This window comes from Nyctibius grandis, chromosome 4 (assembly GCF_013368605.1).
Source record: "Nyctibius grandis isolate bNycGra1 chromosome 4, bNycGra1.pri, whole genome shotgun sequence".
In the NCBI taxonomy this organism is placed as follows: Eukaryota; Metazoa; Chordata; class Aves; order Nyctibiiformes; family Nyctibiidae; genus Nyctibius; species Nyctibius grandis.
In genome coordinates this window covers 8564431-8684800 of record NC_090661.1, presented here as the reverse complement: position 1 = coordinate 8684800, position 120370 = coordinate 8564431, and the positions used below count along the sequence as shown (strand labels likewise).

General features: G+C 36.1%; 2 protein-coding genes across 2 annotated transcripts; one reads left to right on the top strand and one right to left on the bottom strand.

The window, feature by feature from the left end:
• Positions 1–26008: 26008 nt before the first annotated feature.
• Positions 26009–81852, top strand: CCDC73 (coiled-coil domain containing 73). The gene is made up of 18 exons (XM_068399441.1): positions 26009–26152; positions 35805–35876; positions 39289–39360; positions 40128–40163; positions 41608–41682; positions 43778–43816; positions 50459–50594; positions 52295–52374; positions 58390–58518; positions 58867–58926; positions 61759–61863; positions 66360–66470; positions 68405–68536; positions 70829–70876; positions 72413–72578; positions 73745–75241; positions 78308–78441; positions 81577–81852. Exons 1-18 carry the CDS (start codon positions 26021–26023, stop codon positions 81784–81786), a joined length of 3234 nt encoding a protein of 1077 aa, XP_068255542.1. The 5' UTR covers positions 26009–26020; the 3' UTR covers positions 81787–81852.
• A 756-nt stretch (positions 81853–82608) lies between these two features.
• On the bottom strand, positions 82609–98982 carry EIF3M (eukaryotic translation initiation factor 3 subunit M). Its single transcript, XM_068399442.1, has 11 exons — positions 98868–98982; positions 97261–97393; positions 95710–95848; positions 95205–95328; positions 94513–94607; positions 89149–89232; positions 87751–87850; positions 87234–87315; positions 83925–84068; positions 83304–83364; positions 82609–82887 (listed from the first exon to the last, which is right to left on the bottom strand). The coding sequence occupies exons 1-11, from the start codon at positions 98907–98909 to the stop codon at positions 82767–82769; spliced, it is 1125 nt and encodes a 374-aa protein (XP_068255543.1). The 5' UTR covers positions 98910–98982; the 3' UTR covers positions 82609–82766.
• Positions 98983–120370: the final 21388 nt, after the last annotated feature.

Genomic DNA, 120370 nt, shown 5'->3' with positions numbered 1-120370 from the left:
AGTTTGCTGTTTAAAGCAGCATTACAGCAGCAGGTGTAAAGCAGACAACAGTGTACACAGCTTAAGCTAATTATTGTATAAGGAAATACTAAAATTTTAGGGTTATGCTATAGGTAATGACTAAAAGTGTGCTTAAATTCTGGAGTTTTTTATACAGAACATAGAAAAGATATAAGAAAATATAAGGAAAAAAGGGTGCAGCAAGTGCTTAGAATAAATAGAATATCTCCTGTGTATATGCAGTTTTCAGCATGGTGGAATGATGAGTAGCTTTTACATGTTACTTTCCTACTTTAGTAATTTTTCAGGTAAAATAGCTTTGATTAGCAAGCCATGTGATGAAGCAGCTCAGAAAGATGGAGCCATCAGTAAAGATGTTATTTCCCTCAACAGTTAAATATCTGTAAACAATACAGCAGATACTTAATTAGAGATATTCTAAGAGATGAAAAATATGAAATTAATTTAAAACACTTGCTTTTAACATTGGGTGAATATTAATTCACATTTCTAAAAATATCTCTAATTTATTGGCTATACTAGCTAGTATGCTTATTTACCTGTACTTTAAAACTTCATTCATTACAGTGCTGTTTGGTAAAATATTGTTGGAGAAATTAAATATGATGCTGTTGAATTGAACCAGAACAACATATCTCTTCACAAGAGGAGGGTGATATCAGTCTAAGAAGTTTATGCAGTAATTATTTGTTTCTGCATATATTGATTGCTTTGCTGCAAATTAATAGTGGTGTATTCATTTCAGTATAGTAAAGGATAATATGTTTAACTGATTTCCCATTTGGAGGACTTCGGGTCGGGAATGCATCTAATTTCTTGCCAGCAGCGTCCTGTTCAGATCACGCTATCACGGATTTTCTTTTGATTGTTTGATAAAGGATCATGAAAAATAGCACCCTTTATCTCACCCCAATATGCAAATATATCCTACCATAATTTGAGTATTAAATTTCTTGTAGTTATTGTTCAGTTTCTCATGTAGTATTTATCAACTGATATGGTCAGTTGTGGATAGAACTTTTAAGCATTTGAATGATGAAAATGACAGAACTGTATAATTGAGCATGACTCATCTCATGGACTTTGGAACTGTGTGCATCTGATTTGTTCTTTGTAATGGATTATTTGATGTCCTGAATCATATGTTATAAATTTGTCCCTTGAAGTTCTCATGTTTGTTAACTAAGTTTCTGTCTGGGTAACTTGATTTAGAAATAATGGGGTTTTTTTACTAAAGGTAAGCTGTCATATCTTTGATGTTAACTGTACAAAAACAATAATTAAAATCTAAGGGCTTTGACTATCACATTCAACAATAAGCGTTTCAACAAAAGAGTTGAACCATACCAGAACCTTGGATAACGCTGTTATCCTTTTCCACACAGTATATACTGTAGGGAAGGGTTATTTTAGACCAGGTCATATTTGGAAAAGACATTCACTTTCTTTGGTACCCCTTGGTGTCCCTTATGCCTTCCTGTAAAAATAGATGCCTGGTTTTCTAGTTGTACTGGTTTGTCTAATAAGAGACATGATAAATGATATGTTGTTTGACAAACTGTTGTCAATTAAATCTTTATTCGGAATCAAGATTACTATTGTAACGATGCCATAATAGAATTTTAAGTGTATTTTAAGTGTGCTTGAATTTCTGATGCACACATCACTTTTTAGCTAAGGCTATCACTTCATCCCCACAGGACATGATGAAGTCTTTTAAAGGTTGGTCGTGAGATTCTTTGGAATTAAGAGGTTGAATTTAGCTGATTAACTTCTGCTGGGGTTATTGCTTCTCTCCTTCAGAGGAATATTAGCAATTTTTCTAATTTAAAAAACTGCTGGCACTAATATCCTATGGCAGTGTAGGGGGAAAACCAAGAAAAAACATGTGAGATAAAATAGATTTTTAATAGCAAAATAACTAGGATTTTAAGGACAGGTTCATAGATCAATGTCAGTTGTTAAGTTTCAGAATGAGGCAGAATTTTTCCTAAAGATATTAAAAAAAAAAAGCCTGCACCTAGTTTGGATGTTTAGTTATTAACTGCTAAGCTGTTAAGATCATTTTTACTGATCAGAAATAATGATATCCACTTGTAGTAACACATAAATAACAAAAGTAACTATACATCCAACTAACAAAGTTTGTTGCTGTCAGTGTGCTAATCTTTATGGGAAAGTTATTCAACTAAAATACTTACAGAGAGTCAGTAAAAGCCTTGCAGGGCTGAATTTTACATGTACTTGCCTCTGTATTCAATATTTGGAAGGGAATGGAAATGCTACCAGTGCTGATCGGGAAGCAAACACCCACTCTGATTTCAGTAATGGGCCCAGTGCTCCCAGCTGGTGAGTGTTGTCAGCTGCCACTGAAGGCACCGAGAATGCTGCTCATCTAGTAGGATTAAAATTCTGCATTGTCAGTTGCTCAGAATATTTTTAGATGCAGCAAGTTTTAATAAGGCAGAACTTTTTTGTCATTGAAAGGATAGTATGTTGTGAGACTTGTATGTACGTGACCAGATGTGAGAATTTCAGGAAATGGTCAGTGGAAAACTCAGCGTGAACTGGCTCATTTAAAACAATGCGTTCCCAAATATACACAAGGTAAAAAAAAATGTTAAAACCTTCTAGCAGTGTAATGGAAATCTGCTCCTGGGTTTTCTTGATAAATTTTGTCTTGTTTTGGTGAGATACTTTTTGGATAGCTAAATCATCCTGTTTGGTTTTGACATACAAGGTCACTAGGCAGGAACAAAAATTCTTGGCATCAAGGAGGGGAGAAGGGGGAAATCTTATCGATGTGTACAAATGTTTGAAGGGAGGGTGTAAAGAAGATGGAGCCAGGCTCCCTTCAGTGGTGCCCAGTGACAGGACAAGAGGCAACGGGTACAATATGAAACACAGGAGGTTCCTCCTGAACCTAAGGAAACACTTTCACTGTGGGGGTGACTGAGCACTGGCACAGGTTGCCCAGAGAGGCTGTGGAGTCTCCATCCTTGGAGATATTCAGAAGCCACCTGGACATGGTCCTGGGCAACTGGCTGTAGGTGGCCCTGCTTGGGTGTGGGTGGGGGTGGTGGACCAGATGACCGACCTCCAGAGATCCCTTCCAACCTCAACCATCCTGTGATTCTGTCTGCTTCTGGTAGAGCAAAAGCCCCGATGTTTCAACTTCACCTCAACTTTCTAAGGTCTGGGGTTAATATTTAGCTCCTTAACTATTTCTGTTGCATTATCTTTTTTGTCTCAGTAAGACATTTCTCTGTACAGTTGATATCTTGGACTTATTATTATTTCTTTTTCTTGTTCACACTAGATGGAGCTCTCTGGTGGGCTTTCAGCTTACTCTTACAGCTCTACTTTAATTTATATTTCTGAATGTTCTTGCTGAGAATCTGTTATCAAAATATACAAGACAAAGGTATATAAAATGTGTCTTGAAAAGGTTTCATTTTCTAACAAAATTGAGCTTTCAGTTTATTTGTAGGTGAATTAATGTAATACCAGGTTGACAGCTTTGGCTGTGTTTTAATTTTGCTCAGCTGCAGCAGCAATGCAGGCTCCTGATGTGCATAAATGCAATAGATATTGATGTTTCTGTTATGTTTGGCATTTATTTTGGTAGCTGTGGAGATAGATTTGTGAACTTTGTATTTGTTGCTGTGATACAGTCAGTTTCTATTTGGTATGTATTTGGTTGATCCACAAGGAATTTGTTTGTGATTGTGGGAGGGTTGCCTGAAGACTTAGATATTTTTATATCTTATAAATTTATAAATCTTATAAAAGACTTAGAAATTTTTACTGTTTTTCATGACTACTGATTTTATAGCCAGTGATGTTAATCTGTATTTTTTTCCTGCATATTGTAATTTGCCATTCTTTTTATGTTGATTTCTGTTTCTAGAAATGGGCTAGCACATTACAGCCACATAAAGAGCAAAATGGATTTTATTGAATTTGAGGAAGCAATCGGTGAGAGTTTTCAGGTTTTTAGTCCAAATGGGAGAATGCCACATGTGTGAGGTAAAGCCAGCAGAGGTCTGTTGATGCAGTTATTCTTTGCTATGGTCCAAAACCTGATTCTAAAAATATTTGTAGACTAGACAGAAGCAAAGATTTTTCTGAAAACGTTAAGGTCAGTGATGATGAGCTGCCTGAATAGTCTTTCTGCCTAAGAAAATAGGCAGAAAATTTAGGTAAGCAGTCTCTCTACAAAGAGAGGTCCAGTGAGGAGTATTGGCATGATTTCTTTTGGCTGTCTTTGCTTTGTGAACCTCAAAAGACTGCTTTATTTCCGACAGAATAGTTTTAGTGACTGCATTTCAGGTGTGCATACAATTCTTGACACTTACAACAAAGGCAAAATATTTCACAATGGATGCCAAACCCTTTAATGCTTGATGAGCTTTCCTTCTCAGGGACATAGTCTGTATTATCCTAGGCAGGTAAGCAAGCAATCACTTGACTTCTGCTTTAGCTCAGGAAAAAGAACACAGATGAACGATTTGGCTATGGAGAATCTGTTGGATAAATGATATTGTAGATCTCTTAAATCATTGAGGTGGCTCATGAAGACCAGGTAGCGTGCTGCGTGGCCCTTGTGGCATCTGTAACTGTGCTGCTGTGACTGAAGGGGGAGTTCATATGGGTAAGAAGGAAATAGATGAGCTGGGATCAGAAGTCTGGGCATTGGTCTTGTATTCTAAATATTCACAGCATTCTTATGATGCCATTCTCACCTGACTTATGGGTGTGCAGGCTAATGATGTGTACAACTGCAAGGATGATAAGCATAGTCTTATGCTGCTCCGTTCATGCAAATTTTTTGTTGTATATTGGAAAAGGTGACTGAGGCTTGGCTCGAGATGGTTTGAGGATGCTTTCTATAAAAGTCTTTTTTTTTTTTTTTTTTCCCCTTTTCTTCTTTATCTGGAGTTGGTATAGTTGGATATGAAAAGTCTTATGGACTTTCCTTGCTTCTTGATCTTGGGGAACATTTTTTTAAATTAAAAAACATTAGAAGTCCTGGGAGAGGGGAATAATGTGGTATTCTCATTGGAGCAGTGACAGAAGGAGTTTGTGTGACATGGAGGATTGCAGGGCCCTCAACAACCTCCTCGGTGAATGCATGAGGCAATTAAAACAGCAATACTGGTAAAAGCCTATCAGATTTCAAATTTTGATAAATATTACACCATTGGAAGGGGCTCCATTCTATACTGTTTTAATTATGGGGTGGATCATAGATTTTCTTCCCTAAGGAAGAGAATTTTTGGTGGTGGTTTCTTTGATTATTGCACCATTGACTTGTTTCCTCAGGTAGCTGACATGTTGTTTGCTCCTTAATTTTTATCCAGATTTCCTCTTATTCTGCTTCTTTAAGTTCCCCTAATAGGGGGAGATAGAGCTGAAGTTTGTTTTTACTTCTGTACGTATTAATGTTAAATTGTTTCTCTGGGCAAAGAATGCATCTTATTTTGTCGCTGCAAATTATGGTTAACATATTAACGAAGATGCTGTGTGGACTCACATTTTTTAACAAGCTACTAATCAAGTAATAAATTATCTAAACAAGCGAAGAACTTGTTCTACTTCTTTCTCTCGGTTGCATTTCACAACTCTGTTGTTGGCAGTTTTGAAAGAGAGCTGTCCCAGTGGAATGGATTGAACAGGTAGGTTGAATCATGATATATGAATGCTTTTGAGACAGTCTTGCTTTTCTTCAACATAAACTTTGCGTGTTTAATTCCTGTACTCTGTGTGCCTATAATGAAGACGTTATTTGTTCGACCAACCAAACAAGAACTTCATATTAACTTCTTAGTGAGGACATCAGCTGTAACTTACCCCGTTGTTTAATTAATTACTTGTGTTCCACTTTCTCTTCTCTTATGATGAGGATAATGAGAATAATCTCATTATAAGAATTCACCAGAATTCTATTAACATAAATTCAGGTGGAGCCCATGAAAAGGAGGTGGCTTCAGGAACTTCTACAAAGATGAATCACTATTAACCATGAAGGGCTTTTTCTATCTTTGGTGTGTAAGTTGGGGAATAATTTTATGTTTGGATTTTTTGAACCTAGAAAATGAATGCAAAAAATATTCTAAGCCTTTAAGTAAATAATATTTTCAGGTTGAAAATAATTTGTAAGTCTAAAGTTCATTGTTTTTCAAGGATTACCAAGGTAGTTTGGCCCTCTGCATTCATGGTTTTTAATTTTCTTTGTTTGTTTTATACAACAGACATTTTTTTTGGTAATCACGACTGTCAAACAGTTACAGATCTTACTAAATAGAGAAATCGGTGGCTTTCACTTGGGGCTTAGTGGTAGAGGTTAGAGTTGGAGTGTGGTTTTATAGTAACTGCAGTGCAATTTCAGAAATAATTGTCTTCTGATTTATTTCTTAGCTTTTTCTTTAAGGAAAGAATAATAGAACTTGTGAAAGATAGGATGAGTTGCGAAGCTGGCCATTTAAGTTTAAAAACTAAAAAAAAGATGAAATTAAAATAACCTGTGTTTATGTTGATACAGTTTTGGACATGATCACTTATTTGTGCAGGGAGACAAAGGCCTCATAAAATAGCATGGACTTTTAATTGTTATTGAATGAGGGATGAGAAATTATATTCTGTTTAATGCATTTGAGGTACTTGAGGAAAATTAAGTAGTAGGAGGCTCTGTTATGAATTTTCTTACTCTTTTGACCACTGAGGCCAAAAGTGCATGAAGGACTTGACACTTCTAAAGGACTGACAAGTCTAACTTTCCTTATTTTGTAAGCTCTTGAATTCCACTGTGGTGTTCTTGCATTCAGTCCAGAGCTTATGTTTGGCCAAAGCATGCTGTTTGCTAAGGCATCTAGTCTTCATCTGAAGATACCAGGAGATGGAATAGTGACTATTGCCATCGGTAGGTTTTTTCCACTGTTTACACATCCAAGTTCTCTAGAAAAATATTTATAACTTTTTGAGTAAGAAAGATGTTAGATAAAATGATTATACTATTTATGCAATAGAAGGCTAAATAAAAATTCCATTAGCATAAGCTCACTTTGAGCTGGTTGACTTTGCATAAGAGAGTCATAATGATGCAATGGGGGAAGTACACCATGTGAAATACATTTACAATGCAAACAGATATAAAAATGTTGAATGCATAGGAAGTAAAGTGAGTAACTTTGAGATGCTTTGTAAATTCCTCTAAGTACCAATACACACATGAAGATATCTAGACACCTCGAGATACTTTGCCTCATTCTTCAAACTAAGTGGATGATGCTTTTAAAAACTATGGTTTCTTGTTAGAGCAATCAAAAAACATGGTTTTATGCATATACCTCTATGTATGAAAGCATAGACACGTCACAAGCTGCAAAAAATAAGTACAAAAATAATCCAGTCAGAGCAGGAAGAAATGAAGACTAAACAATATGCTATTTAACGAATACTATAAAAATTAGTCTAGAAAAACTGTTTTCAGATACTTTTTTCTATAGACAGCCTTTTTATACTGGGTTTATATGATCCAATTTTTTCAGTATTTTTATAACATCAGAAAATGAAACAAAAAAAATAACTATGTGCTACCAAACTGCTGTGAAAATGTCTGTTTAGGATTAATTTAGAGAATTCTTTCAACCAAAAAGTATGTGTATATATTTATCACTTTAATAAAGATATATTCAATTAATTTTGAAAAACATAGTAGAAAATTAATTTCCCTCCCACAGTCTTAATGAAGAAATAAAGGAACTAATTTCCCATTGCTGTTAGAGAGGGGTAATCCACTCCTTCAGATATTAAGAAATTAATGTAACACATCCAGTCAGCCAAAGAGTCTCTGACTCTTTCCCTCCCCCCCCCAATCTCTTACACCAGCTTATTTTGTATAATACAATTATGAAAAACAAAATTGAAAGAGACTTAAGTCTTTTGATGTCTTTCAGATGTCAGTATATGCTAATTTTAGGTCTGATGTTGTTCCCAGTAAAATCATCCATTGAATTGGATAGTACTTGCTAGTTTTGGTTTTCTTTTAACAACCAAAAAAAATGTGTGTCTTTTTAAAAAACAACAGCAACAACAACAAAACAAAACAAACCTAAACACCTCACACCCTTTTAAAAAAATGCCAGAAAAATGTTAAGGAAGAAATATGACTGACTTTATATACCTTCATAGCATTTGTGGGTTTTTATGTGGTCAAAAGGTCATCCTGTTTTTTTTTTTTTTTGAGCTAAATACAGCAGAAAGATATTTTCGTAGTTTTATTTAAAAATTGTTTTGAATCTGATACCATTTTTTTAATGCTAGGATTATATTTGAGCAGAGTTTTATAATTGAAAAACCAGATCAACAGGTTATTTTGAGGTATTGGAAATGGGTATTTGAGAGATGCTCCGAATTACAGTACTGGAAATTATTTTTTTGTCTTAAGACAGACTTTATTTTACATACATAAGCAGCTTGATTTTTAACATTTTTTTCAAACAGCACTCCTTGCACAAGTGAGGCACTGGCTGACAGTACACTCAGTGTGAGTGCAGTTTACCCTTAATGTAAGGAAAAAACCTGAGAGATTGTGTTAATGTTGCTTTAAGGAGGCAGTTCAGATTTAAAAAAAAAAGGGGGGGGGAAATCTCAGATTAAGGTTTTGAAACTTGTTACTTGTAGCAGATATTTTTAGGGTTTAATCTTTTTTTGTTGCTGAGGGTTCAGCAAAGCAGGTGATTGTGTATATAACGTTAACTTGAGAATAATGTCATATTTGATAGCAAAAAAAATAAAGGGTAGGTACAGATTTAATTGGTTTCTTGATCAGGACCGCTTCTGCAACAGGCAGAACAACTGAGCTTTATTAGCCATCACTGGCTGGTTGGTTTGTGTGAATGTGGCATGATTCAGAAAATGAGGAGATTTCAAGAAGCAATAAAAATACAGCTGCTCTGAGGGCAAAGGAGATCTAACGGATAAAGCTTTTTGGAAAAACTTGAGGCTATAGAATCTGAAAGGATTTAAAAATCAAAGACAGGAGGCCAAAAACATTTTTTTGGTATGTGGGGATGATGGAAAGAAATGAACTTCCCTCCTTCGTGTCACCCTTCCACCCCCCAGTTTGAGCAAAAGTAGCAAAAATAGCACAGGAACATCTACAGACCCATTTAATGCGGGAGGAAGAGAAGTGGGACTCTGGTGCTGAGCTTGGCAGAAAGCTGGCAGCTGTGAGAGGTGGCAGTTTCTGTGGAAACCCCTTGATTTAGGGTGCCTGGCCATAGGTACCACCAAACTCCTTCAGGGATCCCAAATAGTGTGTTTCCCATCCTGGTGTTGTGCCATGTCAATAAGAGTCAGTCTGGCTGCAAAAATGAATTTGCCATGGTGAAAGGGTTAGCAGAGGGAAAACTACTACATGAAGGTCCATTGCACCAGACAAAAGTGTGCACAGGCTGTAATTTTATTCACCTGGGCTGTCTTGGATATGAGGGGGTACTGTAGCTGGAGTAACTGTTGTGCCTGCAGACACAGTCTCAGTTTTGCGGAAGCCAAATGAGAACAGAGGCTAAATTCAACCCCCTTTGGTAAATTCTGAGCAAATAATTCCTTCCCTATATGCCAAACCAAAGGCAGGCATGACTTTTTGACTCTTACTTTCTTCTTCAAAGATAAATATTTATTCTTTCTGTTAAGTGAATGTTTTCTTTTATTTTTGCTTCCATTCCGTGTGCAACATAATGTCTCAGTAGTTATGTTTTATCATCTATAAGAACCATTGATTCCAACAGAAGCAGTCTATGAGAAGAGCAGTGTGTCTTTCAGGACTATATTCCTGGTTTTGCTCCGTTATTGTTTTGATATTTGTATGCGCTGTATTACTTATTTTCAAGAATGAATCCCAGTGGTTAGTTCTCTTAATGTCTCTGGTAGATCTTTTTTTGCAGTAATTCAGTCTTTTTTTTAAATGTTTCAATACTTTCTTCTATAGATACATTTCTTGTAAACCCATTTTACTTGGTTGAAAACCATCACAAAAAGACTGATGCTGAATTAAAAAGCAGCAGTCTAATTGCAATAACTAATAACTGGAAGAACATACCAAAAATGTTTGGGGACAGATGTTCTGTTGTGGTTTGGAGAGCTTGACACCAAAAAAAAATGTGAAAGGCTGAAGAACATTCTGCTTGCTGTAGTCCATCTGGAATGGAATATTCCTTCCAGATCCATTGGTCTGATCATATTAAAAATTTATACAAAAATGAGTATGAATGGAACCATCTAATAAAGCTTTGTAAACACAAGCCAAATAAGAAGACTGTTCCCATTTTCCCTCTTGGACATCTTCACCATATCTAAATGACTTGTAGAACACATTAAAACAAGCTGTAGTCCCGATTATTTTATACTGCTTCCATACTGGGAATGAGTCTTCAATCTCAGTATTAAATACAATCTCAGTATATTTCTTAATTATATGGGAAACTCCTATCAGAGTATAACTTAAAGAATGTGGAAATATTATTTAATATATAAAGTTTGGAAGCATATCTGGTTGTTACCTATTTTTAATCCTAAAAGTTATTGACATTTTCCTTTCAGATTGAATTTGTCAGATTAGCAAGGATATAATTTCATTAGAACAGCAGTTGAGACTGTAAATTGCATATAATCCCTGAATCATTATAGCTATATAACTAAAATTGACAGAAGTTTCCTCTTTAAAGTGTTGTTAGTCCCAGTATAACTGGTCACTTAAAAATACACAGATAATCTACAATGTTCTTTTGACGCAGGGCACCAATACTCCAAATCACTTCATATTTTACTATTTACTTGTACCATTTTTGTGAAAATACTCTTGGATAGTAGTCATATTAATAGAAATAAAAAATACCAATTGTATTTTCTGTAAGAATTTGTGGTTCCATGCTCTACTTCTAAAATAACATAGTGAAAACTCCAAGTGAATGTTTTCACTTCAGTGCACTGTGTTCAAATTACCTCAGAGGTATAGGGGTAAGTTTGTACACATGGAGCTACAAACAAAGAAAATGCCCCCAAAAAACGACAACACAAACTGATGTAACTGCAAATATTATTTCCTAGAAACACAATTTGATGGATTCCAAAATTGCTAAATACATGTCACATTACTATTTTATTAAATATCTCAAGTTAACAGTAATATTGTCAGTACTAAGTATAAATTAACTGAATTTGGATTAACTCTAGCAATAGCATCTTCTGAGAGAGAAAATGCACTTATTGAAACACAGCATTTGATTGGCATGTTTTGTTATCAAGTATACATTGTATTTAAAAAATGTGTGTATGATCTAAAGCAGGTGTTTACAATAAAGATGAATGCAGGTTTGAGGTAACATCCAAAGATATAAGTTATATAGAGGCTTCGTTAGAGGTCAGATATTGCTGAAATAGTAAATTAAAGTACAAAAAAAGTATTTTAAAAATAATTTTATTTTTCTTCAAAAAGGGATTTTTAAAGTATAAATTTATATCATTAACACTATCAGAAGTCCTAGTGAAAATTATTAGAGCAATGATAGAGGATTGCTTAATAATATTAATCTACTTAGACTACCAAATGTGTTTCAAAGATTGGAGTGCTGTGCTGGATCGCAAACATCATGATTTCCAACAGCCGCCATAGCCAGTATATACTAATCTGGTGTTCATTTGTAGCACTGTCTATAAACTTCAGTACGAAGGTCAGCCCTCTGCTCTGCTCGGTTTTTAGCTTCCAACTGTGGCCTTGACAGGAATAAATCTCATGTTACTAGTGACAGTCCAAATTATGTCCTCGTCTAATAGATCTAGGTTATATATTTCAAAAATTCTGCAAAAGAATGCCTTCTGAGTTGTACTTTGGAAAATATTACTTTGCCAGGTATCATTGTTTCAAACAAATATTTTAGGTTTTGCCAAGTAAATCACAAGATTTCAGGGAAAAAAAAGCAGCTCATTCCACAGTGACTATGTTATCTTTCCATAAAATGTGATTTATGAATAACTTTAAATATACAGAACTATTTGCTATGAACTTTATTGAAAGACACTTGCACCATACAATTTGCAGAAATGATGCTTTCATGGAAGTTCTTCTGTGGTTGAATACAGTAATCCAGGTGAAATGCAAACCATCTTGACTCAAAAACAAAGAATTCTTTTGTACATTTATATTTGAATTTTAGCATAGAGAGAAAACTAAGTGAAAACGGTTCATATATTACCTTCAAATTTGTGGTTTGTTTTCTTTTAAGATAGGACATATATTTCTGCAAGTCACTTTAGATCGTTCTATTCCCCTTGTCCAGGAAATGAAATAGTTACTGGAAACCTATTTATTTCTCATGTTTGTTATCCCATTTCTTTCTACCTCTTTCAAGTTTGATCAAGCAAAAGTAACGGACCCTAATAACCAGTTATTAGATGACTTCAGCTTGCATTGCATGTTAAATGTAAATACTTGATAAGTAAGTTCCTGCCTACCTTTTCATTATACTGATCACTTTCACATTATACTCCTATTATGCTTTGCCTGAGTTGTATGACTTTGTATCCTCTTTCTTGCTCTTATATCTAGGTATTCTTCCATGCAGCAGATCAGCATTGATTTATTAATGATATGAAGATATTTATAAAAATGAATGTTAAGTTTGCAGAGAACTACTTAATTGGTAAATTCATAAACTGACACTATGGTTCCTACAGAAGTACTGAATAACAGTGTACAATTTTGAAGCTGTTCTTCATGAAACTGTTTAAAATGCTGTGGTGGTTCTTTATATAGTGCTATTATAAAAAAATTGTTGGATATAGTATTTTCAGTTTTAATTCTCTTACCGTTTTCTACGAAAATTGCAAAGAAGGGTTGGACAAAACATTTTGTATTATTTGATCTTTAAATAATCCAATTGTATTTAACATGCTATGCTTGTGTTATCTGGCTCTTTTTATCTTGAAGTCAGTGGGATTGAGAGCAGGATTGAATTCTAAATACATAAGATTTTGCAGTTGAAGGTCAGACTAAGTATTTGTGTAAAATAAAAGGTCAATTTCATTGAAAAGTGAAAAACCACTGGCAGATCTTCCTGAACAGAGAGTATATTCCAGTTGTGTATTTCCACCAGTCATCCAGTAATACTCAAAACAGCCACAAAGTCCTATGGGGACATTACAATCTCAACCAACACACTGCTCAACCGCTCTGCTAACTTAAGACTTTCGTGTGTTAGCTGGGGATTTTTATTGTAATACTTCTGTAAAGATCCATTTGTGATACATAGAAAGCACAGCAAGAGCTGTCAAGAGCATGACCACGGTGGTACCTGGTAAGGTTAATGAGGACTAAGTTGATCATGCATTAGAAATGAGATTCACCATTACGTAGGCATAGGAAGCATTCAGGAGGGTCGGTATCACTGCAGACTTCCAGTGTCACTGGAATCGGCCTTCTTAAGAATATTCCTTTGGGACTCTGTGCCAATGAAGCTGCCTAGCCAAGAAAACAAAGGTGGTTTTATGTGAAATTATTTGGACTGAGTACGCGTATAGTTTTGAGCATCATCATTCTGCTTTTTTTTTTTTTTTTTAATACCAAGCACATGTTATTTCAGGTATCCCATTTAAAAAAATTTTTTTTTTTTTTGCTTTTTAACTTGAGTGGTTTGGAAATATTGATTTTGCTATAAAGTATTTCCTTCTTCATGCGTGTTCTAAAAAAGTTGGGCTGTACACCTCCCAAAAGTCACATCACCTTCTCCTTAGTTTTGTGTGTGCTTTAACCAGCATTTAAATAACACAGTTTAAGCAAAGTCAAGTAGATAATTCTAATTTATTGTGCAAAAAAAAACCCCCTGTTTTGGGGAAAAGTAGTACAAACTTAAGGCAAAGTACTCATATGCTTCAGAACTACATAGTGGGATGTATAAGCTAAGTGCCAGATACACCTCTAAAAACCAAATCTTCTGGGTACCATCCACTTTAAAAGTGGCTCTACGCGTGGTGTCACCAGAGGGTGGAGTTAAGGGTGTGGGGGTGCATTGACTGCGTTTCCGTGCTCTGATATGATGTTATGAGCGTGCTAAGCACAAAGCCTGCCTGCCCTAACGGGTCTGCTCCTCTGCTTCCCTTCGCGGGGAGCTCGGTGTGCGGGCGGCAGCGCTCGCCTCCGGGAAGGGGGCAAGGGCTGGGAAGTACAGCTCGCTTCGCGGGAGCTTTACGTTTCATAGAATCATATCATAGAATGGTTTGAGTTGGAAGGGACCTTAAAGATCATCCAGTTCCAATCCTCCTGCCACAGGCAGGGACATCTTCCACTAGATCAGGTTGCTCAAAGCCTCATCCAACCTGGCCTTGAACACTGCCAGGGAGGGGGCAGCCACAACTTCTCTGGGCAACCTGTTCCAGTGTCTCACCACCCTCACAGTAAAGAATTTCTTCCTAATATCTAATCTAAATCTGCCCTCTTTCAGTTTAAAACCATTACCCCTCATCCTGTCACTACTTGCCCTTGTAAAAAGCCCCTCTCCCACTTTCCTATAGGCCCCCTTCAGGTACTGGAAGGCTGCTATAAGGTCTTCCTGGAGCCTTCTCTTCCCCAGGCTGAAGAGCCCCAACTCTGTCAGCCTGTCATCATAGGAGAGGTGCTCCAGCCCTCAGACTGAAAAGGATTAAGTGTCCTACTTCTATGTATTGCTAACAAAGTAACATTAACTGTATTGTGAAATCCAACTGTATTATCAATGTGTGCTGGCTCCCGCCATGCCCTGTGGGCAGCGGGCGCGGCCCAGGCCCAGCTGAGGAGAGCGGCTGCCTTGGCATGAGGCGTCGGGCCTTGGCGGGAAGGCCGGGCTGGGCAGGGTGGGGAGGAAAAGGCGCTGTGGAGCCCTGGCTCGGTGCCTGGGGAGCGGGTTAAGCCGGCGGGGGGCTGCTGGTGTGGATGTTGGAGGCGTGAGGGTGGCTGGTCTGGCTGGAGAATAACCTGCCTCCTCTCCCGTAGAGGGGAAGAAACAAGGTTTTAAAAAAATAGTTTTGCAGCTGGGCCAGGGAAGCCATGTCGCTGTTAATCTTGGCCTGTCTTGGAGAGAGTAGTGCCTTTCCTTGTTTTCGTTATGTAGGGCTCAGTCTCTTGCTTTTCACATGGATTTGTTTATGTAATGCCCCATCCACAGTCTGGAAATATTTATTTAAATTTCTAGCCAGGCCACTTACATCTCAGCCTAAGAACAGTTTCACCATGCTACAGGTCTGTGAGGAAAATAAGTTAATACCTGGTGCATCTTTTCTGTCAGCACCACCTTTTCCAAGTCTGTTCTGTATCCAAATGGACAAAAAAATACAAGAGAGTTTCTCCTCCTTTTCCTGTGTGTCTCTCCTTGCACTTGCACATACACCCTCACTTAGTTTATTTGATGCTTATTGCATTGCTTGTGTCTGACTCCCAGTGTGTTTCAGCCTATTGGTAACTACAGAGAAGTGTGCCTGGTTTGAAACCAGGGTGTCTTTTCTGTTTTAGTTTCCTCCCACACCCCAGTGCCAGTTGCATGTCACTATAGCCATGGCAATAATTTTTAGCTGAAAAAATAACTAAAGGTGTAGCCAACAGCAGAGTGCTTCAAGTGGCAAAATTTATCCTCAGTAGGAAAGTTTAATTCTTGTCTTTCACTTAGGAACCTGAACAAATATGTAAAACATCCATATTTACTGAGTATTTCTAGTAAGATCTCAGTCACGTTGTCTTTCATGTTCATGGTTGAGGTTAACATGAAAAACGCTCTAAAAATAGAGTCTTCAGTGTATTTATGTGTCATCTTAAAAGTGTTGCTGTTTTGGTTTCTTATGCCTTTTGCATTCAAGTTTTTATCACTATGCTATGTAATTATGGTCTTCTAAGGCTTCTTTGCAGAAACATCATGCGTTCTGTCCTGCAAAAGTCCTGTAGCTGTTGATCACGTACTAGACTGGGTACCCAAAGAGGGGGAAGAACATCCACCTGTTTTCTGCAGTCTCTGCTGCTCTGGAGTTTTGGGGATGCTGTGGCATGGGGAGGAGACACAGAACTCTGTGTCCTGGTACGAGGCTGCTCCTTACATTCTCCTGCTGTTGCTGACCTCCTGTGGGAGCTGTTCCAAACCTGGTGCTACAGAGACGTCCTTACACTAACCTATAGCAGGATGCACTTATATAGGATTAGGAAATTGCTCTAATGAGGAGAAGGGAATTTTTTCACTGATATCAAAGTTATCTGTGATGCTTAGGCAGAAAAGAAACTATTTTCTTATCATATTATGCCCCACTGAGATAATAATTTCTTTCATTTTGAAGCTTTACCACAGGGATCCCAAAATATATAGTAGTAATGTTAGTGTAAATTCTGTTGAGGAATGATTTCTAGAGGAAAAAGTAGTACTTCTTGTCAGACACATTTAAAAGAAGAGAGGGGGGAAAAAAAACCCAGCCTTCAGGGAAATCAGTTCTTTCTGAATATAAAATAGATATTTCCAAAAGGTTGGAAAGAAGTTAAATATCAGTGGTGCCTGAACTTGCTGACACAGGAAATCGCGTTTGCTCCTCCTGCTGCCATGTCCCTAATCCTTTGGATTAGATTTAGCCAAGCAAGCAATTTATTCCCCTTAATGAGACTGTCATGTAAGAAACACTCTGTGGCTCAACATGGTTCTGAATGATGATTCCACAGCAGACAGCCTTCTTTAATTGATCAAACTAAATTTCACAGATCTTTAGATCTCTTACATATGGGTATGTTTTCCTTCAATATATTCCTCAGTGTAAATCTATTTAATGTTAATATTATACTCTTTTGGACTGATCCCTGCCCTGATGGCACTGAGTCTAATTATTTCCTTGTTTTACACTTGGTATAGTTATTTCACAAATATAATTACAAATAAGTAGCAACCACCGCATTGGAATGCTGCTTAAATACACCAGCTCTTTTTGCAGAAAGCGAGTGACATGTTGCAAATGAGCTCTGAAACCCGCAGTTGCTGCTTGCTTTGTGCTGCCAGAGTACTTCAGCTGGACGAGGAAGTTAGTTGGAGCTCTCATTGCTTCTGATACCTTAGGCTTTGCAGGAACATATTTTTAGGAAATGATTTAATTTTTATTCCGTGGCTTTAGCTTTAATTGTGGTGCATCAAGTGCGAGGACAGCACAGTTCAGTAGGTTGTCCACTAGGTGGCAGTATGGTGTTTAAAACGGAGGTAAACTGCTTTTTGGCTCACTAAAAGACCTCCAGACTTTTCTGTGTCTAAAATTTGGGTAAACCTGGGTTCTGTTAGTCCCTTGAACAGTTAATGTCTTTACACTAATAGGTAAAAGGACACTGACTAAATCTGGGAAAGTCTTAGGATTGAAAGGTTAGGGAGAGGGAGAATTTAATCCCACATACAAACATGGAAGTAGTTACACGTTTTTACAGTCACAGAGTGCAACTGTCTTGTTTTTCAGTTTTCTTAATTTGAACTGAAATGAGTTAAGATTTTTTTTTTCTGCTAATTTCTTAACAATCTTTTTTTACTTATGGTTGAAAAAATCTTATTTATGTTCTTACCATAGTATTTTCCTATAAAAGACAAAGATAATATACTATGTAATTATTTTTGATTAGAGAAGGTAAGGATCCTGAAAATGTATTTCTGTGTTTCTTAGACCTACTAACCAACTTATACAATATAGAAATTTTAAATCACCTGTTTTTTGAAAATGCCTGGGCTGGCTAACCTCTGAAAGATTATATATTTTCATCAAAAGAATTCAAATTACTGAAAGGAACCTCTTGTAATGGGGGAAAAATGCAGATCCCAAGCAATGTAATACTTGACAAGCAGTTCCAATCTCTTAAATTTAATCCATAATTCAACAGGTAGCTAATACAGACTTTGGAGTAACTGACAAAATATGCTTAAAAATGTCACCCTTCAAGATACGTTTACTACAGCTCTGTATTTGATGGAGTAATCTTTATTGAATTATGATTTAAAAAGCTGAATTGGAGCACTGTGATAATTGCTTGAAAGAGCTGTTTTCCCATCACAATCAAGTATTGCAGATGGAATGAAAAAGACTTTCAGAGGGACTCTCCCATATGCTTTCTGGGTCATCAGTTTGGTCTTCTCAGGAATGTGTTGTTCAGTTTCCCTTCATTTTTTGTTGTCATACAATGAGTATACATATAGTACACTTAGCTGTTATATTTAGACGGATTTGAAACACAGATAAAGATGTTAACCATATCACCATATTTTATAATGATTCACTTATCCCTAACAGTAACTTCATTAACATGTTGAGACAGAACTGGGAATGTGGAGTGTTACAGAACAGCACATAAAAGCTTTTAGACAAATGAGAAAAAACAAACAACCCAGACCCATTGCTTCTCGACCAAGAAAACCTGAGGATTCTGAGTTCTTTGTCCCCACAATTTTATTAGACATTTTGAAGAGAGGTGTATCACTGATCGGATTGTCTCAGATTACTAGTATCTATGATGGTTTTGTCAGAAAACTTTCTAAGGTGTGTTTTTTAAGGACAATTGTGTGCTCTGTTAAGGAGGTAATGTTGGTCTCCCTCCTGCAAAGGACACAATATTTTCCTGGGTTTTAACAAAGACAACTTTAGAACAACTGTACAGCTTCCAGAATGAAAACCTTTACACTCATCTTGAATTTAAACAAATGCCATTGAATTTAGTCTAGGAGCTTCTAATACCATAGATAAGGACAACTAGATGTGACTAGGTTTATTTTTTCTTTGGAAAATAACATATTAGAGCAGGTTCACAAATCTGTTCCTTAGATAAAATATGCTCAGTTGTGGGATATCTACTATATGGAATAAATATATTATTTATTTATTTAAAATTTGTTTATTTAAATACATTTTAAGTCTTCAGCTGTTAGAGCAGCAAAGAACATCATCTTTGCTTTCTTTAGTAACAGGCTATATATGAACTTCACTATCTCTTTCAGAATTTCTGCCGTCAGCCCTCTAGACAATTCTGTCCTGTTTTGTTAAGGTAAGCTAGTAAAAGTGTAACCTCTAATTTTAGGAAAGAGCATGAAAAAGGATAGATAGAGCTACTTAGTGAGAAAGAGTAGGTACAGCAAAGTATTATTAATCCATCAGTAAAGGGATAGAGAATGTTCTCCAGAAAAGCCTTGAAGAAGCAATCTGGTTCCACCAGTCTTCAAAGGTGTATTGTCAAAACATAAATTGCATGGTGATGGTCATGTTATACTTGACTCTTACACTATAAAAAGTAACACATGATCCGAATTAGTGCTCTGGGCTAATTTAAAAATCCTTTAGTTACAAGGTCAAGGAGAAAAATCACTGTTCACTTTCATTTAGTAGACAAGAGTTATAACTGGATTTTTGTTTGTTATTGATGAAATAGCGAGGCAGAAGGACACTTTGCCTGACCTAGGGCAGCTGTTCTTACATTAAGTGTATGTTCAACGAACTTATGTTTATGTAATATATGGATAAAACAAGATTCTATGGAATTTTAGTATAAATCAATATTTGTTTAGAATTAAAATTAGTATAAAGTAGTCCTTTAAAATAAGTAATTTGCATTGACAATACTACCTGATTTACTGTAAAATTCCAATAAATCATACAGTCTTCTACATTCAAAAACCCTAAGTCTGCCCCATCCCTCCTCTAAATGACTTTTGATTTAAGAGGATGACTACAAAAGTACAAATATTAGATTTTTATTGTCTTCTGGTTTTGAGCCTTTTTAAAGAGTCCAGATCTTGATATTATATTTTGAAGAACAGAATTCTTTGTACATGAAAACCAATATACTTGTATATTAATCTTAGCTTTTAGAAACAAATTGCCATATAAGGTTGGCAATACACTTTTGAAAACTGAAATGTCTGGGATTTTTTGAAAATTGATTAACTTCTGAAGTTTTAGAATCCTCTGAAGAAAATACTATTTTTTTGTATGATGCTATAATGATTTTTAGATCGTCATTATAATGGATGACAATGAGTAGATACAGTAATATTTTTAAAAAAACTGTAGAGGAACATCTTAAAATACAAGTTGCATGGTGGATCCTTTTCTAGGAAGGAAATATTTTTGTTAAATAGCACCCTGTTGTATACAGATGCATAATTTCTGTAATTGCTAGAGGTAGTGCCTTCTTTCCCAGAACCCGCATTTTTGTGAAATGTTCAGGTTATTTGCTTTGTTTGATTTGTATGTGTGAATGGAGCCATTCTCAGCTAAAAACCAAAACGATTCCCAAAAGACACACAACCTAAAAGGAAACAAAACAGAGAATAAAACCAACCTCATTCAAGAGAGTGTGTTATGTCCTGTTATCTGCTATGTGTTCCTAATGGGCAGTGTAGACCACTGCCAGTGCTCTGGAACCTGAAAGAGCTCCCGGTGTGGTGCTGACCTGCCAGCACAGCTTTTTCGAAGCTCAAAGGACTTGCGTCTTCTGGACCTGTACAGATGAATTGTGGATGATGATGGTGTTGTGGGTGATGAAACCCAGTGTGTTGGTTGGACGTGAGTGATGTCTTGTGTACAGAAAAGTAGCTGTTTTTCCTAAAATGATGATATATATTCTTGTTGGAAGATGTGGGATGGAGAAGAATTGTTACAACCTTCTATTGAAAATGAAAAATAACTTATTTTTCTATAAATCCCTAAACTGAAAAATTATTTAAGACAATATCAAACATAACTGCCTATAATATTTTTCAGCCTGCAGAAGCTTAAAAATAAGTAACCCTACCTACAGAAAATCTCTGAATCTGAAGTAGAAAAAAAAAAAAGTCAATTGTGCTAGGGAGAGTGCTGTCTTCAAAAAAATATTTTTTTTTATTCATGTGAGCCCAAGAGCTTTAAGTTGCTATAACGCTCTTGATCCAGTAAAATAGGCATTAACCCACTGAAATGTTTGCATGATGGATTCTTAACAAGTCAGTGGTTCTTACACGATGTAGCTTATTTTAGATTTCTTGTCTGTTGTTGTCTCTATATAGGCAACGTACCAAGTTGTTTTATAGTCCAAATCTTAAGGCACGATGTGCCAGTACGTTATCTTATCATGGAGGAACCCCACCTAGTTTATGTGACCAAGGTGTGAGACAGACATGGTTTGAATCTGGAAAATGAACACCTGCTTTTTTTTTCTAGTGCTTTCTGGTGAGCTCTTCCTAGCATGATCATGGGCTCTGGGCTCTTATGCTCCTTTGGGGCAGCTGAATGCTTGTTTTCTAATTTCTAAACTTATACATAAGTTATAACTTTATAAACTTATAACAGAACTTAAGGATTTATCTAATTTTTTTTTTTTAAGATAAGAATGGATTCAAGCAAAATTTGTTTCTAGTTCTCTCCAATAAAAGCAGATATTTGAATGGTATCAAAAAGACATTTCCTCAGAAAGTGAAAATGTATATGTGAGACTTATTATCTTGCTTTTTATGAACCAGGCAGTGCCTCTAAATGTATTTTCATCTTTAATGATCATAAAAGTAACCTTATCCTATGTGGTGTGATTATTTGTTTGTTTATAATACTGATAACATCTTGTATAAAATTCAGTCATATTATGCCATTTTTGTATTGAAATTTTTTTTTTAAAGAATTTGATTTAAAAGTGAACAGTATTCTATAATCTTTAGTTTAACATGATAAAAAACTAGAGCGTACTTGTTAAACTGTAAACTGACTTGATGGTTCCACCACATCACTTGAAAAACAACATCTTGAAAATACAGTAACTCAACATGTTCAGATTTAAATACTAGTCCTTGACTAGACATAACTGTATGTACGTGGATGTATTATGTACCTGGATTAATTTTTCATTTGCATAAACTTTTGTAATGTTTTTCACAAATGGTCACAGAAGCATTTCTTACAGCTAAAATGTTAGTTTTAGTGGGCTACATCGGAAGCATAGGGGTGATAGAGTTGTTTCTTATAATTTGTATGTCTGCATCTGATGGGGATACCCATGTTTTTGTTGCCATCCCTTTGATCAGAAGCTATTAGACTTAAGCAGGTAAAGTTTCTCTACTACTATTTTCATTCCTGTATTTCACCAAGCACAGAATTTGATGCTTACACTTCAGTATACATTTTCTGGAGGAAGAATTTGCAAACACTTTACACATAAAGGTCTGATTTCCTTAAGGCAGATGCCTCGTTTGTTTCTTGCACATCTGTAAGTACCTATAAACATGAAAATCAGTAATTATTTATCAAGGTTGATGCATGCTTAAGAACTGATTCAGCCTACATTGAAATGCCATAAATTAGTCTGTTTCTAAAAAGCCAATCAAGGTGTTGCTGAAATGTATTTGTAGAGGGTTTTGTACGAAAAATAGTATAGAATTTTGCACACATGGAATATTCAAATATGTTAAATCAAATAGGAGGAGGACTGTATTTCAAAATAGTTTTTTAAAGATACTGCTATCATCAGTTGCACTTCTGGCGTTTGTTTTAGTTAATATCAAAACCTACAGTTGTTATTGTGGTAAAATGATAGTGTGAAATTGATGCTGTTATACTATAACAATAAGGACGTGACTCATGTATTTTATGTACACATGCATTCAACTGTAGTGACAAATGGCTTCATGCTGTGTGATTAAATGCATATTAGCATTTGCCCTAGGCATTTGATTATTACCATCTTTACTTCATTACATTACCACATTGTATGGCCATATAATTTATAAGATAATACAGACATCACTTTGTTGCTGATAGGAATTATTCCTTTTTATGGATGGTGTCCTTTAATTTTGCCTTTCATGGATTATAAAATTGGTTAATATCTGCTGAAGTGAATCACTGGAGAAGCAAATAAAGATGTTGGCCTCAGGTCACAGTGTCATTTGTGATACTGGCAAAATCTTACAGCCTCATTTATCCCTGTACATGATTGATAACACCATGGGTTAAATGGAGAAAGCTTTGCTTCCATTAAAGGATCATCATGAATGAAGACCTCCCACTTAAAAGTCAGGCGTGATGAGAAGACAAGAGACTATCTACAGGTCAAATTAAATAACTTAAATAATTTAAGTGGAATGACAGTGTAATTTGTTCATTCTGTGTTATTACCCTGACCCCTATCAGGCTTATAGGCTAACTTACTTTCTAGTGTAGGGTATTTAAGATGTAATTTTTAATAAGTGCTTTTCAAAGATATAAAGCCCTTTATGGCACTTAAAATTGTGTTAAAATGGATTTTAGAATGTGCTTTTTAAAAAGTAATTTTTGTCCTTATTTTGTTAAACATAAAACAAGTAATAGGAAAGCAAATGTAATAAAAGCTTCAAAATAGGAACTTTAATCATTTTTACTTTAACTTTTAGAATGTTATCTCATGTATGCTCTAGAATTTTTAAAAATTATTTTACAGATATTCTGACAAATACCAGTTGTTAAAGTAAAATGCATCTATTTGGGATTATCTTTGATTACACAAGATTTCTTTTTTGTATTTTCTATGTCAAAGGACATTTATTAGTTATCATACATCTTTAGCTCTAGACAGTTGTATTAATGTGTGATATCGGAAGTAGGCATTTTATCAGTAAGGATACAGGCTTTTCTGAGCAAAGCTCATTGAGTCTTCACCCATCCCTTCATTGTGAAAGTACTATTTTCTCGTGAGCAATTTGTACTCAGACTGCTTTTTCCGAAACTGCAACAAATTGCTTCTCAGCCTACTGTTGAAAACTGCAAGGTACAGTGCAAAATTGGTCAAGTGCTCCTGCTGAGATCAGTGAGCTGGGAGAAAGCCCATGGATGCCTGAGGCCCATTTTCTTCCATCCCTTAGAGTATAGCATTCGTTTGAAAATATCCCTCTGAGAAAATAATTCTCAGATTGCTTCTGTGATGGGAAAGAAAATTGCAGGCCCCAGTGTGTTAATACACATTCTTCTACTGGTTGACTTGAATAGAAATTATTTCCTAAGTAAAGTGCAGTTCTTCAAGTGCACCTACCGTTGTAGGATGGAGCCCAGAGTTAGACCATCCTTTTTCTGTGTCAAGTTTTTCACAAGCACTCTTATTTTTTTCCCCTTATTAACACAGGCTACCAGGATTCTCCATTTCGTAACAGTACTGTCTTGTAGAAATTCCTCACTGCAGACTCCCCCAACTCTGAAGTTGTTACGTCAGCTGACAGCAATAGAATTAGAGCATGCATCGCGCCTTAACATTATATTTGCAAAATCTTACCCTTCAGGTCAGAATAGAGCATGATTAAAAGTGAAATCAAATGGCTCCATGCCTAATCTGTTATGCATAATATTAGCATTTTTATTAGTTTTGTAGCTATGATGACCTCCCAATACTTGATACGATATCAAATGTTTTGTTTGTAATAGTGCTTCGTGAATTAGTGGTACAACATCTATCAGTAGGGAAACGATTCTGAAAGCTTGGATGAAAGAAATAAATTTTTAATGTGCTTTTAGGAGGGGGTCTGATTTCATCAATTCTAAATTCTTTGGCTAAAAAAAAGGTAGGGTTGTTTTTTTATCCTAATGCTTTACTTTAAGAAAAAACTCTAGGCCTAAACTGTGTCTAAAATGTATGCAGATTGGCTGCACAATGCCTGATTCATGTTGGCACATTGACGCAACAGATCTGTTGCCTGAAGTGGGACATGTTTGTACATGGCTCTTATTCAGACTTTTATTCACCACCTCTTCAAAAGTCCTTCAAACATACACATTTTGACACTGACAAAAAAACTTATATAAGTATTTCATATTGAACAGTTCAGTATTAGTCATATGTTTTAACAAAGACAACAAAAATTAGCCTGATTTTCCTGTTTCTAGCAAAACCATGATTTCGGTAACTTAGAATAACATTCGTGGTGAAGAAACTAAGGAGGGAATCAATCTATTATCCATGACCGAGCAGCTTAAATTTGATCTATGTTAGGGTTTTATTTAGACAACAGCAGAAAAAGTGGTGAGGCCTGATTTGTGGTTGTTATGGCCCCGTGATACAGACCAGGTCTCTGTTCTTCCTGCAGGAATTCCTTCCTCAGGGTTCTGCGGCAGTGGTCAGGTCAGTCGTAACTCCTGGGCTCTTCCTCTTTAATTCTTAGTACAGAAACACACACGGGGTGTCTCTGGGAAGGGATAGCGTTCTCTGTTCTAGTGGCCTGTTGGAAATTCAGTCTTAAGTATAAAAAAATATAATCTGAAAAATACACCTAGAATATGTACAGTTGTTACCTTCTTGTAAATCAAATGCTGACTAAGTGTTCTAATAATCTCTGATGTTGCTAGCAAACACACTTTGTCCCTACAGAGACACATGGGTCTTACGTTAGCATAGCTCCTTGCCTGACAACACTTGATGTACGTAGCTTAGAGTATGACATTTTGATACTTGATCTTGTGGGAACAGAAGCAAAAAGTTTTCTTGTTAAAATTCAGAAGCAGAAACCATGAATATTGCCTTCAGTTCATAATTTCAAGCCAGTCTGAAGGTCTCCTTTAAAACTGAGCCTGTCTTGTGATTTTTGAAATCTTGAAGGTAGGTGGTAGTATACTTTTTCATGGTTTAATGTGTTAGTTGCAGTACCTTCACGCCAGTGCAGGGCAGGAGCTCTGGAAAAAAAAACCCCGTACTACTTCCTTTTTCATGCTCATCTCAGTCTTTGTTTAAAACTAAAACCAAGCTAAAAATAAAGAGGAAAAATATATGAATGTGGTGAATTAATGATAAAGCTCTTTGTTTTCTTTTATGAAATCGCACACTAATTTAAAATGAAAATATTGTTGATTGCACAATGGCTATAACTAGTAGTTTTACTCTTTGCAAAAATAATTTGCTTCCACATTTGCAAGTTTTGCAGTTTGAATATTCTCTTAAAGATAAACTGAAGAGGAAATACACTTCTTTATTTTGCAGAAACAAGTTCTAAAGATGGATGAAGACTTTAAAACACAGGCACTTGACTCTACTCTTCAAAGTCCATCAGAGACATTACTTTCCATTCGACTATTAGACTTTAAAACGAGTTTATTGGAGGCAATAGAAGAACTACGTATAAGAAGGGTAAATGTGTTTATATTTTTTTTTTAGTGTTTCTTTGTCTTATTTCTGTCTCCCTCTGTGTAATCATAGAAAATTCTGCATAAGTGTGGGTAAACTTCATGCGGTATTTTAAGTAATTCACCAATGAGGATTTTGTTTAAAAATATCATGGGTTTAGGCAGTGTCTGCATTAGAAATTTTTTGTAAACAGCACAAAGACAACAGGGTTGCATGGGAATGAATTTGGCTTTCCTATAATAACGTACAAAGTCTCCACAGTTGATCACCAGACTATTGACAAAAATTATCTACAGTAAATTTTTGTATTTCATTGTAGTTCTCTTTAAGAGCAGCGTTTGATGTGCAAAGGAAAGACAGACAGTCGATGTAACTGCTAAGTCCATAAGTCTTTCTGATTTAATAGATTGATTTACCGTTTGCCAAAAAAACAGTGGTTTTGACTTATTTTTGTCTGTTTACTTGTGGTTTTCAGAATTCCCTAAGAGGGCAAAGAGCTACTGTGATAACCAAATCCACTTTTTTTCACTATTTTTTAATTGCTACTAGAGCCCTACAATAACAGCACATTGAGTATTGGGGCAAGGGGTGTTTTGTTTTTGAAATATGAGTTGAGTCATCTTGTAATACTAAGGTTAAATTGTTTCTGTACTGTTGAAGGCAGCTATATTTTGCTGTAGTTAATTTTTCAGTTGTATGTATGTAAACATTTGTTTCGATTTCTCCCTTTAGTGTTTCTGAACTTTTGTATTTTTGAAAGTCCTAAAGTAATTCTTTCTGCATTTGATGAATTTGACCTGTTCAAAAGATGTGTATTATTACTTTTAAAATATTAGTATTGATGACATGCTTGATTTATGCTTATTTTGATCTAAGTTAAATGCTATAATCCTCTCTTTAAAAACCATAAACAAAAGAATGACTGCCATAAAAAAAATCCAAGAAAAAAGCTACATGATCCTGCTTTCTTGGTGCAGTATTGTTGAAATTCACTACAGTGTGATCCCCAGACTTCTGTTACTATGGTAGTGTTTAGACTAGTCTAACTAGTTTCGTATTAAAAAGTAAAGTGTGAAGAATTTAAAGTTCATAATAATTATTGGAGTGTACTTTTCCTTATAAGATAAATGCCATTTACGTTGCTAACTTTGCATATTTAATGCACTTAGAGCCTAAAATGTTTATAGAGTGCCATGGAGTTCCATCCTTTGGGATTTTTTGGTTTTGTTTGTCTGTTTTGTGTCTACTATACTACAGGAGTAAGTGACTGTGGTTTTATAAAAGGTTACCTCACGAGGGTGAGGAATTTTTTTGCTTAATGGTGGTTTTAGTTTCAAAATTGATGCTAATGCCAAGACCCAATCCCATAGTTAAGACATGGCCTTCAATTTCTAAAACATGTGTCTACCTTCATGCTAAAAAAAAAAAATTTACCTGTTTGTAGATAGAAATTTAAGTAATTTAAGTAAAACAAAAAAAAACAGTTACGCATTTTACAGCTACTCAATTTGAAATCTTAAAGTGTCTCTGCATGTATTTTTGTTATTTGCTTTGCTTTAACAATCATTAAGGGCTGCTTGCTTAGTATGTTTGAAATTTCGAATATAAAACATTAATATTTTGAACAAGCAAGGATTATAAAATAATATGGCCATGCCTAGTGCCATTCACTTCTGTTTTTTTAAGTAGAACTCTGTATGGATGTTTTTGCTTAAAAAAAAAAAAAGAAAAAAAGAAAAAAAAGATGCTACAAGATCCTCTCCTGATTTTAGCTATGAATCTATTACAAATCCAACCACCACAAGATTATTCCATAAATTTATAATCAGCCCTGAGAAAAAGGTAGTGCATTGACCAAAATCCAGTGCTAACTCGGAGAGTTACAGTGTTTGTCTTGCACTGTGGTAGTTTTTCCATGGAGAAGAACAAAACACTCAAACTTAAATTGTGTCATCTGCTACATAAGAAAGCGAAGTAAAAGTTAGTTCTGCTCTTTTCTTACTACTTTTGCCATTTCTTTTCCAAGTTGCTTGTGAGGCTCACAGTAGACTGATAGCCTGATGGAGGCAGTAGAGCCAGTATAGTGGATTTTACTCTCAATTTTGTGTTTGATTTGTGGCTTGACCTTAGACAAGGTATTTTACCTCTGTTTGCTTCTGTTTTTCTTCCCATTGTGTTGGTCTTGCTTGTCACTTAGACAGGAGCCTCTTCAGGACAGCAGCAATCATGTATTTTGAGTTTAATAAACTGCCTTGAATGGTTGTGCTGCAGTATAAATTCAAATTAATAAAAGTAAATTTGCAGATGAGATTATCTGTGCGAAGCTACACAGATAACAATTAAACTCTTAAAACAAATTAAGTATTAAAATATTTTGAGAGATTTGATATAATCCATACTTGATACCATAAGATACTATTTTAAAGTAGAATTTTCATTTTTCTGAGTATGCTTATTTAAATAAATGCATTGAGTTACTCCAAAGCATCTATCTGTTTTTCACTTTTCTTGGTTGAACATATAGCTGTGGTTAAACATATAGCTGTAGTTAAACTCTCAAAGCAGAAATAATGTACAGGTGTTGCTCATAATTCTGAATTTTTCTTTAAGTGACTGTTCTGCTATTCTACAGATGAAATCCCAGTTAATGGTAGCTGTGCATGTTTATTCTGGAGAATACTTTCCTTAAATTATTATACTTGATACAGTTTCACTTTATTCCTTTGGTGGTTTATAGAGTCTTTGTTCTCAATACAAATTGACTTGATATGAATATGTATGCAATTAGAAGATACAAAAAATGATATTACTCTTTCCCCCTGGCCCCCAGGGATTACTTCACACTCCAATAGTTTCAATGTCCTCCTATTTTTTTGCCAGTTTTCCCACTCATCGAGCACCTTGCTACTGGAAGTGAGGATGTCATGTCTGATTTGCCAGGGAATTTCATATCTGTGCTTGCAGCACAGGGATGCAGGGTCTCAGGACTTCTGGAATCAGTTCCATGTTGTGGACAAGAATGTTCTGTAAAGGCTAGTTGGTCCTATCATTTTGCTGCTGTTGACTCTAGTCTCCTTCCCTGCCCCTAATGCTCTTTTTCTCCTCTTTCTTTTCCCTGTTTTTCCTTGTTTCTGTCCCTTTCTGTCTTCTGTCTTCTTCTGTTTTGATATAAATTAGACCTCCTTTTTGCTCTTACCCACTTTCATGCTGATGGCCAGTGAGCAGTCATTGAGAACGAAATTACAAGAAGGATATTCAGTCACTTATTTGCTAAAAGGGAGGAATCCTGGATCATGTCTGTTGTCATTGCGCAGACATTATGGCTCCCACAACACCTCACCTCGAGTTTTTTCTGGTTGCTGTTCTCAGAAGCTGTAGCTCACCCTAGTGCTGCAGAGCTGTATGTGTTCTTCCTTTCAGATTTGAGCAAGTTTATCTCCATTGCGCTTACTCTAGCTTTGCTATGGCTTTGGCTGTTCTAATCCAAGTTCTTCAGCACAGTGGCCTATTTGTAGGTTTTTCTTAGAGGGTGGACATGAAGGAGCTTTGCTGACCCTTAACTACTCTCTCCCATTCCTAAAATGTACTTTTGCTTTCTGGCAGCTATGAAGGAGTTTGCACTGCACAGCATGGCACCATATAGCACATTGTAGCTCAGGAGACCTGAGCTACTCTGTTCCAGAATGGAAGAAATGTACATAATTGTGCAGAGCTAGCTCATCTAATTAGTAGTGTTTCACAGAGAAGATGAGCAAGTGGAGTTCGGTGTTGAGATGAAAATTGAAAGTGGCAGTATAAGGTTAGTGTATGGAAATGTAACTTGGGCCCAAAAGGCAAATTGGTTTTTGAGACATTAAGTGAAGAAAGTTGATGAAATCATAAACTTACTTATTAGAAGGAGCAAAGTAGAAGGACTAAACTTGAGTTATTAGTGGTATTATAATATTGGTGGACATGCCAGTTATGATCATAACAGTCATATTGGTTGGGCTATATCTAGATCTAAAAAAAAAAGAATCACAAATCACCCAAAGCTAAACCTTGTTGGAGGTGTGTTTTGCAGGAGAACCACCACCTTCAGATATGTGGAATAGCAGAAAAGTTAAAAAGGGCACCAGAGGTACCTGCTGTAGCTATATAGGCAGCTCTGTGAAAACAATAATCTACAGTGACCAAAAACGTGAGATTGAATGAAACTGTTGCAGAAATAAAGCTTTTATTTTTTTTCTAATGAAAAAGAGCTTGGTTTTATGCTGTCTTCAGGCTGCTGCATAAGATATGTATAGAATCATGAAAGAAAGAAATATTTTAATTCTGTATTTTGAAGTTTCCATTCATGAGGACAATTACCATATTAGAAAGTAAGGAAGAAACATTTTCTAGAAATAAAGAGGATGCTAGGGAAAAGAAATATTTTGGTGAGGTTTATTGCAAGGAACAATTCTAACTGCTAACAAAGAATAAGAATGGTGAAGAGCTTAATTTGATTTTCTTAAAGAATAGAGGAAAAAGAGGAAATTGGGGGGAGAGAAACAATGGTAAAATAACACAGAATAGAAATGTGGGTGGCTTTTTTATGTTTGTTACCTAGAAGCTGACAAAGAAGACACCACTAACAGGCTGCAGAGAAACAGAACAAACAATCCTAACGGTCTTATAATTGGATTTTCTGTCTTAGTGTAAATTAAGATACTTTTTAGAAAAATGGCAGAAACAAAGAAAGCTGAATATTAAAAAAAAAGAAAAAAAAAGTATGTGGATATAAAAGAATAAGCAGTACTGAAGCTTATGGATCTCATGTGTGTGACATTCACAACATTGTTATTCAAGTCAGTAAGCAGTGTGCTTGTTAGTTTATAGCTTCTGTGTTAGCAAATAACGTGGCTTTTGATTACGAACTGACTACTTGAAGTTGGAGAAAGAGCATTATAAGTATCATTGCAAATATTTAAAGGAATATATTTAGATAGATGAAATTTATTTAAATAGAGCATTTATTTAATTAGAGCAATTGCAGCCTATGCAGTGGAACTAAGGACAGAGCAATGAGATTTCCAAAGGAAAAGAGGTGGTTGGCATACATTTCTGTTTCTCTGCTTCTGAAAAACGACACGTTTTGAGAATAAATTCCAAATACATGCTTACTAGAGGTTTTGGTTAACTGTCATAACTATTAAGATCCAAAAATATTCTATCAGGAATGGATGTTAGAATAAAGCTGTTATAAATATTTTCTCTCCCTTTGTCCTGGGAACAAAACTTAAGAAGGATATTCATGCAGATTCCTAAAAGTTGTACTGGACTGTTTAGTTCATGAAGGGTATTCTAATTATAGTATGAAACAATCAGAAACTGTACTTTCTATGAGTACTATTTGATTGACCTGCATGAGAAATTGGATGTGCAGTTTTGTAGGAGGTAGATTATGAGTTCAAAAAAGATAATAAAAGTACCTAGCAGCAGTTTTGGCTGCTTGGACATGAGCCAGCTGTACTCTCTTCCTAAATCTGTTCAGGGTCAAGAATCGAGGGGGCTTGACCAATCCACAGCCCATCTTGTAAAACTACAGCCTCAAGCAAACACTTTAAAGAAGGCTTGACACTTTCTAAAGGTTATTACGAGTAAATAAACCATCAAATTACTCCTCTTTTATTGTTATGGTAGTCTTTTTTATAAAAACACTTAAATCCATGTAGTCCTAAGGCATCTAATAAAAAATGAACACTTTTAAGGTTTTGTGGTTTTTTGATACCTCATCAAAGTTATATACAATATTATTCTCCTAAGTATAACAGAAATGTTTTTGTCTTATTAAACAGCTGGTGGAACTTCTAAAAAAAAAGTGCTTCACACAAGTTTTAAAAGCTTTCAATTCAAAATGGGTAAACTATAAATGTCCTTTGAAAGAAATAAAAATGATGGATAAGGCTTATAATTGTTAGCGATTCACATTTTATCATGTAATTGTCATCCTCAGTTTAAGTATTTATGATGTTTATTTTTTCCAACAGTAGTTACATATATACACATTTTTGATAGCTTCCAGATTTTCTTTTATAATTTGGGAGTAAGTTGAAGGAGTGTTGTTCACCTAGGACTTCAGTTCTTACCCTCTTTAGAATTCAAAGCATTCACTTAAAATGGGATTTAATGCAGTTTTCAAACTTGCATTATTGTATTTATTTAGTTAAATGTAAAGTGTTCGGTATGGATGTGGGAGTTAACAATTATAAATGTCTTAAATTTTATCATGCTGTTTCTTAGAACAACTGTAAAATTTTAAACCAAGTATCTGCACAAAAATATATTTCTGTATTTTCTTTTCAGTGTCCTCATTAGGATTTGAAATACTTACACATTTTAAAATTGAAATTGTGTATATGCTTGATTACAAATAGTCTGCCAGTTCCATTGTTTATTAAATGTTCGTGTTGTTTTGTACTAACATTACTTCTTTTTTATATACACCAAAGGCTTGGTTTCATTTAGGTAACTGTTGCATTTTGGTAAGCCCAGTCTATTTGAATTGAAGTTTTCTTTGTCAAGAATTTGTAACACTAGTATCTGCTACGTTGCTCCCCTTTAAAATGTTACATTCTTTTCCCTTTATTTCATGGTAAGTTTAATATGGATAGATACTTGTTGATCTCCAACAACCATTTAAATTAGTGATATATTTGCCATAAATTTTAGTGAGGTCAGAATCACAGTGCATATGTTAAGCTTTTTTATCTCTGTTACCACTTTATCTTCAAAGCTGTATTTCTTTTCTGATGCTAGTTGCAGTTTGGAGTTTGTTTTGTAAATGCTCTAAACTTGAGCTTTTGGCTTATGACAAGTACACCAAAGTAGATCAGGTTACGAAGAAGAAGAGAGTCAGCTATATGCATTGAACCTGAAGAAATGCAATAATCAGTGTGATTAGTTTGCGTGTTTTCAAAATATATACTTGAAAAATTAGCTAGCATGTTATGAAAAAGCATATTAGGACTCAATTGTGCAGGCACTTCAGGTATTCTGGGAGCAGTTTTACTGTCCATTATGTTGATCGAAGTCCATGCTGCCTCTCCTGCAGCAACATGTTACTGTTGCTTCTGTTGCACTGGTACAGATTCTTGTGTTCAAGGGGGCTAGATCTGATCCATGGGATAATGGGATCAAAATCTTGGTTTTGTCTCTGAAGTATCCTTACATGTGCTAGTGCCTGCACAGGGGAGTGGTAGAAATACGTAGTCTGGAGTTAGGGAAGAATACCACTTCAGCGCGTTTTTATTAGTTTAGGAATAATTTACATGGTGTCTTTAAGGGTCAGATTTTATAATCCTTACTTCTTACAATTTTGAACAAGCCTTTTGCTAATAATATATCATTGTAATAGCATTTGTTGCTTGATGGCATAAATTGCTTAAGATTACACTTCTATAAGAAGCTATAAGTCAACTTCACTTGTTTTTATCACTTCAGGGAACTTAGGGAGATGTATTTTCATTCAGTACTTATAGATGGGTATCAGAAAACAAATTCATTGCAACTCCAAAGTATTATTTGTTATGACAGAACTGGGAAGCATTGATAATCTTTTCAATTCTCTTAATTATTTTTTTTTTACCATAAGGCATATGAAATCTCTAGGTCTCTTCTCCATCTATATTCTACTGATACATATCAGAGAAGAAAAAGCTAAAGTACTTTTCTCTAGTTCTCTGTGAGCCAAATATTAATTTTAAGTGTATGTTCAATATTTTATATGTAAAATTCATGGGAGTGTTGAGGTGTCTTTTTAGATCCCACAAGTAACTCTTGAAATACTTAGGAGTAGCCTCCTGTGGATAGAAGTGTGTGTTATTTCTGTCCACACATGTGCTTGTAAACTGCCTGTTAATCAAGGAAGTCAGTTTTGACCCTAAAACCGATAAAAGATGTCAATGTCAAAAACCTACTTTAAATCACCTTGGGACATATTTTGCCATTTTATTTCTATTGATAGTACAGTGGGACTATGGATCAAACATTATATGAAAAAGGGTTGCAAAATCTTCTTTAAAACAGTTTTGCACAAATTGTTGAAGTGTTGTAAATATACTTATATTAAAAACTGATCATTTCCACACCCCCCCCCCGCCCCATGGTAGGTAATAGTCGTTCATGGAATTGCAATTCAGTAGAATTTTACATAAAACCTGATATCAAGAGAATAATCTTTTTGAGGCTTGTTTTTAATTTTTTAGTAGAGAGATCCATAAATGTCTGTTTTTTTGAGCTGTCGCTGTTTCCCTGAGGATTAGAGACACTTCTTTTGCAGTAGTCTGGGCTGTTGAGGTGTGAGTCATTTCAAGTATGCTTATTTTTTCATCAATTTAGAATGCAGGTTTTAAACTGGAGTGGGGAAGTTGAACTCAAAAAAAGCATAAATGTGCACATCAAAATACAGTAATTCAGAGAACACAGTTGAAGTATTGGGAGTATTCTCTTACCCTCACATAGCCAGTTTAGCCCTTATTGGATTGTGTCCAAAACAGGACCTCAATAAATGCTATTAGTGCACTGGCAGTGAATTGCTTATGATATATATCAAAAGCCTAAATACTCTTCTTGCAAGAAGTCACAACTGTTTGATAGGAGAACCTGTTGTTCCTCCTTTGAGTATTGTATTTGTAAAGGAAGGCACGTGCTCATAAAAATTTGACTCAAAAGGAAAGCTGATTCCAGTTAGGAAAATTTTACTTTAATACCAGAATATTTCAGGAAAATTCCCATAAATTTTTAGCAAATGTGATTATCAGCAGATAAGTCTCATTTATTATCACAGTAATAGTTCGATTCTTGACAAAGTGCTTCTGCAGGAACGGGAGATGTAATGCACCTTCCTTTTACTAGTCCATCTTCTGGATTGTGAAGGAAACTTTAGACTTCTCATATTTTCGGGTAACTCACCTTACCAAAAATACGTGTGGATTATCCATGACTTCTGTTTAACTTCTCAATTTCATGTGGTAGGTCAGGAGGCTTCTTGGCATGGAAGGTTATGACAATATTTCACTTTTTCCATAATAACAGAAGTAATTGCTGACACAAACTTTCAGTTGTCCTGAGAGATGTCAAAAAGAATAAAGATTCAAATGCTTTGAGTTGAATAATTAAGATGTACCAAAGATTCTGACTCATTAGCCATGATTATCATTGACTAACAATTGATTCTTGAAGCACTAATTGCAGCTTGCTGAATTTCTCTTCATCTCAGTATTTTGACTTGGTTCATCAGAATATTCAATCATTTTTCGACTGTGAAGTCAAGTCTGGCTTATTCCATTTGAGTCTGGTTTTGTTGTAAGATGCAGAAGACCATATGTATGAAGAGGGAACTGTTCATGCTAATTCAGAGCTATAATCCTAGCTCCTAATCTTCTGCTATGCATTTCAATCTAAGTTATTTATTCTGCAAATTTTCTGTCCAAAACTGCTGAACTCATGGGCTATTTTACCACATCCAGAGAGCCTTTGTTTCCTCTTTTGCTGTGCAGTGTGTAGGCACATACTCTTCTGTGTACTGGACTGTAAAGGAAGAAGAGTATGAATACACAACTTATGTTTGTGTTTGATTTGCAGGTACTGTCTTATGTAAATTTGATTTTTTTTTTTTTTTTTTTTAAAATAGGAAACGGAGATTAATTATGAAGATCAAATAAGTAAAAATGTTGTAGAGAAACAGGAACTTGAATGGCAGAAGGTAACTTTCCTACATGGTTTTAGTATTTTAACTGCTGGGATTTAATTTGAATATAATATTGATACAGATTGTGATTTGGTACAATTCCCCTTTTTAAGGCTATTGTTATTTCTAATAGTAGGATGTGGTAGCCAATAGTTTATTGTCTAGCCATGAACTTCTGTAGTTTTTATATTGATTTGGATTGCGCCCAACCTAGAAATCTGATTAACAAGAGAGTACCATGTAATATTTGGCATGACTGGAAATCTTCAGTCAAAAGGGATGTAAATATTGAAGCAACAAGACGTTTAGCTTAACATGAGCCATGTTAACACGTTAGTGCGGGGGAAGCTACGCAGCAGCTTTTCTAGATTATGCTTGGCTTTGGCAAGTGCAAGTACCAGTGCACTTGCACAAACAAGTTCACTTGCAATGTTTTGGGGGGTGAGAATTTTTCCAAAAAATTATTTTAAACAGAAACTTATGTTAGACATACTTAAATGTGGTTTGTCAGCTTTTAAATGCTCAGAATGAAGTTTTCAGTAAAGTCAGTCTAACATTCTTCTTAGGGTTAGGGCTTCTGAGGTTATGCTTTCATAGGAAATCCATTCCTTTCTCTAATACAATCAAACCTATGACCCCTGTCACTAGGTCACAAGATAAAAGGCTTCACTCTGTATATTTTACGATCACAGAAAAAACAATAATTTCAGGTCTATCCTTGATCTTGGGATATTTAACATCTTAGTAGTAAAGGAAGACTACTTCATCTTGGAGTTCATCCTAACCATCTTAAATTAATAATACTATGTGCTTTTTTTTCTGAAAGATATATATGTGCACACAGAAACAGGAAACATTTTATATTTGTAAAAGCAACAGTGCTTTCAATTTGTAACTCTTCTTTGCTTTTCTTAACCTAGCATTGCAGTTCTTACTAATCTGGGTTCAAAAGGAATGATTTCCATTCATTCTGAGACATTAAATTAACAGCAATTTAATTTACAGGTAGTAAAAAGATGGGACTTACAGGCAGTTAGGTGAACTCTTTTTTTCTGCACTTTGCATTTAACATTGGCACATGGCAAACCTAATGTAAACAATGAGTTGTAGATTTTAAGAACTTCATGTGAACACATATGTAGAACTCTGGAACTTCAAAGGAACAAACTAATATGAGTTTCCAATTCTGGAGATTCCAGTAAGATGAAAATGCTAAGTATGACATTTAAATTGAATTTGTGACCTGATGGTTTCTGAATGCAGAATCATATTGACCTCAATAGTAGTTCACTAGGTAGACAGCTTCCCCTGCTTTATCAAAGGTTCTGTTACATTTTTTCCTTCAGAGATATCCCTTTCAGTCGACATTTGTGATTCAGTATATATTTTATTTTACCCTAAATTTAGCAAACTAGTTAAAATAAAGACATGACTTGAGCTAAGTTTCTGGTTTAATATTACAACTTTAAAGCAAATCTTTGTGTTTTACGAATACTGTTGCTGTTCTTGAAAAAAAATATGCCAGAGTAGGGAAAACAGAATGACTGGAGAAAATATTCTTTTAAATCTAGTGAGTATACTCATTATGCTTACTATAACATCACAATATCAAAGGTGATTTTGCTTATATTTTTAAAAAGTAACTTTGTTCTTTACTCTCCCTGCACCACACATAGATGGCATGTATGGAAAATTTATTCCAAAACTGAATTTCTGAGAAAGTTACATATAATCATTTTATTTAATAGTCTTGGCTGTGAGGCCTGTTAGGAAGTGAATATTTGTAGAAACTTCTAAGTCTCTTTTTTTAATAGTAAAATCCATCACTTGAACATACAGTACAAGGAAGACTGTGGTATGTTATGAAGAGCTCAGTAATGTGTATTTCCAGTTATTAATTACAACAATGACAAAATTGTACAAAGGTTAACTGTTCTGTGAAACCAAACTTACAGCTACATAAATTATTATATGATATTGGCTTGAGTCCTATAATCTAAAGAAGTGTCATCTTAATTGTACAGTACTGTGCATATAAAATTTTATTCCTGTGGTGAGTAGGAATACTCCACTGAGAATAGTTGATTTGCTGTCACTGCCATACCCTTTCTGGCTTTCTAGTGTACTTGGTATGCCCCTTACCCGCTAGAAAACCTGTGTCTTTGAACACAGTTCTAAGTGACAACTTGAGGAAAACGTTCCTCAAGACTTTTGTTTTCACATTTTTGAATGTGAAAACATTCATGTAGTTCATGTAGTATTGTTTGTTAGATGCAAATCAAAACTTTCTCTACCTATCTTACAATGAATTAATGAGTATGTCCATGAATATAAAACCCCCTACCTCCACAGACTCTTCTCTTGTATCAAAGGGCAACAGCTCTCACTTGTGGAACTTGAAAGCAATACCAATTTGCTGGGGAAAGTAGCAATTTTGGAATGGGCTTTATGTCTGAAAAACTCTCAGTTTCTCAGTTAAGGCAGAAGAAGAAATTAGACTTCTTGTGTGTGAAGCATGATCAATTTATTTTCTCTCAGTCATTCTCAATTTATATTTAATTTTGTGCAGTCACTTCCTACTTCGCACTAATATTTCTTAGCTAAACACTCATCTGTATTTTGAGATAGCTGTTCGAGGACAAAGCCTCTTGACTACCTTTACCTAATGTTTTTTAATGTCTTGAACTTAAAAAACCTGATCTTACAAACATATCTTCCTTATTACTTCACCTCAGTTGGAGGGGGGAGTGTCCTATCTTGTATAGGAATGTGATGCTTAAAGATGTTAAAGATTTCCAACTTGCAGAGTGTAGTATTCATCTAAGAGGTTATGATATGAAATAATAACAACAATAAAAATAATAGTACATCTTTAACTAATTTTCTTGTTTCTATGATGAGAGTAAAGCCAGGCAGTACAATGATAAAAATCTTGCACTATCACCTTATGCTTAGTCTTTTCTGCCCTCCTTAAGCTCTTTCATGTAGTTTGTTAAATGACTAAATAAAAACAGAATAACAAATTGTTTTTTTAAATGGGATTATATTTTTTTAATGGAGATTAAAATTAAAATTCTATTATAGCTACCTAGAACTGTGTCAATATACTGTCTTAAGATGGCAATGGGTGTTGGATTGCTCCTGCAGATTGATAGGATGGGTAAGAGTTGCTTATAGAAGTCCTTGCAACAACAAATCTGAATTCCAGAGGTGAGAATTGTTATCTGTCATGAATTAAAGAGAAGCTGCTACCAAAAAGATGATTACCAGTTAACAAATGTCTCTTTTTAGTCTTTGCGTTTTGTTTCATCAATCATGTCTTTCTAAAAATATTTAACAAGGGATCAGGTTTTTTCTTGAAATACTATATATATGGTTTGCTGAAAGATAATATTTAAAACACACTATTGTTATTTTGGATGAGCAGGAAACTCTGCAGCATCAGACGGCCACATTGCACCAACAAAACAAAGAAGCCATGGCAGCTTTTAAAAAACAGGTAGCAAAATAAGACCTTCTAGCTTTGACAATGAGATTTTAAAATATGATGGCATAATAGCAAGTTATTAGTTGCTATTAAAATATTTTTCTGTTGCATATAAAATGTTAGAATGTACAGCTCAAAGAAATCAGGTCTTTTCCTTCCTTCCAAACACAAAGTGCCTGTATTTTGACAGTTCTTCCCAGTAAGCCACTCTTCCTGGATTCTTCAATTTTATTTTTCAAAAAATTCCTAGAGAAGATAATGCTTCTTTTGATCTGTTTTTTTTGTGGTTTTTTTTTTTTCCCTCTCTATAAGATGGCATGTCCTCTGCAAGGTTAGAATCATAAACAATGGTAAAAGATCTGCCACATAACTTACTCTGTTCAACATTTGAAAATGTGTTTGAGTCTTTCAAATCGGGGTTGTGTTTTTTTCTCCATAATATATAATCAACAAATATGAGTGCTGAAAGAACTTGCAGAGAACAGTCACAGGAACTGAAACTTTTGCACATGGTAATCAAGAATTTGTCACTAATGCTGCATCATGATCATATCACACAAAAAAGAAACTGACAAGCAATTAGGTTGTTCTTTCTTGAAAAAATAATTTGTGATTCACAAGCTTGCTGCTTGTGACTCTATAGTTACAGAAAAAAACGAAGTACACTATGCAGGGTAATATAACTATATTTTGTCAAGTTGCATGAATAAAATTAATCTCGTGCTGTATTGATTTGTTGTTTCATTTTTTTTTTTCTTTGTATGCCACTGACAAACAAGTTACAGACAAGGATGTTTGCCATGGAAGAAGAAAAGGTAGTCTGTTACAATTACTTGTTATTTGTCATGCAGTGAAGCACATAAGCAAATAATAATGCATATAACTTACGGAACATGTTCTAAGTATAAACTGAGTATATTACAATTAAATTATTTTTCTTGCTATGGCCTTTGCAAAATAGATTTCTCTATAACCTTTGTTACTTTTTTTTTGTTTGTTTATAGCCTGTAGAAGTTTTTAATTACTTGTGAAATGTTACGTTGAAGTCTGCTTATGCTAAAAATCAGTTGGGGAATAAGTGTTCTTTGATAGTTCTATATTGAAGCTATACAAAAATTTACCTTATTTTGGGGGTTTGGGACAAATTGTCATATAAGCCTTTTTCATGTAGTAGTGAAAAATAACAATTCTAACTGGTTTAGTAAAACTAGATTTTAATGGGGCTTGTATTGATTTATCTGAGCTGGTTTCCTAACGAACTTGAACTAAACTGAAGAAAGATATTCTTAAGCCTGAATTTCTGGGATTTTTCTTAACGACATGAGTTTTTGTACCAAGCTGAGTGCCTGCTTCCTCTTCCGAATAAAGGATTTGCATTTGGTATACTAGGAGCCTCTTTGAAACAGTGAAGCCAATAAATGTCTGCACGTGGGCTCTATTGTTTCACTTAAGTTTCCCAATGATTAGGAGTGGATGAGTACGCTATATGTTTCGTAAAAACTTGCACAGAAATTTGAAAACAGGTGAAATTGTTTTGAAAGTACATCAAAGTAAACTATATCGTTTGCTGCATTTATACTATCTGGTCCAGTTATTTTCTTGCATGTATTTGAAGTTCGTTCCTGTTAAGACATCCTGTTTGTCTGCACATACCTACGTAGTAGTCCTTGATTTGTATTTTCAATGACAGCTACTGTTTCAGAATTAAATTGTGTGCTGATTTTTATTTTATCTAAATGCTTCAATTGAATCAAATAGTACTTTCAGTACTTTATACCAAAGTAACTGAAAGAATAAATTAAGCTGTAACGTTTCAGGACAGAGTTTGAATACAAAGACCAATTTTTACTCCAATTTATATAACATGTACTTTTATTCATCAAGGTGGTTTCAGGAGATTGCACAGCCAGCACGATGTTAGAAACAAATGGAACATGCAGGGGTGGTTGAATGGATGTATTTGTTTTCCCTGGTGTGTTCTTTGATATCTAGATTCTGCTCTCCATTGTACTCATTGCTGCCCAAGATTCTTACCTGATTTAATATGGTGAAAATATACTATTGTGTTTTTGCTTTTCTCTTCATAGCAATATCTATGTACATTTTAAAATTACCTAGCTGAATTTTCACCTGTTTTCACCAATGTATTGTTCTGTCATAGCGGAGTACTGCTTTATTTTCGTATCATTCTTGTTGATAAATTCTTGTTGTAAATGCATTTGTTTTGCCCAAATCCTGAAGTACAACTTTTGTTGAAAGGGAAAATATCAACTTGCTGTAGAAACAAAAGAAAAAGAAATTGATGGACTGAAAGAAGCATTAAAAGCATTACAGGTAAACTATTATTTTTGTTAAATAACTTTCCTTGGTATGCAAGTGTTTTGGCTTTAGGTTTTTTCACTGGTAAGAAAATAGTTGTTTTTAAGAAGTTCTTTAAGGTCTTCTCATTTAATCTTTCTAGTACATGTACACCTCACTTTCTAACACTGAGTTTCTCTTCTTGTCTTCAGTGTCAAGACTACTTTAAGTTAGCCTTCCAGCTAAAGTTCTTGTCTTCCAGAAGAACTGCAGACTCAGTAAAAGTCCAAATAGTGTGTGAAATGTGCTTTCTTTTCATTTCCGTAGTCTTCCTCTTTCTTTCTATTCTTGTCTTCTTACTTCTCACCTGTCTGAAAACTCTGGGTTTGGACTCCTAAACAGAAACAGGTATTCATACTGGGCCTCCAACTCACAGTGCTGCCTCTGTTTTTTATTATTTTCCTTTGTTTCGCTAGGAGGTTTCTGTATTTACCACTTAATTCAGGGCTTTCCAATGCCTGTTTGTCAGTAAAACTAAAATTGTCAGATAAACGCAGTTTACTCTGGTGCAGCTTGGTGTTATTTCTGTATTATATTTTATATTGTTCCATGGCATTGGAGCACTTGTGGCTGTGATTCAGTTACTTGAAATAAAGGAAGACATAGGGACATAGCTAGTATTTAGTTTTCTTTTCAAGACCAAGGCAGATATGTCAAAAATGGATTAAAAGATTAGAACTCTGAAGGTTTTTGTTCAACACAGAAGAGAATTAGCTTTGTAATGCATTGCCAGATTTCAGGTATTGCCAGGAGCTAATTATTTTTCTACCCATAACCGAGTGGGATAATAATTATATTGAAAACAAAATTGTTATAATGGATTATTACCCATGATTTTGCAACATGTTTCATTCTTATTAACATTCTCTTATAATGGGATGCATTTACTTGGTATCAGACTGTTTTTTTAATCATTTAGTTAACACTGAAGGTATTTTAGGAGCAAAAGAAATTTATTCCCATGGCTGGCTGCCTGTGCAATAGCTGTAAAGGATTTTGTTGCCTTGTTCAAACCTTGGCATAGCACAGATCATATAGAATATCCCTCCATGGTCTGCTGAACATAATATGTGGACAGCAAGAGTAATGAAAGATTCCATTGGCCTTTCTTTTGTAAGATAAAACAGAAATTTAAAAAAAAAGCTTAACATTAAATGTTTAATGTTCACAGATCAAACGTTAGTGTAACAGTATTGTTCAGATCTAGGAAATTTTGCTGTGACTTGAGGAAGCAGGAAGTCACAATGAACCTGTGGACCCAGAAAAATTGTTTGAAAATCAGCCTAATATAAGAGTGAGGAATTTCTAATTTAGCTTTGTAGTCCTCTCTATCCAGAGAGTCAGAATTCTACCTTAAAATGATTGTTCTCTAGGCTTAGTTTCTTCTGGAAATAGTATTTTCTGTATAAGATTTACACACACTGGGTTCTTTGGCATTTCTCTTTTTTTTTCCTAGACATTATCAATGTTTCTTTAAATGTTCTAAGACACATAGAGTCTGAAGCTCTTGTGGTCTTAAGTATTATGCAAGTCAAAATTCTCTGATGTCAGTGGTGTATGAAAAAGTGTTAATGACTTCAAATGTCAGTCTTATATTATTAAAACATGCAAGATTGGTACAATATGTCTTTATATACCACCATTCAGAGTATCTACCTAGAATTTTTTTCTCCAACTGGGAACACACTTATATTCCTCTAGGACTTGAGGGAATACTTTAATTTCTATCTCTGTTTTCTTCTCTGTTTATTTCTAAGGGTCTAGTTTACAGACTGTAGCCCATTTACACATTATTTTTATGATACATGTAAGAAAACACAAGGATTTATGCATTTTCAAAATTGTTCTAGTAACAATCAGTGTAAAGCATTTTTACACAATTTAAATATTGAGCTGAAATTGTGTAAACTGATCTAATAAGAAAAGAAATGGTGTCGTCATTAATTCAAACCCAGTATTATTGTATTGGATTGGCAACAAATGCAATTAAATCTTAGTTATGAGAATACTTAAAGATTCAGGTTGTTGGTGGAAAAAATGTAACTACAATTTAATTTATTTTGTTTTACAGATTTCGAAATACACTTTACAAAAGAAACTGAGTGAAATGGTAAGAAATTAATAAAAGTAAAAAAATAAGGAACTGCTTTTAGGAAAAGAGAATGTCTACTTAAGAGTATAATGCAAATACTAACCAACCCTAATACTTAAATTGTGTGATAATTATTGCAAATAACCACAAGAGGTGATGTCAGCTTTGAATTTAAACTTTTAAATCCAATGTTTTTAGTTTTTTATAGTTTAATAGCTGCTGTTTATCATGTGGAATTTTTTCTCCTTTATAGATTAGAATGAAGATATTTTAATAGACTGTGATTTGAATAATGTAATTATATTACCCTCGTACTTATAGGATCTAGCATATTCCTTTCAAAGAAATAATAGAGAATTCCAAACAGTTCTTAGGGTGTTTTTTATGAAAAACTGATAATGTTTTTCCTCTCACTCTTTTTCACTCCTCTTCTCAGAATTACTTCTTAACATCAGTTCCCCTGAACAGTTTAGATTTCATCCAGTCCAGCTGACTCCCTTTGACACAGAGAATAAATTTATATAGAGTGACAGCATAGTCACTCTGAACCCTGTTGTCTGTTTTAGGAAGTGAAAGAGTGAGCTGCAGAAACATTGCTAAGCTTGATTGAATAAATGCTGCGAAAATTCTGCTGCTGCTCAACTGGAAAGAATAAAGATAATATTGTCAGACCATTACAAACTGTGATTTTAATTAAGAAGCTCAAAAAACTAGGGTCCAGTTTAGCTTTAAGTACCATGACATTTGTACTGAAAGTCATCTTCAACGCTACAGTGGTTTTACACAAAATATGGTGAAATTGAATAATGTGCCCTCTGACCTGGGAGATAAGGCTACAAGTTAAAGATCAAAGGCAACATAAAATGTGTTTTGTCTTACTTCACTTTTAACTTTTATTTATTCTTAAAATACATCTAATCTAAAAAAGTGTTTAAAATATACAAAATTATTGAACTTACATTTAGGTCATTTTACATATTACCTTTCTTTTGTAACTTGCAGACTAAGTCTTCCATATGAATGAGAATATTTAAATCACAACACCTTTTCTATAAGCTGGAAATACATCTGTGCTGCTTAAACAAACCTCTTCCTTTCTTATGTTTATAAACTTTTTCAATAATTGATTATTTTGAAAATATTGGGGTACTGTGACTTTGATACAGAGTATGGTTAGTAGATGCTATTGAGTGGGGGACAAGATATTAGAAATCCTCTTTAACATGTAGCACTAAACATAACATGTATGGCTTGGCCCTGTTTATAGAAGATGCTCTGAGAAGAAATGATGAAAGCAAAAGACACGAGGTAAACAGAAGTGAATTCTTTCCTACAACTTTATGCAGGAGCAGGCTAATACATGCAATTTTAGACTGGGTCAAATTCTACCAACTTTAGTCCTTGAGTAGTTGCACTGAAATAAATTTCCAGTACGTTCTAGAGAGCAAAGTAGTAGTAGCCCATGTAGACTATCTTAGTTATCGCAAATAGAAAAATGTTTAAAAGTAAAATGGATGAAGTTCCAAACTGTTCATTTATTTGAGAACCATTTCTATTTCAATTTTAACTTTTTAAATGACAGATTAGATCATGCCCTGGCTAGTGTTTTGAAAGTAAGCAGATGTGCTGTTCAGTTTATATCTGGCACCTTAGAAACCCTGCGAGTCAGTAAAGTAGCTTCTGTATGTGCTGGGGATTGAGCATGCCTTATTGATGTAGCATTTTATTCTGGTCTTGTTCCTTTAATTCTGTTCTTTTAGTCTGGCATATGCAATGTTAATATACTGCATATACACTGTATTTTAGCATGCTACCCAGTTAAGTTAATATGAAAAATCATAGTGATGATATAATTCTTATGATATCTGCTAGAATTTTGAAATAGTGGATGGTTTTTTTGTTTCATATTGAAAGACTGTATAGAGACAAAGAAATAGTGGATTTATTTTTCTTCCATCTTTCCTTTGTTTCCACAATAAGCGTTGATTGTGTGCGATGTAGTCACTTTGCACCTCGCTGCATATGGGTAGTAGCACTTACACGATAAGGAGGCTACAGGATTACTACTACAAAGCTAGTTGTCTGACAGAATAAGCTTGAGTGTGGGTTCTGTATTGTATTCTTTTTCTTGCTGCTGAAATAAAGAAATAACTGGAGGGAAATGGCCTTGGTCAGGTCTTGGTTTCCGCCTTCATTAATTTCCTGAAAGGTGACACAATGTAGAATGCTAGAACTCTCCGAGTGTAGAATAAAAGCTGATGTAGAGTAGAAAAAAATCCACTCTAAAGTAAATTTTTCATCTGTTCATGTGTTCCCTTGTTAACTTGCGTTGGCTGATCATGGACATGTCTGAGAGACAGAGCATTTAGAGTTCTCTTCTGCAGTATCTAAACCTTAAATATATATCGTGGTGCTAAAATATAAAAATAGAAGAATGAGTAAGGCTAGTGTTGGCTGGTTTAGAGACCAAATCGTGTGTGCAATTCAGAAGAGCAAATTTGGAGTGCAAGATCTCGGTGTAGTCAATGGGGAGACATCACTGTCTACAAGGTAGTGATTCAGTGCACCAGTATTAATGAGTAAAGGAGATGAGGTGACTACCTCTGTAAATGACTGGTAATTAGTCAAGTTTCACTTGCTGACTCTGTTTATATTGGTAAACTGAACGTTTGTGAGACAATTTAGTGAAGCTGCAGTCAAGTGATATGAAATGGTCTAGGTTCATTAAACTCTACTGCTCTTCAAACAAGGGAAGCTGCATCCAAATAACCCATGTTGTTCCCAGCAGACAGTCTCCTGAACGGCGCCCAGGAACTGCTGACATGAGTGCTACTTGGCACAGGCCAAAATATGTCAGGGATATTTTAACAACAGTACAGGCATTTCCTGAGAGCTTCCCTGCCACCATTTAGTTTTCTAATACAGATGTAGTTGCCAAATGAATGAAAAAGGAATTCCTGTAAAATGTTTGAATGTTTAAAGGTTGGTTTGTGCTTAATAATCTAAGATAGGAATGTTATTTTTATTTCCCTTCCACATTTATTAGGAATTTGCCTGTAATTATACGTTATTTAAAAATACAGTGAGAAGGCAGTGGCACAGTATACATTAAAAATAATTATTTTTACGTAGAAAAATGGTGGGAACTAAATGAAATATTGTGGAAAATAATTCCTATTTTGAAGATTTACAGTTGGTAACCCTTTGTATAATTTTCACATGATTTTGCCTTAGGTCTCCATGCCATTACATCTCCTTTCTTTCTCTGACACTTTCACCTCCCAATTACCACCTTCTGCTTCACTGAGTAACTCTGACTAGTGACTCAATTTCCAGAATATCTTTGAGATATGAGCAATTCCCTCTTTGTCTTCCTCCAGTCACCTACCTGACCCTGAGCTATTTCTCTGGTCAAGTTCCACCAAGAAATCATTGTTCCTCAACAAACCATATGGCCACAATCAGTTCCACTCCCCATCCCAGCTTATCTTTATTACTGGTGGAGGGCAGGGCATAATTCCTGTTCTTGCAATATCAGACATTAGGAAGGAGAATGAAGATTCTGTGGGTCTTACTCCAACTCCAGGGTCATACCCTCCCTATCCTGCAGTGTCTCCTGGTGTTTTTTGATTGTCTTCTATGGAAGAATGTTTTAAGACCTTTTCACTGTGAGCAGAAGAATCACGTACTCACGGAAGGATGTCAGAAGGCAAACCAGACTGTGTTTCTTTTACTGTGCACTAAACCTGGAGATCAGCTTGCCATCAAAAATCGTATTTAGGCAAGTGGTAAGCTCTCAATAAAACTTTTGAGGCTAGAGCAGGCCAATTCCTTTTCTCGTTGGAAAAAGCCCTGAGAAACAAAGCATATTTCTATTTTTCTAGTGAAGAGGAGGGACTAACACTGTCTTGCTGACTTAAGGAAGAAATTGGGAGAACACTAAGAAAAAGCCATATGAAAGAAAGTGCAAAAAACCTCAGATCTTGCCACAAGGTGTTCCAGTCTCAAATTAGCAATGCCTCTCTTTTCAGTGATCTCTTAGAATAAATACACCTGAAAGACTATCAGCAAAAACAAATATAATTTTTCCTTTTTTTTTGTTATAAAATCCACATTCTAGCATTAGTTAAGAACAGTTCTTCGACATTTTACTTATCACTAGGGAAAAAAGAAACTATAGGAACATTCACAGCCTACATTCCTTGCAGTGATTCTGTAAGCAGTGGTGTTTCTTTACCAGTGCTTCCATTATGGCTTTCCATTTGCTGTAGTGTGTTTAATTTCATACCTTATAAAACATGAGAAATTTGTATTGTATATCCTGTTTTGCTAGCCTTATGCTGGTCATTTCTTTTGATTACTATCAGCTTTTATTATCCTCTGATGCTTGGACATGTATTGCATTTGTTACCATATGGAAATGGAGCCTTACAGACTGGACCACATTTATCCTTGTGTAACTTGAATTTACACACAGGAATTAATTTGGCCCAATTCATTTTAATTGTTGTGTTAGATGTCTAAATAAATGGATATCTTTTCTGAGGAGTTAATTTAACCCACTATCTTCAGAGAAAATTACTTTAAAAATTGATCAAATAGTACCTACAAAGCTATTAACAACAATACAGGATAAAGAGGAACACAAAAAACTTAGTGTATATGAAAGAAAGGATAACAAATAATTTCTAAAAAATCAGTGGCATGTGTCACTGAATATAGTTTCCTGTGAAATATGTATTTTTCAATCACCCCCTCACAAAACAAGAGAGAGAGATTGATAAAATTCATGAAACTTAAATACTTTTTACTTAATTACCGTGTGGGATTCATTGCAATAAGATATTACTCAGGCCAAGATGTTAATAGAAGTGAAAATAAAGTGTTAGATGCTTACAAAAGTAGTTAGAAAAAAAACCCCCTACAGATACATAATCTTAAAGTAGAAGTGAATTTGTTGTACTTCAAGATATTACAGCTGCTAATTGGTACTGAAGAATTAATAATTATTCATTATAAGATTACTTATATTTTTCTGGGAAGCATGGGGTATTCATCTGCATTAGTTTCACTAATCTAAATCAAAGTCATCACTACTCTTTCGAAGTAGTTGATGCACTTCTGGTTTTTAGCAAGTATGTTGAAATTCTTTTATTTAGGTGTGTCAAATACACAAATTCTCCTAATTGTTCTTGCACTATGTCATTTTTAACAATCCCAGAACTGGAATGGATGAGGCTGTCTGGCATCTCTGGAGATGGCTGAGTCTAACCCTGCCCTGCTCAAAGCAGGGCCATGTCCAGTCGAGTTTTGAATATCTCCATAGATGGATACTCTGTAGCCTGTCTGTGCAACCTGTTCCCCTGTTTGACCACCCATAGAGTAATTTTTTTCCCCTCAAGTTTAAGTGAAATTTCCTGTATTTTACTTTGTGTCAGTGGGCACCATTAAGAGGAGTCTGGCTGCGTCTTCTTTATTTCCTTCCCTCCACCTGGTATTTGTACACATTGATAAGATCCCCCCAAGTCACCTCTTCTCCAGGTTGAACAGTCCCAGCTCCCTCAGCCTCTCCTCACATGTCAGGTGCTCAAATCCCTTGATTATCATAGTAGCCCTACACTTTGAACAACACTGTATTGAAAAAAACCCCAGTATTTTTGTTTGAGTTTGTATTGCAATATATCTTTAAAAAGGTTTCCTTGTTGATTATAACCATGTTATGGTGGAAATTCTTAAGACCATAAAAGGAAGACGGTGCTTTACAAAGACGACTGAATGCTCTTTGCATAATAGATTGCTTTTGTTATGTAACAGGAGAGAATAAACCTCCATAGGCCATATTTTCATGATGCATGCACTAGCACTGTTGCCAAAGTTTAAGGAGCTTGTACTCTTGCCTGTCTCCAGCCACTTACTCCATTCTGCCCTGTGCTCCTCTATGAAGCTGCTGGGACAACTGGTTGTGGGGGCTGTGATTTAAGCTGTTCAGAACTCTTAAACAGGGCCTGTATTTTGTTGCATTGCTGTGACCTGAGAGCGTAGTGTACCTGGTTTAATACTACAGTAGGGACAAATAAGCAGCCAGGGCAATGAGGTACAAACATATAGCTGCTGAAGCCACTGTATTGTTTTGAAACTGCAGCCAAAGACATGGGCAGGTACTGAATAGCTGATGTGGGGCGGGTACTGCATTAATCTGCATGAACATCCTACATCAAAGGAATGAGAGAATGCAATGCTGTACTGAGTGGTAGTGGAGGAGGACAAGTATAAACCACAGGCAGCATTAGTATGTTAGGCTATGTTCACAATACAATGGCAGATTAAATAACATGTTTAAGACACATAACAAAGGAAAACTTGAAATGAGGACTTGAAAACAGTTAGTACAGTTCTGCAGACATTTTCATGAAAATTCTCCTAAATATAAGGGACAGCATATCAAAATATGCTTTTTGGATAATCTAACAGACAGGTGAAGGCCTTTGGAATGAGGTGCTATCTGGAAATGGGAACTGATCATTAGATATGAGATAGACAACTGAGATATTCTGGGAATGATTTTGCATTTATGCTATTATGATAAAAGGCATTTGGAGAGTTGATTTATACATGCTAGTTAATATCATTGAGTAGGTGCTTCATTTATGTTTCTAACAGGAACAAAAATTACAGATGCATTTAACAGCAAAAGAGGAACATCATAAGAAACTGAATGAAGTTGAGAAGTGTTATGCTACTATTGCATGTCAGTTTGGAATCGTGAAAGGTGTTCATGGAAAACTGGAGCACAGTGGTATGTATGTCTTAAATGTCCACCAGCATTTGTTTTTGCTGTGTTTTGACAACACTGAGCTGGAGACACCTGTCAACTCAGAAAAATAGTAGCTACCTTGTGCCAAGCATCAAATATACCAACTGACAACTACTGTATCTCAGCCACTTCCTCAGTGTTTCTTTCTGTGACAGTGCCAGGCTAAGCAGCACAGGCCCCGTACCTCCTCTGCTCTCTGCTGATACACTGCTACAGTTGTGCGTGTGTGACCACAGGGTAAATTATACTGAGGAACTGATTTGTGTTCAAAACAATCCAGCAGCAGACCCACCCCTTCCAGAAAAAAAAAATTAAAAATTACAGTTAATTTGGATCAGCTTCCTGTTGCCATTCAGCATAATCAACAAAGAGTTGCACCAGCTCAAATGAGGGGGTGAAAGTAAAGGAATTCACAAATAGGGGAAAATGAATGTTATTTAAAGTAGGTTTAATGTTGGGAAATGGACAGAAAACATTAATGAAATAACAAAACTTCTTTTGTTGTACAGACATAAAATCTTAAAACCAGTTCAGTAAATAATTTAGGGTGGTATGAATAATTTTATGCAGTTGTTACGTAGATTCTGACAATATGGCTATTCAAGCTTTGTAAATCTGTATCTTATCCCTGTTCATGTGTTGAAACATAACAAAATTATTATTCCATATACTTTTATATAAATATAGAATTTTTATCTATAAAATAATAAAGTTGATAACCTCAAGTAATAAAAATACCTCATTTAAATGAAGCTTGTACCTATTACTTTGAGAGAGAAATCCTTGTTTATCATGACAAAGTGATAAATTTCTATGCAAACATCACAGTGTATGTGCAGAATATGGACTTGTGTATTGTTTTGTGTGCCTGCAGTTTTAATCTATGTAAACACATACACAGGACATAAATAAAAATAAGTATTATTTTTTAAGGAAAGGGAGAAGTAGTTCCATAACTCAAGCAAACAAAACCCCAAGCAAACAAAAATCCAAAACACCAAAAAACTTTTCAAATACCAAAGGTTGTAAGTTTGGGTTTTTTTCCTGCCTGAAACCAAATAATTTTTCAGATCTACTTTGAATAAATTGGTAACATGTTCTTATGTGTATTTGTGATATTTCAGTACCTCAAGTTACTTTTTGTATTCAATTTTTTTTAATAGGTTAATATTTAATATTAAAAACAAATTAAGAGAAAACATTGCTGTGTTTTCCCTTTATTTACATTGGGCAGGGATTTTCTATTATGTCAGGTACAGAAAAGTCTTTTTGCAATTTCATGGAAAAATAACATTTACTCTCAGTATTTACACTATTTGAACCATATATAAATACTTTCTGCCATGATTCTACTTATATTTATCAGTAATTGCAAAATGAACCTGCAGAAAAGATTAAATATGTTACTAATTGCTTCTTGCTTCTGTTCAAGAAGTCAGTCTGTTCACCAGTTTAACTCCAGTGTCTTTTGTTTGAGATATAGAACAACTGGTACCACATGATGTCCTCCTCCAGCGTAGTATCACTCTATACAGAAAAAGTTGTCGTAATTTCAGTCTGTCTCCTTTCCACAAAGATGTTTACTTATTTTATAAATTATACACACATACATTGCAGTTATAAATCAAATATTCATTCAAATATGAAAGTGCGTATTAACATGTTTTAACTTTTGTCTGAAGTACAGGAAGCGATACAGCTCAATAAGAAACTAACATCAGTGAATAAAAGACAAGAGACCGAAATAAGTAATCTGAAGGAAGTAAGTACAGTATGCATTTCTGAATGTGTAAGTGGGATTCTCTGGGACTTCTACAAGCTGCTGTAGTTTTTATAGATGTAATGGACAAGCAGCAGAACTGTTCTTCATTCTATGACTAATGGCTAAATTAGTCTTAAGCTCCCTTGTTATGCACAGATACTTCAGATGAATGTCAATTAAACTTTGAGCAGCTCTGAATTGTTTCTGTAACTTGGGAATTTTTATTTACCTCTAGAGCATCCTCCTTGTTTCTCACTAATTATTAGCAACCTCTCTTCTTCCTGTGCTGTATGGTCATTGCTTTTCCCATCTAACATGGAAAGGTAGCAGTGGTGTTTTCAGTTTAGTCAAAGAAAGAGAGAGAACATGAAGAGTATTCACCGTAGGAGCAAGCTGGTAGCTTGAACATAACATAAAAAAAGTAACTGAATCTCCATCAGAAATGGGAGAGTTTTGTGACAAGGCAATTGAGACATTAGATAACAGTGGTTCTATGGACAAAGAGGTTGTCTGGCCATTAAGCTCTTTTCTGCCCTCATCTATTCAGAAACTACTATTTGCCAGGTACGTTTCTGAGTTGCACACTTGAACATGTATAATAGTGGGAAGAATAAAGTTCTCTTTTCCCTTTGAGCTGTTTCTTAAGTGCTAACAGGAGAAGAGCAAGGGGATCCTCTGAAATCAAAATTGTCCTGTAAACTCAGTATCTTTCTATACCACATCTTTTTCATATCTCCTTATCTTTCTATTCCATTTTTTTTTCCTCCCTTTGACTCTCTGAGGATTTTAGGTAGGGAACAAATGCACGTTTGTTCTTGGCCTAATGTTAATCCCCACCATCCAGATGAAGCTTTGGACTACCATGGAATCTTTGCAAAGTTTGTGAATTTCTTGCAAAACAAAAAGGCCTGGGAGGAGGAAGATAATTTGTAAATGAGAAGAAGGGACTATGACCATTTTATATTTGGGTTAAACCTATCAAAAATTTGATGTTTACCTACCACGACCTTTGTTTGCCTGAAAAAGGAGATTTGAAGGTACAGAAGTACTTGAAAACTCTTCCTGAATCTAGTGTTGGTTTTGGTTCTTAGGAGCACAGAGCATCTTATTGATAAAGTTCTTCAGAGTGTAATGTCCCTCGAAGCCTGATTTAAATTAAATTTTATCTTGAAATAGAGACAGTTTAAGATTTTTTTCTTTTGTTTCATTCTTACCTTCTCTAGTGCTTGACTTAATTTTTATATTTATTACATGAAGATATTCTAGACACAATAAAGATTAATCATGAATTCAATCAGGATTTGTTTAGTTACATACTAGAATGTAACATGGCAAACCTCAGTGACAAAAAGATCAAGTTTTGAAGTGACTGATCTCAAAGATTTCAGAACTCCTACTATCATAAAAAGAGACTGAGAAACACAATAACAGTAAAGCAGAACACTGGAAAAAATCTCAAATTAATTTCTAAATCATAATTAGGTTTTATGGCATTTAGAAATTTTATTTAGCTACACAATTCAAATCATAGTTTATACATTTTTTTTTTATATTATATATAAAACCTATATACATTTATCTGAAATATTTGATGGATGGAAGAACAACAGAAAAATATTGGAAGTTGTCAGTGGTGACAACTTCCCTCTATAGAAAAGCCATATTTGTTAGAATGATAATATTGTCATAGCCATGAAGGTCCAAGGACAACTTTGTCTTGTGTGCATTTGGTACACTCAATTGTACAACTCCTTTTTTTTTTAAAGGAATTGTAATTTGTATGTGACAAAAAGAGGGACATTCATCTAAAATGCAGTATATCTTTATGTAATTTATGGTAAATATCAACATTTAGGAGTTCTAGAAATTTTTAAGCATCACAGTAAATAAGATTTGTTACTTTTGGTTAAGAAACCAAGACTAATTCATTACTTGGAATTCTCTGAGGGTAAGTAATTTGAGAGGTAAGAAAAATGTTTAAGAAAATTTTACATAGCAAAATTTGTGAGTAACAGAGGTGTGCGAGATAAATTGATAGTGATTTATGTACTCCAGTAATCAAACATACTGCTTGATCCACTTTTTTCAGCTGTGCTCTTGATTCTTAAGGCCATGGGTGATGAATTTTAAATAAAATACTGTTAGATAAGCAGAAGAAGGGGCCAACTGAAACTTAATCTGGCTTTCTCAGTTCATCAGGAAATGCCTTTATCCTGGTTATTTCTGAATTTCTTACTGGCTGTTTAGTATCTGACCATCCAATTCTGAATGTCAGTGGAAAACTGAACTGGAATTTAATTTCTTAGCTTTTTAATAGTCACATAGTGCTGCAGCACCTTGCAGTGGCAATGCCTTATTCTGAAAAAAAAAAGTGGGAGTTTGTTTATTTGTAAATATAGTTTTATTAATAAAAGTTGTATATAATAGAAAGACATGCCATTTTCCTCAAAATGCAGAATTTCTGTGAAAACAGCTAAAAATTAACAATACAGTAAAAAAAAAATACAGCCCATTTTTCAATATTCCCTATTTCAACAGTTTGCTTATAAAACATTTCTGGAAAGTTATGTAGTGAGAGTGCATATCTGAACTGTATCTGTAATGGCACCTGTTCTGCATGTGAAGGGCTGTGGGCTCATCTTTTGGGTGACTCTGTAAGACAAGTGAAAAGAAGTGCTTGAACGCAGTAAGAAGTGCCCTGAGCTAGTTTCATTTCATTGTGGTTACCTTGTACTTAGCCTAAGCAGTGCAAAAGTGATCTTAAAGCAGTCAGGTGTTTTCCCTTGTTGGGGAATGTGTCTGTTGTAGAGCTGAAGGAACCTACAAGAGTTACAAAGCAATGAGAAAACTTTGATATTTAGAATAGTTTGGAAGAGGGATTACCAGGCTGTTTTCACTTGCTACATAGCTGAAAGAAATCATGATATCTCCAGCCCAAGTTGGGAGAATTTATAAAGCTGGTTTTATCTGCCTCGGAGACTTGACTGACCTCTAACAGCGCTGACAACTTGCGGGTTCAAACTTCTTTCCTCTATAGCCTCAGTGCTGGAGTGGGAATGACTATCCTTAGTACTAAAATCTTAATTTGGCTGTCAGCTCTTATCACAACCATTACTTTGCCTCAGATGAGGATGATCTCACACATTTGTTCTTAATGGGAATATGAAGTTAGTGAATGCTATTCAACATTTTTGGCTAAAAATAAACTAATCTCCAATTTTAATGAAATTGCAAGTGTGTGATGGGGGTGTTAAATATGTACAACGGTAAAACCTGGGTTAAATTGAGGTCCATTTTGCACAGGTTTAGTCTTCTGGGATTTGTGGAAAGAAGTATTATTTAGAAAGGTTGTAGTTTCCTCTTGACATTGCCTGCTTACAAGTCCAGTTCCTAAATCTTGGCTTAACAGACTGTAGCATAATTTCCTTTTCAGTAACATTTATTTTAGGATTTGAATGTTTAGATATTCAATGTGGTAGGATTCTTTTCAACCACTGTGAAAATGCTTGCATTGAAATCTGGCCAAGAAAAAGGCTTGTTTCATTCTGCTGCTTAAAAAACAGCCATGCTGCTCAAGGCCTGAAAGATTACAAGAGTTGCACTGATCTAGGAAGAGAGCAAAATGGTATAGTTGTAATTTTGGAAACACTTAAAATTTGTGTAAGGTATCAGCACTGCCCTGGGAAGTGGTTACATCTGCCTGCGCTGGCTGCTTTTCCAGCCCTATACCGCCTCTTCATGCTGGCATGTGTATTTATGTGGCCTTGAGGGAAAGTAGAATGAAAATTTTTTATTGATCGAAACTACATTTTACCAAAAAAAGGGAGTAAGTTTTAGCTTAGATCAACTGGCAAAAGGAAAATACATTTAAGGAGCAGGACTGTATCTTTTGTGACACTCTTGACTTACGCTGGCTTGAAGTGTTTCTGAAACCATGTCCCTAAGTGTCGCCTGCTAGCAACACATCAAAGGAATGGGTTTAAAGCCTTATCATTCTTTCTCAGCATTTCCCAAAACCTGATAAAATTATTTTTTAGATTCAATTTAATTTATAGGGTTCTGAATACTACTAGTGATCTTATTAATGTCAGAAAACTACTAGAAAAAGAAGCAAAAACCTAGGGGTGAAATCTTTTTAATTTCAGAGTACAAGAAAATATACATATGTATGTATAAAATTATTTTATATTATTTCACAGCTACATAGCTTGTGCTTTCACTCACCATGGAAAACTTTCTCATTATTTTTGCTGATCTGGTTTGTGTTCGTTCTTTTCAGGTTTGTGTTGATTTTTGGTTGTTGGTTTTGTTTTTTCCTGCCCACAGCTTTGTTAGATTAGCAGATCTAGGTTTGGCTCCAGATGGATTATACGCATCCACCTGCTATATACAAAGAAGAGAATGCAGTCATCTTTTCTACCTTAAGGGCGTGATTTACTTAGTACGACTTGTTCTTTCCCCATGACAAAATAAGTAGTAAGATTTTTCTGCACACAATAAACTCTGAGTTTTGGAAAATACATAGTATCAGATCCATAGCAGGCTTTTGCACCTGCCTGTGCAGCACACAACCTGTTAGCTGTGTTCTGTGTACCATTAATCTAGTTCTCTGTAAAGATTGGCACAGTGCACCTTTTCACTTTTACAAAGTTAAAACTGCTTGCACCTTCTGCCACTTAAATGTAGAGGCTCTCCTTGCATATTTCATTACAGAACATTCTAGTAAAAATAGTACAACTAATATGTTTTTATTGCAAAAGATAGAAAAAGCCTTACTAGGTTACAGAATATCACAATTCTAAAGCATTGCTGTCTTTGGGTTCTATAATTGATTCTGCAATTACACTTAGTACTTACTAGATCATTTTAGATTTATTTATGGCTAAGATACATGAGAAATAAAGCCTCTAGCATATAAATGATTTATTTAAAAGTAGTACCTATACTTGTATTTTCTGTAAAACTTTGTATTTGCGAATTTCAACTACAACATAATCTTCCCTTTTTCTTTTGTACTGTTATATGATTTTGTCCAGAGCAGTTAAACCATTGGTCTGTGATAAGATGGAATTCCAGTTTTGTGAAGAAAAGTTAAACAGACCAAACTTAGTTGTTAGATAAAACTATTACCATTCTGAATGCTTGGTTCACCACTATGGCATCATGAAGAATTCTTGATACTATCTGTGAACAGCATTCATAACCTCTGCTATTTGTCTGAGTAAACGTCAGAGTGCTCAAGGAGAGAGCGATATTAAACAGACTACCTTGTACCAGAATGGGAGGGGTGGGGGAGAACAGGGCACAATATTTATGACTCCAGGAACTATAAGTTGTAATTTAATGAGATCAAAGCCTTTGCTGTTTATTTGCTGCACTAGAAGCTTGGAATAAACTGGTTAGAAAACAGATACCAAAAAAAAAACCCAGGATATTTAAAAGATTATAAAGACTATAAAATCAAAGGCATATTTTAGATGGAAAATCACATTGTAGAAGCCTCTAATATAAAATTAATTTAGCATTCTCCTGAGATTACGTAAATAATGTTTCAGGAAAAGCAAAGATCCTTCAAATTTATAGCCAGTTCCTGTTTTTACCAGATAGTCACTGTTTGTCCTTTTTTTCCTCCTGATTCCCAGGAACATACACAGTGGTTATAACAGGTACTTTATTCCTATTGTATATCTCGGTGTAGGAGGTTTTACCAATACCAACTCAATGTCCACTTCTAATATACTTCTTGGAAGAAAAAATACAAAATGCATAAGCATCATAAATACTTCAGAGTAAAATTAGCACAATAACATTTTACCTCTGAAAATAAACTTTTAGCCACATGTGACAAGTTTAACAAGTCAGTCTTACGAATTTCAGTTCCTCTAATTTATTCTCTTGTTTCCATACGTTATTTAAAAGTAGGGCACGACTCAGGATAGTTTAAAAGATTTGTCTTTGTTTTGAATTGCAATGCCTATACTGGATGAACTATTTATATGTGTTTCCTGTGTTAAGGAACTGAAGAAAGTAACTACAGACTTGATAAGGTCCAAGGTCACATCTCAGTACAGGGTGGGAGAAGAAAACATCAATCTTGCAGCGAAGGAAAAACAGTTCCAAGAACTGCAACAAAAAATCAGAATGGTATTTTGGAATTTAAACAAATTAAATTTTTGGTGATTTTCTGTTCTTCATTCAGCAAACATGGCAATGATGTCTCCGATGTATACAGATTAGTGGTTCCTTTCTACTAACTGCATATACAATATAACAAAACTATTTCCAGAATGACCTTTTCTAGGGAAATGAATGTGCTATGAATATAAGTTTATAGTAAAAAAAAAAAGTATGGACAAGAAGACATTTCAAAATAATTCAGTTTGTTTAACTAGCCTCGTGATGATTCACAATATCGTGTTAATACAATATTACTAAAGAAAATAGACAGTAATTTGAAATACCTTTTACTGTTCTTCATGCTCTTTTTTTAAGGAGTCAGCAGTTATTAAAAAAGTTCAAGAAGAAAACACTCACATTAAAGAAGAAAAGCTGGTGAGTTGTATTAACAACTTTGTTATTTAAAAATCACTTCAGAATATATGTGCTATATTTTGACAAGTTTCTTAAATTATTATACTAAGCTATTAAAATAACTAAATTTACTTGTTTACTCTTCAGAAATATTTTAATACTAACATAAATGGGATCTTACTCCTCAGTTTTTAGAAAGTGTATTAGCAAAACAAAGTACATTGTTTGACACTTTATTCCAAGTCTTAACTTCTGTCATTGAATTTAGATGGCAGAAATTTGGTATACCCGTGAAATAGTTGTTTACATATCAGCTCAGTACAAATAAGCACTAAGGTTTGCATAACGTGCTTGCTGTCCTGCTTTCTGGTCGTCAACAGTTTACTAAAATACTGCTGGTATTGAAACCAGCTAAAATTGGAATCATGTGTCAATCATATACAAAGGAAATGGTGCTCCATTCATACAGAACATACACATTTAGAATCACAGAATCACAGAATGTTAGGGATTGGAAGGGACCTCGAAAGATCATCTAGTCCAATCCCTCTGCCGGAGCAGGATTACCTAGACCATATCACACAGGAACGTGTCCAGGCGGGTTTTGAATGTCTCCAGGGAAAGAGACTCCACAACCTCTCTGGGCAGCCTGTTCCAGTGTTCGGTCACCCTCACCGTAAAGTTTTTCCTCATATTTATGTGGAACCTCCTGTGTTCCAGCTTGCACCCATTGCCCCTTGTCCTTCAGCTACACCTATACATGGCTGAACAGAGTTAAGGCTGTCTTCTGTTGCAAACTAGGGTATGTTCCAGAGCAAATCCTGATATTCAAACCAAGGTACAAGGAGTCAAGTATCAAACATAGCAAAAAAATTATGTTCCCTGTAATGACAGCATAATACACTCCTTTGCAGAACACTCAGCGTAAAAAGGGTGGTTGGTTTTTTTTTTTCTTAAACAGTTGCAGAATTTTCATTCTGTAGTTCATTAAACCAAACGTGTCAGAGAAATGTATCATTCTTGTTCTCAGGGAGGGACAAAGCGGTAGCTTGCTTGTACTGAGGACTCACTGCAGGCAGTACTCTTCCAATCTGTAAAAGCCTGTTTGCATTTTGAGCTTGCTTTTTAAAAATACTTGCCAATAAACACAGGGAAAAAATGAGAAACATATTCAGGTCTCATTATTCCCACAGCCCTGAAGGCACTAAAAGCAGTTATATGGAGATGCTTGTAGCATAATTTATATGCATATTTGATATGTGTTATCTAAGAGTAGGACTCTGTTTTGTTTCTCTGTTTTGCTCTGTGTGAGCTGTTAGAGGTGGGCTGGTTGGTCGGTTTTAACATACAGAGAGTTTTGGTATAAATCTGGGGAGGGCTCTAATACAGAGATGAACATCATGTTTTCTCCAAGAACTTGGGTTAGAAGATCTGGATTTCTGTGTTATAGAGCACTAAAAATTCACCATCTGGATTAACTGAAGATGATGGCTTCAGTGGTTCTTGGACTGAGGCTGAACATACTATCTAAATTATAGCTGATTTACAGTGAACTGTATGCAGAGACGCAGTCTCGTCTAGTTGAGTGAACACTGTCCTAGATTTAAAAGACATGGCCAACTCTGCTACCGACCTCTCAGATGACACTGGGCAAGCCATTCCACATCTCTTTGGTTCAGTTTTCTAGATGTAAAATTGAACTAAAGACAAATTAAGCTTCAGTGCAAAAATATTATTGATCTTTGCATAAGAGTGTATATGCATAAAAAGGAATGAGAATTCACCCAAAATAATGATTTTTCTTTTTAGTAGATAGCTCAATCTGTGTATACTATAGAACCAAAAATAGATAAATTTGAAAGCTCTTTGCAAGTATATGGAAGTACTTTGTTTTAATAATACGTTCCTCTCTCAATATATTTTGAAGCAACTGAGCACACTTAAAACTGTCTTCAGCCTGAAACTCATTTTTTTTTCCTGTGAAGGTCGTCTTTTAATAACTGCTGTTCTGGTCCTTAGGGAGTAGAGATTGGCTTGGCTAGGTCATTCTCTTTGTCTTTGAATCTTTGAAAGTGTGTTTTGTAGTGTTTAATATAAAATGACTCTGTCTCCATTCCATCCACATTTTCAGCTAACTGCAACAAACTAATGGCAGCACATATGGGTTTGTAAATCTATACCACCTTAATCAACTCATTTTGGATGGCTCTTTTGTTAGAACTTACTCTTCTTGAAGTAACAATATAGTCTTGATGAAGGTACCATAAAAATTCAGATAGTGACAGCAAAATCTGATGTACTTGTACCATATGATGCAAAGCTACTGTGTGGTAGTTTACATCTATTAGGATTTAATTCAGGAGATACAGAATAATGTCACATGAGGGTGATCCGTTAATGGAAGTGATTTCTTGCCTGTCCTATGCCTGTCAAATGCCTCTGGGATTTTCCATATTTTTTCAGGACTGTAATATGGTGCTATAAAATTATACTGTTAGATTAATTCAACTCACAGTGGGGTTGGATTTGATATATTTTATTCAGATTTGCACTGAAGTATGTTTAAAGTATCAATGGATTGCTCATTTTAATTATAAGAATCTCTGAAGAACAGTAAGTTGTAACAAGTTACAATAATGTTATCTTCTCCAAGGCAAAAGGCCAGAAAAACTGGGAGTTGTTCTTCCTACAAGCCCTTTCCCAATGTTGATGTTGGAGTAGATTTTTATACACATGATTTTGTAAACACTGGCAGAATAAAAAATGTTAATCTAAAAGACATAAATTATCTAATGTTTAAACTTCAGAAACAAAATCTTATTCAATATATCCTAATTTGTTTCTATTAATAAGGAAATTCTCAGCTCTCTACAATGTGTACAGGAGCTGCTTCAGCGAATAACCCAAACGAATATTAGAATGGAAAGTGAATTAAAAGCACTGAAAGAAGAATATCAGGTCAGATTTTTCTTGATTAGACAAGCTGCTACTATCTGTTATGTATTTTTTAAGTCCAGGGCTGTTAAAGACATCTGTATGCTTTTCAGAACTTTTGACCTCACTTCCACTGCTCCCTCAGCTCCTCAACTGTCAGCATGAACCTTGAAGCACAGTCTATGATTTCCCTCTTTTAGTTATCCCCCTAAAGTAAATCATGGTTGCCATTCTTATCAGCCATTTCTGGAAGGTAAAACCAGAACATATTGGGGGTTGCTTTCAAGTATTGTAAAATAAAATTATTTTATGACTTTTGTTTCTTATAATTTTCATGTAGGTATAAATTTATTTTCTGGAATATGCTTCAAATTTCAGATCTTCATAACAAGAGCTTGTCCCTAGCCTTATTAGAGCAGAGGGCCTAAGTAAAAGCATATCCTTAGCCATTTCTTGCTGTATTGTCTGTTGTCGTATTTACGCTAGAGGTGGTAAGTAGTCACACTGGAGATTGTGGAGTTGCAGCATTCCTCAGTTCCTCTTTGAGCGCGTGAAAGTGGCTCAGAACAGTTTAGGTTCTAAATTACACTAGCAGTCAGATTGGCCAACAGTGCACTAAAGATTAAGGTCATATCTCTTCTGGTCAGATGTGCCATGCAGAGTTCATGTACAACCATTAACCGGAGTATTAATAATTATTATCTATCTACTGTCTGTCCATACATAACCACAACTATTCTATACTTTGCTTGGCCTGTGAGGCCAAGGTTTTGATCTAGGGATCTCAGTTAATTTCAAATTAAACTGCATGTGCATGTATACTTTTGTTTCCAAGTAAATGCTTCTATGCTAAATGGAAATTAGATTCACTTTGCATAAGCCTTTACTTTGTCTTTTAATAGATGTAAGCAGTTTGCCTTCTGCCATAATAAATACATGAATTTTGCATTTTGATGAAACAAGTAAGGTTAAAGATGAGTTATGTTCTCCATCAGAAACTAGCTAAAATTTCACTAGCAATTGAAGTACCTGCTTTGTAGTACTGGATAAAGCTGTAGTGACTGGAAGAGAAAGAGAAGTCACTCATTTCAGATGTCTAGGTTCCTGTATTTATATTAGTGTAGAGTGTTGGATTTTCAAGACTTGAAATACTTTGATCTCAGAGTGCTCTAGAACTAAGAAGAGATGCTTCTCAACCTGGAGAACAGTCCCACCACTTCATTATGAATCTTCGGAGTTCTCCAGCTCCTCTTTTGTATACTGGCTCTTTTTAAAAAAAAAATTACAATGAGAAAGCACAGTTTAATGGGAAAAGGTTTGTGTATTTCTTAGCACGTTTGAAACTTTTTACAAAGATTAATTTAACAGTCCCTTGGCTATAGAATTGCCTAAAGTAGCATGATTTTCTGTAACCTCTGTTATTTATACAGTAGGTCCAGTGAAATAGCTGGATTACTTGCTATTCATACAATACTTTTTGTTAAAGTAAGAAGGTAACATGCATTTTATTTTTTAAGATTGAAATTACTTCGTAAATTAAACCAAAAGCTTGAGATAATTTAATTGGTATGTAACCTTACTGATGATGACTTTCATAATACAGGGGGCTAGGATCTTTGTGTCAGGATTATTGAATAGCAGGTGTATTCTAAAAGTGCTTTTTTTTGATAGTATTTCTGAGCTATTGTCTCCCATCTCAGATGAAGTTTATAGTATGTCTTAAAGCTCCAGCTAAAACTTTGAATGGTATCTGTGAATCTTATCTTTGAAGACTCCATATAAATGTCTACAAGTGTAAGAGAAGCATAGCTTGTTTTCTTATTGTTAGGGTATGAATTGAGTACAAGTTTCTGTTTTGCAGCCTGTACAGGCCAACAATTGATTTCTGATTGCAATTATACTAATTCTGATTAGAGAGTCTGCTTTGATTTGGGTCCTGTTTGTATTAGACATTGGGAAGGTATTAATATTTTCTATTTTTCTAACTACAGGACAAATTATTTCTAATTGTCAAAGCTTCAGTGTAGTCTTCAAAGGTAATTTCTCGCAGGCATAAGTACTTTAGATGAAATTGGTGTTACAAGACATGGATAAATAGTAAGAGGCTCTTGATTCAACCTCTGAAAGCTCTGTTGACTATATGAGGACTCCTCAATACTTAGTTTCATGTAAATATTCCTTCTTAGTCTTCACTGTGGCACTTAAGATCAGCTAAGATTTGGCCTCAGTTCAATTTTGTGAGAACATTCTGTGCATTCTCAAAACCGAGATGTTCTAACCTGAGAATAGGAATTATAGGATTAATAACATTTATATAAGCACATATGAGTGATAAACTTTCAAGAGATCTTATTGGGAAACATAAAAGTGGCTAGACATTTTAATAGATGTATTTTTTTGTAAACCAGATAAATACATGCATAAAATGCAGCAATTCTCTTAAGCAGCATGATGTAAATACAATGCTGTATTAGAAGTGAATGTCACATGTTCTTGTTCTTTCTATATGAACTCATGGGGTTATTTTGACTTGTCAGAAATGTCTTTCTGTCTAAACAGTAGTCATAAAATATTGTTTCTTTTTATAGCTACTCGTTTGGCTGACAGTTTGATACAAGTACCAGGATATTCCAGGGAATGAGACAACATTAACTGCTTATTTTGCAGTGTCATTTTTTTTCAAGCAACAAATGGAACTTATAAAATAGGGAGCTGAATATGTAACTTGAAGCGTCTACCCACTTTCCTGCCAATTTGAGAGCTATTACTTTCATCTTTATTGATTCTAGAACTGCAATATGATGAATGGGGTCTGAAGGTTATGTGTTATGCTCTATCCTATATCCCTGTCAAATTTGTGAACCTTGCTCATCAAGAAAGATTCTTCAGAACAATAGAAAAATTGAAGGGGTGATTGTATACTCCCATGGAAATATTTTTATTCATAAATTACTGCTTATTTTTGGGCTTGAGATGACAGAATACTTAAACTTGCAAGGTAACATTCAAGAAGGATCACGCTGTCCTTTCTCATTCTATCTATGCATACCTAGTGCTAGGATACCAATGTCCTTGTGAGTCCAGAAAAACAAGTTATAATTCTTTAACTGATGACAGAATACTTGAGAATGCAAGGAATTCAGGTATTCTCCTCTCTCTGTACAATTGGCTTTAACATATGTTCAGTTCTATTAATCTGCTGCTACTGGTATTTTGCCCTAAGAGCTACGGTGTGAATAGCTTTTATACTCCATCTCAGGGGAAGTGGCATTTGAGATGCAAGTGAAAGAATCTTTGGAGTTAAGAGTTAGGTTTATCAAAGACAGGAGGTCTTAGAATCCTAGTTTATAGAACTGGATGAAAGGTGCTACATCAGAGTGTGATTATTCAGACAATGTGTTGTTGAATTGTCTCAACTTTTTAATTATATAATCTGTCAGAGAAGATCCATTATCTTCTTATGCACAACATCTTCCATGTTTATAAAAATGCAAGGTAGTCTGAATTTTCCTAGTGTTAATACCTGTAAAATATATTTGTATTAATAGTGTAGCTAAATTAACATAGGCATTTTAAAATTGATTCTAAGTGAATCAAGATGTAGACTCATTTTTAGTTAAAAGATTAGGTAAAAAGGAATTGCTTTGGAGTATTGCCTCCATAACTTAACATTTTTCAAGTGGACTTTCAAAGAAGCTCAGCAGAGTCATAAATATGTAGCTGGTCATATAGCTACATGCATTAAAGTTATGGGTACATTATCAAATATATTTGTCATCTATATAGTAGATAATGGATGCAGTAATTCCTTTATCTTCCGTATTGTTTGCTATAAAAATGTGATAGGATAAAAATTCCAACAGTAACTGAGATGTGTGTGAAGTCACTGTTGCTTTACATGAGACTGCTTTAATTCAGCACAGTAAAGCTGAAAGAGTTAACCCAAAAATGTTGCAAGTACAATTATGATAAAATAAAACTTAATATTACTGTTATTTTAATGCACTATTCTATTTCAGTGATCTCATAAAAATAAATTAAAGGATAATCAGACATATACTTTATGTTCCAGTAGATATGTTTTAGAATTTAAAGTTTATACAGTTTATAAGATAATAAACAATTTAGGATAGAAAAATAAAAATATTTTCTTTGAGTATTCAGTAGTTTTTTCTTAAAGTATAATGGGTCTAGATTGTGCTACATTTCATATTTCTTATCTCTGGACTTTATATTACTTTTTCAGCACATTAAAACTTATGCAGTGAAACTGAATAATGGCAAGTGTTTTTATACCCTTTTATAGCCATTTCTTTTTTCATAACCTCCCCCTGTTTCCTGTTAGCTAAACTATAAGCACCTTTCTGTTAATTTATGAAAATTATTGTTGAGATAGCACATTATCACTGATCTGTATGCCACTTCCAGCATGTTAGATGCAAAGGTCCAAGCAACATAAAACACATCAAAATTCATTAACGTGGTATTGATTATTTTTTGGATAATTAATTTTATTGCAGGCCCTTGAAAGAGATAATGAGCTGCAAAGGCAGAAGGCAAAGGAAAATGAAGAAAAGTTCCTTAATCTTCAGAATGAGCATGAGAAAGCACTACAAACTTGGAAAAAAGATGTAGGTTTATTAAATTAAATGTTAGAATATTAAAATGTTTTTGAAATACTCATCAAGCATTTCAGGTAATTCCTAAAAGCCAAGAAAATATTGCAGAAATAATACAATAAAACTAAGCAATTTCTTCTCCAGTAATGCAGACTCTTCTAGAAATTAATATTCTTAAAAGGTAGATTTAGGAGAAATGTTGACTTCTACGCTCTAACAGGTCAGTGCACTTCCTGTAGTTCTGTACAGCAAGAGCCAGAGTATTAGGTGTTATCTTCAATTTAGCCCTTTAATTTTCCAGAATTACACACTTGCCATTACCTAGACATGGAGGCTCATACTGTTTTTAATTTACATTGAATTTTATATATTTTTCAGGAAATTTGCAATTTTTTACACAACTTAGAGAATACCAGCATTTCTAGGCTGCACTCTTGTACCCTGAAAAAACTATCAGTAAACTGCCATGTAGTAAAAAATGAATGTAAACCCACATACACTGAAGTGACACAGACTAAAGGGCCTGAAGGGCCATGCGCCCAGAAAAAAAAAAAAAAGGCAACCTCAAACTGAATCAGGTAGATACTGAAGGCTTGCATTAAAGCAGAGGTCCTGATTTGACAGGAATTATTCAATGTGGACTGTGGGGTGAAAGGGGATAAGAAAATATAAAAACCTGTATGTCCTCTCAGTGACTTCACCCCTGTGTACACCTAAACAGTAATTTGTCTTCAATATTTGCCGTTCTTTCTACTACTTCATTACTTTTAAAGAAGAACGTAAAATAATTACTTCAGTAATTATTTAATCCAAAATAATTAGCAAAATATTGTAGCTGTAAAAATGGTCTGCACTAATAAATGCATGTTTACACGTAAGAAAGATTAATACTTCTTCAGTGAGACAAGATCTGTTTAGTGTACGGAAACCGGACTTCAAGCAGCATTTGTTTAATGGTCTGTCTTGTCTGTTTTTACATAATTGGCATCTACTGCCAAAAAGGTTTTGAACTTGGTAGACAGATAGATTCTCAGGGAGGCAGTGGGAAATAATGCAAAGTTGTCCTTGTAATCCTGTTGTTTACGGCTAACTCTTTTGAGTGCAGCCGCTATGGAGATGACTGCAACCATGAGACTACAAAATAGCTGAACTGTTCTAATGCTCAGTGCCCTGAGAAGATTTGATCTCCCTGATTCCTAGAAGAGTCTTATACCATAGTCTCCTGTATAGACATAGGAACTGGCCCTGCTTATTTCTCAGGAATGTTTGCAACTATTCTTTAGAAGATAATTTCTTTTCTTTTTTTTTCCCCCCTCTCCATATTTCTGCTATGGCTAACTAGAAATTTGGTCTCTTAAGACCTTAAAGTATAGCATCATCATAGATGTTAACATTATACACTGCTCTGGAAATAGCTGTAAATGAAATGAAGGTATTTCTGTAAAATTGCACTTCTGTTCTTTTTACAATGTATTTTTGACCATCCTTTTTGTTCTAAATACAAAAATTTGTTACCTACTCACTGACGAAGCATTGGATACTTGAGGCTATTTACAGCAGTAAAGTGCCAAACAAATTCTTTGCTGTTGTAGTTTCTTGACAATGTAGGTAGAGAATGAATGTTGACTGGCATGTTTATCTTTGAGCCAAAAAAGGAAGAAAGCTACAAATACAAAACTTTTTTGAGCATTGCTACTTGAAGTGAAAAAAAACAATTAATAAAAGGTATTGTCAGTAATGGAAAGGTAGTTAAAATTTTAGTTTGAATGAAAGAGCTCAAAATTATCTTACTTTGTACAAAGAAATTCCTTAGCATCTATACTTCCTTTTAAGGATTTACTTTATTTTGCTAAGCTGTTGATACCCCTGTAAAATACTCTTTTACGTATTTGAACATGCAGTAAAGATCTGTGTTTGTGTGCTCTGTGTACCCTCAATTATCACAGGAGGAAAACATGAGAAGAGAAATAGACACTATTAAAAATGAGCTGAATTCCTTTAAGGGAGTTCATAGACATCTTGAAGATCATCATCCTCCTCAGGGAAATCAGCATTCTGAGCAAGTGGAAAATCTGCAGGTAAGTGTCTCTAATAGCTGCAGTACTTTCCATTTCTTGTAAAAATATTACGGAATAAGACACATGATAGTTTGTCTGATCTGGCTGTCATGTCCACTGATCTTCCTTTGACACTGCTAAACCTAAAAATTTATTTGATATAATCAATGATCCAAGATCCCATTAAAACTTACTGTACCCAGAGAACATTCTCCTTTCAACCAGAGGGGCACTTATATCATAGAAACTTGAGATGTAACCTCATTAGCAAATCTATACATAATAGATAGCAGTTATCTTAAATAATCTATCTTTACTATATCCTATTTCACAAATGTATTTTGCATGGGTGTTTCTTAAGTCCACTTCTACTCAGAGGAACTAATTTCAGCCTCTTAACATGGGACAGATCAGAAGATTTGTTTAATCAACATATAGAATATCTAAGTTCTTCATTTTTAGTTTAAAAAAAAACCCCAACCTTTATTTCACTTAGCATCTTTAACAATCATCAAAGGCATAGCAAGCTCAACAAGTAATGAATGCAGGAGGCAAAAGATTGTTTTATGCAGTGGAGGTTGAACTAGAATTGAGCTTGCATTGCTGGATGAACCAAATCCACGTTCAACTCTATATTCAGAGCACATATGGGAAGTGGTTAAGCACATCAAGATGGTCTTTCGGAGCAAAAGGAAGAGCGAAGAGCATGTAGCCCTGCAGCTATGTGTTACCCCTTACTTAAACTGGATTGCAAATTTATATTCCAGTCTTTTATAAGATTGAGAAAATGGGAAGAGTCATAAGCCATAAGAAAAACTTTCCTTGCATATTGAGTGTATTCTGTTGTTCAGTTGAGTGTTGGTTACATACTTTTTTCCATTAGTTTTCACATCCAAATAATGAATTATCCTTCAAAGAAGGGAAAACTCATTTTGCATGTGTATGATTTTGCTTTCAGTGTTAGGAAAATAGGAATACATTAGGACTGTAAAGACAGATTATTTTTTTAGAACTAGTGTATGAATTGTGAGTAAAATTACAAGCCATAATAATATTTTAGAATTTGGAAGAACTTAAAATCAATTTCTGCACAATGCATGTATGTACATTTATAGCTCACAAACATACATATACACACATATATGAATATAGACACATACATATTTGCTGGTATGTGCTTAATAGTGCAATGGAAGTTAGCCTTGAAATGTTACCTCATCACACCAAAGCTGTACGAATTCTACAAGGTATAATGCAAGTTGTGTAACTTTTAAAAATCATTGTTTCTTTGAATGAAAAGGAAATATGAATTATGTTTAGGATGCAGAATCAATGCACACAATCAGTCATTCATGATGAACAGTAGTTGTGCTTACTAAGATAGCCCCATGTGTTTGAAAGTAGATAAGCTTAAAGCATATGCTCATAAATGCAGTCTGAGATGTCTTCTAAATATATATCTCACACTATCTTATGGCAAATTGCCATACTGCTTTGTGTTGTATGATCATAACATTTCAAAAGCTAGTCAAATCTCCAGTGGAACACAGCCAAGAAATTACAGGAGCTGCAGCAGATCATATTGATTATTCTAATTTCACCTTGTATCAGTAATGAGTCAGTGTCTAGTAAAACATAAACGGGTAAGAAGTTGGCTGTGATTTAGATCTTGACTATGGCTCCAAGTGTTGCAAGGAAATATGCGTATATTTATTTTTACACCTAGTGCAATCTGAAATCCCTGTGATTACTTGTGGGGCATGAAATTTAGAAGGTATGTAAACTTCTTCATGCTGATCACCTGTGGAATAGTACTTAAACAAAAGGCCTTTTTTAAAAGAAAGCTACAATGTCAGACCTCATTACAGACTCAAATTGCAGTTTAGTTTAACTTTACCATGCTCACATTTAGTTTAATATAAGTTGTAATACAGATGCGTACCATTAGAGAACTGAGCCATACCTAGCAATGGGTTGTTGTCATTTTTTTTTGTGTATATGTACAGGGAGATCTGGTTTTCAGAAGGTTTTGAATTTCATAGTATGAAATGTTCTGTTGAGGGAAAGGTCATCTTAGGTATATGTATGTTGCTTAGTTAGATTTTACTAAATCACAGGAAAAAGATTAAAATGCAGCTTTAATAGTTTTGATATATAGGCATTTTAGTTTATGCATCTTCGACCTATTTTTGAAAGGCTGAACAGCCATTTGAAGTTAATGGAAACTAGGTTTATTCAACCCATCTGAAAATCTGGAAAGGAATCATGTAACCTTTCTCCCTTTCTAAGAACACTTTATCATGTTTGTTTCAGACATGTTCAGCAGTTCAGCCCATACCAACAAATGTGGAAAGTTCCACTGTAGTAGCTGTTTTATACCTGTACAAGAGAGTAACATGTACACTTACATTGTATCGTTCGGTGTTTCTGTCTAAAGAAACAGCTCCTAGAAGCAGGAGATTATAAAAGAATTACAGCTTTCATGAAAGAAAAAGGAAATTTCTAGTATTTGTATTTGTAAAGAAAAGCTTGAAACTGTGATGCCAAGGCTGTATACAGCCAAGAAGCAAAATTAACTAATTACAAACTTAAAAACCAAAAAAGATGTAATATTTACAATTTCCAAATCAGAATGTCAGGGAAGATGATAATGAAACATGAAGAAAAGAGAAAGAAATTTCAATTGAAACTTCAAATTGAAGGTGGAGTATTTGGCAGAGGAAAACTATTTTTAGGACCCTCCTCCATTCACCATGACTCCTCCTTCCCCCAAACCAGCAAAGCTGGGAGCATCAGGATGTTTCTGTGACCTGTAGAAAATTATTTCCTGCAGATTTGTATTCTACATCACCTACTATGCCACCATTGCAATAATCCCATTTTTTTACCAGTGTTGTCTATGTGCCTCCCTCCATTTTGCAATACACTCTGTCCTCCCCACGCATCATCGGATGTGTGGGGAGCGCTTGTAACTCCCTCCCACATCCCAGTCTTCCTTTTGCAACACCTCCAGTCACCCAAGTATCTTCAGCTTTTTCTCACATCTTTTATGGACTAAGCAATACCCCTGCTCCCTCCCACATCTACCTACTTTTATATCTTGTCTTTAGGGCAAGAGCCAGCATGTGCTTCTGCCTTCAGCTGCCAAACAGCTGCTGATGATAAAGGATGCATCTTCTTTTCCTTTTTTTTTGGTGGGGTGTTATTAGGGTGCTTCTTCACTATTCAGCTCCTAGTTTTCACCAAACCTTATCGAACACGACTTTCAAAAATAAAGATAAATACAGCTGCAGTAGTAGACCAGTGACTTACATTTTAAGTAGACACAGCTTTCAGGCTTCCACTCTTGTTGAATTTGACTCAAATTCAGGTTCAAAAGCCATTGGGAGGGAACAAGGAACTGACTGACAAGAATTGCAAATTCATAAGCCTTATTTGCCTATGAAATGAAGTTAAAAATCCTAGGTGGTTTGTTAGAAAAAAATAGCGTTAATATGTGTGTGTATGTACATGTGTTCGAGTGTAAATAGCAATCATGCTGGTTTTATCTGCACGTAATTATTGAGCAAGTCACTGATTTAGTCAGCAGACAGAGGGAGTGGTCCAGTCAGCACATGTACAACACATATTCCTTCCTCTGAGAAATTCTGTCAATCTGCATAGCTTTTCTCTGTGGACTGTAATATGGCAGGATCTAATTTCTTTCCTATTCTTCTAGGGTATTAGTCTGCTTTTTTTCTCCATTTACATTAACTTTGTATACTTCAACTGAATGGTCTTTGTTTTCCATCAGAATTGTAAAAACAGTTTTAAAGCTAAGTCCTGAACTTTAAATCTAATCAGTGTCTGTAGTAAATTATTAAAATATGTATAATCTTTTGTTCCTTCTTATGCTAGAGTGGTCAAGAACACTCAAAAGACAGTGAAATACAGGCTATTCAGAAAGAAAATGAGTGTATGCAAACTATAAGAAAAGACGGTAATTTTGGACATGACAAAGAAACTGACGTAAAAAACACAACAGACTCCTCTTCAAGCATTGAGGAATTACAGATAGAACAAAGTAATAACATTACATGGATAATAGAGATAAGTAGTATTGTTGAAGAAAGGATAAATGTTTACAGATACAGTACATGATACGAGAATGCTTGAATCCTGATTTAAGTGGTTTTGTACTAACAACAGTAAAAATCCTTGGTAGTGTTAATCTGTCATAAACTCACAAAGCTCTGAATGAAAGCACAAGTACTCCCTGTGGCTGCCCTGAGACATTAAGTAGTATCCGTGTGCTGTAACCCCTCACACTGTTGCAATACTCTTTCTGCATGCCAGTTGAAGAAGTGAATAGGGGTTAGGAAGAACTATAATGTGTATAGAAGTGTTTGGAAACAAAACCAAGGACTTTCCCTTCCCCATGAAACAAGGAAAAAAGGTAGAGAGAGAGTGATTGCACTGCACAGGACAATGAAGATCTGTTCATGTGGATAATCGTAATACTTTTCTATACAAAGCACTTTGTACCTCCACTAAGTTTTTGAAGCCACCTAAAGGAAATGTACTTAGTCTCTAATGCTCGGTCTCTAAAATGTAGCAAAGATAAGTGAAAATTTAAAAGCTTATTAACTGCAAAGTGACTGCTTTAAAGGATCAATGCTCGCAGCCTTCTTTCAGAAAACACCTATCTGATATTGAAATGCTTGTTATTCCTCACTGGCCCACTACCATCAAGTCATAGCATGTTCCTTTTGGTATGAACATAGTCCCTTAAACAGTTTTTTTGGTTTTGTTTTCCATTTAGCTAAAAGTGCCACTGTCAAAAATAAAGACAAATACAGTTGCAGTAGTAACCAGTGGCTTAAACTTTATGTAGACACACAATGGTTGATTAAGTATGTGTTATAATTTCATAATGAAGACCCCTTTCAATAATAAGGCTGACAGATATCAGTTGGGAAATATTCCAACGATAAGCCATATCTAAAATCTACAGAATGTTAATATATTTTCTGTTTGAACAGTTTATAAATATTTTGCAAGTTACCATAATGCAATACTTATCTTCAGTAATGTTCTGATAGACTTGTGTTATGTAATGTAAGATAAGACAAATCAGTATTGATACTAATCTTGAGTCCATCTCTTTGGAAATTTTTAAGTGTAAAAATAAAGCATTGCTTAACCTCTGGATTATCTATCACTAACTAGAAAATACACTTACTCTAACAGATTTACAAGTTCTTGAAAACAGTTTTAAGGATGAAATTAATGTTGGTAGCCCTTATGAAGAAAAGCAAAGGGAGGCTCCTCCCAGGAATACCCTCTGCACAGATACTGATTTAATTACCCAAGGACAGACCTCAGAAATACATGTCACTGAGTACAAAGAAGCAGAAAATCGAGGAGCAACATGTAGAATGTTACTGGAGGAAAACACTGCAAATTTAGAACAAAAGCTAGCGGACAACACTGAGCCACTGGTGGCATGCCACACAAAAACAAGAAAGGTCTTTTTAGACAGTACTGACACTGTCAGTATCTTCAAGAAAAACACAAGTCAGGAGACCGACTTGAGCAAGCAAGAATTGTGCAATACTAGAGATGAATCAATTTGTACTAAGGCAGATAAAAAATCAAATACCATACATGACATCAAAAGTGTCCTTACACCTGAAGCACCCAAAACAGAGTCTGAAGCTGTTCTTTGCACTGAGAAGAATGCCGTGTGTGAGAGAAGTACAGATAATCATCAAGCTAAGGAATTAAGTTTTGATGTCCTATCTTATACTAAAGAAAATTCTCTAACAGAACACCAAAAATGTAGCTTGCTGGACAATGACAATTATGCAGACAATGGATTATATAAAACAGAAACAAACTTGCTAAATCTGAGTGGTCTACATAAACTTCCTTTTAAACAGACACACATAGATGCTGAAGACAGAAGTTACAATGACAATGCCAGAAACATAAACAGAAATGGTGCACTGAGGAGTACTGGTGTTCCAGCAAGTGATGCTCAAAATCTACCAACTGTTTATTGTGATAATGCAAGCGGTGATGATGCCACAAAAGAACACAGTGATAATACGTCTCTTTCAGGTACTTTCCATTTATGCCCCCCCAGAATAGAAAGAGGAATAAATGTGGATGACATGCACACTTTGAATGCTGAAGCCGTATCTCCAGTAAAGGCTGATGGTCTTGAAATAATTGCTCATAACAAAACCCCAACAGAGAGAACTAGTACAGATAAACTAATTCCATGTAAAAAAGTTAATGATGATATTCAGATACACTCTATCAAAAATGGACATTCCCTGGAGATTAATAATTCAACAAATAACAGATCGTTAAAAGAGAAAAAAGACTCACTGAATAGTACAGTTCCAGGAAGGAAGTTTACTGAGGGTCACCTGAAAGAATCATGCTCTTTACCCATGAGAACATCTGGAAATTTAGTAAACATAAGTGGAAGGTCATCCTTTGATCTTTCAACCTCAGATAAAAAAGCTGAGAAAACTCCAGTATACTTAAATTTTTTAGACCTCAGTTCTTGTTCAAGAGTAAATCAAATGAGAGGTCAGGCTACATGGACTTCAGCTTCCAAGGAACCTTCCCTTTTGAAAGAGAAACTACCACGTTTAGTGGAAATCACAAAGGTTATTTCAAAAACAGAGTGTCAAAATCTCAGTGAAAAAGTCAACAGAAAAGAAACAGGACTAGGTAAGAAAAATAAGCATTTATGTTTTGAAGCATGTACGACATATATTTAGAAAAATTAAAATGTGAAATCTCTGCATCTACGTTTAGTGTAGTATTAGAAAAATGTAAATCTTCTGACATTTTAGCTATGTGGCAAAAAAAAAGATGAGATTTCTCCATTAATTTATAGTATAAAAGCAACTAAACAGCTCTTGTTTGCTCAATTATCTGATTAAATAAACTTTTTCTCATATTTCCTTTTGTCAAAGAAAAGTAGTGCAATGACAAACTGAATTTTTATAGGCATTTCTAACCCTAATACAGAGCATACTCTATCAGGGCTCTGCATGTATCTGAAAAGCACTGAGCAGCTTTTGGATATTATTCAGTGCCCTTAATAAAAATTAGGGTAGTTTTTGAACCAGTAGATGCTGCTTTGAATTGGGCTTAGAGAAAGTTTACATTTTTATTTTATTGTACACCTTTAATTCAGATGGACACTTAAAACCATCTGAATGTTTTGAACGTGTGAAAGGAGAAGTTTATATTGTTTCAAGCTCTGGAAAACACACCTAGCTGTTAAGAGTGCTCAAGGAGCTTTTTCATCTCCTACTCTTAGCACTTGGTGATTATTTGCTCAGTGATACTTTGCATATGCAAAATAGTAAATGTGAACTTTATTCCATGTGTTTCTAAATCATTATAGAAATGTGGGGATTTATTTACAATCTAAAATGTGTTTTTTAGATTGGTTTTGCAATAAAATTGCTTCTAGATTACCCCTGTATTTATTCACTAAAAGTGCCATAATCTTTTACCAAAGTAATAAAAGTATCCCTTCTATTTTCACAGTAAACTGACTCCAATACGTTTACAGATGTTCCTTTACTTCAGTAACTGGACAGAGTAAAAGATAGTGGTGCCCTCCTTTCTCAAAATAAAGCTTGCATGTGGATTCTATTCTTAATGCATTCTTTAAGCTTAAAAAAGCAGATGATCTCAGTCTCTGGAAGAAATGAAAGCCCCTGCTTTTGTAAAAAAATGGAGCTTTGGGTGCTTAGATGTTTTTTCAAAAGAGCTAGATCCACAATATAGGGTGTTTGTGTCTATTTGAGGTTTTGTTCGTGTAGTGTTTCGAGCTTTGCCACTTTAACGTACAAAGAGCAGAATGGACTCCTGTCCCTTAGTTTTGTGGCCAGTGGCAGTGAGATAGAAAACCAGCAGTCTGGTTTCTTTATATTGTTCTGGTGTTATGTATTTAGGTTTATGGGTAATTTTGTTTCTGTAGTTGGTCTCTTACCTATATATATTTGTATACAGATGCACAATTTTGTGAAGTTCAGTTTCAGAATGGTCTTTGTCTCTAAAACAATAGTGGTGGTAGCAAGGTGGCAGAATCCTCATCTTGGATGGTACATTATTTCTTTTAATGATGTGAACTTTGACACTTGTTTCAAGACAATGAATGCATAGTTATGTGATGTCCTGCACGTATCTTTTGTATAAGAACAGACAGCACTATCTGAAGTTCTTCTATGTGTTCCTTCTCCTTTTCTTGTCAGAAACCTTTCTGTATGCAAAGTATCATAATTCCAAGTGACTCTGAGAGGTTCATCCAAAGGAGTTGGTAGGGATTTAAATGTCATTCTAGTTCCCCAAATGTGTTGCCTAGTGACCAGTACAGTCATCAGACCTCTTGAATTCTAGCAACACTTCACAGTGAGGATCTTGGTCTGGGTCCCAGATGTGCCCCTCTCTCTCTCTCATCATACTGCCTAATTTAGGTAGGTCCCTACTTCAGCTTGCTGACCTCTCTGAATCCTGCACCTCTATTGGAGACTAGAGAACCTTACTGTCAGGGCACCCAAGAGTTGGTTGTTGTGGTACTCAGTGCTGAAACTTCCAAGATTTATTGTGGTTGGTTTTTGGTTTGTTTTCAGATATTTTTCCAAATGGGAAACCTGGAGTAGAATCCATGGTGTCCCTCAATTTTTTTTTTTTTTTTTTTACTTACTGAAGTACAAACAGTTTAGCCGTATGGGAGACCTAGAGGCAAACAGCGCTGGTGAAAGAGTTTAGTAAGCCTGTCTGAGGGAATTCCTGTTACCACCTAACCACAATGCAATTTACTGCGTATACAACTCTGGTTCCCAGAGAGCAGCCACTCCACATCAGTAAATGGAGGAATGAACTGGGATAGGCAAGATCTTCCTGACGAACCCTTAAAAAAGAAAACAAACACAAACTCATAACCGTTTTCCTCTTCCTCCCAAGAGAAAATGACGGTATTCTTAATTAACTGTTACATAACCATGAGGTACCGCGTTTTTTCATAGCAAAACAAAGATTTTACTGTTGTAGCAGTGGTTGACAAGCATCTGCGTAGTGACAAAACAGCTACTGTTTGCATTACGAGTAATTGTGAAAGTATGTTTTGATCTTGCAAGGAACTTGATACTGGTTTCAACGGAGTCATCTAGCAGTGAATAAAGCTGCTGCAGGATTGGAGCCTTATACTCTGCTCTGATTAATCTACTTATTTGCCCTTTCTACCTTTAGTAGATAGCTTTAGCCTGATTTCCTGAAATATTACATATAGCCATTTACAAAAAGACTCCTTATTTAAAATGTTTTTTGTTTGCCTAAAAACCTTTGTATTTAGAATGTCTTTTTTATTACAAGTCATCTTGGAATATGATGTCAGGATGGCAGTAATTATGTATTTTATTATCATTATCAGAAGGTAAGTTTTAAAGTAATACTGTTTGAAAAAAATATATTCAGTTAGAATATTCAGAATACATACATTTTCTATTAATCACAATTTTGTCATTAACTTAATATGTGAAAATGATATAAAACATTTTTAATCAGAGTAGAAAAATACTTCATCTTTAGAGACAAAATAGATGCAGAAGTATGTGAAAGAAAAAAATGAAGAGGGAAAAGCCTACAACAGAGATTCAGTGATTTAAAACAAAAATATTTGATTTTTTAAGATCAGAGGTAAACCACAAGTTTAGTTACTTTACAATTAGTGCCGAGAGACTAAGTTGCAGTTGTTACCATTTCCTTTTTGTCAATCAGGTTCTACCAGTTTTAACAGAGCTGCCAACACTTTGAATACCTCTAGCATCCACCAAGACCCCCAGGGAGACGCTAGTGAAGAACGGAATGCTATAGCGAAGACTTTTTATGATTCTTCTTTTCCCACAGAACATGTAAGTCAATTAAAAATATTGCAGACCAGACCTCAGTGAGCTAATTCCACAGATATTTGTACAACTGTACGCATCTGGATACTTTAAGACTGAGTCAATCTTCAAAATAATATCAAAAGGGCAACAAGGCACCATTTTTCACAATTAACGTTGATAGAAAGCAGCAGGAAAAAGTCACAGCATATGAATCAAGCAGATGCTAACCAGTCTGTTTGGGAGGGGAGGAAGAGGGTAGTTCATTGTGTGCCCTAATAAAAATCATCACCTACAGTAAAAGTAGGAATTTAAAAAAAAAAAGAAAGAAAAAAAGTAGTATGTAAAAGTATAAAAACATTGCTTCCTTTATTACTTCATAGGAACGTGTTATTTAAAAGAATCTGTGAAAGACTAAAAATTCAGCTTATCTATGAATTAGAGCCTATCCGTTTATTCTATGCTGCAGTTATGTGATGCCATATTTAGAGTTATTATTTAGTAGGATGACATTACACAAGCGTGTAAAAGCAGAGAATTAAAAAGAAACTTATTGTTTCCCCACAAGGCAACTTCATTCAGGATGGCACTAGCAACAGCTCATACTGCATTTTTAGATCTATGTTAGACTGTGGAGCTTGAACAGCTGTAACTGCTGTATTAGGATTTGACCTAATGCTAAACATATTACTCAAAAGTGATACCATAACTCACAACTGCAGTTGACCTTCCTCTTTAGAAGAAATTCTAGAGGTATTTCTCAGGTAGTTATGGCTGTCATCTTTGGATGAGGTTTGAGACCAGGGTGTATAGTGTTTTCAAGTGACAATGCCATCTGACTTCAGCAGACTTAATCAGCTCTCAATGCCATTAGCAATCAAATTCTCTGAAATTCAGAAGTAAAGGATGATGTTTTAAATTACTCAACTTTCCTAACATGAATGTATTTGGGAATGACACTGAGGTGGATTTTTCACCATAGTGGTGGTATTTACTGTGTCTCCCTTCTTTTTCTCAGAGCTGGAGCCAGGAATTGAGTAAACTAAAATACCTAATCTACAGCTAACACAAAGCTGTATTTCATTATCTGATTGTGGTTATATCTACTTTGTCACCTCCAAACTAACACTCCTTATGTGCTGGCTAAGTAAAAGCTGAGATGGACAAGAACAGAGTGCCTTGCTTGTCTGACCTTAGATTATTTTTCAAATACCTAATCTATGAAATCTCAGCCTGGGATATTGCAGACCACTCCCCCCCATCTGTGTTGGTGTCATTCTAATACCTTCTGTCCTCAAATTTGTCATTTTTATGACCGATATGAAAAAGCTGTTGGGACATTAAAAACAGGCTCAGCAGCCTTTTTTGCTGCTCAGTTTATTTGTTTTGACTAACATGTATGATTATAACTATAGCAGACTTATACCTTCTACAATTTGGGTAATCTCCTTCAACCAAAGTACAGTACTCTAAAAAGAAATGCTACAGGTGCACTTAAAATTCTAGTAAAAATATGAAGAACTGTTTTAAACATTAGTCTGTACATGCCCGAGTACCAAGGTGAGGATGAATAAGCATCCTCAGCTCAGTTTAAACCCAAGTCCCTAACTGTGCAGTCATACTATTCAGCAATGAATGTTTTTTATGCATGTGTCCCAGAGGTTGCCATATGACTCAGTGCTGGCAGTAAGACACGTTTTACTTATAGTTTATTGTGAAAATGCTGAGGCCTTTTAGTTTGACAGCTGAGATTATTTTTTAAAGCTTTATTCTAAACCCACTGTCACAGAACTGTATTAAAATGCTATATATATTACCTAACTGCAATTATTTCTCCAAAGAGGTCTAAATGCTTTTGTCTTCAGTAAAATCCAAGTAACACAGCATGTCTTTATTTTCTTTATGTGGAAGACCTAAATGAAAAGTGTTTCTCTTGGATTATTAGTACAGGACAGCTGCAGCCCTATGTGCTACTCCACAGAGGTTTTGAATAAGGGCTTGCAATGAAGTATGATCTGTTTCTTTCTGAGGCCTTGGAAAACATCATGGGAGTATGTTATGTATATGGCTACTGGAATCAACAGGTTGAAAACTTTATTGCTTAAACGAAGAAGTTACTTCCTCACTGAAATGGAAATTACAGTCCTTATCAGCCTAAAGCATCAGTATCTTCAGCTGCATGGCAGTAATGTTGTTACAGATGCAACAGGCTAAGTGAACAATTTGCATGAAGTTTGTCATATTTCAAATTTCAAGCACTGGGGAAGTTTTAGCACAAAATTAATGTGCTAAAATAAAGGCAGGCCTGATGAATGACTTTGTGGCTTACAGTTGGTTGGGGCACAGTTGCCTAATATTAAAAAATAATTGAGCAGAGGGGGAAGGCCTCATCTTGCAATCCCTGTAAGAGAATTACCTTAGCATGCAACCAAAGTATTAGATGTCATGTTACAGATCCCCAAGAACCACTGTAACACTGGCTCCGTGTAACACGGCTTTGTTGTGCACCTGTGCTCAGGCACGTGGCTGGTGCTGCACGCTGGCCTCCCCCAGAGCCACACAATGTTGGATTACAAGTGGAAAACTCATCACTCAAGCAAAAAACTGTTCCCCTACTGTGTTGCCATATGTGTTTGATTTGACTAGATACTTCATATCTATCAAATAGTAACTAAATCTAGTCAAAGAACAAAAAGATCTTTCACACAAAAAACGAACCTATTACAGACCTTGCATTAGTTAATGATGTTTGCTTTCTAATCTACACAGCGAAGCAGAGAGGGAGTTAACACTATAAACCTCATGATTTTGGGTTTTGTTAATCAAATGCTTGCACAGCAATAGAAATGTCAATTGCAACATTAAACTGTTTAATTAAACTATTTATTTTGCTAATCTGCATTCTTGTACAAGGTTGTCTGTTTTTTTTAAAATCATACTCTTCAGTACTAAGTCTTATGTTCAGGTTTGGTTTATAAAAGTATATTTGTCATTATCAAGTTTTCTAAATTAAAGCTGAAGCAAGCACTTCAAATTAAATGTATTTTTTCAATTGACTATTTACACTTCCTTGCTTGCTTAATGCTCAGCAAAATGCAGCCATTTGAACCTTTGTACCTGAATTTCACTGGATTATTAACTGCTATGTTTGTATTCTGTCAGGTAAAAGAAGGATTTACTGCTTTACAGCACGAGCAGAAGTCTTCTCACGTGACTGTAACTCCAGCAAGAAGTGAAAGTGCACTTGGAGATGAGGACAGCTGTTCTACTCGTAACTCCACTATACAAAATCAAATAGAAGAAATTGAGAAAATCCTGAATTTGGAAAGACTTCATTCAGCAAGAAAAAGAAAATATGAAGAAGGCCAGTGAAGATCCGTGGCAGGAGATAAAACGCATGTCTTCTAAGCACAGATAAATCACTTACGTAAACCAGATTTGTAGAGGTATTGCTATAAAATATGGTACATACGCACTGTGTTTCATGTTTAATACAGCATATAGACCTTTTTTATGTTCAAAAATGGATACAATCCCTACTAATAATGTTAGTTCTCTGTTTCTCCAATCAAATCCAAGTTATTATGGATTTTGCCCAAAGTTAAAAAGTTCACAAGTTAATGTTTTAATATCCATTAAGTAAAATTAAACAATTCCTTAAGAGTACCCTTCTCCTGCTCCTCAGAAGTTTTGGCTGAAATACTTCAATTTGGTTTCTCTGTCAGACCACTCACTCAGTTTTCAAGCAAAATCAGCTGCAATTGTTCCAAAATACAATGGTTTCTACAAGCATTTACAACAAAACTTACAGAAGTTCTAAGTGTCAGAAGAAGAGGGAAATCTGCTTACCTTTACTGCCAAATTATTTAAATATACCTCTCTGTTGTAGTTGATTGTGTATCAATAAGGTCTCTTTCAACACTAAAGCATCAGGTATCATTTACACAGATAAGGCAGCAGACCTTGCTTCACAAAGCTTCACTTCTAACTGGTTTACATTTTTCCTCCCTTAGGGTATAAGGGAAATTTTCTCTGACTTTACAATTACTTTGCACTATCATTTGCCTGATCTTCTTCCCCACAGCTCTTGCAAAGAAAGATCCTCATATTGTAAACTTAAACAAGAACAAAAGAAGCATAACCAATATTGCTACTGTTTGTTGTTGCTAATTATGGAAGAAAATCAACAGAAGATATTTTCCCATGTTAGTTTTTATTGCTTTTTTTGTGTTGCAATTTAGAATATTTAGCTTCTTTAAACCAATTGCATACATTTTGGAAACATTCACAAATTGTCAAAGTTTTGAATAAATTTCATCTATAGTGACATTACTAGGTCAAAAAAAATTTTTTTAGGTGTCTGAGAGACTCAGGAGACTGTTTTTCACTTGATTCAAATTTTGTTTCCAGGTGTTTAGAGTGTCATACAATTGCTGCCATTGCTGCTTTCCAAAAGTCCGATGTGTGCTGTGACTAGAGAAGTAAAACAAAATTGGAAGATGATTACTAGATGTAATCTATTCTTTTATAGCATTACTTTAGTCGCACAAGTGAATAGGAAAATTTTTATTTTCTCTATATAAAGGGCTGCGCTTTACCAGTTAGAGAATGCTGTAGCCTTCCCAAATATTTAAAGCAACAACAGTCATTAGTATTCTTGTCACTATTAGGTCATTAAATGAAATGTGCTGGAAAATAGGACTCTTTCATTAAATAAGCTAATCACATTCAGAGTGAGCTTTAATAAAATTATGATAAATAGCAACTATTTAACTACCAGCAACTGATAGGAACAATACCTTGCTTCTAGTTAAAATATTCTACAAATGTAAGTGAAATAATTAGAACACACCAAGTTCTGCAAAATGCTATGAAGAATTAAGTCTTACCTGACAACTACTTTCCTCTGTGTCTGATCTATTTTGCAGTATACCATCTTTGTCTTTACAGCTGCAAAAAAGCAATGCTGTTTTGAGCAGTATTTTCAAGATAGTGCAAAGGTATTAAACTGCATAAAAACTGTTCAACATCAGATCAACACAAACATAAATACACAGTAGTTCACTTAATATTGTTTTGCTCTTGGTTTTACCAGTCTAGTAGGCAGAAAAGCAAAATGACGTAACGAGATGAAGGTCGTGCATGAATCCTATTGTTTGGTGCCAATCTATTAAAGCAATATCCTGTACAGTTTTTATGAACTTCTCTCCCCTACAAACACATCCTGGTTTAATGACAGCAAACAAAACCAGATGACAAATTAAACCTGTGAACAATTTATTAGTTCTATAAGGAATTACATGAAATACAGTACCCATCACTGAAAAGAAAAACACTGTTTAAAACACAACAGTTAGGCATGTCTTTAACCATGAAGTTTTGCAGCTGTATCTTGTAACAAACACAGAAATCAAAAATGAATATTTTTCTGAATATTTAACATTAGCTTAGAAGACTATAAAAGGTATTGTTCATTAGCATTGTGTGAAGTACAGTACTACAGTTCTTACCATCAATAACAAATGCTTCTACATCATCAGCTCCAATCTGAAGTTCCTGTTGCATTGTGTCAAATGATATCTCTTTATTCTCTACAGCCATTCCCATGAAAGTGAGTAGCCTCATTTTTGCCATATTGTGTTCGTGCAACAAGCCTGTGTAAAAGTGTTGATAGTTTATGGATATGAATTATAATTCAATAATTCATTAATTTGTTTTTCATGTTATTTTTACTATACGTGCTTCCAATAATGTAAAATTTATTTCACATCAAGAAAATATTACTCCTGTCCTTATCAGCATTTTTTTGAGGTTCGCATCTTCCTTGTGTTTTGCTAAAATAGCTAGTTTAGTTGTGAACTCATCAAGACTCAGTCGGTGTCAGTAAAAGGTAATAAGTATCTACAAAAATGAAGCACAGAGATTTTTTGAAACAGTAAAAACATTACCTTAACAGAATTTTAGGTGGTGAGGGTGCAAGTGAATTTTTCAGTTGCATCATCTGGAAGAACAGCAATGCAACAACAAATGGAAAATACATGACTGGTAATGTCAAAACCTTCTTACAGCTTCACCGCTCATTCTCAGGTAGTTGCTTGAAAAGAAACCTCTCTTGGTAATGGTTTAGCAGTGTAACATTTTTGTGCCAGAAGAATGTGTTTTGGCACTGAATTAACTGCTTATACCACAGCAAAAAAGCATCATGAGTCACATGTACGCTTACCGCAGCTAGCGTGGCAAAAAAGTGCTCTTCAAGAATAGAGGAAGAGATATTAAAAGTTAGGTTAGAGCTTTTACATGATTGTATGATTGGCCACACAAAGAATTGAGCCAAGGGCTTTCACATCTAAATCGGAAACAGTTTTCCTGAAAAAAAGTCTAGGTCCACAAAGTTAAGACATGCAGATGAACCAACGCACTTCTTAACTGAGCTCTGTGAGGTACCAACTAAGATTCAGTGGAAGTTTCTTTAAAATGAATGTCAATCACTTTGTTTTGGAATGACATTATAAACATTCACATTGCTTCAGTAAATATTTAAGTTTGGAATTTATAACATCCATACACTAATAGGAAAGCACATTACTGCAGGACATCATGTTGTGTTAATTAGCTGTAATTATGATGCAGGTTCCCTATTTGACACTGATTCAACAAAAATGTGATCACCATAACTCATACGAATGAGGAGCACCAGCAACTCTACCTAACTGGGTTTAATGGAACTCTACAAGCATCAAAAAATCAATTAGCACACATTAACCCTAATTAACAAATGCAAATGAAATGCTGATTAACTTTCCGAAAAAGACTGCTGATAATACCAGATTAAATGTGGACATGTTAGGGCGATTCAGTTGACACAGAAAATGCTACTGCTGGCCTAAGTTGTCAGCATTAATAAAACACCAAATTGTAACAAACTGATGCCACCTGTAGAAGCCTTCACTGCACAGCCTTCATAGACTAGTTTAATTGGTCCTGATCCAGGAAAGGTTAGCACTAAAGCTGATACTGTACTGTCACTGAAATCCTATTATTAATATCCTTTATTTTAAAGCCCAATATCTTGGCAAGTTATTTAAAAAAAACAAACAAACAAACAAACCAAAAAAAACTTTAAAGCATGGCTAAAAAGCTATTTATTTTTGGGAACAGATCATAGGTATTCTGAAGAATTTCTGAATGCCTCATCTAGTAATTGTATTGTTTGCCATACCAAACTGCCCTTGATTTTCAAAGGCATGGCTGAAACACTCAGACCAAGTTCCTAGCATTCCGGTCTGCACTGCCTCAGAATCTCTACCTTGTCCACTGCTCAAAGACATCCAGAATTTTCCGAGTACACCATAAAGCAGGTGAGAAATCAAGATAACTGGAAGTAAGGCTGTCTTTCAAAACAGTTACACAGATATTTAAGGATTTTACTAAGATTATGTGAATCCTAGATATATTGAAAATGCACACACTGATACTCACAGAGGTAAACACATATACAGGGAGGCAAAGCAAAAGAAATCATGACTATGGTAGAGTAGACGATTCATACTACATATGTGTAATTAATCTTCCATAAATTTATTCAAATGTAAGCATAACAGCGTTTTCAGCAAATACTTCTGTGGACCAATAACTAACTGATAAGCCATTTCAATACATAAAAATAATTACAATACAAAAACCACTTTCCCCTAAGAAAGAAAAGCATAAGAAGTCTACACAACTAATGTTCAAATAAATATGACAAAAGGTACACTTATCCTATGTACACATTTACAGACTACCAAAAACTTGCTGATAATTCCATCCGCAAACAAAAATCACATTGATATTTCCATCATTTTAATACCCAAACTACCAGCTTTTTAAAGCTTTGAGGGTAATTATTCTCAGAATTATACCACACTCCATTAAACAAAATAATGCATGTGTTAAAAGGCTGCACTAAACTCTGTTTTAGTAAAACTATGCCTTTCCTCAAATGCATTCAGCCAGCATTCAAGTGTCATTTCAAAATCAAAGTTATAAAAAAAAAAAAAAAAAGAAATCTGATTTTTATGGAAACATTTATTCATTACCAATATGTCAAAACCTTAATGCAGTAATAAAAAAATCTGCATCATTGAGCAATTTCTGCATTGTCACTGACCCTTGTCCTAAAAAGCTGGAATATAAAAAACGTAATTTTAATGCATGCAATAGCTTATGAACCAGTGCTCCTTTGAAACAGTCAATTACACATCAACGGGGGAGTGTCAAAGTGTTAATTACTACTCCTTTTTTCCACAGTGTGTAAATAAAGAGGGTGCTGACATTAACATTCCATCACATTGCTTCATGTGATGAAACAAATTAACTGGGACAGACTGTGGCTTGCTAGGTCTAATGCATCAGCGCATGCAGACACACACACACTATTTGCATGTTCAGGAGAAGTATTTGCTGTTACAGAGTTATTGATCATTAAAAAATTGTAAGAGATTTACACAAGCTGCTGGCTTAGTAAAGTTGTGGTCTCTGGCCTAGCCTAGAGTATCAATGCATGAAAACTACCCTCCCAAAAGGTTTAAGAGAAAAGAAGCAGGGGAAAACACAGTTCTCTTCCAAACCCATAAAGCATCTTGTCCTAGTAGAACGAACCACAGTTAGATGGTTGATTTCTGATCTAGTAGACCTTAAAGTCTAGAAACTCAATCCATTCTTAGAAGTTCCTATTAAATTTCCTTGGCTTCAATATACGGGTTCAAACTGAAGCACTTTGCAGCTTCCATATCTTAAGCCACGTAAATAGTCAGAAATGTAATGATCTGAAAACTTACCAAGGGAGTCAATGAAGTCTTTGTTGTTCTGATAAAACTTGACATAGGATGCTAGTTTAGCACTTACAAAAATTGTCAAAAGCTAGAAGATAGAAAACAAATATAAGAACAGTTTAAATATTATCTATATTTTCCTCCCTGCAGACTGTACAGATACATATATAGAAACTATCAGTAGAGAGCAGAAAAATAAACCCTTAAGAGGTAAAATTGTGTCTTCTATCAATAGCTGAGGGCAATTGTGCTGAGCTTACTTCCTCTTCTCAGATTTGAAAGGCAGTTTTGCTACAGAACTCATGTGAGGGCAGGATTTGTAACTGAGTTTCTGAAACTTCTAAAGGGAAACATTTCACATGTAATGTTTTAGTTTTTTAATTCTAAAAGCATTAGAAGAAATAGTACGTTGCAGCTCAATACTACTGACATAGGTAACTACTACAATGAATTTCAAAAGACACTAATAAAACTAGGTGCTCTACAGATATGAAATCATGTTGCTAAAAACAAAGTTACTTACATCATGAATAAGTTCTCCTTCCAAAAATTTGACTGGTTTTAAGGCAAGAAGATGATCAAAGAGAAAGGTATTTGGATCCTTCAATGCTCGTACAATACATCTAATTAGAAAAGGAAAATGCTTATTTTTACAGCAATACACATTTTTATGAGTAAGTGCAACTCAACTCGTTGTTCTCTGCTTTCTAGGAAACACCCAAGGGTTTTCAACTATTCTTAAATGTAAGACATGTCACATTCCAATTTTAATCTTCATTTTACAGATGGAGAAAAACAAGGAAGAGAAAGCATTAAGTAATTTGCCCAGTATCACAAATGAAATTTGCCAGGTGGTAAGACTACAAATCCCCCTACTGTTTCCAGCTATGCATTTGCTTCCAGCCAAACCTTCATTCCTAGAGGTATTTTTACTGTCCTCCTAAAATTTCATAGAATTAAGTTGTGTAGGAAGATTAATTATACTTGAATACATGACACAAAACAGAGAAAACCCCAATACCAAACACTGCAAGACCTATGATTTATCAGTTGCAGCTCCAGACTATAAACAGACCTAAAGTGTTTCTAGAACTCTAGATGAAAGCTTTTGTGCAGCGGCACATTAGAAGACTTAGTGCTACACTCGCTCTGATGGCCTAGATCACGACCCTGCCACATAACATACACCCAGAAGAACCTAAGGTCTGCATAGGTGCGGCAGTAAGATAAGCCCTAGGTAGACGTGTTCTTTCAGATGTAAAAGGCCTCAGATTGCTGCAGGGTAGTCAATGAAGTTTTCATTTATGCACAGACACTTGAATTTTCAAAATGAGTCATCCTGATTTTCCTGCAAGCTTAAGTATAAACAACTCCCTTGAGAACTGTTGGCTGTACACACCCGGCAAAACTACATGACTTATTAAAAATCTAATTCCTAAGAAGGATCATGATAGGTAGAATGTCAAAATACAAGCTTTTACTCATTTTGGCCAGTGGGGAAAATACACTTAAGAATCAATTTACTCCCAACTTGTCCAACAAGTTTATTTCTGTGCAGTTCACATCCTTAGTACTTGCTCATAGAAAAGAGAGCAAGAGTTTCTTTTCAACAGAAAGTGCTATTTGAAAAAAAAAAAAAAACAAACACTTGGAGTTAGAGAATCAAAAAATCAGTAAGTCTGAAATAAAGGATGCCAATTCAAATTTTGATTGCACAGTTGATGTAAATGACATACTTACACAAGGCTGATCTCTCAAACTGCACAGATAAAAATCTTGATCAAGTCAGCCATGCTATGGAACAGAGGCTGTGGCAGGCCTTTGCCTGCCAGGCCATTCAATACTTTTAATAGTAAGGCGATCAACATAATTTTGCAATTGAGAAAAGCTACTTTTAAGGACACCAGGAAGTCAGTAGTACCTGTGCGCATCAACTCTAGCCTGGGAAGCATTGTCCTCCGTGTAACTTCCCAGTAGTTCCACCATTACTTTTGCTGCAGTGTCACTAGAAGAAAAACACAGTTACTTCAGGATTGCTGAAAAAATAGTTCAAACAAGACACTCAAAATATTTAAATAATTCCATTATGATGTCATAGGTCAAATTAAATTACACTTGAAAAAGATGTAGATGATCCATTTTAATTCTAGTGGAGAGAACAAATTAACTAGATGTATTCTTTCAATTCTTTTTCTACAAAATGTTTATCTTCACCCTTCATTTCATTCTCTTAAATTGATAAATTACCTGCTGGATATGGAAAAAGCTTTCTGAGCTAGGAACAGCTTTATATGGTTCACTAGAATGCTCCTCTTACACACATCTGGATTTAATCATTGCAGAATAAGTAGCACTGCAAAGTTTATTTCAAATGTAAAATGGCATATCTTAAAGAATATTTATGGTCAGGAAAGTGACTGTATAAAAGCTGCCTTTTCTTCTTTCACAGATTCTTTCACAGATTCTCTCTTCAAGTATTCAGAGTGAGAGCTGCTCATTTCACTGACGAAGTTAAGCAGCCAGCAATTAAATTGGCTTAGGCTGCCGTGAAGCAAGCAGCTTCCAACATTGCTTTGACAGACAGCTTTTAGAAAAGCAATTCATTCTAAGAAAATTGAGTAAACCTACAGTCTTGTCCACTCAGATTATTTTGTAAACAACAGCTCATCAATGTTGCTGCAGACCAGCTGCAAGACCATTACTGTGTCATTTTAACAGATTTTGATTTATTTTCACCTAACAGTTCTTACCATGAGTGAGGCCACCAACTGCTGATGCTTTTTACAAAATTTTCAGGAAAAAAATACATGCATTGAATATGCTGTGTGTATATACCCAAAAATCCTGTTCCTATTTCTCATGGAATTCTTGTTGACTATTAAAACAGAAGGCTGTGACAGTTCTTCCATACAAAGAATAGATTTTGCTGATGCCATCTTACTACTTCCTTTGGACCGGATAGGGTATGGGTGTGGATACAACCGAACCTTGATCATGAGAGCACAACCAAACCTCGATAATGACAGCATCTACTTTGCAGAATTCTCCCATGCACGTACACAGACTGGCAACTGATTTACTGAAAGGTACTTTCTCAGTGGACAGGAAGAAGGCTGGATACTACTCGCTGGAGTACAGCAAGTTACAGTGTAAAGCTAAGCTCTTCCTTCAAAGTAGCTCAATTCCAGATACAGAAATTTCCCCACATGGTCTGACAGACCTACAAAATCTCCTTAAAAGAAAAAAAACTGTGCAAGAACAAAGTCTTAATTTGCTTTAACTACTTAATTTAATGGCACAAATTGCACAGGAAAGGAACAAACCAACACAACACTCCCAGTACGTACTGTGCTGGGATATGGGTTTAACCCATATAGCAGCACAGGTCTGAATGGTTTTTATAGTACAATGACACTACCTTTATATGGGTACTTATTTTAAATCTCACAATACTACTATTTAAAAACTTCTCTATAGGGTAAGGCTTTCCGCTCCTAGAGAATTTACCAGATCTCACTGATGTACAGTACAAATATTAAGACATCATGGGAAGCAAGCAACATCAAATATAATCCGGATGTATATTGAGCGGAGAGAGTTTGTGCTCAAGGCAGAGGAATTTTCTGTAGGTCCCAGCCATTATTTCAGAACTGTGTTCAGGGATGTAAACTTGAAAGAAACATCTGTTTTAAGACTCCAGCATTAAAGAGATCAGCTTATGTTTTGTCATGGCAACTGATACTGGGGTGTAGAGGAAGAGACAGCTCTGTATCAGTGAAATAAAATTAATTTAGACAGCTTTATATATGAGAGAACTATTTGCATGTAAATCAGTCTATGACAGACTATGATTTTTACACTGGTGAAATCTTACCAACAATAGATGTTCTAATGAAGACAAAGAACCAGTTTAATATAGGACTGATACAATATAGGCATTCAAGTAAGAGGCTCACCTGATGCACTATTCAACCTAACAATACAAGTCCCCTTATTTAATATAAACTATCAGTAGTTGTTCTTATACACTTCAGAACTGTGTTACAGATTTCTGCAACTTTTCCTTTCTTCTCCCTTCCCCTAGGAGCAAAAATTGAAAACTACAAACTTAATTAATTTCAAACAGTATTTGCAATCCCCCACTTTTATTTATTTATCGAAGCGGGGAAGAGTGGAATCTTTCGATTTTATTTCTAGGAAACATCAGAATGCTACAAGACAACTCCTCGCAAACTTTCTCTGCTAAATTCTTGTGAGCCTCAGCAAATATGACAGGCCTTTTAATCTTGTTCATTCTATTCAGTGTCAGATTACTACCATAAATTAGGATGTTTAAAGCAGTAATACAGACCACTATTTTACCAAAGTTCATTGCTAAATGCGTATCTTGCCCAAGATGCAAACTGAACATTTTTTTCTAGCAAGACAGCTTGCACAAGTACTCCTGGCTCCACGTGCCAGTCTAGATGCGTAACTTGACAAAAAGCCAGTGAGAATTGAAGAGTGATAGTAGATAAATGGAAGAAAAAAAATGGTGTATTCAGAGACTTAGTAAGATTTTGGAATCAAGTCTCTCTACGTTACATGATATTAAATTGAATTAAAATTAAATGAAACAATTATTTTGCAGATGCCTGATACGCTGAGCTTTTTGCTACAGGTATTAATAACAAGACTTGCCAAACGTGTTTGAAGGTAAACTTGGGCAGGACTAATCCCACTCTGAATCCTGCCAGGTTAACAGCAGAGACCAGCTGTAAGCTGCATCAGGCTGGCACCTGGCATGATAGTCAGCACCTCACAGAACTCAACTCTGGCTGCATGCAAGCCATGCGTGCCTGTAAAGCTCCATCTATAACTGGAAAAGAAAACAGGTTGTGTTACCTTGCAGTTTCATACCAACACAGCTAGGAAAATGCTGAAGACTAAAGCAGCTGAGGCACAGAACTTTACTGCAGAACCTTTACAGCAAGGAGCACAAGCAGCAGAGAAAGTAACTATCTCTTGCAAAGTTCAGCTACCAAATACAGATCTTGAAAACAAGCCACACCAGCCATCTGTTTTCCAGCCACCACCACTGATTTTTCTTCAGTTGATCACGGGAAAGATAAAAATCTCTCTTCAAAGAGATCAAGATGATTTTGATCACCAGAAAGAAGAAACTTCAACCAGAAAGTGACTGGAAAAGATTTTATTAAAAAAGCTTGCACTTATCACTGCAGGAAAAGGAACACCACACAGAATATCTGCATGATCTGCTTTTCAGAAGATACCAATCTGTTCACTACCAAGTTATCCACTGGGGAAAAGTTTATTAGCTATGGAAAACTCTCTCTTCTGCCACATTAAGTGAAGTTAAAACACAAACCAACCAAACAAAAAATTAAACTGTTTTCAACAATGTATTCTTTTTCCTTGATTATAAATCAACATGGTAAGTGAGGTATGATTTTTATTACTTATTTTTCAGTTCCCACTTATCTTCCCATACTGCTAGATAGAGCAACATTCCTGAGTGCTAAAGCTGGAATGCTCCTGAGACTTTCCCATACTATTGCAAATACTGCCCACTGATCCAGGAGAGTGAGCCAGGTCAGAGGTGCTAGGGTCACTTCTTGTTTTCTTTTCTGGAGAGAAGTGTAAGTGCTCTGAAAAAATGCTCCATTCAGTGCAAAGCTTGCTGCAACAGATGGTAAGGACACGGAGTGCAGGAGTAATGTATTACAGGGTTTGTCAAAGTTTTTAATGCCTAACTTAAAAAATATCACCTATTATTAGTAAGCAAAAACCATTTGGTAGCAAGGTTACTGGTAGCACTGGAAACAAAAATTAGAAGTTTAATAAGACTAGCTAAAAATAGCTAGCTATTAAGTATGGGAATTAAGCTAGTTAAAACCTCTCAGTAAATCAATAGGATGATAAGTGTTTAAAAGAGTAGGAGCATTACAGAGTATCAGTGTAATATTTCTGAGGCAAAGTAAGTACTAAGCCATGTGTAAGATCTCCGATTAACATTTCTGAAATTATTTTGACCATCTGAAATCTGTCATACAATATTACCAATGCAAAAGCATTTTAATATTAGTAACAGGAATTCCCAATTATGTTGTAGCTCACAGTGTAACTACTCCACAAGGATTAATCATCCCTAAATTGAGGTTAAAAATGACCCTGCTATGCTGACGCAGCATTTCCAGACTACAATTTCACCAGGCCAGAATAAGCTTACTCTCCTGCCAGAAGAAATTCTCCTTCTCCTATGACAGCTTCACACTTGCCTTTTTTTCTCCTGGCAAGGTCACCTCCCCAGTCCAATCCATCATGCAGTTGCACAATGCCTACACCAGCGCAAACACACCCAGAGGGGACAGGACAGGAATGGGGTGGACAGGACAGAATTGCTTCCTTCTGCAGCAGTAGAAGGTTATGCAAACGTAGAAAATATTAGTGCAGTTCTGCTACCAGTGTAAGTCAGCACCGGAGGTCCTAAAGGGTGGGGGAAGCAACACACGCACGCGCACGCACACACCCCCCCCAAACTACAGCAGGAATGAATGGTTTAGACAGCCTGAAACTGTTGTGGAACTACATGCTGAAACCACTTCTGGATATCAGCCCATCTCTACAGCCCCGGCCAACGCAGTCAATATACCGTATCACATCTGTAAGATAAACTGATGACAGCTCTCAGTTAAGACTTCCATTAATTTCCAGGCACGATACACACAGGATTACTTTACATGCCAGAAGACACTGGCCTGCCAAGTTTGTTAGATCAAAGATGCTTCTTATGATCCAGGATAATAATTTAAAATGGCCAAGCAGGTATTCTGTGGACATTAATTTCCATGACTAGTGGAAAGCTCTGTCCTAAAGGTAATGTTTACACAAAACGACTGATTCTGTTAATCGTGATTGATAAGCCTCCCAACATCATTAAATAAGAGATAGCACTACCATGCACTGAAATGTCAAAAGTGCAATTAAATAATAAACTTGGCATAATGCTACAATGCTCAAAGATTAATATTTATAGAAAGGAATAGTTTTATTTTGGGAGTCTGTGGTGTGCAGCTAATTCACTACTAACTGTAATATTCTTGGAAACGACGGTTTAATGTAGGAGTGGTTAAAAACATAACAAGAAAACAACCCAGGTATATTTGGATTGAACTATCAGTACAGATGATTGATTTTTAAAGTTCTGTGAGAAATACTTTCCTTACAGATCTCTTACATCAACTTAAAATACAGTTACCTACTATCTATTACTTGTCTCTTATACCTTTTTTTGCAGTCTACTAGGACATCATACAGCAGTCTCAGAAGCGTATGCTTTTTCTCTGTGCTGAGATTCCAGTCAGAAATCCATTTTCGGACCTAGGTAGAATAGAAGCGAAAAAGAAGCATTGGGGAAAAGACTAAAATAAAACTGAAAATATTTCTCATTTTCTCTCAAGCAGAAAAGGATTGAAAAGATCTTGCACAAAGACTTCTCCTTTGGGTCCTCTGACTCTCATGCTCCCCAAGCAGAACCTGGAAGTTTTCCCATGAGAAGCCACAAGTCTGTGCTCTCCATGTTACTTCCTAAATAAGGATGAGTGATGAGGTCCCTTCCAATCCCTAACATTCTGTGATTCTGTGATTCTGTGTAATACACTCTAATTCCAGAGCAAGGGACAAGACCTTGATGCCTCAGTCCTGATAAAAGCTTCTCACTTTCATCACTATCCCAGGAATCAAAAACACACATCTAACTACGTTCAGCATCAGAAACAGAAAATAAACAGCAACTTGATCTAGATTCTGTAGACAGACCTTCACAAGATAAGTAATTCTGTATTCTGTGTTTTTTATTTCACTAGGCTCTGGCAATTTATAACAGGGAGAGATTGTCTATATCAACTCTGACTCATTTTTAGTGAGACACAACACAGTTAAAACAAAGGCTGTAACTTGAAGCACCACATTAATTACCTGATCTAGTTCAGTTGGAATGTACTGGATGGCACCACATGATGAGGCCACTTTAAGAAGGCTGCAGTACACTGTGTATCTCACAGGCGTGTTCTTATCCATACCATGGAAGAGATTGCTCAGTCTAAACCACAAACAATGAAAAACTGAGTTAATGAGGTTTCAAAAAAACTTTACTGGAGTGCACCTAAATGTTTCTACTAGGATGTGTGTTAGTACACAGAAAGCACCTGGTGGCCCCTTACATGCGTGATGAATTGTAATGGCTTCCAGTTTGGTAAGTTTTCAACAGATAAGCTGAAAACTCTGCATTTTAACTTTAATTTTGTAATACCCAAGCAAAGAAAGTATATTGGTACTTCTATTTTATGACAGGGAAAAAGAAGGTAAAAAAATAATGCTTCCTGCAACAGAGAGACATACCTTGCCAGACACCCCACACTTTGATTTAAAGACGTACAACTGCAAGATGCCATTGTTTCACTTTCCTCTGTACAATACTTACAGCTGCAATCTAAGAGATGGGCGCTCTCCTTCCCGAAATTTTACTAATTTCTCACACAGGCTTTCAATCAGTGCTTCTTGTTTGTCAGGTTCCAAGATAAGAAGCAAAGAGACTACACTGTTCATCACGCTCTCAACATCTGCACACAACAAAACAAGCATCTGTTTAGAACTGCAAGCAGCGATCATCGGTAGGTATTTAGTGCTGGAGAGTTACTTCTGCTATGAATGATTATTCTGCATAGGCAAGAACTGGGAGAGAAAATGTCAAGATAACCAATCACAACGTACAAGAGGTTTGGCTCACGCAGTCTTTCACCAACACATCTCCACGTAAAGCAAGACTTACCACTCTAAGGTCAAAACAGAATTTGGTATTTGATATCACACTTGCTTCGAATTCTCTGTTCACACATAAGAGAAGTTAGAGGAACTTCAGGTTTTAGTCTTAAAAAACCATCAGCTTCCTCCTGCACATCCAGAAAACCGTCCCATGGTTCTACAGTGAGAATACTAACACCTAATGCTCAAGTACCATAAAACATTTCACCAGAAGCCCAGACCACAGGCAAACTGCCTGCAACAGCAAAGTATATTGAAAAGCCTCCCCAGCTCCTGTTTTAGGCATGGTGTTACATCCTTTCCAAACAGGACCAGAGAGGTATTTTTGTTTTCACAGTCTGCCCAAATATCAGATATGTAAAGGATAAGAACAAAACTCATTACAAATGGAAAATATTATTTATTCCCCAAAATGACATCTGAACATCAAACAGCAGAGCAATAAGCTTCTCCAGTATTTCACACTCATTTGCTTACAGGAAAAGGCAACATGAAAAATAATCTTAAGTACCCCTTCTCAGATGAACCATGCATTCTTTCAAACAACACATATTATTCATATTAGCAATTGATTTTTTTTACATGTAAAAGTTCTAAATGGAAGTTGTGTATTGGTACAGAGCACAGCAGGCACAGAAAGTTCATTTAAGACTACTGCAGCATTATCAGTGTCATTAAAACATATTAGTGCAGTTTCTAAGGAGCTACAGCCCTAACTCAAAAGAGAGTTACTGACTACTGAAAATCCTAGTGTTTTCAGACAATATTGATCAATTAATGTTTAGGCCTTAAAACTTCAACTTACAAATGTCTCGTCCTAATTTTTGTTGTTACATTACTTTTTGTTGATCCATTAATTTTTGTTGATCTGCAGCATCACAGCCATTAACTGACAGTCTTATTTTTATCATGGGTTTTTTTTTCAGAGAGAAAACCTATTTTACATACAGCTTGCTCTGCCCTCATAACAAGCACAGTCCAGCTCAATTTCTGACTTCTTCAAAGGGCGCTGGATGTTTGGAGAAGGGAGGGGTAGAATGTATGCAAATTTTACATGGCAATGATGGAAATAAGCACCTCCAGTTTTAAAAAGATGCATGTGTTAACATGCAAGCCACGCAACATGCCTCTAAATTCTGCCAACTGTTACTGTTTGAAAGCATTGATGGTGATACGTTTAGCAAAGCCAGTAAGACGTAAAGATGCAAACCTTTGTCATCCTCTTTCAGGCACACATCACAAACTTCAATAATCTGTGCCAAGTCCACGTGAAGTCCACCTTCAGCGTTTTCTTCAGAGATTTCTGCTCCTTTGGATTTCAGGTAAGCTCGAAGTTCTGCAGCCTTAAAAAAAAAGACAACACACACAAAACAAAGCAGTTGTTTTGTTAACAACAAAGTCAAAGTAATTACATTTCTTACAGATTTTTGTTCTGCAACCACTCCTCTGCCCCCACTGCTCACTCACACTTCCTCTCACTTCTCCTTACCACCCTGTGTCCTACAACACTCCCTCCCTTCCCCTTTAACATACAACCCAAATACCAACTCAGTGCAAGATGCTGCATGTGCTATGGCTGCTTTGTCAGTAAGTGAACAGATCACGCAACCGTTGAGCTTTCTGACAGCACGATATGTCACTTACAACTGGTTAGAGGACAGCAGGCCTAGTCAGTTTTTGACAAAGATGCTTTCTTCTTATGAATTTTTATTACCTTTTACTCCCTTTGAAAACTTCAGGCAAAACAATAAAACCATTTAGTTGCTTCTTCACCAGAAAAGGAAAAGCATGTAAAAAAAGAAACCACTTTGGAGAAGGCAGAACACAAGTTCAAGATAGTTCCCAATATAATGCTACGACCTGCCTTACCTCGTTAGGATTTAACTCACACTAATAAAATACCTTTCCCCAGCAACAGGCCTATGCATTAACTTCACAATCCACAAGTTTCAACAGCAGAACCATAACCCTTTGGAGACAACCTGTGTGAGGCCATACAACTTTTGGCACACGGGGACTCTGACCGGGATGCTACTGTGACACCAGGGGTAATTTACATCGCGTTCAATGTTGCATCGTTACGGTACCGTAAGACACTGTTAAATGCTCTAGGACCCTTTACTGACTGAAGATGTTTCAGACTAACTACTTGATAGGGATTTACTAGACATTATGGTGAGTGAAAACTAGACTGAAGGCTAGTAATTGCGTATGCATTTCTTGTAGTTTTCCAACTGCACATATAGACACCACTTAAAAGACACTGGGAAGAACAAACCCTACAATTCAAACACAAAACAAAGTAGCTCAAAGCCAAAATTCACAGTTCCCATGCCTGTAGTATCGAGAATCCTGCAAAACCAAGATGCATAAGTACTGCTTCAGCCCGCATCCGAAATAGTTTTCCTCTCCTAAATAAAAGTACCGCTGAGGAGAGGTGAGAACAAAGTACTAGGGAGGAGAAGAACTTCGAAGAGAAACCTGCAAACACAGACTTATCTTTCAGTTCACAGTTTCTTTAACCCGCCTGTTAAATCCCCCCAGGAAATAGCCCACGAGACTTCGCGGAGAGCTGCGCGGGCGCGCAGGGCGCACGGCAGCCTTCGGCAGGACAGGTACGCGCTCAGGCCTGGCAGGGACAGGCCCGAGCCCTCGCTCCACCTGCCCCGCCGCCCTCCCGCACAGGCCGCCGCAGCCCGGCCCGGTCCTGCTTCCCCGTCCCGGGGATCGACCCCCAGGGGCCCGGCCCGGCCCGGCCCCCTCGCTCTGCCGCCGACACCCGCGCGGCCCGCCCCCCGCCGAGCCCCGGCCGCTGACCTGATCCTCCTCCGTGATGTCGATAAAAGCCGGGACGCTCATGGCGGCGGAGGCTGCCACGGCCGGACCGAGCACGCCGCCCGTACCGGAAAGGCAGAGCGGCTTCCGGCGCGGCGCGGAGCCCGCTTCCGCTTCCCGCCACGGAGGGGCGGGGCGGGGCGGGGCGGGGCGCGAGATCCTGCCTGTCCCGCCCCGCCCGCCGCTGGGCGGTGCCGGCGGCGGCCCCTCGGCCGTGAGGGAGGGCGGCGGGAGCGGTGACAGGTGTTCCCCGCTGCCCGGCTCCGGCCGCGGCCCCTCAGAAGGGTGCGGACCCGTCCAGGCTGACCCGCTGTTCCCCAGTCCCCCAGCGGTTCCCCCCGGGCCCTCGCCGGCGGAGTTCTGCTGTGGGGCAGAGGTGCCCCTGCCGTGAGCGGGCGACTTAGCGGCGGCCCGGACCCGGGTTCCGCCTCACCGTCTGCCGGGCGGCAGCGGGCCGTGCCTCGGCGGCAGGGCGCCGTCGGGCGGGTCGCCTCAGCTCTCGCCTGTGTGAGGGAGATAGAAGTAACGGGCCGCCTTTAGTGAGGTATTGCCAGCTGCGCTTGTGCCCGTGTGCCGTAGGTGCCCGTGTGCCGTAGGTGTCTGTCACACCAGGACTGTTACCGTGTGGAAAGAATGAGATTTAGACCCCTAAAAGGAGTGTTTTCTACTCCTCCCTCCTCATAAAAGTGTAAGTTCTTACCTAGTCCTTTTTCCTGGAGGAGTTCAAATAATAGACTTAGTTTCGGTGTGTTGGGGGTGAAACCTGGTCAGAGATAGGACAGAAGTTCCTAACCGGGTGCTAGTAACCAGTTGCCTCGGTTGTCTTAATACCACCTTAGCTCATACTCCAGTTAAAAAGTAACAAACAATGACTTGGTTTTACCAATGTATTGCACATTTTTTCAGCTAAAGAGTAAGAAATTTCCAATTCAACAGCTCTGGCACACCAACGGAAACATAGCTTGACTTTCCTGGTATTTCCAAAGCTAAAATAAAAGCCAAGAAAAAGAATCAGAGGAAAAAAGAAAACCACAAGCAAACTCTTATTTCCCTGTGGCTTAAGCTGTGTTCACTGGATATAGAAATTTAGAAAACACTTAGACAGATCCACATCTATTTGGGTTAAATATTTTCTAAAGTCTTATTTAATAACAGGTGGAGGGGTCTGAGAGAAGACTTTGTGGATGGCCTCTTATAGCTACATAAAAGTACTGGCTAGAAAGTGATTGAGAGCTTTTTACTACTCTAAAAGTCGTTGAGTAATTCAAGATAAATATTTCTTTAGAGAAATACAGTCTGACAAGCAGTAATGGGGTTTTGATGTGCCAGGAAGACAGAGCTGAGATGATTACTTTGCTAATGAGAAAGTTGAGGCTGGTGCTTTGGTGCTGCGTTTTGTGTCGTTTAAGTGTACATTAGAACATGTGAACCATCTTGATGGTACAGGGGTTTGTAAAGTCTTGTCCCTGACGTAAAATAACTGAATGAGATATCGTTCAATGGGACTAGTAGAGTTTTATGCTTCAAGAGTTTAAATAAATGATCTGCAGTATGAAAAAATCTATCTTGATTTATTGATCATGCCACTGATTGCCTTCCTAGTGTTGACACTGTTCAGCAAAAAGAGCCATTGCTCTGCTGTCAGTGAAACACTAATTTGGCCCCAATTTTACAAATGAGCTTTTAGCAATAAATACGGGAACACAAATAAAAAGGGGCCTTAACAGCAATATTTGGTGTTTGCAGTGGTTTGTATTCAGAAATAATTTACACAAACTTCGGAGACTCATTGAATATTAATGGCAGCCTTGGAGTTTTCAAAGAGGTTTGCCAGTGTATTGGAAGGTAACTAGGAAAAACTAGCAATTGATAATGAATGCAAAGGCCATCTAGACTAAAGGATGCCACTCCAGCCAGTTGCTGTGCTTAAAAAATAGCAGATGCTATTTTTGTTATCCTGGAAATTCCCTATGAAAATGTTTTCGTTCCTCAGTAAAACAAATCTTGATGAATTCAGCTTCACTGGCTGGGGAGTGGAAATTCCTCCCCTCCTGCAAAAGCTAAAAAACTTTAATTCTGCTGTGGAATTACTGGGCAATTTGCAGGAATCAAAGTCACAGTCTGAGGTTGCAGGACAGCCTTTGCACCTCTTGGCTCTATACTCCGAGTTTTACTCATTTATACCACAACTAACACACAGACCAGGATTCTACCTACAACCTGTTTTTGTTTCGGATCACCAAACGTTTTAGGAAATGTTTCTAATTAGGGTTTATATAAAATATGTAGAAGATATTGAAAGCACTAGCAGTTTCAACCTTTTAATTATTAGTCACATCACTTTATTATCATTATACACACCATAATTCACAGAGATAAAAGCATCTTTTAAATACTTACCTAAATTCCCGAAGTTAGTAACACTGCTGTACACAAACCTCCTTTTTTTCTTTTTTTCACCTACAAACCTGACGAAATAATGATTAGACTTAGTTATTGAGTCTAATAACCAGAGCAGGGGTAGCACCTGCTTCTGAGTTTCCACAGCACTGAGCACAATGAACCTGATAAAGGCCCACACTGCCTTTAATGAAGTTCATGACTCAAATTAGGTTTGTTCATCCACATGCTTGTATTACTTTTGAATAATGATTCAACTCTTAATTTTTCTATCATCGAATCCTGGCTAATTAATTTCTTCTAGTTTGGGCAGTGTTTTTGAAATAATATCCCTACTTTAACTGCTGAGGTATCTTTACTAAAAGTGTTTTTTAAACAGAACATTTTAATACTGTCTGATTGATAGTCTTACAAGTATATTGCATTTCCTAGGTCAGCATTCTGAAAGTTGCAGATAGGTATAGAGATAGGTCTCTCCTTTGTGTGCCTAATCTGGAATGGGATCTGATTTTTTAAGCATTTTTAAAGTGACTAGACTTTCATCTAGTATTGCTTAATACAGTCCTGTGAGAATAAAGGTAACTTGGGATCCGGCACATGGGCGGAACAGGGATACATCATACATTTGATTTGCACAGATCTTTAGGTGACATTTCAGGTGCTGAAGTATGTGCCTAGTGCCAATTTGCTTTCTGGGATATCGTGCATCGCCTCAAGCTGCCATGAGTCTCCTATAGATCACATGCTGTACCTGAGATTCCTCTGCAGATGTCTCAGATACCCCAAGTCACACAGTGAACTGACTCCCAAACTCAGTGTCTATCTTTTGTTTGGGTAGTGTACCCAGATGGAGGTTTGTCATGTATTATTCCAAATATACAAAGATAAAGTAACCATTGATCACACTGGGTAGACAGGACATGACTCTAAAGAGCGCTGCTGAAACATCCACATATGGTATGTTGCATGATACTTTATTTGTCCCAGAAGAATTAAGATGATAGATGGTAGCTGAGATCTGAACTTGTGCATCAGGAAGTCCATTTTGAATATAAAGGGGGCAGTATGTGTTTTGTGAAACTACCAGCGTAAAGAGGATGCAGTGGAAGAGTGGGTTTCAGTTTTATTGGAATAATGACATTTCTATGGAAACGAGGTGATTGTTTATAGTCCTGTCTGCAGTTTGTGAAGCCAGTTCAGAGAGGGGGTGTGGATGGGGTTAAAGCTCTGCCGAGGGAGCCAGAGGTCCCTGTGGAGGCTGCCAGGACGGGTGCACCAGGGCTGGGGAGCCTGGGACAGGCAGTGCTCTGGAGCAGGCAGGTCTGCAGGGTGGGCTGGGAGCAGCGCCCCAGGGACAGGCCAGAGGGGGAACCCACAGGAGGTCACTACAATTTCAGAACTGGCTAGTGTGTGTGTGTGTGTGTGTGTGTATGTATGGATGGATACACATGGAGAAAGAAACATCCAAGTCTTACCTGCTGAAGGGAAGAGATTAATTTTGACTGGCACCCACTGTAAACTGTTTTGTTTTGTTTCTGTAGGCAAACCAGAGAGAGAGAGAGATGAAGTCTAAAGAAGTGATATTCTGTCCTGCATGCTTTGAACGTAGTGACTGAAGAAAACAAAGTTCTTCAGGTGACACATCTTAAAAAGCAGTCTTTTTGGAGGCAGTAGCTCTTTGAAATCAACGAACAGCTTTTGAAAATGAAGGGTTTAGGGTTGGCTGTGGAAACTGATCCTCCTTTATTAAAAACATTGATGAAATGGATCTTTTTCAAGACAGAAAAGAAGTGCAGACTATGATGGCAAATTTTTCCCACTCCAGAATTCCTTTTTCTTCTTTTCTTTACAGTTCTGTATCTGTAGTGATGAGATGAAAGCTGAGCTGTGTCTCCGGAAAACTGGGTAAGGGTAAGTGCCTTCTGTGAAAACTGGCCAGTGACATAACTGTAGACCCCGTTGGTCCCTGTAACGCAGTACCTTTTGTGCTGAGTGCCCTCTTGAGGTCTTTGGCACACAGTGACCTGGACAAATCCCAGGTAGTGTGACAGTAGCTGAGCTGTTCGTGAGTCCTTCCTTTAAAGGTTTTTCCTCTCTTTTTTTCTCCTTTGAGAGAGATGTTCTAACCAGCTTAGACTGGGGGAACGCAGGTCAGCTATTACTTTAAGTCAGAATTACGGACAATGATTTATTCAGACAGGGTGAAAAATAATTCAGAACTTCATCCAAAATCCCAACCAGCCAAACTAAATCTGTTTCATACTCAGGAGCTTTGATTAGCTTTATTGATATACAGAAATATGCTTCTTATGTATGTCTCGTTTTTTTTCCTAGTTCTGGCTGGGACTTAAGGAAAAGTGCTAAAACAGCCTTTGAGTCTCTTCTTGAGAGACATATCAGAGATCTCAGGGGGAAGCCCATTGTCCTTACTCTTCCAGCCAAGTTCTGTAGTCAGAGGAACTCTGGATAACTTCAGGAAGTATAGTAACTTTTGGGTGCTTATCTAGTTTTCTTATAAACTGTTTGTAAATTCTCCACATTTGCCCACTTATTTCAGTTCCCCCAATTGTATCAGTTTAAAAAAAATACCTGCAGCTATCCTGACCAGCATGCTATCTTCATTCAAAATATTTGTTAAATATTCTGAATTTAAAAAGCAAAATTCAATATTGTATTATTATTAATAGTAATGGGTTCTGGCATGGAGCATTTTGCCTTTGAAAAGCCTTTAGAAATGTATTTTATTTGGACTCTAGATACACTTATTTTGCTGCTAGTGTAGCAGGTGTTTTTCTTAACCATTTTTTAGGAGAAATCCTAAGTTTAGAGGAAATGAGCACTCGATTATTTAAATTTCCTGAGATTAGAGGAAGAACACTTTGCCAAACAATGCCTCCTCACTTCAAAACCTCTCCCCATAAATTATGTTAGGAGATCTTATTAAATGTCTGTAAAAATTTCCTATTAAAAATGGTTGATTGCAGTCCAGACCATCACAGCTTTTGTGCTTTCAGTGAAATACCACAGCTGTCGCAAAGAAATATATTGTGAGACAAAAGGTTTTGTTTCCTTAGTCATAAATTATTTTTGTGATATCTGAAGTAAGATAAAACTTTCACTTATGTTTGAGTGAAGGAAGATTCCAGTGATAACTTGTTCAAAAATCTATAAAAAGAATATAAGAATGTAGATCTAGATAGCAAATTAGAATCAGACTTCCTTTTTGTTTAAGGAAAGCAATTATTTCTGAAGTCAGTGGAGATTATAACCAGGGATAATAGCATAACTTTGCAAAGCACAGTGCCTTTATCTCAGTAGAACCTGAAGTTTAAACTTTCAAGTCTGACCTTTGAGAACTATACAATAGAAACCTTTAGTGTTGGCTAGTTTTTAAACCAAAGTTAAACAATAGTAAGTAGTCTGTTTACTAATTATACTTACAAACAAAAATAGATCTTTTTATTTTTTTAGATTTTAAAGAAGTATTAAACAAATTGGTTTTGCCCATATTTGTTTTGCTGTTGGCAAATGAGTTTTCTGTGAAGGAATTCCTCAGAAAACAGCAGCCTTTTAGAGGAAGCAGGGCTGTGTGTACACTGAACAGACTGTGAAGTATTTGCTGTCAGGACTGGATTCTAACTATGCTCACCCAATCAAGAAGTATGAGTATATTCCACATATGACCTGTGTATGTAATGAAAATATAGAAGTACAGCTTATATACTAAAGATTATTTTCCATAATCAGTTGCCAAATAATTGTGAATGAAAGATAAATTAGGGTATTCACCGTTTGCTCATACATCATTGCTTTATGTATAAAGGTCAAATTTCTCAATCTCCTCCCCTTCTTGTTATAGAGGTTACTGAATAAAGGAAAATAGTACGGGTGCTAGAACTCAGAGATTGAGAGACATTTTGGGTTATGTATGGAAAAATCAATATGCTTTTTCTAACTATCAACAGTATTTATAACTAAGCCTGTTCTCTTTACCCTGCGCCATCACAAGAGTTTACTGGAATTTGTTTATAGATATATTTAAATCAGGAGTGTACAAAACAAAAACACAAGATGGTCTTCCCTTCTGATGTGTAATTTAGAGCAATAGAGTATGCAGCCTTGATCCTTTAATAAGATCCATTACTGTGGCCCCCTACTTATTTTCCTTCTGGGTGATTTTTCTTATAAATCAAAATCCATCTTTGTAGTGCTCTTTTATGGCAACATGTGCTATGCATTCTTCAGGTCAAACTTGCTCAAACTGAAAGAACTATGAAGATAAATATCTTTAGCATAAGGTCTAAAGCAAAATAATCAACCTTTGGGAATTATTTCCTTTGTGAGGATGAAGATATATATTTCATGTCCCATATACCTGGGGCAGGGACAAGGTGAGTCATGTATTTTTGTTGGTGAGATCCAGGAGTTGATGCACACCATTGTAGATGGGGTGCCTCAGGCACACAATTGCATACTGCTCCAGCCATTGCTGAAGGGTGTGTGGGGCGCTTTCGGGGTCAGGGAGGACTACCTAAAACCTCTGTAGTCCTCTGTACCATGTTAGGATCTAGCTCTGTGTTCTCACTCATGCTGAATGGTCTTTTACAAGTAATCCCACTGATGTCAGTGAGACTTTTCTGTAATAAAATGCTGTCTGACAAGAATATGGATATCAGAATCTGGCCCTGCTTGTACTAATTCCATTTTAATGAATACTTAAATGGAGTTGTTATTAAAAAAGTCTATTTCCTAATATTCAATAAATCAAAACTATAAAATCAGTTTGCCAGTTGTTGCCACTCTAGTCAAAGACAGTTTCTCTTGTATTGAAAAGAATGGTACATACTGCCTCCATTCAGAAGGGATTAATTGTACTACTTTTATCTGCTTCATAAGATTTATTTCTAATAATGAAGAGTAAGGAAAAGTAGGAGAGCTTTAAACATTTATTATTTTTATTACAGCACCATATATTCGTGAGATGTTTCACAAACACAGAATTTGCTTAACCTAAGCAGCTTGTTTCATGAATGAGCGACTTCAAAAGAGAATAAAAAAAGCATTATTCATTTTACTGATCATATCCATTTGATTTTATAAGATGGAGCCTTGGGCACTATGTGATAATGCAGAGGTACATATTAAAGCCTGCTAAGATTTTGTAGGCCAGTCATCTAAGGAAGATTATTAGAGCAGTAGTGTGGCATGCTACTGGGAAAACTACCCGACATGGGTCCCCACTGTTGAGAAACAAAGTTGGACTCTCTCTATGGAAAATGTTTTGGATTTGAGATGGTTTCTCCCTACACATGGAAGAGGACTGATCTGCTTAACTTCTGTGGTGACATTCAAACCAAGGAGTAGGGAGTGTGCTTATGATGCTATTTGACTTTGTTGCGTATTAACAAAATATAAATAAAAATCAGTGAAGGGACAGTAAAAAAGAAGCTGAATTCATTTAAGTCAAAGATAAAGCTGCCATCGTATTGAGAGCCTGGCAGAAAAATTCTAGCAGAGTGTTATTTCTTTGGAATTTGCTAAATCTTTGAAATGCAAATGTTTCGCAAGGATGGGGAGCATTCAGTTCCCTCAAGATGTTCTTCTAGACAACAGGCAAGTTTCCTGATTTTATATCATCACACATGCCAGGTTTCCAGAGTCTCTAGCTTTGATGCAGTCCACTAGACACCCTGATGTGGGCCAAGGATGCCAGCTCCTCCATTGCTCTGCAGCAGCCTACCAGGCTGTTTTTATAAATTACATATTTTCTCCAACCATAAATATTGCTCCTAAAAGGGATACTGAAATGAAGATAATATGACTTTTCAGTAATAGGTCTTCTGATGTCAGCCATTCTGTTTAAACTGTTCAATTTTCAACAGAATTAAAGATCTACACAGTATATTCTACCTCCTGCAGACTGCAGTTGTTAAAAGAAAATAAATCACTTAAACAGGGTCATGAGCAACAAAGGCCAATGTGGGTTCAAAGTTTACAGGTCTCTGCATTTATCAGGTAGAAATATGCTACATTTCACTATTTCATAAAATATCCTTTTATGAAAAAAACATCAATCTTTGTATGTCCTACTAAAACTGATTTCTCAAATGAAAGAAATGAATGATGACACCGAATCAAGAAATCGTATATGAGTTTATATTTTTGCAAGACCACCATGACTTTCACATACGCTTTCAATTTTGGTAAGGATGTGATTATCATGTGGATATGTTTTACTCCCACCATCTGTACTAAGGGAACTGTCAGAACTGTGTACCGTTTCTTGGGCAGTTCAGGATTTGTTCAGATTTTTTCATTAATCTATAGTATGTTTTATCCAGTGATAGTTATCATTTCTGTACATTATCTACAGATTTTCTGGGTTATATATATATATAAAAATACATATAAAAAATCACATATGTCATATGCAAATTCACATTTAAACTAAAACTGCATCTAAATGACTTAGTTATATCTCAAAGATTTTTAACATTTCTGTGGAATGATTTTCCTGTGATTTCTGTGTCACACTCTACAAAACATCATCTAAATTACAGATTTTATGGTATCCTTCTGGTCTTTCCTTACCATTGCCACACTTCCTCCAGGAGTCACCAAGCTCTTTGACCGACTGGACAGTTTAGATAGATACTTAAAAACAGTATTGTATATTCATGCCTCAGGTGTTGTGCAATACAGTGGTTTTGGGCAGGAATAGTATAAGAAATTACTTTATTTCTCACCTAGAAATGGCAACCAATACTACAACCAGCATGCTGCACTGTAATAAGTAAAAGTGATTTCAGTTCTGGTAAGTGATGTGGTCTCCATCTGTGTCTACACAAAGCAAATGAGCTTGGCCTTTCTGGGTCTCCAGTGAAAATGGACACAAAGAAATTAATATGGTTTATTAAGTATATCAGTGTCATAAGAAGAAGAATGTATGGGGAAGTTAATCTGAACTTCTGAGAAAGAACTTGATGCTTGGGTTTTTAAGAGAAGCATTTTGCTCCTTTTGCTATGGAGTTCACTTTGAAAAAGTATCATTCTTGCACTGCTCTTTAGGAAATTCACTTTTTTCAGTTTATTTAGGAATTATCTTTTTTAACTATCTTTGATTCAGTGAGAAAAATACGAAGTTAAAGAACGTTCTGTGCTTCCTTTGTAACTGAGCAGTTAGACTTTTAGTCAAAGAATATTTGCTGTCTAAACACGTATTTATTCCTATCAGCCTTCTCTTTTCTCTCCTGGGGAAAAAAAAGGCAAGAAAAAAATGGAGTTTAGTTGTAATTTTGAGGAAGAACCTTTTGCCAAGTCACACACAGAGTAAGTGTTTAATGTGGAGTTAGCACTATCAGAACACAAGCCTTGCTGCACGAAAGCTAGCATTGCTTTTTTGCAGCTTTTATTGTAGTTACAGGGTCTTGCATAGTAATTTAAACAGCCTACTCTTGTATGAGCATGCTATGAAATACATCTTATGACACCACCAAAGACTCTGGAAAACCTTACATACAGAGAAAACATAAACATCTTTCAATGAGCATTTTACATTTCAAACCAAACATCTTCCCAAAACAAAATCTATCTTGTCTGAGTAGACTGAAAGGCAAACAAAACTTTCTTTTCATCTGGTGATGACCTTAGAGAAAATGTTGCCATTAGAGCAGGCAAGGTAGGAAGTTCTGGATTTTAATTTTTTTTTTAATGAATTGCAGAAGAATGGTACTTACCTGAAGTTTGAGGGCGTTTGTTTCACGTGCTCCTCAAAGCATCCTGAAAAAAATTCACAGAATTCTATAACAACTCCCTCAGGTGCCAGAATAATGCCCCCAAATCCACAAACTGAATCATGAGAGTTCAACGTGCTTTGCCTTTACCTCTCAGTACTGTGCTCTGTAGTTCTTGCAGTCAAGGGCCCATGGCTGATTCTCACATCAAAAATGTTCAAAGTAGCTGGAAGAATCTGAGGCCATGTGCATAAAGAGTAAAGAGCACATAACCCTGTTTGAGTTGTTCATCTCTTAATGGATTCTCTGCCTGAGGAAAAGCAGATCAAGAACTCTGCAACTTTAGGTGTCAAAAAGGCAGTTTTCATTCTAAGTGGAATGGAAGCGTTATCTTAAAAGTATCTTAGAAGCACTTTCCCTCCCTTTGACCCATATAAAATCTGTGGAAACCTTGTTAAATGTCCAAGATATGGCAATATTTTTCAAATGGCTAAGATAATTAAATTCCATTCTGGTGACCATCTACGCTGTGAACAGCGTGTGTAATCTTAAATTTGAAGAGGAAGTCTCTAAAGAAAACTTTATTCATGTGTTCTGTAAATGCACGCAGTTTTGCAAGTGCCTTAGCATGGTCACATAGGAGTGTGTCATAATGTGTCATGCAGTTTGGTATGCTGCATCTGATCGTGGCTGTTGGGGGATGATTTGGAGGATGATGGATGGAACTCCAGAACAGGCTGTCAGAACAAGTTGTCCAGGGAAGGCAGGGGAAAAGGAGTGGAAAGGTTCTTCCTTGTCTCTTCTCAGCCACTGTTTGACATACCATGAAATGTAAACATAATTTCCTTCTCTAATAAAACATTGAAAGTTTTTATAATCTGTCATTGATTACCAAATCATAATGATAAGAGACCTGTAGCTGATCCATGGAATCACACCATTTTTATAGTGTTTTCAATTATAATTTTATTAAAGAGTGGAAGATGTTCTGTGAGAAGTATTGAGAAATATCTGTTCCAAAACGAGTGGGAAACACCTTTACAATGTTTTAAATTCTTTTTCCAAGCTTAGTAAAGCCATGGGTTCCACTAGTTAATTTTGTGCTGTTACACTTTAGTTTCATTAAAAGTCAGTTATAATACAGACTAAATACAGAGTGCCTGTTTTCTCTGTATGTTTCTTTCTTTAATATGCATCTGCTGAATACCCTCTTATTCAATAATTCTCTAAGGTGTATGGTCCTCATTGTGACTGTCTCTCCTCATCAAGAAATCTATTCATACATCTAATCATTTGTCTGTGGCTCTGACCCTTTTTGTGAGAAAAGGTCCCATAAGTTGTCTTGAAGAAAAGGTTTTGAAGGATATATCCCTCTCTAAGGTACCAGAAGTGCAGCAGGCTACTATTGCATAAACATCTCACGAGAGAGCAGAGGTATCTCTAAAACAGTGCAGCTTTCCATTTCTGAAGAATCCCTCTCACTAGGAGTTACGCTACCATTGTTATTCTCCCTTGCTGTTTAATTCTAAGAGCACAGTGATACGTGATCTGTATTTGTCTTGCTCTGTCCTCAAGGACATACTAATGTGCTGCTGGGTTAGAAATGCTTCCTTTAAAAGTGCTCAAATGCTGGAAAGCTTTTTTCAGGGTAGCTGCAACCTGAGAACGTCTTTTCTTAGGAAAGAGAGCAGGTCAGAAACTTCTTAACCATTTAAATGCACTACTAGTTTTTGTAATTTTTTTGAAAGTTACAATATATAATTATATATGAGCTATGTATTTCAAATAAATAGTGTATAACTATCACTTTTTTCTTTCTTTTCTGTAGAGTCAACTTTTGTGATAAATCTCAATTTTTTAAGAGCTGTATCTTGCTTCCATAACTTCAGCATAGGTACTACACTTCATGTTATTCTTTTGTTGTTTTTATGTTTACTACGTCCTGTTGTCCTTCTTGTCTGAGAAATATCTTCAAGGAACCGCATGAACTTGACACTGTCCAAAAGTTTATGCTTTCGCATTTACAGCTGAGTGCAAGCTTTTGTCTACTGCCATGTTATCACAGCAAGGTCTAAACTTACTGAAAAAGCAACTGTTTTAGGTAACTATTTGAATGTGATACCTCTAGTCAGACAGTATTTTATACTGTTAATTCTTTAATTAACCTCTCTGTAATCCCTTCTCAGTACTCCTTTCTGCTGCATGTTTGCAAGAGTGGGAACCGATCAGAGCTTACAACCCTGTAATGTTTTACAGCTCTTCTGGATTTTGTGATATTTCATTTCTTGAATCACCTGTGAAGAATTCCAAATGACAAAGCTCCCAGAAACCTCAAAATAAAGAAACTGGCTCTACTTTTCTAAAACACTTCTGAAAAGCACATCCTAAAATTAATATAATTAAGGACTATAATAGCCTTCTAGCCAAGCTTTAGTAAGGCTACATAATGAATCTCAATGAATAGAAGTGTGAACTTCTATTCATTAGATCCTAAAGAAAGAAATGCTTCATGTTCATATACTGAGGATAAGATTCATCTTGTCGGGTTAGTGTAGATGCCTTCATGTGATCCACTCATAGAAACATAGCTGCTGAAGGGAAGTCAATGCTAGGTCAACTCATTTTACCTGTGTTAATTGTCCACCTAAGAAGGTCTACCTTACCTTCAGCTCAGTGAAGGGGCAGGTTGACTAACATTCAGCATGCTGCAAAAAATGTGCAGGTTAGTTATTAGTGCTGGATAATATAATACTGACACAGTCTCACATGCATTCCTAAATAGTGTCTTACACTATTTGTGAATTTTATTTTCCTCTGATTTAAGGAGATTTGTTTGCTGATTATTGTATGCAATACTGAAAATTAACATAATATAAAAACACTTTTCATCTGAAAAATTATGATGGGACAGGACGCACTGCAGAAATATGGGAGGAAGCAGCATTGGCACTTTTGCCATGTGGCAAGTTTTCTAAGGGTGTTGCTTAATATGAGGTTCAGATCTAACATTCAAATGTGAAAGCCCCATATTTAAAAAGAAGCCCAAGTTGGCCTTTAAAGGTCTGGCATTTTAGTGAGCATAAATAGTGTAGATGCCTCTTCAGTCAGTTCTCCAAAGTACAACAAGTGCAAAGTGACAAAGTGAGCAAATTTCTCACTCTGCTGAGACATAAGCCATACTAGAATAATTATTTGCAGCTTTCACCAGTCATCTTCAAGGAAAGCTTTGCTAACTCGTTCCTGCTACTGAACTTGATGTTGTTTGTAGCAAGACTAGATATTGAGGAGTGCTACTGGACAGTTTCAGAAGTTTAGTTCCAGTTGATGTTTTCCTTTCAAATCTCATATTCATGATATTAACCTAGCATCCTGAAAAGTGAGCATTTTTCACTGGAAAACCACTGGTCAGAGGTAAATTGCGTTGGAGGATAGCTTCGAGTATAAACACCATTGGAAGGGATGTTCTTACCAACTAAGAATTCTGCACTCAAAGAGAGCTTTAATGGAAATAGCTGTTTTTATTGTTTTAACTCCTGTTAGCATTTGGCTGGATTTTGTGTCAGCTGCCTAGTGTGCATTGATGGAGTGGGGTTCTCCCACTTTTCCAAATCACCAAGAAAACTATCTGCTTAAAGAGTAATTATACAGCTGTGCATGTTCGGTCATCTGATGGTTTTGAACAAGAGTAGTCAGTTATGTTGCAGTGTGTGTTAGTTTTGTAAGTGTCATGAGAAGGCTGACAGAGATCACATTTCTATGTTTTGCTGCTCGGTCCAGACCATAGCCTCTAGAGGTAATGGATCTCTGCAGAACCTCACTGGAGCAGATCACCAAACAGTGCAGGATTTCAAGAGCTGATGCACTTTTATTGCTACAATATTCTTGTCATGAAGGTGATGGGTTTTGTATTGTGGTTTCATGTATCAGTGTGGTTTTATGCCTAAAAGCTGAGCCCTGTTGGTAAGCCGGATACCTTTTTTTAAAAAAAAATATTTTTCTTTTGTTCTTAGAGATGAGTTGTAGTAATAGGCTTCTGAGTATATAGATCCATATATGCTGTAGTGAAAAGGCTAAATGTCTGTATATGCAGAACAGCTGGCAACTGGAGGGAGGCTCTGCTGTCACTGAGGACTCCAGATCTGAAAAACTTCTGCAAGAAGCATGACAAATTTATCAGAGCATGGCTCTATCACAAATTAGATGGATTTTTCCAAGAGAGTGACACCTATAACCAGCTACAGCCCTTGGTCAACAGCAGATTGGTCTTGCTGTTGGTGAAGTTGCATTTTGCTCTGAGGGTAGGTTATGAGCACAAACACAAAGAGTGTTTGCTGTTGCATCCCTGCTCTTGGAAATGTTAGGCAAGCTGCCAGTGCTTGCTAGATGGACTGTGTCTCAGAACACACTGTAGCCCCAATATAGCATTGTAAAAACCAGAATAATCCAGACAACTGGATGAAATCACCTAGGATGTTTGTTTATTACTCTAAAAAATCACGTAGTTCTTTTTCCCTCTTTTTTTTAAAGGAACACAATAGATAACCAGGGTTTTATATGCAATCTTCATTGAAGCAGATACTTACAGGCAAGTTATAAAGTCCTAGAATGTGGTTTATATTAGACGTGTCTGTGCTACAGTCATTTATGTATGCATTTGTGTATTCATTCTTTAGTGAAGCAGAGCGCATCTCTAACACCACTGTTACAGTTGTAGTGGTTCAATTCCATACTCATCAGTGATGATTCAGGTTTCCTCACAGCTGCCTTCTGACATCTGTGGGATCTACATTTGCATGAATGTTCCAGCCTGATTTGGGAGTGACACCAGGGGTCACAGCATAGCACTGCACTAAGTAATCACAGTCTCCTATGGCCAGCTTATGGGAGGAGCGGGGTGTTTTGGAATTGCAGTGTTGCCCTCGAAGGTCATTACCCTGGAAAGTCAGGCCACAAGTGCCAGAGGCAAGTGCCAGATTTTGAATGGCACACGGCAGGCTGGGAGTCATGGCAATCTGAGAGAGGCATCGGTGGCAGCTATTGCTTTGCAGTTCCTTGGTCCCACCAAGGTCCAAGCTTAGCTGCCATTACCAGAAGTCCTGGTCTTGTATGCAGGCGAGATATGCCTGACCCAGCTGACTGGCAGCATCTTGCCTTTAAGGAGGCAGCGTCTTGTGGCCCCTGTGATATTCCTACCAGGAGAATAACCCTTTAATTAAATCCAACATTTCAGCAATGACTTGTGTTTTCAAAGGCTTCCTCTTTGCTATCTTTGGCATGGATTTCCAGATGCAATAGCCACTCATGCCTCCACATTATCCTGACAGGTGGTGCTATTTTTATTGTTGTATCTGTGCTTCATTTGTTGCAAAAGTGGAGGAGCAGAGCCCTCAAGGGCTGTGTTCTGGATGTGCCGGTCTCCAGGCTCTTCAGCAGGAACTTGGGAAGGACGCATAGTTCTTTCATTAAGTGTAAATGTTACTGGTAGCACTGAAACATCTAGGTTAACAGTTTTAAGTAAGTATGACAAAATTTGAAGGGACAGAATTTGGACCCAAATACTTGGAAATATTTGACGGTTAATTTAATTTTAAATTTTTTTTAAATCATTTTGGTCAATTTTTTTCCTGTACAATATAGTAAGGCGAGGTCTGTAAAACTTGCATCCCTGTTTTTTTGTGTTAAATGTATATGTGCATGTTAAAGGTTTTTAGTGGCACTGAGTTTATCTTATGTTGTGCTCTTTTGAAAATAAGACATGAGGACTTTTAAAAGCTGTTGTTTTTCTTGACTTCACCTTCATTAATCTTATTTAGTTTCTGTAAGGGGCTATTTTGTGAGCTCCACCGATGGGTAATGTTTTCTTTTCCAAAGTTCATGATTCTTCTATTCAAATCACTAATTTTCACTGTTACACTCCAGTGGTTTAGTGCTTCCCAGGCCTCGAGGAATGAGTTTAATTAGCAATGCTGAATAAATTCTGAGACATGATTCATCTTTCTTGTCATTCAGATCTAAGTAACAAAAATGCAATTTTAAGACGTACTGAAAAGCCTTGTGAGAATGACTTCTGCTATATAACTGGTAAAAGATTCAGAAGTAAATTTGGAGAAAGGGATTTTACCTGTCTGTCTGTTTTCAATTTAGCTAAGAGATATAGGATTCAGTCGTATGTTCTTGAAGTCAATGGCATGTTGTTTTCAAAATGTTGCGCTATGAGCAGTACTTGGCACATACATGCTGAATTAAAACTGTGCATTAGAGCTTTTTTAGATTAGGTAATTGATTTGGCAAATTTCAAAACTATCTCAGATTTAATGTGATTTAATTTGGCTCTGGCTTTTTATATTTTGAACAGAGCATACAGAAATCCACTGAAGGGAAAAATGTCATTCTCCAGTGATCCTAATTGTTGCAGCACAGAGGTCCAAATTTTGTCGTGTCCTTTTCTCTGAACCAAGAGAAGGTGTATTTCTGAGGCATAGTGTCTTGAGGGGAAAACAGGGAATGCAGGAAGGGAAAGAAGGAGTGAACTCAGGAAAGTGGGGTTTAAATTTAAAACTTTGTTTCAGAGTGCCCCAGTAGGCACTGCAAGCAGTACAGAGAACTATAGCGTTTTGCCGTCATGTATCACCTTCCATGCAGAAGGTTCAGAGCATTTTACACCACTGATGGATGACAACTCTGCTTCACGACAGCTGTGCGAAGAATTAAATGTAGTTTTCCAGAATTTACAAAAAGGGATCAAAATAGTTAGTAACTTGCCGAAGGAGAGCTGTCAGCCAAACGAAGCCGAACTGCCTGACTGAGAATCCCGAGTTTAATTCTGAGACCACTTCCTCTACTCCAGCACCCGGAGCACAGTGAATAAAAAATATGGATTGTTTAGCGCCTTTCTCATCTAGGCACAGAGAAATTAAGGACAAATTGTGACTGTAGCCAGTTCCCTGGATTTTGTCAGATTCAGACAGATCCCAAATGTTATTTTAATGTAACCCTAAAAGAAACCCCTTGCTATTAATTTTGTATTTATTGCAGTTACGCTGACCCTAATGAATTTTTTTAAATGAATTTGACAGATGTCACAAATATTTTCAGTGCAGTTTAGCATCATTAAATATAACCTTTCCTAGAAAAAAAGTTCTATGAAATGAATGTAGGATAAGTGCAAATGCTGGATTCTGGAAAGTCAAGGGTGTTACATATTACTTAGTCCACAAAATAGATGTTAGGGAATTATGTTTATGGAGCAGCACTACAAGTTTCTCCCTCCCATGTCTCGTCGGTACATCTCACCTAGAAGGGCAAGCTCCTTTAGAAGGAAATCTCTTTATGAATTTAACACTTAGGTGTTACGTATAGTTGGTTATGTCTTCAGAACCAAAGTCAGTGACCTTAAGAGCTTTTTTTCCAGATTCATTTTTTATTACTTTGCTCACATGTGATAGCCAAGAGGGCTAAACAAAGCCTCTGAAAAGGAAGGGTTATTCCACTTCCTTGGAGACCTGATCTTGTTTTATGTTATGTTTGCACAGTTTTTTGCACCCAGTGGCCCTAGTTCTGCTTGGAGGAAGAATGAAACGTAGTTCTTCACATTGTACGTGAACTTGTGAAGCAGTGCAAATGCGTAGTTATAATCTAGGCCATCAGAAATATAAAATGAGTGATTTGAGGACTGGATTCTACTGGATTCCAATACTTTTTAAACTTTAGAGCACTGGTAGGGTCCCCAACTGGAATATAAATAAAGCAAACCCTTTCAAAGGTTTATAGGACTGTACTTGGTCCTCTCTTGCTGCCTTAATTTATGATTGTTGCAAATTCACAAGCTGTGAAATGTGTTGGTCACCAAGCTGATGGCAATAACTTCAGAATATGAATGAGAGCATCTGGGTTGCTATTTACCTTTGTTTCACAAAGTCAGCTTTTTATCTTTGCATCATTTAACCTCAGAAATATGGCTGGATTAGACAGGCATATGGAGCCTTCTATGGAACAGAACATTTGCTTTCTGTTACTTCGTTAGTTTCTTCTGTGAAAAAAACATACCATTTGCTTTCTCACCACTGTGCTGGTCCCCTACAAGAATACAAATCAAATTAATGTAAAAAAAATAAGCAGCAGTTTCCCTGTGTAAAAGAAATAAGGGTGCTGGGACTCAGAAATTCTTTATTTTTTGTTGACTCTCTACTGACTTGGATAAAATGAAGGCTCAGGCAGCAAGCCTGCATAGCACTCAGATCTCATTTAAGCCCTACTTTGCAGACTTTCATTACTGCATATAAATTTTGCTTGCTTTTAGTTACAGATTAATTTCTCTGTGCCTAACTTTGACGCCTTTGAGTTTCAGTTTCCATATCTGTAAAATGGTAGAGAGTTGACAAAGCTTTCTCAGATATTTGTCAATTACCACGAGTTTTACTTGGGCTGAAACCTACAGTATTGAGTCTTCCTATTGCTCACCAAAAATGGGAAACCATTCTAGACAGTTACTGCATGCTAACACTTTTTTTGTGCTTGATGTCCAGAATATTAGAGACTAATTCAGGAATAACTTGGTGTAATTTAACAGTCTGTGTTATGTGGAAGTTCAGATTGGGTAATGACAATGGCTACTTCGAATCTATGCTCCAGTAAGTTGTTTTTTTTTACCAGAAAAAAGAGAACCTTAACTTATATGGTGATTGATGACTCCGAGTTGAGGCACTGCCACTTTGTGATATTCAAATCAGGATCATTCTTTTATTGTGGTGTGACTGGATATAACATCCCAGTCTGCATTTGTTTGAGAAGCCTCTTGACACTTTTCTGAATTGATGGGTTGGTATAAACAAAACTTAGAGACTATTGTCACCATATCTCATTTTCTGTTTTCACTTGACCTGTGACTATAAACGCTGCTGAGTTTATAGTAAATATTATTTGTGATGGATCCCCTTGCTTGGCTTCTAGTGTATTTATGGAGATCATTTCAACCGCTTGAGTACTACTTTTACTGCCCAATGCCTCCAGGCCTCTTGATACAACACATACATATTAAGCACCGTTTTAAGGACTGGCCAGCTCTAAGGGAATGGATTGAGGCAAAAAAACCCCAGAAGATTTTCTTGAAAGAGACAAAGAGTTTTGCATCCAGTGAGAAATGAAACTGTTTCCTTCCACTTCCAGAAGGGGCCTGTCTCTTATGGCCAGCAGTGGCAGTTGAAACAGCTTCCTTTCTCCTCTCTGGCCAGCAAGAGGTTTATAGCCAGGGGACTAGTTATGAGCCAGAGACTGAAAGCCTTAGATCAAAAGGAGGTAAGTAGGGAGCTCAGTTCACCTTTGGTCTCTTAAACTAGGTCCTGATGGGGTAGTTAAGAGAGAGGAGAACAAAATTTGTCCTTTAGTGTTTGAAAGGTTAAAGATAAGGCTAAACATTGTCTACTGTTGTCAAGAACTGCCTCTGGGCATGAAGGCAGAGGTAACCCCCCAACTGGATTGTGCTGCAAGCTGCCATACTGCTGAGGCTGTTCAGGTACTGTCCATGGGGGTGTCTCTTTGCAGATGACCAGTCCAAGTCGCTGCTTTGCAGATAAACTTTTCAAAAATGCAGAGGAAGGAGGAGGCTGGTGCAGCTTAGAGCTTCTCATTCTATCACTGCAAGCACTCGAGTTTGTTAGTTGTTCTGTGTTGATTTCAGACCAAAGAAAAAAGAAGTTGATTCATTGTTACTTGTTTATGTGTCTCTAATGCTTTGTGAAGAGCTTATTTACAGAGGTGTCAGCTTGATGTTGCTAAGTTATCACACATAGGATTTTATTAAAATGCCAAGGAATTCAGTTAGAAAACTAGTCTTCCTCGCATGCATACCTTCTCTCTGTCTGGTCATGGTTTGTTTATTTTGCACTGTTCTTTTGAGTTTTCGGGTCAAGCCACAGGCTGGGACTACCTTTCTGGAGTTTAAATGTTGAAAAGCTCTTTGATAAACGATGTAGAGGAACTCTACAAATATTTTCAAGTATCCTGAATGGCAGATGGTTTTGAAAAAAAAATGGTTTTGAAATTAAAGATCATAGGTAGTGTTGAGTCCAGAGTTTGTTCTTCCCAAGCAAAGTGTATATAGCATGCGATAGACAGGTTCCTCAGTGTCATTGTTTTATCACGTTTGACGTGATGTGGAGATAGTTGAAATACCTCTGTAACGTGCTACTGATAAAGATGTGTGTAGTGTAAGTATCTCTATATTTATTTGTGTCTTAACCTTTCTGAAAATATCAGTTGACAGTATTCTGTATGGTTTTCTTTCACAGACTGTAAATGGATATAGTTCTAGCTTCTTTTCTTGGCTGAGAAATTTTTTTCTGTTTTTCTTAGCTGTCACAGGACACCATGCTTGGGTGGCCTATAATAAATATCTATTACTTATATATATCATTCCAGCTGCTGAATTCCTCTTCTTTTAGGTGTTAATAATCTTCCTTGATTCTAGGCAGGCTTCACAGTTTATATTCATGGTGCGAGCATACCTTTTCCAACCAGGGTACATTTCTTTTCCTGTGTTTCTTTTTTTCAAGAACTTTAAAAAGGAATATTTTACTCAGCTGGTGGGTGGGTGATTCTAACTTAGTGTTTCATTAGTCTGTTATGTTTTTATTTCCTCTGCTGAATGCTAGAACTGGAGTTGCAGAGAAGTTCATCCAAGATCCTCTGTCTTTTACTGGATGATTAAGATCCTAATAAACTTAGGTAATGTATTTCTAATTTGGATCCATGTTCATTTATTTTACCATTGAAAGGAAGAATTCACAAGAGAGGCTCAGGTTCCTGTCAGTGCTTTCTTCTAAGGTTTCTTTAGCCAAGGAGTCCCTGACCACCACGTATGGCTCAAGAGTCTTTCCAAACCAAGTGACCTCAGGTTATTCCAAAAAATTCCATTCTAGAGCCTGGAATTGCATTAGGCCTCCACTGGTCCTCCATGACACCACGCTAGGCCCCACCTTTTTCCCTAGTGCAATATCTGTAAAAACAAATGTAATCTAAGCAAAGATTACATTAATCTTGATCCCGTTGCCAACTTAATTCCACGTAATTCGGCTGTGTCTGCTTCTGACAGTGGAGAAGGCTGGCTAATAGTCTTGCAAATACTGTACTCTGGAAACTTTCTGTTTCCTCCTTTTTCTGATTATGTGATACCAAACGGGCAAGCAAAGGTGATTGATTGTCCACAACTGTAATGCAAGCCTCTCCCCCAAACCTATTTCAAAAAATCCTGATGTTGCTAGTCATGTAGACAGTTTCCATTTTAAGAAGACACGATATTTATGAATTAAATTAATGATGGCATTAACTTAGCGATGTTAAATTTGTGATCAGAAC

Bases quoted from the DNA above. Each gene is read 5' to 3' on its own strand.
- CCDC73 (XM_068399441.1), top strand. From the start codon at position 26,021: ATGGATGAAGACTTTAAAACACAGGCACTTGACTCTACTCTTCAAAGT. The intron at 35,877-39,288 runs GTAACTTTCCTA...TTGGATGAGCAG, and splicing joins AGGAACTTGAATGGCAGAAG to GAAACTCTGCAGCATCAGAC. The intron at 43,817-50,458 runs GTAAGAAATTAA...TGTTTCTAACAG, and splicing joins AAAAGAAACTGAGTGAAATG to GAACAAAAATTACAGATGCA.
- EIF3M (XM_068399442.1), bottom strand. From the start codon at position 98,909: ATGAGCGTCCCGGCTTTTATCGACATCACGGAGGAGGATCAG. The intron at 87,316-87,750 runs GTAAGTAACTTT...TCTATCTTCTAG, and splicing joins AAGGAGAACTTATTCATGAT to CTTTTGACAATTTTTGTAAG. The intron at 82,888-83,303 runs GTAAGACTTAAT...TTACTTCTCTAG, and splicing joins CAGAGGAAAGTAGTTGTCAG to TCACAGCACACATCGGACTT.